Below are 144,179 nucleotides of genomic sequence, written 5' to 3'. Positions count from 1 at the left end.
TCTTGTTCACCGGAGAATAAACTTTCATATTGCTATCTGCTGTCTGCGCCTGATTCCACCCACCTTGATTAGATGTGACAGAATCCCGCAACCCCATGGAATCAGCAGGAGCAGCAGCGTCTCCTCTCCCATCGATGGAAGAGAGGGTCCTCCATCATACCAGCGTGCTTCACCGGATTGGTTCTGCTATGGACCAAATGATGGAGAGAATGGATCGATGGGAGAGGAGTGGCCTCCCCACCTCATCTCTAGCAACCCCTTCTCCAGCACCTCCTGTTTCTGCGACCACATCTGGCTCCGGGGCTCTTAGGCTGACACTCCCACGGGAGTATGACGGATCGGTGGCTGGGTGCCAGGGTTTCCTCCTTCAACTGGAACTATACCTGGCTACCGTGCGTCCTGCTCCCTCTGGAGAGGAGAGCGTGTGCACCCTCGTCTCCTGCTTGTCTGGGCGAGCCCTCGAGTGGGCCAACGCAGTGTGGAATGGTCCGGACTCGGCTAAGGATAACTACCCAGAGTTCACCCGCCGATTCCGAGCTGTTTTTGACCATCCACCCAAGGGTCGGGCGGCGGGTGAACGGCTGTTCCACCTGCATCAGGAGACGAGGAGCGTACAGGATTTTGCCTTAGAGTTTAGGACTTTGGCAGCAGGAGCAGGATGGAACGACAGGGCCTTGATTGATCATTTCAGATGTAGTCTCAGGGAGGACGTCCGCAGGGAGCTGGCATGTCGGGACACCACATTCACACTGGATGGACTTATCGATCTGGCTATCCGTCTCGACAACCTGCTGGCTGCTCGCCGGCTTTCGGATCAGGTCCTGTCGTTTCCAATCCCCAGCCCCCCTGTCCCTATCCCTATAGAATTAGGAGGTACGGCTTCGAGGGGGACCGGAGGAGGAGTGTCCTCCTGCACCAGTTGTGGTCTACGAGGGCACACGTCCGACCGGTGCTGGAGGAACTCGTCTAGGAGTTGGGAGGACAGGCGGAACACTGCTTGATCACCCCAGGTGAGTAAGCACCAAACTCATTCAGAGCTTCCTGTCGGTCATGTGTTTGTATTGATTTCTTTCCCTGGGTTTTCCCCCTCTCTACAGCATAAGGCGCTAGTCGATTCAGGCGCAGCTGGGAATTTTATGGATCGTGGGCTTGCGTTAAGGCTAGGGATTCCCCTGGTGTCGTTAGATCGACCTTTCCCCGTGCACTCCTTAGATAGCCGACCATTAGGGTCAGGAGTAATTAGGGAGAATACGGTGCCGCTGGCCATGGTAACGCAGGGTGATCATAAGGAGCAGATTAGGCTGTTCCTTATAGATTCACCTGCGTTTCCAGTGGTGTTGGGGTTCCCTGGTTAGCTCAACACAACCCCGTGATTTCCTGGCGACAGGGGGCTCTTAAGGGGTGGTCAGAGGAGTGTTCAGGTAGGTGTATAGGAGTTGCCATTGGTGCGACTAAGGTGGAGAGTCCAGACCAAGTTTCCACAGTGCGCATTCCCTCTGAATATGCCGATTTGGCTATCGCCTTCAGTAAAGGGAAGGCGACCCAATTACCACCTCAGCGTCGAGAGGACTGCGCGATAAACCTTCTGGAAAACGCTGCACTTCCTAGGAGTCACGTGTATCCATTGTCCCAGGAGGAGACAGTTGCGATGGAAACATATGTTTCTGAATCGCTGGGACAGGGGTACATTCAGCCCTCCGTATCACCCGTCTCCTCAAGCTTATTTTTTGTGAAGAAGAAGGATGGAGGTCTGCGTCCGTGTATTGATTATAGAGGTCTAAATTCCATCACAGTGGGGTTTAGTTACCCACTACCTCTCATCGCTACAGCAATGGAATCATTTCACGGGTCGCGCTTCTTCACAAAACTGGACCTGAGGAGCGCGTATAATCTGGTACGTATCCGGGGAGGAGATGAGTGGAAAACCGCATTTAGTACTACTTCTGGTCACTATGAGTACTGCGTCATGCCATACGGGTTGAAGAATGCTCCAGCCGTTTTCCAATCCTTCGTAGATGAGATTCTCCGAGACCTGCTCGGGCAGGTAGTGGTAGTGTACATTGATGACATCTTGATCTATTCTGCCACACGTGCGGAGCATGCGTCTCTGGTGCGTAAGGTACTTGGGCGACTACTGGAGCATGACCTGTATTGCAAGGCGGAGAAATGTGAGTTTTTCAAACAGTCCGTTTCCTTCCTGGGGTATCGTATTTCCACCTCCGGGGTGGTGATGGAGGATGATTGCGTTACAGCCGTGCGTAATTGGCCGACTCCGACCACGGTGAAAGAAGTGCAGCGGTTTTTAGGGTTTGCCAATTACTACCAGAGGTTTATCCGGTGTTTTGGTCAGGTGGCTGCTCCCATCACCTCACTGCTGAAGGGAGGACCGGTGCGCTTGCGCTGGTCAGCAGAGGCGGGCAGAGCTTTCAGTCGTCTGAAGGAGCTGTTCACCAATGCGCCCGTGTTGGCGCATCCAGACCCCTCTTTAGCGTTCATAGTGGAGGTGGATGCATCCGAGGCTGGGGTTGGAGCCGTGCTGTCCCAACGCTCGGGCGTGCCATCCAAGCTCCGCCCGTGTGCTTTCTTTTCGAGCAAGCTCAGCCCAGCGGAGCGAAACTATGATGTGGGGGACCGGGAGTTGTTAGCTGTAGTCAAGGCTCTGAAGGTGTGGAGACATTGGCTTGAGGGGGCTAAATACCCTTTTCTAATCTGGACTGACCATCGTAATCTCGAGTACATCCGGGCAGCTAAGATACTAAATCCACGTCAGGCTAGATGGGCCATGTTTTTTACCAGGTTCCAGTTTACCCTCACATATCGGCCAGGCTCCCAAAACACCAAAGCTGACGCACTGTCTCGCATCTATGGTACCGAGGAACGGTCAGTTGAGCCAACTCCCATCATTCCACCGTCATGTCTCGTGGCACCGGTGGTATGGGAGGTGGACGCTGAGATAGAGAGGGCCTCACGGTCAGAGCCGGCTCCTCCTAACTGTCCAGTAGGGACCAAGTACGTGCCGAGGGTGGTACGGGACCAGCTGATTCTGTGGGCTCATACTCTTCACTCCTCGGGTCATCCTGGTATCAAGAGGACAGTGCAGAGTCTGAGAGGGAGATACTGGTGGCCCACACTGGCTAAAGACGTGAGATTTTATGTCTCCTCCTGCTCAGTGTGTGCTCAGAGCAAGGCTCCTCGGCACCTGCCTAGAGGGAAATTACAACCCCTCCCCGTTCCACAACGGCCGTGGACACACTTATCGGTGGACTTTCTTACCCGACCTTCCCCCGTCCCAGGGAAGTACTACGATCCTGGTCGTTGTGGATCGGTTTTCTAAGTCCTGACGTCTCATTCCGTTGCCCGGTCTCCCTACGGCCCTGCAGACTGCTGAGGCTTTGTTTACCCATGTCTTCCGGCACTATGGGGTGCCTGAGGACATAGTCTCTGATCGGGGTCCTCAATTCACGTCCAGAGTGTGGAGGGCGTTTATGGAGAGACTGGGGGTCTCGGTTAACTTAACCTCAGGTTTTCACCCCAAGAGTAATGGGCAGGTGGAGCGCGTAAACCAGGATGTGGGCAAGTTTCTGCGGTCCTATTGTCGGGACCGGCCTGGTGAGTGGGCAAGGTATGTTCCGTGGGCCGAACTAGCCCAGAACTCCTTACGCCACTCCTCTACTAACTTGTCTCCTTTTGAGTGTGTGTTGGGTTACCAGCCGATCCTGGCTCCATGGCATCAGAGTCAGACCGAGGCTCCTGCGGTGGAGGAATGGGTACAGCGCTCCAAGGACACATGGAAAGCCATTCAGGACTCATTACGGTTAGCGGGAGAACGGCAGAAGATGAGCGCTGACCAGCACCGCAGTGAGACCCCCGTGTTTGCACCGGGGGACAGGATCTGGCTCTCGACCCGTAACCTGTCCTTCCGCCTGCCCTGTCGGAAGCTGGGGCCGCAGTGTGTGGGGCCGTTCAAAGTCCTGAGGAGAATAAACAAGGTGTGTTACAGGTTACAACTTCCTAGGTATTACCGTATTAACCCCTCGTTTCATGTGTCTCTCCTCAGGCCGGTGGTGGCTGGTCCCCTGCAAGAAGGTGAGGTGCCTGAGGTCCCTCCGCCCCCTCTGGACATCGAGGGGTCCCCGGCGTACACAGTTCGAGGCATTCTGGATTCGAGACGCCGGGTGGGGGGCCTACAGTACCTCGTGGACTGGGAGGGGTACGGCCCGGAGGAGAGATGCTGGGCTCCGGTGAGGGACATTTTGGACCCTTCTCTCCTGATAGAATTCCACCGCCTCCAACCGGATCGCCCAGCACCTCGTCAGGAGCCGCGCGTCGGGGGGGGGGGGGGGGGGTACTGTCACGACTTCCGCCGAGGTTGGCTCTCCTGCCCGTTCAGGCGATGCTCGGCGGTCATCGTCACCGTCCTACTAGCCACTACCGATCCCTTTTCGTGTATCTATTGGTTTTGTCTGATTGGTTTCACCTGTGTGTTGTTTAGTTAATTAGTGTCTGTATATATAGTAGGTTGTCCCGCCCTTGTTTTGTGCGGGATTGTTTGTCATCCATGTATCTTGTGTTCTTATTCTCCGGTTCGTCTTTTATCCTGTGTTGGATTGTTCACCCTGTGTGTATTGGGTTGACCGTGTTTCCTGTTCACCGGAGAATAAACTTTCATATCACTATCTGCTCTCTGCGCCTGATTCCACCCACCTTGATTAGACGTGACAGATCATTAAAAAAACAGCAGCGTTGCAGTTCTTGACACACTCAAACCGGTGTGGCTGGCACCTACCAAACCTCGTTCAAAGGCACTTAAAAGTTGTGTCTTGCCCATTCATCCTCTAAAAGGCACACATACACAATCCATGTCTCAATTATCTCAAGGCTTAAAAATCCGTATTTAACCTACCTCTTTCCCTTCATCTACACTGATTGAAGTGGATTTAAAATGTGACATCTATATATATTTTTTTTAATTTCACCTTTATTTAACCATGTAGACCAGTTGAGAACAAGTTCTCATTTACAACTGCGACCTGGCCAAGATAAAGCAAAGCAGTGAAACAAAAACAACAGAGTTACACAAACAAACGTACAATCAATAACACAATAGAAAGATCTATGTAGAGTGTACGGGATCATAAGGGATCAAAGCTTTCAACTGGATTCACCTGGTCATTCTATGCCATGGAAAGACCAGGTGTTTCTAATGTTTTGTACACTCATATATATATTATAATATATATTATATATATAGAGTTCTAAAAGAGTTCTAAAAATGATTACATTTAGTTACATTTAGTTTTTTAATCATTAATCTACACACACCTTTGGCACAAATTACAGCCTCAAGTCTTCTTAGGTATGATGCTACAAGCTTGGCACACCTGTATTTGGGGAGTTTCTCCAATTCTTCTCTGCAGATCCTCTCAAGCTCCGTCAGGTTGGATGGGGAGCGTCACTGTACATCTATTTTCAAGTCTCTCCAGAGATGTTCAATCAGGTTCAAGTACAGGCTCTGGATGGGCCACTCAAGGACATTCAGAGACTTGTCCTGAAGCCACTCCTACGTTGTCTTGGCTGTGTGCTTAGGGTCGTTGTCCTGTTGGAAGATCTGAAAAACATCCCCACAGAATGATGCTGCCACCACCATGCTTCACCGTAGTGATGGTGCCAGCTTTCCTCCTGAAGTGACGCTTGAAATAAAATGGCGCCGGAGCAGAAGGCAGACGTTTTACGCACCCCCAAAACATTGTTTTTTTTGTTTGTTTATCTGCGTTGTTTGTAACTTATTTGTTTTACTCATTTTGTACATAATGTTGACGCTAGCGTCTCTTAGGACCGAAAAAAACTTCTAGACATCAGGACTGTGATTAGCAGAATCCTTTTTCTTCTTTCACGACTCTGAGGATATACGGCTCCCTCGGGAACAGGCCCCGAGCCCCTTGATCTGCGTGAAGAGGAGGCGGAGAAAGAGAGGTCGGAGAGCGGGCTGCCTGCGGATAAGTTAAAAGTGATCGAATAAACTTATCTCAATTATGTAGCAAATGTGCAATCTTTGGACAATAAAATCGACAAGTTAAGCTTAAGAATAAACTACCAACGGGACATTAAAAACTATAACATCTTAGGCTTCACGGAGTCATGGCTGAACGACGACAACATCAACCTACAGCAGGCTGGTTATACGATGTACCGGCAGGATAGAACAGCGGCGTCTGGTAAGACATGGGGCGGCGGTACATGTATTTTTGTAAACAACAGCTGGTGCACAATATCTAAGAAAGTCTCAAGCTATTGCTCGCCTGAGGTAGAGTTTCTCATGATAAGCTGTAGACCCCACTACCTACCGAGAGAGTTTTCATCTGTATTCTTTGTAGCTGTTTACATACCACCATAGTCAGAGGCTGGCACTAAGATAGCTTATTCAATTCTGTATTCCGCCATAAGAAAACAAGAAAACGCTCACCCAGAGGTGGCGCTCCTAGTAGCCGGGGAATTCATTGCAGGGAAACTTAAATCAGTTTTACCAAATTTCTATCAGCCTGTTAAATGTGCAACCAAAGGGAAAAGAACTCTGGACCACCTATACTCCACACACAAAGATGCATACAAAGCTTTCTCTCACCCTCCATTTAGCAAATCTGACCATAATTCTATCCTCCTGATTCCTGCTTACAAGCAAACATTTAAGCAGGAAGGACCAGATCAATAAAAAGTGGTCAGATGAAGCAGATGCTAAGCTACAGGATGGTTTTGCAAGCGCAGACTGGAATAAGTTCCAGGATTCCTCCAATGGTATTGAGGATTACACCACATCTGTCATTGGCTTCATCAATAAGTGCATCGATGACGTTGTCCCCACAGTGACCATACGTACCCCAACCCGGAAGCCATGGATTACAGGCAGCATCCGCACTGAGCTAAAGGCTAGAGCTTCTGTTTTCAAGGAGCGGGACCTGGAAGCTTATAAGAAATCCTCCTATGTCCTCCGACCAACCATCAAACCAGGAAAGCGTCAATACAGGACTAAGATCGAGTCGTACTACACCGACTCGGACGCTCATCGGATGTGGCAGGGCTTGCAAACCATGACAAACTACAAAGGGAAGCACTACCAGACGAGCAAAACTACTTCTATGCTTGCGTCGAGGCAAATAACAGTGGAACATGCATGAGAGCACCAGGTGTACAGGAAGACAGTGTGATCACGCTCTCCGCAGCCGATGTGAGTAAGACCTTTAGACAAGTCAATATTCACAAGGCCTCGGGGCCAGGCGGATTACCAGGACATGTACTGTGAGCATGCGCTGACCAACTAGCAAGTGTCTTCAATTACATTTTCAACCTCTCCGAGTCTGTAATACCAACATGTTCCAAGCAGACCACCATAGTCCCTGTGCCCAAGAACACGAAGGTAAAATGCCTAAATGACCACCAACCCGTAGCACTCACGTCTGTAGCCATGAAGTGCTTTGAAAGGCTGGTCATGGCTCACATCAACACCATCATCCCAGAAACCCTTGACCCACTCCAATTTACAAACCGCCCAAACAGATCCACAGATGATCCATTCTCATCGACAGGGCTGCAGTGGAGCAGGTTGAGAGCTTCAAGTTCCTTGGTGTTCACATTAAAAACAAACTAACATGGTCCAAGCACACCAAGACAGTCGTGAAGCGGGCACGACAAAACCTATTCCCCCTCAGGAGAATGAAATGATTTGGCAAAAGGTTCTACAGCTGCACCATCGAGAGTATCCTGATGGGTTGCATCACTGCCTGGTAAACTGCTCGGCCTCCGACCGCAAGGCACAACAGAGGGTAGGGCGAACAGCCCAGTACATCACTGGGGCCAAGCTTCCTGCAATCCAGGAAGTGTCAGAGGAAGGTCCCAAAAATTGTCCAGCCACCCAAGTCATAGACTGTTCTCTCTGCTACCGCATGGCAAGCGGTACTGGAGCGCCAAATCTAGGTCCAAGAGGCTTCAAAACAGCTTCTACCCCCAAGCCATAAGACTCCTGTACATCTAGTCAAATGGCTACCCAGACTATTCACATTGCCCCCCCCTCCCATCTCCACACCACTGCCACTCTCTGTTGTCATCTATGCATAGTCACTTTAATAACTCTACATGTACATACTATCTCAACTAACCGGTGCCCCCGCAAATTGACTCTGTACCGGAAACCCCCTGTATATATTGTTATTTTATTATTGCTGCTATGTAATTACTTGTTACTTTTATCTCTTATTCTTCACCATATTTTTTGAAACTGCACTGTTGGTGCAAGGTCTACACCTGTTGTAGTCGGTGCATGTGAATAATAACATTTGACTTGATTTGACATTCAGGCCAAGAGAGAATCTTGTTTCTCATGGTCAGAGAGTCTTTAGGTGCCTTTTGGCAAACTCCAAGTGGGCTGTCATGTGCTTTTCACTGAGGAGTGGCTTCAGTTTGGCCACTCTACCACAAAGGCCATAAAGGCCTGATTAGTGGAGTGCTGCATAGATGGTTGTCCTTCTAGAAGGTTCTCCCATTTCCACAGAGGAACTATGGAGCTCTGACAGAGAGACAATTGGGTTCTTGGTCATGTCCCTGACCAAGGCCCTTTTCCCCTGATTGCTCGGTTTGGCCGGGTGGCCAGCTCTAGGGTTCCAAAATTCTTCCATTTAAGAATGATGGAGGCCACTGTGTTCTTGGGGACCATCAATGCTGCAGAAATGTTTTGGTATCCTTCCTCAGATCTGTGCCTCGACACAATCCTTTCTCGGAGCCCTACGGACAATTAATTCAACCTCATGGCTTGATTTTGCTCTGACATGCACTGTCAACTGTGGAATCTTATATAGACAGGTGTGTGCCTTTCCAAATCATGTCCAATCAATTGAATTTACCACAGATGGACTCCAAACAAGTTGTTGAAACATCTCAAGGATGATACATGGAAACAGAATGCACCTGAGCTCAATTGAGTCTCATAGCAAAAATGTTGAAAATGAATGTAAATAAGGTATTTCTGTATATAACATTTTATACATTTGCAAAAGCCTGTTTTTCACTTTGTCATTATGGGGTATTGTGTGTAGATTGATAAGGGAAAAAAATACTTAATCAACTTTAGAATAAAGCTGTAACAAAATGTGGAAAAAGTCAAGGGGTCTGAATACTTTCTGAAACCACTGTATATACAATAAAGGGTTTTCCTTTATTTTTACTATTTTCTACATTGTAGAATAATACTGGGTCTTCCTGTCCTGTGGCAGTCCTCAGCAGAGCCAGCTACATCATAGCGCTTTATGGTTCTTGCGACTGCACTTGAAGAAACTTTCAAAGTTTTTGACATTTTCCGGATTGATTGACTTTCATGTCTTAAAGTAATGATGGACTGTCGTTTCTATTTGCTTATTTGAGCTTTTATCAAATAGGGCTATCTTCTTTATACCACCCCTACCTTGTCACAACACAATTGATTGGCTCAAACACATTAAAAAGGAAAGAAATTCCATAAATTACATTTTAACAAGGCACATCGGTTAATTGAAATGCATTCCAGCTGACCACCTCATGAAGCTGGTTGAGAGAATGCCAATAGTGTGCAAAACTGTCATCAAGGCAAAGGGTGGCTTCTTTGAAGAATCTAAAATCTATTTTGATTTGTTTAACACTTTTATGGTTACTACATGATTCCATATGTGTTATTTAATAGTTTTGATATCTTCACTATTATTCTACAATTTAGAAAATAGTAATAAAGAAAAACTCTTGAATGAGTAGGCGTGTCCAAACCTTTGACTGGTACTATACACACACACACACACACACACACACACACGCGGTTGGCCCTGGTGCGGTTGGCCCTGGGTTCCTCCTAATGCAAGACAATGCTAGACCTCATGTGGCTGGAGTGTGTCAGCAGTTCCTGCAAGAGGAAGGCATTGATGCTATGGACTGGCCCGCACGTTCCCCAGACCTGAATCCAATTGAGCACATCTGGGACATCATGTCTCGCTACATCCACCAACGCCACGTTGCACCACAGACTGTCCAGGAGTTGGCGAATGCTTTAGTCCAGGTCTGGGAGGAGATCCCTCAGGAGACCATCCCCCACCTCATCGGGAGCATGCCCAGGCATTGTAGGGAGGTCATACAGGCACGTGGAGGCCACACACACTACTGAGCCTAATTTTGACTTGTTTTAAGGACATTACATCAAAGTTGGATCAGCCTGTAGTGTGGTTTTCCACTTTAATTTTGAGTGTGACTCCAAATCCAGACCTCCATGGGTTGATAAATTTGATTTCCATTGACAATTTGTGTGATTTTGTTGTCAGCACATTCAACTATGTAAATAAATCTTGCTTGTTTGTAGGTGACCAAATACAGTGCCTTGCGAAAGTATTTGGCCCCCTTGAACTTTGCGACCTTTTGCCACATTTCAGGCTTCAAACATAAATATATAAAACTGTATTTTTTTGTGAAGAATCAACAACAAGTGGGACACAATCATGAAGTGGAACGACATTTATTGGATATTTCAAACTTTTTTAACAAATCAAAAACTGAAAAATTGGGCGTGCAAAATTATTCAGCCCCTTTACTTTCAGTGCAGCAAACTCTCTCCAGAAGTTCAGTGAGGATCTCTGAATGATCCAATGTTGACCTAAATGATTAATGATGATAAATACAATCCACCTGTGTGTAATCAAGTCTCCGTATAAATGCACCTGCACTGTGATAGTCTCAGAGGTCTGTTAAAAGCGCAGAGAGCATCATGATTGTATCACCTGTGGATCTGTGTGGCTCAGTCGGTAGAGCATGGCGCTTGCAACGCCAAGCGTCGTGGGTTCGCTTCCCACTGGGGCCACCCATATGCAAAAGTAGTGGCCCCAGCCGACTTGTAAGTCGCTTTGGACAAAAGCGTCTGCTAAATGGGATATATATATATATGAAGAACAAGGAACACACCAGGCAGGTCCGAGATACTGTTGTGAAGAAGTTTAAAGCCGGATTTGGATACAAAAATATTTCCCAAGCTTTAAAAATCCCAAGGAGCACTGTGCAAGCAATAATATTGAAATGGAAGGAGTATCAGACCACTGCAAATCTACCAAGACCTGGCCGTCCCTCTAAACTTTCAGCTCATACAAGGAGAAGACTGATCAGAGGCCCATGATCACTCTGGATGAACTGCAGAGATCTACAGCTGAGGTGGGAGACTCTGTCCATAGGACAACAATCAGTTGTATAATGCACAAATCTGGCCTTTATGAAAGAAGAAAGCCATTTCTTAAAGATATCCATAAAAAGTGTTGTTTAAAGTTTGCCACAAGCCACCTGGGAGACACACCAAACATGTGGAAGAAGGTGCTCTGGTCAGATGAAACCAAAATTGAACTTTTAGGGAACAATGCAAAACGTTATGTTTGGCGTAAGAGCAACACACCATCCCCACTGTCAAACATGGTGGTGGCAGCATTATGGTTTGGGCCTGCTTTTCTTCAGCAGGGACAGGGAAGATGGTTAAAATTGATGGGAAGATGGATGGAGCCAAATACAGGACCATTCTGGAAGAAAACCTGATGGAGTCTGCAAAAGACCTGAGACTGGGACGGAGATTTGTCTTCCAACAAGACAATGATCCAAAACATAAAGCAAAATCTACAATGGAATGGTTCAAAAATAAACATATCCAGGTGTTAGAATGGCCAAGTCAAAGTCCAGACCTGAATTCAATCGAGAATCTGTGGAATGAACTGAAAACTGCTGTTCACAAATGCTCTCCATCCAACCTCACTGAGCTCGAGCTGTTTTGCAAGGAGGAATGGGGAAAAAATTCAGTCTCTCGATGTGCAAAACTGATAGAGACATACCCCAAGCGACTTACAGCTGTAATCGCAGCAAAAGGTGGCGCTACAAAGTATTAACTTAAGGTGGCTGAATAATTTTGCACGCCCAATTTTTCAGTTTTTGATTTGTTAAAAAAGTTTGAAATATCCAATAAATGTCGTTCCACTTCATGATTGTGTCCCACTTGTTGTTGAATCTTCACAAAAAAATACAGTTTTATATCTTTATGTTTGAAGCCTGAAATGTGGCAAAAGGTCGCAGAGTTCAATGGGGCCGAATACTTTCGCAAGGCACTGTACATACATACATATATACACACACATATATATATATACACATACACATACACATATGAAGATCTGGTACAACGCTCTGTACTACTCCCTTCACAGAACAGCGCAAACTGGCTCCAACCAGAATATAAAGAGGAGTGGGAGGCCCTGGTGCACAACTGAGGACAAGTACATTAGAGTGTCTAGTTTGAGAAACAGACACCTCACAAGTCCTCAACTGGCAGCTTCCACCCCACTGGGCCAGGCTCAGACAATCAGAATGAGTTCCCCCCCCCAGTGTATATGTATATGTGCTTGTTTCTGTGTGTGTCTGTGTGTCAGAGAGAGCGAGAGATAGGAGAGATACAGAAATAAGCAGTATTTGGGAGAGAGAAAGGGAAAGAGAAAAAGAGGGTGAGAGCGAGAGAAAGAGAGAGAGATTTGAGGCGGATTTACCTCACTGAGGCTGAACTGAAATTCTTCCCATCGTTCCTCCTTAGTGGGGAGTTCCCACAGACTCAAGACAAGAGTAGACCACAGCATTCCCGAAACAACAAAGCATAGGCTGACCTCCTCCAGTGCTATTTCTGATGGAAACATAGAGCATTGCATAATTTAAGATAAACATTTGTGAATAAATCATGGAAAAAGCCAAAATGACCGAAATAGTGATAGAAAAAACAAGAGCAGAGTAATCGAACCAAAAACACAGTAACTCATAGCCTTAAGTCGGGAAACAGAGTGTATCCACACTATCTGTGAAGATAATGAAAAGGAAAGTGGAAGAGTGAAATTATTACAATGCTTTGTGCTATTGACAAAGATGGAATAGAACATGATATACAAAGCCATGAATATATGTTTAAAGACAACCGTGATGAATAATAAATGAATAATGAACATCATTCAACATCATAAATTAAATAGTAGTGAGCCAAAAAAATGCAATAATTATGATATCTCAACACAATAACACATAGATGGAGTTGTAGATGGGTGTATCTAAGTGTATGCATGCATTTAGTATGAGATAGAGCAAGTGTTGCCTGCAATGCATCTTATCTAACATCCCCAGAGGAAGCCCCCTCCCCCCATCCCTTTGAATTAAAACCATGGCTGGAGATTTCTGATTGAGCACAGCATGCCCTTAAAGGAGGCCAAAGGCCAGGCTAAACAGTCTGGTGTCATGGCAACTTGATGCCATCAACCAGAGATTGCAAGGGGGGATGCCCGGGGAGGTCAGACCACCTGTCAGGGGGTCATTATCAGAGACACATCATTCTGGCTCTGAATCAGCAACAAGGAAGTTGAGCTTAAAATATTGATGCTTCTTAAAATGTACACTGAACAAAAATATAAACGCAACATGTAAACACGTTTCATGAGCTGAAATAAAAGATCCCAGAAATTTTCCAGATGCACAAAAAACTTATTTCTCAAAACAAATTTTTAAAAAAATCCAAAAATTTGTTTACATCCTTATTAGGATGAGGTGCACTGTGTGCCGGGGACAATAAAAGACCACTCTAAACTGTGAAGTTTTGTCACACAACAAAATTCCACAGATGTCTCATGTTTTGAGGAAGTGTGCAATTCGCATGCTGGCGACTACAGGAATGTCCACCAGAGCTGTTGCCAGATAATTTAATGTTAATTTCTCTACCACAAGCTTCCGCCTGAAGATTCCTAAGGCCCATTGTCGTACCATTCATCCGCCGCCATCACCTCATGTTTCAGCACGATAATGCATGGCCCCATGTTGCAAGGATCTGTGTACAATTCCTGGAAGCTGAAAATGTCAGACTTCACCAGAAATGTCACCCATTGCTATGCCCGCTTCGAGGCAAGTAACACTGAAACATGCATTAAAGCATCAGCTGTTCTGGACGACCGTGTGATCACGCTCTCCGCAGCCAATGTGAGTAAGTCCATCAAACAGGTCAACATTCACAAGGTCACAGGGCCAGACGGATTGCTAGGACGTGTACTCCGAGCATGCGCTGACCATCTGGCAAGTGTCTTCAATGACATTTTCAACCTCTCCCTGTCTGGGTCTGTAATACCAACATGTTTCAAGCAGACCACAATAGTTTATGTGGCCAAGAACACTAAGGTAACCTACCTAAATGACTACCGACCCGTCTGTATCCATGAAATGCTTTGAAAGGCTGGTCATGGCTCACATCAACACCATCATCCCAGGAACCCTAGACCCACTCCAATTTCTATACCGCACCAACAGATCCACAGGTGATACAATCTCTATTGCACTCCACAGGCCTTCCCACCTGGACAAAAGGAACACCTATGTGAGAATGCTATTCCTTGACTACAGCTCAGTGTTCAACACCATAGTGCCCTCAAAGCTCATCACTAAGCTAAGGACCCTAGGACTAAACACCTCTCTCTGCAACTGGATCCTGGACATCCTGATGGGCAGCCCCCAGGTGGTAAAGGTAGGTAACAACACATCCGCCAAGCTGATCCTCAACACAGGGACCCCTCAGGGGTGCGTGCTCAGCCCCCTCCTGACAATGCAACACTAAACAACATAAAGCCCCATTAAAAAGACCCTTCAAAAACAGCAATACTGAAAAATAGTGTTACCTGCAAGGCCTGACTCTGTTTTCAATTCAGCTCTTAAGTGTTGGATCAATATGGAATCTAAGCTCCATTCTGTGTCCTTAGCTTGTCTGATTGTTGAGGAGAGACCTCTAAGCCTCAATGTCTTCAACCTCTAAAACCTGTGAGTGTGACTGCAGAAAACGAGGTTGTGTGTGTGTGCATCCCTACCTGCATGCATGTGTGACAGAGAGAGAGATACACACATATTTACTGGAATAGCGCAGAGTGCCTGTTTATGCACGGAAAGTGGTATTGCCTTTCAATACAATTCCAATTGAGACCCGTCTTCACAACATGTATGCATATATGACGTTCACGTATGTCCTATGTGAGTGGGTGTGTGTGTGCTTGTTTAATGCGCCAGAGGGTAGTGTCGGATCAATAAGAAACAAATTAATTCAGATCAATATGAAGCCAAGTGAGAGAGAGTGAAGGAAGGATAAGGTGAGAGAGAAAAGGGAGGAGGGGGACAAAGTGGGAGGTGGTGGGTTGGACAGGGGATTGCCGGTTAGTACTAGTGCACTGGCCAACTGTACACTAGGTAGAAACCAGTCATCTCTACAGCACAACATGAGTGCTTAGACTCTAGAAGTCAATGACAGTGAAGAAAGAGGGCCAAGGAGATTAGAGAGAGGAGAGTAGAGCGATACTGGAGAATAAACTCAACCTTCCTACATTGTTATTGATATTCTGTTAAAGCAGTGACTCAGACTTGAGATCCCAGGACTGAGAGATACGAGAGGGAATTGGACATGCATCTCCTTCTCTTCTCTTCCTTATTGTTTCTCCTCTTTCTTGTTGTTATAGTTCTACCATCATGAAAGCATTACTTTGCAAACTGACCAAGCACCAAGTGGCATTGTAGCAATTAAAGAGACGGGCAACATCCCAAAAGGCACTCTATTCCCTACATATTGCACTACTTTTGACCAGAGCTATATGAGTAGTGCACTATAAAGGGAATATGGTACCATCTGGGGTGAAGCCATGGTCTGGAGGGGGAGCAGGGTATGACTGCGTGGCACCTACCCTTGAATGCTGAACCCCAGTCATTGACATCTGGCTGTCTGATAGAGGCAGACATGCTGCAGCTGAGGGCCAAGTGAACTCTGACCCTCAACCTGTCACCCCACAGCCTAAAGCACATCTGTCTTTAAAAAAAATAAGCATATATAGTAAATCACAAGTATCATACACTATACATATCTACATTATATATCTATTCATACTATCAATTTTCTTTTCAGACTGGGATTTTCTTTCTATCGTGACAAATATTTAAATTTTTCAGCCAATGTCTTCACACATCACAAAAGTGAAAACAGGATTATTTGGAGTTTCTTAATCGCCTCATCGCTCAGTGGCGAGATCAAAGTTGAGGGACATTTAGGAGTCTAGACTAGATGAGACTTCTTTGATGTGAAAGAAGTGGCGAAAACAAACACCTGGCTACTGAGTGGTATTGTACCTGCTCTCCATCTCACTCAAGGTTCCTCAGCACTTGAGACACATTTGAATTAGAAAAGCTTCCGCATACAAATCTCCCTCCTGGTTTTGACCCTTGTCTGTCCTGACTCTGAGCCCGCCCGCCGACCCCTACCTTTGCCCCCCTCTGGATTTACCGACCTCTACCTTACCCTGACACTGAGCCTGCTTGCCACCTGATACTGTTGCGCCACCTCCGGATTTCTGACCCCTGCCTGCCTTGACCTGTGTGTTGCCTGTCCCTGTTGGAACATTAAACTATTGTTTATTCAACATGGTCTGCATCTGGGTCTTACCTTCATACCTGATAGTTGTACCCCCTTTGCTGCTATAACAGCCTCCACTCCTTCTGGGAAGGCTTTCCAATAGATGTTGGAACATTTCTGCGGGGACTTGCTTACATTCAGCCCCAAGAGCATTAGTGAGGTCGGGCACTGTTGGTAGATTAGGCCTGGCTCGCAGTCGGCGTTCCAATTCATCCCGATGGGGTTAAGGTCAGGGCTCTGTGCAGGGTCTTACCCAAACTATTGCCACAAAGCTGAAAGCACAGAATCGTCTAGAATGTCATTGTATGCTGTAGCGTTAAGATTTCTCTTCACTGGAACTAAGGGGCCTAGCTCGAACCATGAAAAACGTCCCCAGACCATTGTTTCTCCTCCACCAAAATGGCACCGCACATAGTGATCTTAGGCTTGTGTGCGGCAGTTGCCATGAAAATCCATTTCATGAAGCTCCCTACGAACAATTATTGTGCTGACGTTGCTTCCAGAGGCAGTTTGGAACTTGGTAGTGAGTGTTGCAGCCGAGGACAGGTGATTTGTAAGCGCTACGTTGTAGCGGTATTTATTAGAGAGGGGTAAAGAAAGATTTTGTTCGGGCGCCAGGCAGGTATTAACCATGCCGAAAGGAAAAGAGTAGAATAGAGAGAGTACCACTACCAGACCCACACACATCAGCAGAAGAGACTGCCTAGAGTGTAGCCTGTTTACCAGATAGCCAGTGGAGAGAAAAGAGAATACACACCATATAAAACCCACATCACAGCACAGGGGTAACCCCAACAAGAATACCTCATACAATAATACTAATAATGGCAGAGCAATTAAACAGCAACTTCATACAAGAATGAACCCAGTCATCAACAGAGGATTTGCAATAATCTGTATTATTTTCTAGTGGATGAGTGTAGAGGGTATGAATGTGGGGGGTGTTCATCGACACAACAAAGGCCTTAAAAATGTCCACAGTCTTCTTGGCCACATGTCATTAGTACACCTCACCTCAATACAGTTCACATAACAATACACAACTTGCAAGCAACCTCCTTTTTAACTAAAATGTCCATCAAAATACTTCTGGCAGGGCAATAATAGTCCAGCTCTAATGAACTTCAATGGGAAGTGCATTTGAAAAATAGAGAGTCTGTTGCAGGGTAAAGCACTGGAACGAGAGGGAAGAGAAAGAGAGAGAAAAAGAGAAATCTTAGCTGTGGTCTTCAGGCCTGCCGGTGTATGGTCTGACTGTCCGATGGTTTGTATGTTAAAGCTTCACAACAATGTTGCTACTAATCCATGCGGTCCCAAACAAAAACAACCACGATCTAAAGCGATCACACCGATGATTGAGTTAAATACTTTATAAACTACAAACGCTGAAAACAAACAAAACTTCTGCAGCACAGCACACACAATCAAACTGTCGCGCCAGCCAAGAGCCCCTCCCCAAAGAGCTGAATGAGCTCTTTTTATTTCCTCCTTCCTTACTGCTCATGCGCTCTTAAAGTGGCAGTGCACGGTGAAGACTCCGTGCAGATTTCGCCACAACATGCTTCAGTATTCGGCGCTCCCGTTCTGTGTGGTTTACCACTTCGCGGCCGAACCAACGTTTCCACTTCCCAATAACAGCACTTACAGTTGACTGGGAAGTTCTAGCAGGGCAGAAATTTGATGAACTGACTTGTTGGTAAGGTGACATCTTATGTCGATGGCACGCTGAAAGTCACTGAGCTCTTCAGTACACACCATTCTACTGCCAATGTTTGTCTATGGAGATTGCATGGCTGTGTGCTCTATTTTGTACACCTGTTAGCAATGGGTGTGGCTGAAATAGCAGAATCCACAAATTTGAATGCGAGTCCACATACTCTTGGCCATGGAGTGTACTTATGGCTCTATTTTAACAAACCTAATGCAATGGTAAATCTTAGTACTGGAGGTAGAGCTATAGGTTTGGGGATGTGTCAAATATTTTTTCTATTTTCACAACCACAATTATGGACGCAGTAGCTGGCGGTGGGGATTGATAAATCAATCAATTGGAGGTGTGACGAGGGCTTGGCCCCTCGCTGGTCAATCAACACGTTTCATGGCTTAATACAGCATGCTGTTGTCTCAAGTTCTGTAGGTTATTGACAGTCTTTGCATTGGGGACACAATATTCTCATCCTAGTCCACTGTGGATTGATACTACAGTTTGCTCAATATGTTTGGAGTGTTCACAGTCAACATTGTTGAAATTCTCTTGGTTGTTGGTGCAGTGGGGGGGGGGGGGTTCTTGGGGGTGGGGAATGGAATTGATTGAAATATTTATTTTTCTTCTTGAGGGAGACTGTGGGAGGGGTCTCGAATGTTTGAGGGACAACTATTTGGGAACTGTGGGGGAGATCTTGGAGGATTGGGTTCACGTTTTTTGGCCTGGTGGGAGATCTGTCAATGTGCCCTTGAGCAGGGCATTGACCCTGGATGCTTCTGTGCATCGCTCTGAATGGGATGCTGCTGGATGACTGGTATGGTGTAGCTGTTGAGCGGCTTCAGTGCAAGTATATTGTATGTTTCGGATATTCAATAAAAAAAAAAAAAATCTAATTGGCTTCAATGAGTATAGGCCTACATGTCTGTACGAATCGCACTTCACCTCAAATACAATACAATTTACTGGAGCCAAGTATTTTTATGTGTGATGTAAATAATCAATTAGCAAGATATAGCCAAGGCCTATAGGACTGAATAATTTGAATAGGTTTGGTAACCAGACGAGGTATAATTTGAAAATGGGATGGATACAAGCTGAATGGAGTTTGCATTTTTTACAATTCACATATGCATTGCAAACGCATGACAGCAAATGACTCAAAGAGTAGACCATTTAGAAACATTTTATGGATAGGCTGCTTGGCTATCATGCTGTAGTGTTGTTGCCGGTGATGTCTGGTGAGGACCTGCCTTACAACAGGCGTAGGCCCTCAGTCCAGCCTCTCTCAGCCTATTGTGAACAGTCTGAGCATGCCTAAGGTACATTCACACAGATGGGACCCTGGGCATCTTTCTTTTGGTGTTTTTCAGAGTCAGTAGAAAGGCCTCTTTAGTGTCCTACGTTTTCATAACTGTGACCTTAATTGCCTACCGTCTGTAAGCTGTTAGTTTCTTAGCGACTGTTCTACAGGTGCATGTTCATTAACTGTTTATGGTTCATTAAACATGGGAAGCATGGGAAACAGTGTTAAAACCCTTTACAATGAAGATCTGTGAAGTTATTTGGATTTTAACAAATTGTATTTTAAAGACAGGGTTCTGAAAAAGGGACTTTATTTTTTTGCTGAGTTTAGCAGGCCTAGGGTGTGGGTAGCTTACTGAGGGCTTGTTTTTTAATCACATGAAATGGAGAACAAGCAAATGTTACAGGAAAATAACAAATATTTCTAATTAGGGTCACCTCCATCAGCTCATCCCACATTCCATGATGGGTATATTGACATGTAGCCTACATGGAGGGTGTTTTACACACACCCAAAATAATAACAGGAGCTGGCTAAAATAATATATAGAAATGTACATTTTTGCTGCTCCCAAACTTGATCTTGCAAGGTAGCTTTGGTGATTATGATTTATTTCAAAGCCGTCTTAAGAGCCAAACATTTTAAAATCATATCAAATCCAATTGTATTTGTTGCATACACATGTTTAGCAGATGTTATTGCGGGTGTAGCAAAATGCTTGTGTTCCTTGCTCCAGCAGTGCAGTAATATCTAACAATTCACAACAATACACAAAGATCTAAAAGTAAAAGAATTAAGAAATATATAAATATTAGCACAAGCAAAGTTGGAGTCCGCAGTATAAACATACAGCACCAGTCAAAAGTTTGGACATAACTAATCATGAAGGAGGTGTGATGGTGTGGGGGTGCTTTGCTGGTGACACGGTCTGTGATTTATTTAGAATTCAAATCACACTTAACCAGCATGGCTACCACAGCATTCTGCAGCGATTCGCAATCCCATCTGATTTGCGCTTAGTGGGACTATCATTTGTTTTTCTACAAGACAATGACCCAACACATCTCCAGGCTGTGAAAGGGCTATTTGACCAAGAAAAAGAGTGATGGAGTGCTGCATCAGATGACCTGGCCTCCACAATCACCTGACCTCAACCCAACTGAGATGGTTTGGGATGAGTTGGACCGCAGAGTGAAGGAAAAGCAGTAAACAAGTGCTCAGCATACGTGGGAACTCCTTCAAGACTGTTGGAAAAGCATTCCAGGTGAAGCTGGTTGAGAGAATGCCAAGAGTGTGCAAAGCTGTCATCAAGGCAAAAGGTGGCTACTTTGAAGAATCTTAAATCTAAAATCTATTTAGATTTGTTTAAAAACACGTTTTGGTTACTACATGATTCCATATGTGTTATTTCATAGTGTAGAAAATAGTAAAAATAAAGAAAAACCCTTGAATGAGTAGGTGTGTCCAAACTTTTGACTGGTAATGTATATGACATGCCAGCAACAAAAACTGACACTACACATCCAAGTATATCGAACCAAATTATAAAAAACAAGAATTGTACTTCTGAATTCTGTAAGGTCCATGTGGAAGAGGTGAATTTTTTGTTGTTGTTGTCTATCAACGATAACAAGCCACCAGAGTCTGGCAATCTGGATAGAAATTTACTGAGGATAATAGCAGACGATATTGCCACTCCTATTTGCCACATCTTACACAAATGACTGATGATTGGCTGAGAGAAATTGATGATAAAATGATTGTGGGGGCTGTCTTGTTTGACTTCAGTGCAGCTTTTGACATTATCAATAATAGTCTGCTGCTGGAAAAACGTATGTGTTATGGCTTTACACCCCCTGCTTTTATGTGGATAAAGAGTTACTTGTCTAACAGAACACAGAGGGTGTTCTTTAATGGAAGCCTATCAAGTATAATTCCGTTAGAATCAGGAATTCCCCAGAGTAGCTGTTTAGGCCCCTTGCTTTCTTAAATTTGTACTAATGACACACCACTGACTTTGAGAAAAGCCAGAGTGTCTGTGTATGCGGATGAATCAACACTATACGCATGAACTACTACAACGACTGAAATGACTGCAACACTCAACAAAGAGCTGCAGTTAGTTTCAGAGTAGGTGTCAAGGAATAAATATTTCCTAAATATTTCTAAAACTAAAAGCATTGTATTTCGAGCAAAAACACTCACTAAACCTCAACTAAATCTTGTAATACATAATGTGTAAATTGAGCAATTTGAGTTGACTAAACTGCTTGGAGTAACTGTCATGGTCAAAACATATTGATGCAGTAGTAGCTAAGATGGGGAGAAGTCTGTTCATAATAAAGTAATACTCTGCCTTCTTAACAACACTATCAACAAGGCAGGTCCCACAGGTCCTAGTTTTGTCGCATCACAAAAAAGGACTTAGGAAAATTGCAATTGGCTCAGAACAGGGACGCACGGCTGGCCCTTGGATGTACACAGAGAGCTAATATTAATAATATGCATGTCCATCTCCCCTGATTGAAAGTGGAGGAGAGATTGTCTTCATCATTACTTTTATTTATGAGAGGTATTGACATGTTGAATGCACCGAGCTGTCTGTTTAAACTACTGGCACCCAGCTCGGACACCCATGCATACCCCACAAGACATGCCACAAGAGGTCTCTTCATAGTCCCCAAGTCCAGAACAGACTATGGGAGGCACAGTACTACATAGAGCCATGACTACATGGAACTCTATTCCACATCAAGTAACTGACGCACGCAGTAGAATTTGATTTTAACAAATTATTAAAAAACACCTTATGGAACAGTGAGGACTGTGAAGCAACACAAACATTGGCACATACACACACACACGACCCTAATTACATACACACAGATTTAGTACTGTAGATATGTGGTAATGGTGGAATAGGGGCCTGAGGGCACACAGCGTGTTGTGAAATCTGTGAACGTATTGTAATGTTTTTAAAATTGTATAAACTGCCTTAATTTTGCTGGACCCCAGGAAGAGTTGCAGCCGCTTGGGCAGCAGCTAATGAGGATCCATAATAAATACAAATACAAATAGTGTGATGGGTTGTATAGACATTATAGACATTATGGACAGTACAGTATGTGGATAGAATATTTAGTATATCTGTAGGTTACGTAGGATAGCATATTATATATACAGCAATAGTTGAATAGGATGGCATTGACTAGAATACAGTATAAACATATGAAATTAATAAAACAGTCGTAAACATTATTAAAATGACAAGTGTTCCATTTATAAAGTTACTATGATTCCATGTCAATATACATAGGGCAGCAGCATCTAAGGTGCAGGTTTGAGAAACCGGATGTAGCCGGCTAGTGACAGTGACTAAGTTCAGGGCAGGGTCCTGGGTGGATGCCGGCTAGTGATGGCTATTCAACAGTCTGATGCCCTTGAGATAGAAGCTGTTTTCCAGTCTCTTTAGTCCCAGCTTTGATGCACCTGTACTGACCTCACCCTCTGGATGATAGCGAGGTGAACAGGCCATGGTGGTTGATGTCCTTGATGATCTTTTTGGGTGTTGTAGGTCCTGGAAGGCAGGCAGTGTGACCCCGGTGATGCGTTGGTCAGACCGCACCACACCCTGGAGAGGCCTGCAGTTGCGGCCGGTGCAGTTTCCATACCAGGCGGTGATACAGCCCAACAGGATGCTCTCAATGGTGCATTTGTACAAGTTTGTGAGTGTCTAAGGGGCCAAGCCAAATTTCTTCAGTCTCCTGAGGTTGAAGATGCGCTGTTTAACCTTCTTCACCACGCTGTCTGTGTGGGTGGACCATTTCAGATTGCCAGTGATGTTTACGCCGAGGAACTTGAAGTTTTTCACCTGTGTGATGGCGATTGCATTGTCTATGGATATATTGGGGCAGTATGCAAATTACAGTAGGTCTAGGGTGTCAGGTGGAGGTGATATGATCCTTGACTAGCCTCTCAAAGCACTTCATGATGACAGAAGTGAGTGCTATGGGTTGATAGTCATTTAGTTCAGTTACTTTTGCTTTCTTGGGTACAGGAACAATGGTGGACATCTTGAAATAAGTGGGGACAGCAGACTGGGAAAGGGAAAGATTGAATATGTCTGTAAATACTCGAGCCAGCTGGTCTGCGCATGCTCTGAGAACCAGGCTTGGGATGCCATCTGTGCCGGCAGCCCTGCGAGGGTTAACACGCTTAAATGCCTTACTCACTTCAACGACGGAGAAGTCCTCGGGACCAGCCGGCGTTGGTGGTACTATGTAATCATCAAAGTGGCCGAAGAAGGTGTTTAGCTTGTCCGGGAGCAAGACGTTGGTGTCCGCAATGTGGATGGTTTTCCCTTTGTAATCTGTTAATATCTGGAGTCCCTGCCACATACGTCTCATGTCTGAGCAGCTGAATTTCAAATTCACTTTGTCAGTCACCTTGCCATGGTTAAATGCGGTGGTTCGCGCTTTCAGTTTTGCGTGAATGCTGCCATCAATCCACGGTTATTGGGTTGGATAGATTTTAATAGTCACAGTGGGAACAACATCCCTTATACACTTCCTGATGAATTCAGTCACCGTGCCAGTGTATACGTCAAAGTTATTATCAGATGAAACCTGGAACATATCCTAGTCCGCCTCATCAAAACAATCTGGAAGCATGGATTCCGATTGGTCAGACCAGCGTTGATTAGACCTTAGCCCGGGTACTTCCTGTTTGAGTTTCTGCCTATAGGAAGGGATTTTTATTGATAGTTTTGACTACTTGGCGAATGTATTGGGCAGGACAAAATAAAATAATTGAGAGGAGGGGAGGCTATGCTTGGTTTTTAATCAAATTAAATGAAATGGGAACAAACATTTGTTTTTTGTGTTTCTAAACATGAAGTTTGGGTTGCACAAAAAGCACATCTCTCTTGTTCCATGCGCATATGGGCACTATGCATCACGGTTGGATAGGCTGCGCTTCCACTGTCAAAATCAATGCCATAACTAACCGCGTTACAAATAAGATCAGCTTTTGGTTGGTCTTAAATATCCCCACCAGCGCTGCCTGAAATTGGAACTTTGGCACACGTTTTTAAGCACACACCAGATATTGTGCCACCGTTCCTATCTTAGCGCAAGCGAGCTCATGTAATACAAGTAAATTACCAATCCTGGCTCAAGTATTAGAAAATAGCAGAGCGGCGGTTGAAATCACCAACGAGCGTTCATTTTACAATAGCGCTGGCCTGACGCCAGTGGAAAAATACAACTTTTGACCAGGTTCAAACATGATTTCAGAAAATGAACTGCAATTGTTAAAGGAACTGGTTGACTTTGTATTTTAGCTAGCTAGGTCTTTTTTAATTTATCTCAATTCAAGTCAAATTTTATTGGTCACATACACATGGTTGGCAGATGTTAATGTGAGTGTAGCGAAATGCTTGTGCTTCTAGTTCCAACAGTGCAGTAATATCTAACAAGTAATCTAACAATTCCCCAAACAACTACCTAATACACACAAATCTAATGGGGTGAATGAGAATATGTACATATACGTATATGGATGAGCTATGGCCGAGCGGCTTAGGTAAGGTGCAGTAGATGAAGTAGATAAAAATACAGTATTTACTATACATGTGGTATGAGTAATGTAAACATTATTAAAGTGGCATTATTTAAAGCGGCATTGTTTAAAGTGACTAGTGATCCATTTATTAATGTGTCCAGTGATTGGGTCTCAATAGAGTATATGCATGTGATATGAGTAATGTAAGATATGTAAACATTATTAAAGTGGCATTATTTAAAGTGCCATTGTTTAAAGTGACTAGTGATTGGGTCTCAATGTAGGCAGCAAGCCTCTCTGAGTTAGTGATTGCTGTGTAGCAGTCTAATGACCTTGAGAAAGAAGCTGTTTCACAATCTCTCGGTCCCAGCTTTGATGCACCTGTACTGACCTCGCCTTCTGAATGATAGCAGTGTGAACAGGCAGTGGCTCGGGGGGTTGTTATCCTTGATTATCTTTTTGGGCTTCCTGTGACATCAGGTGCTGTAGGTGTTATGGAGGGCAGGTAGTTTGCCCCCCGGTGATGCGTTGTGCAGACCGCACCACCCAGCACCAGCCTTGCGGTTGAGGGCTGTGCAGTTGCCGTACCAGGCTGTGATACAGCCCAACAGGATGCTCTCGATTGTGCATCTGTAAAAGTTTGTCTGGGTTTTGGGTGACAGGCCAAATTTCTTCAGCCTCCTGAGGTTGAAGAGGCGCTGTTACGCCTTCTTCACCACACTGTCTGTGTGGGTGGACCATTTCAGCTTGTCTGTGATGTGTACGCCTAGGAACTTAAAACTTTTCACCTTCTCGATGATCTGATCCCTTCGATGTGGATAGACGGGTGCTCCCTCTGCGGTTTCCTGAAGTCCACAATCATCTCCTTTGTTTTGTTGACGTTGAGTGAGAGATTGTTTTCCTGACACCACACTCCGAGTGCCCTCACATCCTCTCTGTAGGCTGTTTCGCTGTTGTTGGTACTGATGTTGTTTCGTTTGCAAACTTGATTGAGTTGGGGGCTGAGCACACACCCTTGTGGGGCCCCAGTGTTGAGGGTCAATGAAGTGCATATGTTGTTTCCTACATTCACCACCTGGGGGCGGCCCATCAGAAAGTCCAGGACCCAGATGCACAGGGAGGGGTTGAGACCCAAGGCCACCAGCTTGATGATGAGCTTGGAGGGCACTATGGTGTTGAATGTTGAGCAGTAGTCAATGAACAGCCTTCTTACATAGGTATTCTATTTGCCCAGACGGGATAGGGCAGTGTGCAGTGTGATGGCGATTGCGTTATCTGTGTACCTGTTGGGGCGGTATACATACGGGTGGGTCTAGGGTGGCGGTGATCCTTGACTAGCCTCTCAAAGCACTTCAGGATGAAAGAAGTGAGTGCTACGGGGCAGTAGTCATTTAGTTCAGTTATCTTTGCCTTCTTGGGTACAGGGACAATGTTAGCCATCTTTAAGCATATGGGACAACAGACTGGGATAGGGAGCGATTAAATATGTCCGTAAACACACCAGCCAGCTGGTCTGTGCATGCTCCGGGGACGCAGCTAGTGATGCCATCTGGGCCAGCAGCCTTGCAACGGTTAACAAGTTTAAATGTTTTACTCACGTCAGCCACTAAGAAGAAGAGGGGGGGGATGAAGTCTTTGTTAGCGAGCCGCGATGGTGGCACTGTATTATCCTCAAAGCTGGCAAAGAATGTGTTTAGTTTGTCCGGAGGCGTGACGTCGGTATCCGTGACGTGGCTGTTTATGTAGTCCGTGATTTCCTGTAGACCCACATACGTCTCGTGTCTGAGCTGTTGAATTACGACTCCACCTTGTCCCTGTACCGGCATTTTGCTTGTTTGATTACCTTGCGGAGGGAATAACTACACTGTTTATATTAAGCCATATTCCCAGACCCCTTTCCATGCACTAAGAACATGTCAATTTTTAAAGCAACTGGTTGACGTATACACAGAAGATATACACAGAAGTAAATATTTTTAAACCTGCATGTTTAGCTAAAAGAAATCCAGGTTAGCAGGCAATATTAACCATGTGAAATTGTGCCACTTCTCTTGCGTTCATTGAGAGTCAGGGTATATGCAGAGTCAGGGTATATGCAACAGTTTGGGCCGCCTGACTCATTGCAAACTAATTTGCCAGAATTTTACGTAATTATGACATAACATTGAAGGTTGTGCAATGTAACAGGAATATTTAGACTGATGGATGACACACGTTAGATAAAATATGGAACGGTTCCGTATTTCACTGAAAAAATAGACGTCTTGTTTTAGTGATGATAGTTTCCGGATTCAACCATATTAATGACCTAAGGCTCACATTTCTGTGTGTTATTATGTTATAATTAAGTCTATGATTTGATAGAGCAGTCTGACTGAGCAATGGTAGGCACCAGCAGGCTCGTAAGCATTCATTCAAACAGCACTTTCGTGCGTTTTGTCAGCAGCTCTGCTGTTTATGACTTCAAGAATAACAACTCCCGAGATTAGGCTGGTGTAACGATGTGATGTGAAATGGCTAGCTAGTTAGCGGGGTGCGTGCTAATAGCGTTTCAAACGTCACTGGCTCTGAGACTTGGAGTAGTTGTTCCCCTTGCTCTGCATTGGTAACGCTGCTTCGAGGGTGGCTGTTGTTGTTGTGTTCCTGGTTCGAGCCCAGGTAGGAGCGAGGAGAGGTACGAAAGCTATACTGTTACACTGGCAAAACTAAAGTGCCTATAAGAACATCCAATAGTCAAAGGTTAATGAAATACAAATGGTATAGAGAGAAATAGTCATATAATTCCTATAATAACTACAACCTAAAACTTCCTACCTGGGAATATTGAAGACTCATGTTTAAAATAATATATAATATAATATATCCCATTTAGCAGACGCTTTTGTCCAAAGCGACTTACAAGTCGGCTGGGGCCACTACTTTTACATATGGGTGGTCCCAGTGGGAACCACCAGCTTTCATATGTTCTCATGTTCTGAGCAAGGAACTTAAACGTTAGCTTTCTTACATGGTACATATTGCACTTTTACTTTCTTCTCCAACACTTTGTTTTTGCATGATTTAAACCAAATTGAACATGTTTCATTATTTATTTGAGGCTAAATTGATTTTATTGATGTATTATTTTCATTCAGTATTGTTGTAATTGTCATTATTACAAATACATTGTAAAAACCGGCCGATTAATCGGCTTTTTTATGTCCTCCAATAATCGGTATCGGTGTTGAAAAATCATAATCGGTCGACCTCTAATCACTGTAGATCATATTATTTTGCTATTAAGCTTTTGTGGGAGAACAACCCTAATTCAATTGTTCTAATGGTAAATCAATGGGTCCATCGGTTCAGAGCTCAAAATGGCTGACCAAGTGATCCTCCTCACTGCTGGATGTTTGAGGAAAAACTTGACCGATAGGGCACTTCTATTCACATTCACATGACTTCCCTGAAGGATAAGTGAAGTATGATGGATGATTTGTGTTGGTTCATTTTCATTGAAAATTAAAATATCTCCTTACCTTTCAGGTCTTGGGCTATATGGAATGGGAGTGGCTATGTTGGGTGCGTAGGTCAGATCTGAAAAAGAGAAACAAACATCCTGACTATAAGTTAAGGTTCACCATTTTTTGTAATGTCTTTTGTTATTTTAAAAACGTCCCATTCTAATGATGTATGCTTCTACACCTGAAGAAAGGTAGCCTGTCTTCTCTATATTTGTCTTTGCTTGTCTGTAAGGCTGTCTGTTGATTTTACAGTACATCCACCTGTCTGTTCCCAGTATGTCTATGTTATATATGAATGTCCACTTCAAATAAAATCAAATGTTATTTGTGCCAAATACAACCTTACAGTGAAATGTTTACTTACAAGCCCTTAACCAACAATGCTTTAAGAAGTTAATAAAAAGAGTGTTAAGTAGAAAAATAGTAAATAAAGTAACAAATAATTAAACTGCAGCAGTAAAATAACTAATCATATTAGCTACAAATTCCAACATCGGTATCAGCCGATGTCTAATTTAACGCCCCGATGTGCAAAACCTATATGACGTAGGAACATGACGTAATGACGCCACGTAAAATTTGGCGCTATACCTGCAACACAGCATTCCTAAACTAGCCCACGATTTAATTTGAAAGAGTAACAACAGCGAGACAACTCAAAGGCGAAATCCATTAAAGGCAAGATAATGGAATTCATTACCCTTGACAATCAATCGTTCTCTGTCATGGGTGATGTTGGCTTTCGCAGACTGGTCGAGCACTGGTACAAAATACCAAGTGCGCTGTTTTTCAGATGTTGCCCTACCGGAGTTACACAATAATAGTGTCACTGCTATTAGCTTCACGACATACAGTGGGGCAAAAAAGTATTTAGTCAGCCACCAATTGTTCAAGTTCTCCCACTTAAAAAGATGGGATAGTTGAAGTGATACAAATTACAGACCTATGACAGACAAAATGAGAAAAAAATCCAGAAAAATCACATTGTAGAATAAATACACTTTGTTGGCAATGACAGAGGTCAAACGTTTTTTGTAAGTTTTCACAAGGTTTTCACACACTGTTGCTGGTATTTTGGCCCATTCCTCCATGCAGATCTCTTCTAGAGCAGTGATGTTTTGGGGCTGTTGCTGGGCAACATGGACTTTCAACTCCCTCCAAAGATATTCTATGGGGTTGAGATCTGGAGACTGGCTAGGCCACTCCAGGACCTTGAAATGCTTCTTACGAAGCCACTCCTTTGTTTCCCGGGCGGTGTGTTTGGGATCATTGCCATGCTGAAAGACCCAGCCACGTTTCATCTTCAATGCCCTTGCTGATGGAAGGAGGTTTTCACTCAAAATCTCACGATACATGGCCCCATTCATTCTTTCCTTTACACGGATCAGTCGTCCTGGTCCCTTTGCAGAAAAACAGCCTCAAAGCATGACGTTTCCACCCCCATGCTTCACAGTAGGTTCTTTGGATGCAACTCAGCATTCTTTGTCCTCCAAACACGAAGAGTTAAGTTTTTACCAAAAAGTTTGGTTTCATCTGACCATATGACATTCTCCCAATCTTTTTCTGGATCATCAAAATGCTCTCTAGCAGACTTCAGACGGGCCTGGACATGTACTGGCTTAAGCAGAGGGACACGTCTGGCACTGCAGGATTTGAGTCCCTGGCGGCGTAGTGTGTTACTGATGGTAGGCTTTGTTACTTTGGTCCCAGCTCTCTGCAGGTCATTCACTAGGTCCCCCCGTGTGGTTCTGGGATTTTTGCTCACCGTTCTTGTGATCATTTTGATCCCACGGGGTGAGATCTTGCATGGAGCCCCAGATCGAGGGAGATTATCAGTGGTCTTGTATGCCTTCCATTTCCTAATAATTGCTCCCACAGTTGATTTCTTCAAACCAAGCTGCTTACCTATTGCAGATTTAGTCTTCCCAGCCTGGTGCAGGTCTACAATTTTGTTTCTGGTGTCCTTTGACAGCTCTTTGGTCTTGGCCATAGTGGAGTTTGGAGTGTGACTGTTTGAGGTTGTGGACAGGTGTCTTTTATACTGATAACAAGTTCAAACAGGTGCCATTAATACAGGTAACGAGTGGAGGACAGAGGAGCCTCTTAAAGAAGAAGTTACAGGTCTGTGAGAGCCAGATATCTTGCTTGTTTGTAGGTGACCAAATACTTATTTTCCACCATCATTTGCAAATAAATTCATTAAAAATCCTACAATGTGATTTTCTTTCTCATTTTGTCTCTCATAGTTGAAGTGTACCTATAATGAAAATTACAGGCCTCTCTCATCTTTTTAAGTGTGAGAACTTGCACAATTGGTGGCTGACTAAATACTTTTTTTGCCCCACTGTACATACTATGGAACGCCGTTTGGGTCTTTGCCTGTCAAAAAAGATACAGTAGCACTGTCAAAGATGTACAAAAAAAATCTGCAAACAAGCAAACACCGGCCACTAACGATGTGTTTACAATACCGCGTTGGTAATAAAGCATAATTTGTTAGACCACAACTTCTGGGGTAGCTAGCTTTAGCTTGGTACCTAGCTAGCACCAATACAACCAGCCTGAAAACAATGACCAGTAGAAACTGCAGTCATTTTCATTATTCTTAGCAATGATTTAGGAATCCATGTGAGTAGGTATTAGCTAGGTTGCCACTTGTTGGTCGCCTATTGAAATTGAACTTCAGTTCATGAAAATAAATAGCTAGCCAGCTACTTAACCCTGTTGCCCAAAGCTAAAGTTATAAGCAGCCAGCTATCTTCATCTGGCTAGTGAGGCTCGATCGCCCCGGGTTATGTGTTGTGAAGCTAGCCACAATAAGGATTAGGCACAATAGTGGAATTTGCAGTTTGCCTTCAAAATAACAATATGTCATTGACAGTAATGCAAATTAATACAAATAGTAGAATTATGCAATTTTTATTTTGAAGGCTAACCGCAAAGTCCACTATTGTGGCTAATCCTTATTGTGGCCAGCTTCACATAGATGGGTCTGGCCACCATTAATCAAATAAGAACTGTTTTAAAAATAGGGTTATTGAGGCCTCCCAGGTGGCACAGTGGTTGTAGCGATGAGACAAGATAGTAGCTACTAAACAATTGGATACCACGAAATTGGAGAGAAAACGGAAAAAAAAAAAAAAATATATATATATATATATATATATATATATAATTGGGTTATTTTAGATGACACCTAGACCTGTTGTTTTGGTATGTTTTTGGGGAAGAACATTATTTGCATGTTTGTTTCAGTGTTACTTGCCTCGAAGCGAGCATAGAAGTAATTTAGCTCGTCTGGTAGGCTCGTGTCACTGGGCAGCTTGCGGCTGTGCTTCCCTTTGTAGTCTGTAATATTACAAGCCCTGCCACATCCGACGAGCTTCAGACACGATTCAATCTTAGTCCTGTATTGACGCTTTGCCTGTTTGATGGTTCATCGGAGGGCATAGCGGGATTTCTTGTAAGCTTCCGGGTTACAGTCCCGCTCCTTGAAAGCTCTACCCTTTAGCTCAGTGGGGATGTTGTTTGTAATCGATGGCTTGTGGTTGGGGTATGTACAGTATATATCATCAATGACCAGTGTATGATATATCAACAGATTTCTGTGGGTGAAAATGAACATTCAATCCCTATATATCTCAATGATTCAACCCCATCCACACACACAGCCTGCCTGCCTTCGAAGTCCTGAGGTCTGCATTGATCCAGTTAATGTATGTGGTTGAATATCATGTTTTATGAATGAGCAACACAACAGACTCACAGACAGAAGAATTGAACCTGTAGAGAGGAACCTTTAGATGCTAAAACAATGTTACACATCGATGGTATACTTATTCTCTATATAGTGCACTACTTTTGACCAGAGCCCCCATATAACTCTGGTCAAAAGTAGTGCACTATAATAGGGTTCCATTTGAGACTAAGCCTAGCTATGGGCTTGTATGTATTCCCAGAACATGTTGGAAATATCACATGAACTGCTGGGGGGGGGGGGGGTGCCATATTCATTCAGTGTACTATATTTGTTCAAATTCTCCATTTCAGCATAATATGATGATGTGTGATTTCCAAATGTTTAAATGGGGTAGATTTTAATGAACTAGGCAAGTCTGTTAAGAACAAACTCGTATTTTACAATGATGGCCTACCCCGGCCAAACCTTCCCCAAACACGGACGACGCTGGGCTAATTGTGTGCCGCCCTACGGGACTCCCGATCACTACCAGTTGTGGTACAGCCCATGATCGAACCTGGGTCTGTAGTGACACCTCTAGCACACATTTACTACATGATATCCCTCAAGCAGTTTGTATAAAAATACCACTCAAAATCCATAATGAACATAAATGAGAACTTACAGTTACTACTGAGTCTATAACAAAGACAAAGTAAAGGCAGAGTATAGAAAGGGTGCACAGGTGTCCTTGACGCATAGTGGCTGATTACTATTTAACAAAAGTAACAAAGCCAGTCAAACTGGTAAAGAAACTTTCAAACTGCCTGTAATAAGGTCACTCCATACACACAGCTCATGACACAGTACTGTGCAACAATGTTCGAAAACGGGGTCTACCGTAAAATGTCGGGAATATAGTCCAGCATTCGGCTCACTGTTCAGCTCAATTCAATCCAAAGCGTTTGAGAGCTTATTTCCAGTAGATCTAACAAACAGATAGGGCTGTTCTGATGCAGCGGAAGGTAATTTGTAACCAACCAAACTTGCTAACTGCCTGGTACTCAGCACTCTAGTGTCCCTCTAATCACTCTGACATCAATGAAAATGTAATTGAAAATCAAATCAAACATTCCATGAGAGCCCATGAGGTCATGTTGCGCAACATTTCTTTAGGCTATGTAATTGCTTGAGAAAACAAAGTTGAGGGCCTCTATTAAAAAGAAGAGGATCCCGTCAGCTTTCTATAGGTTAGGCCTATATTTATTTATCAACTTTCCTAATATTAAGCACATTGCTTCGCTTTACAACAGGAGTACAGCATACTTGGCTGGCATGAAATTTAATCATGGGAAATCGTCCTCCATTCACAATTGAAGTGCGTAGATGACACATGTATAATTGTTCCCCTGACCCTGTTCCGAGACAGGTGCATGATAATGGTACATTCTAAATCAAAACTAATTTCACACATACAGTATATTATTTAGTAGGCTATATGTAAAGACAGGATTAAATTAAGAACAGTCAGATGGGTGACAATATTAGCCTATCACGTGTGAATGATGTCCAGTGTGTACAGAAAGGCATAAACAGCACACCCCTTTTTTTGCAACTTTTTCAAATCATAGTCGTACACCTCATGTAGCCGAGCCCATAGGCCTATATTTTTTGATAAGGTGGCCAAATAACGTCTTAAAATTAAGCACATTATTCTGCTTTACAAATGGTGTAGAGCCTAACTGGCATACGTAGGTGGTGAGTGAGTTTCAAGTTTGGGGAAGATCATTTTCACCATAAAAATGTACCTTTATGCATAATCGCATTTGTGGTCACTTTTGAGAACAGTGTTTTCCCGCTAATTGATTGCATTTGGGAACATCTGCGCTTATAGCCTACTGCCGTGTGCGCATTGCTGCGCTTATAATGTGAAGAAATAGCCTAATAGTTTGTCAACATCTTAAGCTAAACGTTCTGATCTGTTGCATCAGCCTCATTAAACGTGTTTTCGATGCGAGTGGTTGTATTAATTTGGGATCTATTGTATACCACAACTGTCCCAGAGTATGTTTGGAATATTTATTTCTCGCACAGAAGGACAAGTTGACCAATAGAATAGGTCAAATTTTGTACTATAAAGTGTAGTAGATTGACATAGGCTAGTGTGTTTTCTGTTTGTTAGGCCTACTCATCTTGTTGGCTGACGAAAAGTAAATGTGGACATTTCTAACATCTTCAATATGAGCCTCGGAATTCCATAACAAATAAGCATTGAGATTTCTGAGAGCCATGTGAGTGAGAGCTGCTTCAGAGCAAGGCAACTGGGATAAGGGAATTACAATTATTATATTCAGCCCAAGGACACAATGGCCACTTTGGTTGCAAAAGGCAATAGATTTTTTAGGGGAAATTATGGCCACACAAGGGGGATGCAACTAGGAAATTTGAGGCCTGGTGAGAATATTATTAAGTGCTTGTCAAATTGTGAATGAGAGACTGATGAAGTGTGTGCAGCCTGCACAAGAAACAAAGCAAAGCTCGTGCCTTTCATGCAACTGTTTTCAAATCATCATTAGAGTGAATCACGCACCCGTAGAAAGTATAAAAAATCTAAACATATAGCCCAACGTTTGTATCACAACTAAAGTTGCATAAATATCTCTAAACTAAGCAAATTGGAGGACCTATTTCTTCGTTAACCACTCAACACAGAATAGCCCTCGGAAATCATTTGGAAAAAATGTAATTTCTATTTTATTCAGCTATGTTCAATTGTATTATTCATACAATAAAATAATATCAAATAATGCCACGGAATTCTAAGCAAATGTTGTCTGCTAAATTAACTAGTGTAGCCCACAGCCATATGACATCAGGGATCAACATCACAGTATGCTATTCTGTTCTTCTGAAATAGACTACATTTTCTTCATATTACGTTTGTTTAGAACTGTCTAAAATAAATAATGGGTTTATTGTGATGTTGTAGGCCATATTAAATAGATTTATTAGACCTACATGTTCCAAAGGCCTACATCAGTGGCTTGAAGGCTATGCGTGGAAAGCAGGAGATGATAAACATGTTTATGTTAATTAATGGTAAATTACCGTGAGACCAGCAGTTATTTGCCTGACAATCACTGGCTAACAGAATTTCATGACCGCCACAGCCGCCACTATGTACAGGCATACTCGTAATCGAACACAACAGATAGACACACACACACGCACACACAGGGGCCCCTGCAAATATGTATGTACACCAGTCGCAACTATAGATACCGTAGCACAATCTCAGCCAAAGATGCACACCATGCACAAACGCACGGATTGAGATACAGAGAAAGCAGGGAGATAGTTAGTACCTATATAAATCAACCACAGAGTGGGGAGGCAGATAACACAGGGGAGGGAAGAGAGAAAGAAAGAGGGAGAAATAAATATGGCTGATCATGGAGATGGAGAGAAGGTGGGTTTACATACTGGTACTGGACATACAATACTGGACACACAATACCGTACATATGGAGAGATTAGCAGCTGAGGTAGCGCAGATTTGGGCCCTTATCTAGCAACAATAACATAACAATCACATACGTAGTGTGATTCGCCAGTGCCTCACAAGTCATTACATTAATATAAACAACATAATGCTTAGGCTTGGGCGATATACCGTTTATTTCTTGAGACTCTAAGCCGTTGAGAAAATATTGAAGAAAATATTGAATTTGGCCTTTACTGCTATAGCCCATAGAAACAAATTGATTAGTGTATAAATAAATAGCAAAAAAACACAGTAAAAAAATATTCAGGAAATAAACAAAAGCTCAGTGCCTTCGGAAAGTATTCAGACCTCTTCCCCTTTTCCACATTTTGTTACGTTACAGCGTTATTCTAAAATTGATTAAATAAATCAAAATCCTGAGCAATCTACACACAATACCCCACAATGACAAAGTGAAAACAGGCTTTTAGAAATTTGTGCAAATTTATTAGAAAAAAACAGAAATACCTTATTTACATAAGTATTCAGACCCTATGCTATGAGACTCGAAATTGAGCTCAGGTCCATCCTGTTTCCATTGATCATCCTTGAGATACAACTTGAAGTCCACAACTTGGAGTCCACCTGTGGTAAATTCAATTGATTGGACATGATTTGGAAAGGCACGCACCTGTCTATATAAGGTCCCACAGTTGTCAGTGCATGTCAGAGCAAAAATCAAGCCATGAGGTCGAAGGAATTGTCTGTAGAGCTCCGAGACAGGATTGTGTCGAGTCACAGATCTGGGAAAGGGTACCAACATGTTTTGCAGCATTGATGGTCCCCAAGAACAGTGACCCACATCATTCTTAAATGGAAGAAGTTTGGAAACACCAAGACTCATCCTAGAGCTGGCCGCCAGGCCAAACTGAGCAATAGTGGGAGAAGGCAGCTTTGGTCAGGGAGGTCACTCTGACAGAGCTCCATAGTTACTATGTGGAGATGTATTTTATTTTACCTCTATTTAACTAGGCAAGTCAGTTAAGAACAAATTCTTATTTTCAATGACGGCCTAGGAACAGTGGGTTAACTGCCTTGTTCAGGGGCAGAACGACAGATTTTTACCTTGTCAGCTCGGGGATTCGATCTTGCAACCTTTCGGTTACTAGTCCAACGCTCTAACCACTAGGCTCCCTGCCGCCCCAAGATGGGAGAACCTTCCAGAAGGACAACCATATCTGCAGCACTCCACCAATCAGGCCTTTATGGTAAAGTGGCCAGACGGAAGCCACTCCTCAGTAAAAGGCACATGACAACCCGCTCGGAGTTTGCCAAAAGGCCAAAGGTGCTTCACAAAGTACTGAGTAAAATGTCTGAATACTTATGTAAATGTGATATTTTGGTTTATGCATTTGCAAAAATGTCTAAAAAACTGTTTTTGCTTTATCATTATGGGGTATTGTGTGTAGATTGATGAGATTTAAAAAAAATGTTTTTTTAGAATAAGGCTGTAACGTAACAAAATGTGGAAAAAGGGATGGGTCTGAATACTTTCCAAATGCACTGTAATTCAGTCCAAGTCAAGCACTGTACATACCAAGCCTTTCTCTTTACCAGTAAATATCCCCACATCAAACAAGACATCCCAAAAATGCAGGAAAGATAATCGAACAAACTTTTAAAAACCATTGTATCACTTTCAGTGTTTTGGAACCAGCAGTTAATTTACTCAGATTGATGACATCAGACCACAAGATGATTTGTGGATATTGTCTTTAGTTACAGGAGGACAGACAGCTCAAGGGGTACCCAGATGAATGGATGGAAGATGGGAGATGAGCGTATAACGGAAAGAGAGAAATGGCAACCCTATACTTCTAACTTCCAATACCATCGCCATATATTGTAATACTAAAATAATACAACCTGGTTCTCACCAGCCATGCTGCCATGCCCTTCATGTCTCTCTTAAAGTTGAATTATAACACACATATTTTTGATACACACATTGATATATAACATGAAACGTGATTGGCCCAACCCCACGCATGCACAGGGGGTCACATAAGAGTGACTGGGCCCTCAGAACTGGATGCTCTGAATGCAGCCCCCTCCAAAATCCTAATCTAAATGTGACCAAGGGTAATCCTACAGGGAGAGGCACCGAGGATAGCATATGAGATATGAACCCACGTAACAGAACAGCAGAGGGGGGAGAGTAAGAGAGAGAGGGAGTGCGAGAGAGGGGATAGGATGGGGGATTAGGATCTTAGGTAACATATTTTTCAAGCAAAAAGTAAAAAGTTGAAAAATAGAGCAAGGCGTGAGAAGGGCGGGAGAAAGGAAAATCTAGGAGAAAGAAAGCAATAAAGGATGAGTGTATGAAGAGGAAAAGGATACGAACAGACACACAGAGGCAAGAGGGAGATGGAAGGAATTATAAAACATTTGGACAAGTGAAAGCGCAAAAATATAAAAGTGAACAGAAAGTACCAGCACAGGTTTAGGAGATAAATCCAGTTCTGTCTCTTTTTCTCTTTTTCCCTCCTTTTCCTGCAATTTTGAAGAGTCCTATCCAGACATCCCTCCCTTCTTCTCTCCCCCTACGGGTCCCCCTTCTGTTCTCGCCCTAAAATGTTTCTTGGTAATGCCGGTATTCTCTCTCCTACCTCTCTTGCTCTCCCACAGAACATGCTCTCCATTTTCTCACTCTATATTTTTGCTGTCCCCTTTCATCTGTGCATTCCGCAAGCGTTCTCTTCTTTTCTTCGTCCCCTCTTCCAGAATGGGTATGTGAAGAAATTTGTCGAAGTGGACTGAATACAAAATGAAAGTTATCGAGCAATTTTTTTTCTTTTAGAAAGAGCAAAAATAATAGGGAGGCGTAAATGCACAAATCAATTAGTAGCATGCAGTCTGATGCATGAACAATCCAGGGCCTATGTTTTCAGGGGCACTCTCTCTGCAGAGTAAGGGTGAAGTGGGTCTAGTCTCTCTGTACATGAGAGAAAAACCCAAAGCAAGCAAATAAAAAAGAACAAAAAAAACTGCGGTCTTTGGGTTTGCTGCGGTCTCAGGCGAAAGTGGATAGTAGACGCGCGTGAGGGAAGGAGTCAGCCCGGGTGTGTGTGTGCCTATGTGTAAAAAGGTGGGAGGAGAGAAGGGAAAGCTAGTACGACTGGGGGTTCATTAAATATCCAGGAGGGAGGGATAGAGGAAGAGGAGTGTGTCGGTGGGGAGAGAGGGAAGGGGAGGGGGCTACTAGAATATTTTCTTTCTCACTCTCCCAGTTTTCGATTTTTGGACTTGCATTTTTACCCTCATTCCAGGGTTAATACATTTTCTTTCAGCTTTGTGTCCTGCCTCTTTTTGCCTTCCATTTTCCTTGCTTACTTTCTGCTCTCTCTCTGTTTTATTCAGGCCATTTTCTACACATGCACTTGAACCCTAAATCCCGCCATACCCTCCCCTTTCCCTCTTTCTCGCGCTTGCTCTCTCTGTCTCTGCCTGTCTCGCTCTCTCCTAGACAGAGGATTGAAATAGTGCTTGCAGGCTAAAAACGAGCGAGTGAGAGGGAGGGAAAAGGAGAGGGGGACCAAAAAGGGGAGAGAGATGTAGAGAGGGGGAAGGGAAGATGCTTAGAAGGTCTGATTCAGAGCTGAGGGTGGCTGTGTGTGTGTGTGTGTGTGTGTGTGTGTGTGTGTGTGTGTGTGTGTGTGTGTGTGTGTGTGTGTGTGTGTGTGTGTCTGTGTGTGTGTCTGTGTGTGTGTCTGTGTGTGTGTCTGACTTATCATATTTGTTACTTAATGCTTTCGGTCTTCAAATGCTATTTCATGCTTGGTACACTCGTAAGTCTGAGGCAATGGCAAATAAAGAAGAAACATGATCCTATTATGATGGAGGAAAACATCTAAATATAAAAAACCACAGCAGCAAACTTCAGGGACCTCAAGACTTTTTCATGAAAAGCTGCAATATCTGAACACTATGAACATGAACACACATTCAAGAGTTCCCTTCACAGCACAGACAGTGACAATACCTTTTATTTTTGGGTAATTTTCCTGCATTATATTTACCATGCATTGTGTACTACTCTGAAATAATAATATAATTACAATGAAATGAAGGGGTATCTGGGAAAAATAATGTATTATGAATAACTTGTTACCATACTATTACTAAATTAGTAGCACTTCATGATGTGCTACCCATTTAACAATGTGCATTGTCCTATTGAAAACCTTTTCTATGACCTAGAAAATCCAAACCAGTTTATGCCATACTGACAAAGCATGAGGCTTTTCCATTTCATGTTTATGTTTGTGGGCTCACAGCGTCTGAGCGACATCTGGCACCACAAGTCCTTTCACTCCCTATTAGCATCCCAAATGGCACCCTATTCCTATTAGTGCACTACTATAAACTATAGCTTTGATCAATAGTAGTACACCATATCATTTATGGGGAATAGGGTGACATTTTGGATGCAACCCCATCTCTCATCTAGTGATGTAAAATGTCAATACACCAGCTAAGTTTCCTGTAAGCATTGATCTAAGGTCAGTTTGTTTATATAGGGTACCTTTGTAGGTGGTCGGTAAACTTGCTGATCCTCCATCTACTGTAGGTGTAGGCTATCTTCTCCCCTGCACCACACTTCATGTATAGGAATGGTCGCTGGGGAAAGAAACATGTGGTCATAAAATGAACAAGGCTGCCCTCTGCTGGTATAGCAGTGTGTGTAGTCTCAACTGGTGTCCACACTAAGAGGCTAAAGACATGAATATCACTTGAAGGTTGATGATGACTTGATCATTTGAATCAGCTGTGTAGTGCTAAGGCAAAAACTAAAATGTGCACAGGTGTTTGGAGCATTCCAATATGCCACAGCTGGTGAGGTGTCAGGTTCGCCTCTGTACTTAAAGGGTGATTATTCCAACTCACTGTGAAATGCTGCAGATCTGCCCGCAGACGAGATAGGAACACATATCCCACACAGAAGAAGTGGATAGAATTCGACAGGTCAAGGTATCCTTCTTCCTCCAAAACTGTGCATGTGAGACAGGTTCCATGTACAACAAGACGGCAGAGGAAGAGAGAAAAAGAACACAGAACAGTGCCTTACCTCCCTTAACTTACCTCATTTGCACACACTGTATATAGACTTTTTCTATTGTTATTGACTGTATGTTTGTTTATTCCATGTGTAACTCTGTGTTGTTGTTTGTGTCGCACTGCTTTGCTTTATCTTGGCCAGGTTGCAGTTGTAAATGAGAACTTGTTCTCAACTACTACCTGGTTAAATAAAGGTGAAATAAAATGTTTACCTCTGGTTATGGACACTTTTGCCAGCAATATAGCTTCCATGGCCTGTTCCTCGGACAATACAATATCTACATTTTCGACCCCTTGATCAGCCCGCACTCTGAAAGTAAAGACAAAAGCTTATTTTTTGTAGATATGAAAACAATAACTGAGATATGACCGTTCAATCTAAAGCAGATGCCATTTTCAGGATACGCCAATACAGCACAGAAAGCTTAACACCAGACTGGTATTGTGGTTGTTCATTAGGTGATGGGAAATATGCAGTTTGTATACACAATAATATACTTACCTGTTGTATCTTGAAAAAAAGCATTGGAAATAAAAGTGAAATGTTTAACCTATTAACCTGGTTCATTATTTACGTATTACCAGTTGATGAAGAACAACTCCAATTTCATACATCATTGAAAACGTGTCTAGGAATAAGAATTAAAAATGTTAAAATAACTTCTTAGATTTGATGGAGACATTATACAGCTTAGTACTTTATCAATGTATATCCATGTGGACGAGAGACAGGGGAGCAGGAACAGCTGGATCATTCTGGCAATGATACCCGAACCATCTACACGCTGCAAAGACTCCCTAACTCTTCTCCATTGTACACGATGACCCGTTACTCTGAGACGTCCTTTGACCATTCTAAAGCCCGCATGGGGGCATTTTTGCCTTAATGGCGCTGACTTTATGGTCTAACTCTTCATCTCACATATCAGATTAGCATTCCCTGACAGACAGTGTTCTTTCATCCTTCTGTAAACAAAGCAAACTGTTCCACTGTCATGAAATATGATTATATATCGACTATGAAACAAATACGACATGGCCTGCTTATGAGTTGCCATGAAAGAAAGTTAGATCAATTCAACTGAAAATGGCAAGAACAGTCGTTCGTAGCAAAATGCTTTTGGTTAGCATGATAATAATAGGAATAATAATTGCATTATTTATCACTCTACGGTATGTATGCATCTATGTAATATAGTACAATGTTATGAACCGACACTGAATCGTAGGAGTGAACTACTAGCTATGTAAAAGTTGGACGGAAGAACGCCCAGTGCTGCTTACCTGAGATACCATCATCAAACAAGTCTTTCTTCGTGGGTGTCCGCTATGACTTCCTTTGTGTGAGAAAGAAAGGCTGAACAGTATTCGTTGTAGCCAAACTGACACTCAAAAAAATGGCTGGTGGTTGATAGCGAAATTAAGTTCTGTTTTCAAATACATGTTTTGTTCTCGAAATATTTTTGGGGTGAATAAAATAAAAGTTTTGCGCTCTCTTACAAAATATTTGATTGCAAAACATTTTTTGGTTTAATTTAATGCCTCGTATTTGCTTTCAGAACAATTATTTTTGATTGAAAAAATAAATAAATTGCTTTCAGAAAAATTATTTTTGACTTGACAATAAAAACGTTTTTCTCTCGTCAAAAAGACATCCATTTGTTGCAAGTTGGGGAGGGGGGCTAATAGCTGAACAATAGACTGTTCAACCTTTACTAAAGAATAGTCTAATAGCCGAGCTAGGTGTGAGAAAAAAACGTCCTACCACATACCAGATTTACCTTAACGGCCAAGGGGGAGTTAGAGCACCGATTATGCTTTTGGGTCCATATGCACTACTGTCTCTAACTGACAATGAACGGGGCAATATAAACCAAAATAAGAAACTGATAATTGTGCACGACTTCAAATGAAACAAGCAGGGAGCAGGTTTCGAACACTCAACCTTCTATCCCGAAGTCCAGCGCGCTATCGACAGTGCACCAAAAGCGTGCTCAAGCCGCAGAGTCGATAGAACATGTTCTCGCGGTAGCTTGCTAGTCAATGAAATAAAGTGATGACGTTTTCAAATAAATTACCTTAGCGTTATATTGGCTGACAATTTGTTTGCTACGCTGTCCTTACGAAGCACATCATTACAGCAGTATGTACCGGTATGTTACCTATCTACCCAACGTCAGTAGTTATACATCAAACTTGACAGTATATTAACTATAGGCTAACTACCCAACGTTTATTGACTTGATTATTCCTGTCATTCTTAGCTTTGCTAAATGGTATAGTCGGCGTGCGTTCTCAATTGACATTCGGGTGCTTTCGTAAATTCGCTCTGGCTATCAACTCTGATTTCAGAGCAGTCTCGTCTGTCCCACAGCGCAGAGTAATGAATTTACGGGCGCTCGACACCCGTTGAAGATGGCCAGTGTCAGTAAACGTCGACAAAAAAAGCGTAATTAAATTGTTTCCCGCAGCACAGTTACAGTCACCAACGCTTTGGTTAACACGAAGACTGCCTAACCAGCTCTGCTAGGGCGAGTAAAATGGTCAGAGTGGTCTTATTTGTGTCTGGAAGTAGCTAGCAAGCTAGCCAACGTTTGCTTGGGTACTTTACTGCCTCGGGCCGAACGTCCAATGTGCGCTCCGAGAGCGAAACGGTCTGAATTTACCCAGACGGTTTTGCGTTTTCCATGGAATATTAATCTAATCAATTAAGCAAGTACCAGCCAAAAGTTTGGACACACCTACTCATTCCAGGATGTTTCTATATTTGTACTATTTTCTACATTGTAGAATAATAGTGAAGACATCACAACTATGAAATAACACATATGGAATCAGTTAAGAACTCATTCTTATTTACAAGGACAGCCCACTCCTTGCTCCACATTAGGGGATTGAACCCAGGTCTCCCGTCCACAGGACATATGTATTCTTTAGCTAAATAGCCCAGTACTGTACTGCCGACCATCATGTTGTACAACGCTATATTTTCCGTTCCATCCTAACAGAAATCCAGAGTTTTTTAAAATCGTTTTCATGGAATAGAAACACCATAATATTAATGGAATTAATTAAGCAAGTACCAGTCAAACGTTTGGACACACCTACTTATTCCAGGATGTTTCTATATTTGTACTATTTTCTACATTGTAGAATAATAGTGAAGACCTCACAACTATGAAATAATACATACGGAAGTCATTCTCTCCTCCACTTTGAGCCAGGAGAGATTGACATGCATATTATTATTATTATTAGCGCTCTGTGTACATCCAAGGGCCAGCCGTGCTGCCCTGTTCTGAGCCAATTGCAATTTCCCTAAGTCCTTTTTTTGTGGCACCTGACCACACAACTGAACAGTAGTCCAGGTGTGACAAAACTAGGGCCTGTAGGACCTGCCTTGTTGATAGTGTTGTTAAGAAGGCAAAGCATCGCTTTATTATAGACAGAATTCTCCCCATCTTAGCTACTACCTCATCAATATGTTTTGACCATGACAGTTTACAATCTAGTGTTACTCCAAGCAGTTTCGTCATCTCAACTTGCTCAATTTCCACATTACTTATTACAAGATTTAGTTAAGGTGTAGGGTTTTGTCACGCCTTGGTCTTAGTATTTTGTGTTTTAGTTAATTAGTAGGTCAGGCCAGGGTGTGACATGGGTTTATGTTATTGTGTTGTCGTATTGGGGTTTTTGTAGGCATTGGGATTGTGGTTGATTAAGGGTGCGTTTAGTTTAGGTTTGGCTGCCTGAGTCGGTTCTCAATCAGAGTCAGGTGATTCTTGTTGTCTCTGATGGGGAACCGTATTTAGGTAGCCTGGGTTTCACTGTGTATTTCGTGGGTGATTGTTCCTGTCTCTGTGTAGTTTCACCAGATAGGCTGTAATTAGGTTTCACGTTCCGTTTTGTTGTTTTTGTATTTGTATCAGTTATTTCATGTACCGCGATTCATTCATTAAAGCCATGAGTAACCACCACGCTGCATTTCGGTCCGACTTTCTTTCGACAAACGAAGAACGCCGTTACAGAATCACCCACACACACGGATCGAGCAGCGTATTAACAGGCAGGAGCCACAGAAGAGGCAACAGAAGCAGCTTCAGTGGGAGAGGCTGCACCACTTGGAGAATTGGACATGGGAGGAAGAACTGGACGGAAAAGGACCTTGGGCTCAGCCTGGTGAATATCGCAGCCCCAAGGAGGAACTAGAGGCGGCTAAAGCGGAGAGGCGCTGGTATGAGGAGGCAGCACGGCGACGTGGATGGAAGCCCGGGAATCAGCCCCAAAAATTTCTTGGGGGTGGCTTACAGGGACTATGGCTACGCCAGGTAGGAGACCTGCGCAAACTCCCTGTGCTTACCGGGGGGCTAGAGAGACCGGGCAGGCACCGTGTTATGCAGTGGTGCGCACGGTGTCCCCAGTGCGGGTGCATAGCCCGGTGCGGTATATTTCAGCTCCGCGTATCGGCCGGGCTAGATTGAGCGTCGAGCCAAATGCCATGAAGCCGGCTCTACGCATCTGGTCCCCAGTGCGTCTCCTTGGGCCGGCTTACATGGCACCAGCCTTGCGCTCGGTGTCTCCGGTTCGCCTACATAGCCCAGTGCGGGCTATTCCACCTCGCCGCACTGGCAGGGCAACCGAGAGTATTCAACCGGGTAAGGTTGGGCAGGCTCGGTGCTCAAGAGCTCCAGTGTGCCTGCACGGTCCGGTCTATCCAGTACCACCTCCACACCCCAGCCCTCCGATAGCAGCTCCCCGCACCAGGCTTCCTGTGCGTGTCCTCGGCCCAATACCACCAGTGCCAGCACCACGCATCAGGCCTACAGTGCGCCTTGCCTCTCCTGCGCTGTCGGAGCCTTTCTCCTCTCCTGCGCTGTCGGAGCCTTTCTCCTCTCCTGCGCTGTCGGAGTCTCCCGCCTGTTCAGCGCTTCTAGAGCCTTCCTCCTCTACAGCGCTGCCGGAGCCTCCTGCCTGTTCGGAGCAGCCGGAGCTGCCAGTCTGCATGGAGCAGCCAGAGCTGCCAGTCTGCATGGAGCTGCCAGTCTGCATGGAGCTGCCAGTCTGCATGGAGCTGCCAGTCTGCATGGAGCTGCCAGTCTGCAAGGAGCTGCCAGTCTGCATGGAGCAGCCAGAGCCGCCAGTCAGCATGGAGCAGCCAGAGCCGTCAGTCTGCCAGAATCCGCCAGACACTTCCAGATCCGCCAGGATCCGCCAGACTCTTCCAGATCCGCCAGTCGGCCAGACTCTTCCAGATCCGCCAGTCGGCCAGACTCTTCCAGATCCGCCAGTCGGCCAGACTCTTCCAGATCCGCCAGTCGGCCAGACTCTTCCAGATCCGCCAGTCGGCCAGACTCTTCCAGATCCGCCAGTCGGCCAGACTCTTCCAGATCCGCCAGTCGGCCAGACTCTTCCAGATCCGCCAGTCGGCCAGACTCTTCCAGATCCGCCAGTCGGCCAGGATCTGCCGGATTCAACTGCCTGGTTGGGCTTCCTCTCAGTGCTGGGCTTCCTCTGTTCCAAGCTGCCCCTCTGTCCCGAGCTGCCCCTCTGTCTTGAGCTGCCCTTCTGTCCCGAGCTGCCCCTCAGTCCAGTGGGTTTCTGGGTGAGGACTACTAGGCCATGGTCGGCAGTGAGGGTGGATTATCCCAGGAAGCGTAGGGGAGGAACTATGACATTAATGGAGTGGGGTCCACGTCCCGAGCCGGAACCGCCACCATGGACAGACACCCACCCGGACCTTCCCTATGGTTTTGAGGTGCGTCCGGGAGTCTGCACCTTAGGGGGGGGGGGGTTCTGTCACACCTTGGTCTTAGTATTTTGTGTTTTAGTTAATTAGTAGGTCAGGCCAGGGTGTGACATGGGTTTATGTTATTGTATTGTCGTATTGGGGTTTTTGTAGGCATTGGGATTGTGGTTGATTAGGGGTGTGTTTAGTTTAGGTTTGGCTGCCTGAGGCGGTTCTCAATCAGAGTCGTGTGATTCTTGTTGTCTCTGATGGGGAATCGTATTTAGGTAGCCTGGGTTTCACTGTGTATTTCGTGGGTGATTGTTCCTGTCTCTGTGCAGTTTCACCAGATAGGCTGTAATTAGGTTTCACGTTCCGTTTTGTTGTATTTGTATCAGTTATTTCATGTACCGCGATTCATTCATTAAAGACATGAGTAACCACCACGCTGCATTTCGGTCCGACTTTCTTTCGACAAACGAAGAACGCCGTTACAGGTTTAGTGAATGTTTTGTTCCAAATACAGTGCTTTTAGTTTTAGAAATATTTAGGGCTAACTTATTCCTTGCCACCTACTCTGAAATTAACTGTTGAGTGTTGCAGTCATTTCAATCGCTGTAGTAGCTGACGTGTATAGTGTTGCGTCATCTGCATACATAGAAACTCTGGCTTTACTCAAAGTCAGTGGCATGTCGTTAGTAAAAATTGAAAAAAGCAAGGGGTCTAAACAGCTACCCTGGGGAATTCCTGATTCTAACTGGATTATATTTGATAGGCTTCCATTAAAGAACACCCTCTGTGTTCTGTTAGACAAGTAAATCTTTATCCACTTTAAAGCAGGGCGTGTAAAGCCATAACACATACATTATTTCAGCAGCAGACTAGGATCAATAATGTCATAGCTGCACTTAAGTCTAACAAGACAGCCCACACACATTTTATCATCAATTTCTCTCAGCTAATCATCAGTCATTTGTGTAAGTGTTGTGCTTGTTGAGTGTCATTCCATATAATCATGCTGAAATTCTGTTGTCAATTTGTTTACTGCAAAATAGCATTGTATCTGGTCAAACACAATTTTTTCCAGAAGTTTACTTAGGGTTAGTAACAGGCTGATTGGTCGGCTATTTGAGCCAGTAAAGGGGGCTTTACTATTCTTGGGTAGCGGAATGACTTTAGCTTCCCTCCAGATCTGAGGGCACACGCTCTCTAATAGGCTTAAATTGAAGATGTGGCAATATCGTCTGCTGTTATCCTCAGTAATTTTCCATTTAGATTGCCAGACCCTGGTGGCTTGTCATTGTTTGCCAGACAACAATCATTTTTTTCACCTCTTCCACACTGGCTTTATGGAATTAAAAAGTACAATTATTGTCTTTCATAATTTGGTCTGATATACTTGGATGTGTAGTGTCAGCATTTGTTGCTGGCATGTCATCCCTAAGTTGGCTTATCTTGCCAATGAAAAAGTCATTCAAGTAGTTTGCAATATCAGTGGGCTTTATGACGAATCTGATTCAATAAATGAAGCAGCCGAGTTGGATGTTTTTCCCCAACATTTTATTTAAGGTACTATCATTCTTTATATAATTTATCTTTGTTTCATAGAGCAGTTTATTTTCTATTTAGTCACATGATTTCTTAATTTGCAGTACGTTTGCCAATCAGTTGGGCTGCCAGACTTAATTGCCATACCTTTTGTCTCCTCCCTCTGAACCATACAATTATTAAGTTACTCATCAATCCAAGGGGATTTAACAGTTTTTAGTCATTTTCTTAATGGGTGTGTGCTTTTTAGTAACTGGAATAAGTAGTTTCATAAATGCGTCAAGTGCAGCGTTCATTGGCTCGCTGTGGGTCGGATCACTGAGCACTCTCAAACAACCAGAGAATCAGGATAAACAACCCAAAATGTAGTCATTTGTGGCATCTTCTGTAGAAACAGGAATAATTAACTGAACTCTTTTTTAACGCTATGTAGCTAACATTAGCTCGTTAATTCGATTGTTTCGAACTTTACTTTCTCTCTCTGAGCTGCTTTTCTAAAATCACCTTTATTCCACTCTAGAAAGTTCTGACGCAGTTCTCTATTGCAGACCCTATTAACTCCTTCTACTGGAACTAGGTAAAACATACAAGGCAACAATTAACCCTTCTCTGACAGTGATCAAATTAACAGGGTTGCATCCTCCCCTCCTGAATCAGCATGTATCCTTGCACGTGATAAGACTATACCTCAAACGCTCTCTGAAGACATAGCTCTGAGCTGACTCATGTAAGGAGTAGTGTAAAAATCAAGGGCTTGGGAGAATACTTGATCCAAACCACTTAAGATTGACTGCATTACTAACACTAGGGGATTTCCTAATGTAACGTAAGTCAGTTTCTAGGGGCTAATTCTCCTTATGGAGGATCTCCTCAATTCCATCTCCTAATCCTGGACTGATTCACCACCTTCTGAAACTCTAAGCCTCTCTTCATTCTCCTGTTCTTCCTTTCCTTCAGGTTCCGGATCCTTTTTGGTTTCCTCCACAGATTGTGCACTTTGGCTGGTGTCCATAGTTTCATCTCGGATATTCTCTGTTACAACTTCTACACTATGATCCACAGGTAAATATTGTACTTCGTTCCCTTCCAAGTTTCCATCCATTTGTGCCTCTTGAGGATGGAACGTTTGGGCTATGGGGTTAAGTTTAGAAACTTCCTGACTAGATTCTGTTTCCTCACTCTCTTCTTCTGATTGAACTTCCTCTTCCACTTGTTCCTCTAGTCCTGAAGATCTTTCCTCTGATCTGGATTCCTGTTATTCAGCTTTGTAAGTCCTACCATTCTCAATTTCAATGATTACTGTGTTCCCAACATCTCAAGAAGGGTCTGATTTAAACTCTCCACGGGATTCCTGCATGGATGATATGGAGTTGTCCTTGTCTTTTTGATACCAAGCAGTGAGCACATTTCTTTTTACTAGGGTGGACTCAGTCATGACCTTGGTCGCTATGCAAACATTCTGGAAATCCATAACGGATGAAGTGGTTCCACAAAATCTTTTGCTACCGTCTTTGCCTTCTCGTCTGTGGTGGGAATTGCTACTGCATATTTGGTAAAGTGGACCATGATGACTAGGATGGTTTTAGTCCCTCTTCTATCAGGCTCCAATGAAAGGTAGTCTATACAGACTAGTTCCAAAGACAGGCTTGTTTTGATGCTTACCAGAGGAGCATTCCGTTCTGCTCAAACTCTCCTTTGAGTACACCTTTCAAAATGTCCGGATCTTCTCATTTACATCCATGGCCATAGGCGGCTAATAGAACTGTGTGTGAACCAAGTCCATGCTTCGGTCGACACCCATGTGTCCAACAGCAACGTGGAGACCTTCATGTGCTGCTCTTCTGTAACTGCTTGGTAGAACCAGCTGGTAGGAGGGTTCTCACATGATGCCATTCTTCCTGTAGAGACCTAAATTGTTCAAGACAAGTTGTTCCCTTACTCTGAGCATCAGCTGGACAGTGGTTTTCCAGTGTTCAGTATGGTTATATCCCTACTGATGACAGGATCATTCCTTTGCTCTAGGGCCCAGTCTTGTTGTGACATGCAGGGTACAGGATCCAGGGAGGATATCAGCTTGGCATAACTCTGCAGGGGTGGCACTGTTGGTGGCAAGGCAATTGACTGACATGGGTAAGTCAGTGTTTTCTGGCTCTGTGTCAGAAGCTTGGGTGAGCAAGTGTCTCTGGCAAACATCTTTGACAGCTTCTGCAGGAAAATAAGTCTCCTTTCTTTCCTGTATAAACCGAACAATGAACTGCTGAACTTCCCAGGTTTCAACTTCCCAGGTCTGCACGGAATGCTGAAGTCAAAACTGGAAAGAGCAGCAAACCAACGATGTCCCCCTGCATCTACTTTGGCAGACATCAGTGCGAACGTTAATGGGTTGTTGTTGGTCACTATAGTGAATTTTGCCCCACAAAAGGTAGTCAAAAAATGTGTCAGTGACAGCCCTCTTAATAACCTCTCTGGGATAGGCGGGACGCTTGCGCCCCACCTGGCCAAAAGCCAGGGAAAATCTTCAACCTATTCTGTACCAGTAGCAGACAGTACTTATGTTTCTCCAGGGTGCTAGAGAAAACAATGAGGTCGTCGAGGAAGACTAGAACTTCCCTGAGGTTCACACACTTCTCCATAACTCTCTGGAAGGTGCTGGGGTGTGTTTGTTTCTCCCTTGGGAATTCTGTTAAATTCATAGAACCCCATAGGTGTCATAAAATATTTTTTTTGCTTGTCTTCTTCTTCCATTTCTACTTGGTAGTATCCAGACTTTAGATCCACGACAGAGAACCATTTAGAGCCTGTCAGCGCAGAGCATGTCTCCTCTATATTTGGCAAGGTATATGCATACTTGATTGCTTGGTTGTTTAGCTTTTGGTAGTATATGCACAGCCCAATTGCTCTACTCTTCTTCTTCACAACCACAATGGAGATGCGAAGGGGCTTTCAGACTCATAAATTATATTTGCAGCTTGATGCTATTTTAGGTGAAGTGTCACAGCCTTACAGTCAGATGGGTGGATAGGCCTTGGCCTCTGTTTGAAAAGGATAGGGTCTGACAGTAACCCTATTTTCCACTCTGCAGGCTCAGGGGAATCTCCAAAGTCAAAGGTATGTTCTTGGAGTCAGGTGAGCACATTGTGGTACACACTGCTATTGTTGGAGCAGGGTGAGATGTTATATTTCTCTGCTTTGCTTGTACCTGAGATTAGGGAAGTCAGATACATGGGAACAGAGAGCTCAACAATCTTTGACTAGCAGGCACTTAGATATCATGGGCACTCTCTCTCTTGTAGGATGTAGGTGCTGGGCTCATCATGACGTAACTACAGAACAGCAGGCCGCCTGATGTCACTTGACTGAATGGATGTTTAATGGTAAATTATTTTTGGCTTCCCTCCCCACAAATACACACCACTGGTAAATAAGAATTGCAACGCCATAGCTTTAGCCGGTGGTAACGTGTGAAATACACACCAGCTGGAATGCGGTTTTAACCAATCAGCGTACAGGATTAGACCCATTCATTGTATAATTAAGCAATAAGGCACAAGGGGTAGATTAAGTAAAAGTTAAATAAATGAAGGTTAAATAAAAAATAAATACAAATGTGATTTTCCTGCTTCCATAAGTTGCTTGATGTGGTATAGAGTTCCATGTCGTCATGGCTCTATGGAGCCCCGCCCTACCTATTGTAAACCATTTCTCCATCCCATTCCCCCAGTTAAGCAAACAAATTACTTTATTTGATAAACACCCTTTGTGTATGTCCCATTTTGAAGTTTTAATAAAACCTTAATTCAGCCAAGAAATCCATATTTTCATTGATTAAATATTCAGACTGAACACTCATGTACCAATGAGATGAATTAGTTGCATTGCAGTTGTGTGTGGTGTTGTTGAATAACCAATAGTGTTTCTGTGTACACTGGATATTCTAACACATATATACACACACATCTGTTTGATCTCTCTGTGATACTGTGGGCCTACTTATGTTACTTTTCAATTCAGGTAGCATTTAATGTCCTGCATTTGTGTTAACCATGGCAGCCAGCATTGTAAATAAAGAGATGTGCAGAAAGATAATCAGCCTTTGTCTTTGGATCCTTTCCCCTTAATGTATTTTTCATGTCAGCCAGACCCATCTTTTCAAAGAAACACCATTTATTTCAATCTCTAGTTGAGTAAGGAGTCTATTGCTTCATTCCTTGAATATTTTTTATATTCTAGTTACCTGGTAAATAACCAACAACCATGGGTAACCATAAGGAGAGTATATTTGAGGAAACAGTCCATGTCAGTTCAGGATCATTTTTTTTAAGAAACAATTTATTTCAATCTCTAGTTGAGTAAAATAAGTAGTTTTGTTCTGGTCACAATAATCCAGAAAATTGCAGTAAACAGCACAACAATCAGGCAGAAAACTGAATATTCTCTTCTCAGCCAGGGCCATCTTTTCAAAGAAAACACAATTTAATTACATCCAGTGCATTGCGAAAGTATTCGGCCCCCTTGAACTTTGCGACCTTTTGCCACATTTCAGGCTTCAAACAAAGATATAAAACTATTTTTTTTGTGAAGAATCAACAAGTGGGACGACATTTATTGGATATTTCAAACTTTTTTAACAAATCAAAAACTGAAAAATTGGGCGTGCAAAATTATTCAGCCCCTTTACTTTCAGTGCAGCAAACTCTCTCCAGAAGTTCAGTGAGGATCTCTGAATGATCTAATGTTGACCTAAATGACTAATGATGATAAATACAATCCACCTGTGTGTAATCAAGTCTCCGTATAAATACACCTGCACTGTGATAGTCTCAGAGGTCCGTTAAAAGCGCAGAGAGCATCATGAAGAACAAGGAACACACCAGGCAGGTCCGAGATACTGTTGTGAAGAAGTTTAAAGCCGGATTTGGATACAAAAAGATTTCCCAAGCTTTAAACATCCCAAGGAGCACTGTGCAAGCGATAATATTGAAATGGAAGGAGTATCAGACCACTGCAAATCTACCAAGACCTGGCCGTCTCTCTAAACCTTCAGCTCATACAAGGAGAAGACTGATCAGAGATGCAGCCAAGAGGCCCATGATCACTCTGGATGAACTGCAGAGATCTACAGCTGAGGTGGGAGACTCTGTCCATAGGACAACAATCAGTCATATATTGCACAAATCTGGCCTTTATGGAAGAGTGGCAAGAAGAAAGCCATTTCTTAAAGATATCCATAAAAAGTGTCGTTTAAAGTTTGCCACAAGCCACCTGGGAGACACACCAAACATGTGGAAGAAGGTGCTCTGGTCAGATGAAACCAAAATTGAACTTTTTGGCAACAATGCAGAACGTTATGTTTGGCGTAAAAGCAACACAGCGCATCACCCTGAACACACCATACCCACTGTCAAACATGGTGGCAGCATCATGGTTTGGGCCTGCTATTCTTCAGCAGGGACAGGGACGATGGTTAAAATTGATGGGAAGATGGATGGAGCCAAATATAGGACCATTCTGGAAGAAAACCTGATGGAGTCTGCAAAAGACCTGAGACTGGGACGGAGATTTGTCTTCCAACAAGACAATGATCCAAAACATAAAGCAAAATCTACAATGGAATGGTTCAAAAATAAACATATCCAGGTGTTAGAAAGTCCAGACCTGAATCCAATCAAGAATCTGTGGAAAGAACTGAAAACTGCTGTTCACAAATGTTCTCCATCCAACCTCACTGAGCTCGAGCTGTTTTGCAAGGAGGAATGGGAAAAAAATTCAGTCTCTCGATGTGCAAAACTGATAGAAACATACCCCAAGCGAATTACAGCTGTAATCGCAGCAAAAGGTGGCGTTGAAGTATTAACTTAAGGGGGCTGAATCATTTTGCACGCCCAATTTTTCAGTTTTGGATTTGTTAAAAAAGTTTGAAATATCCAATAAATGTCGTTCCACTTTATGATTGTGTCCCACTTGTTGATTCTTCACAAAAAATACAGTTTTATCTTTGTTTGAAGCCTGAAATGTGGCAAAAGGTCGCAAAGTTCAAGGGGGCCGAATACTTTCGCAAGGCACTGTATTTAGTCACCTACAAACAAGCAAGATTTCTTTACATAGTTGAATGTGCTGACAACAAAATCACACATTGTCAATGGAAATCAAATTTATCAACCCATGGAGGTCTGGATTTGGAGTCACACTCAAAATTAAAGTGGAAAACAACACTACAGGCTGATCCAACTTTGATGTAATGTCCTTAAAACAAGTCAAAATTAGGCTCTGTAGTGTGTGTGGCCTCCACGTGCCTGTATGACCTCCCTACAAAGCCTGGGCATGCTCCCGATGAGGTGGCGGATGGTCTCCTGAGGGATCTCCTCCCAGACCTGGACTAAAGCATCCACCAACTCCTGGACAGTCTGTGGTGCAACGTGGCGTTGGTGGATGGAGCGAAACATGATGTCCCAGATGTGCTCAATTGGATTCAGGTCTGGGGAACGGGCGGGCCAGTCCATAGCATCAACGCCTTCCAGGAACTGCTGACACACTCCAGCCACATGAGGTCTAGCATTGTCTCGCATTAGGAGGAACCCAGGGCCAACCGCACCAGCATATGGTCTCACAAGGGGTCTAAGGATCTCATCTCGGTACTTAATGGCAGTCAGGCTACCTCTGGCGAGCACCAAAGAAATGCCACCCCACACCATGACTGACCCACCGCCAAACCGGTCATGCTGGAGGATGTTGCAGGCAGCAGAACGTAGGCCACTCCAGGACCTTGAAATGAGTCTTACGAAGCCACTCCATCGTTGCCCGGGCGGTGTGTTCGGGATAATTGTCATGCTGAAAGACCCAGCCACATTTCATCTTCAATGCCCTTGCTGATGGAAGGAGGTTTTCACTCAATCTCACGATACATGGCCCCATTCATTCTTTCCTTTACATGGATCAGTCATCCTGGTCCCTTTGCAGAAAAACAGCCCCAAAGCATGATGTTTCCACCCCCATGCTTCACAGTAGGTATGGTGTTCTTTGGATGCAACTCAGCATTCTTTGTCCTCCAAAAACAACGAGTTGAGTTTTTACCAAAAAGTTATATTTTGGTTTCATCTGACCATATGACATTCTCCCAATCTTCTTCTGGATCATCCAAATGCTCTCGAGCAAACTTCAGACGGGCCTGGACACGTCTGGCACTGCAGGATTTGAGTCCCTGGCGGCGTAGTGTGTTACTGATGGTAGGCTTTGTTACTTTGGTCCCAGCTCTCTGCAGGTCATTCACTAGGTCCCCCCGTGTGGTTCTGGGATTTTTGCTCACCGTTCTTGTGATCATTTTGACCCCACGGGGTGAGATCTTGCGTGTAGCCCCAGATCGAGGGAGATTATCAGTGGTCTTGTAGGTCTTCCATTTTCTAATAATTGCTCCCACAGTTGATTTCTTCAAACCAAGCTGCTTACATATTGCAGATTCAGTCTTCCCAGCCTGGTGCAGGTCTACAATTTTGTTTCTGGTGTCCTTTGACAGCTCTTTGGTCTTGGCCATAGTGGAGTTTGGAGTGTGACTGTTTGAGGTTGTGGACAGGTGTCTTTTATACTGATAACAAGTTCAAACAGGCGCCATTAATACAGGTAACGAGTGGAGGACAGAGGAGCCTCTTAAAAAAGAAGTTACAGGTCTGTGAGAGCCAGAAATCTTGCTTGTTTGTAGGTGACCAGGTCACCTACAAACAAACAAGATTTCTGGCTCTCACAATACATACATACATACATACATACATACATACATACATACATACGTATATATATACATATATGTATATATATATATATGTATGTATATACAGACGTGTGTGTGTGTATATATAATATATACACAGACAAGTGTGTGTGTATATGGATACGTGTATATATAATAGATATTGAATCAAAAACCAACATTTCAACATCTTTATTAAGCCAAGTATATCATAAATAAAAAAAGTGCTTAGAAAAAAATAAACAGGTTTAGAATTTTTTTATACAACTATGTACAGACAAAGTTTGTTCTGTTACCTTGACACAAAGCAATGTTCATTCAATACGCAGTGAAATAAACAGTCCTACGGCAACACACTGCATTTATTCAGTACTCTGGGGCAGAGACCCTTCCAAACCCAAAACATGTAGATTGTGTCCTTTGTTGCATGCACTGCCAGTTCAGTGCCCTAAAATGGGGTTGCACAGCATGAGTTGGAAACCAAGAGCAAGTTACAATATCCATACTAGCATACCACTTAGAATGAAACGCTCTATTGGCCATGCATTCTACGTGGTTTACTACAGTCAGTGCTTGACTTGGGCCAGAACAAACAGAAAAAGAGTTCCAATACCTCAAGCACTGGCTGAAGTAGTTATTGTAAGAGAGCCCAAACATGATCTTCTCTTGTTTATGTCATGGTGAGCCACTGAGGTAATATACCTGTGAGAGACAGGGGAGAGGATTGGTCACTGTTAGGTAAGTAGAAGAGGAACACAGAAAGATAAAGGACGACAATTTGAGCATAGGCTACGACCAGGTATTGTACTGTAAGCTTCATGCCCGTTTAAAATTAGTGGGTGTTCACTACCGAATATAAACCAGGTTAATATTTGACATCACATTTTTTCTCATTAGCATTTTGATTATACATGTATATGAATATACATGAATACATATACAAATTGGGTTGTAAAATGATAGTTGACTTATCAAAGCAGTTTTTATCACCTCAAACCAGATTACATTCCCCAGTATTAAAGCCTGGATAATCAAGAACAAAACAGCACAAAAACAATAGTGGAAAAAAGTATACCTGGCAGACTAAAAACATCTTTCATTATTTCTTTCTAGAGGGGTGCAACAAGATATGTTTTCACAGAAATTAAATTCTAATTTCAAGTACAGGGGAGAAATTAGTGGAGAACCAGTTTAAAAGGTAGACTCAGCGATATGACGGAGTTGCAGAAAGTAAACAGCATAGTGGGTCAATTTCCAACTAAGAGCGTTGAAGCGTGAGGCTCAACATCTCCACTGTTTTTGTGCCCTGGCTACCACGCTGTAACAGCGTGAATCTAACCCGTACGCACATACTGTGTGTGACTGTGTGAAATCGAAGTCTTGCATCTCAATATCGGCAGTGGTGATCGTAGCAACGTCACTTTGCTGAGTCTACCTTTATTAAAACCATAAGTGAAAGTATCCTTTAGGGTAGTTCAACAGCACCTTCATACAAGTACAACAAAAGGAACAACAACCTGAACCTGCTCATAAGAGTCTCTGGCCATGTCCTAAATGTCACCCCATTCCCTATTGGCCCTGTTCTAAAGTAGTGCACTATGTATTGAACAGGGTGTCATTTGGGACATATTCTGTTATAATGGTCTCCATAATATCGACATGGGCAATTAAAATATAGCTGCTCTAAAATGTATACTGGAGGTGGCTAGGGTCAAAGTAAAAAAAAAAAACACAACAGGTTTTTTTTATTTTAAGTACAGCAATGCTCACGCTTATGGCCATTGAAAATAAGGTGCTAAAATTGTTTTCTCCTCAACTCGAGTGTAGCCTTGTACTGTCATAGCTACAGTACAATAAGATGGAATTCCTCTTTAAAACAGAGTAATCTGAATGATGACAAACTGAAATGAAGTACATAATCAACCCCATCTCTGGTCTAAGTGATAAGCACCACAACTGTGGAATATTTACCTTCATTTTCAGCAGAGGCCATTGGCAACTGATTCAAGAACGTAGACACACCAAGCGAGTGGCCCATGAGATGGTGTAATGTCACCAGTGGCCAAAAGTACTGAGGTCTGAATCAACTGGGTTTCTTTGCAGGCCTAGAATAGATGCCTGTAGCGGTACACCATCGAATTTAGGAAAACCTACTCCGGGATATGTCCACCAGTCTGTCTTTAATTGAAAAAGCGTCATATCAGTCCGTCTTTAAATTAAACTATCTACGGAGGGTTCCGAATCGGAGGGTCCGATTCGTCAGTACTTATCGGTAACGCCACCCGTATGACCACGTCATTGCGTCTTCCAGTCTCCCTTGAAGAATTCAAGTACTCCAACATGGTGTCTGTTTGCTAGGTTGGTCTTCTAGTTGAGGAAGCGGCGGCAGCGCCTGGCGGCACAGTTGCAGTGCAGCTTGCTTCTGTCGTCCTCGATGGGGAACTTGTAGTCGTAGGTGAGCTCCTCGCCGCGGTAGATCTTACGCAGGGCGAAGATGACTATGTGCTTGTGGCTGTCGACGAGGATGACACGCGAGTAGCAGTTGGGCTCGCATGAGTGGTTGATGAAACGGGCGGCGTTGCCGTGCATGGTGGCGTCAACCACATCAAAGTCATCAATGCGGAACATGTAACAGCCGATGCCCTGACAAGGAGATGAGAGGGTTTTAGAAGACAAAGATTATAGTACTTTATTAATCCGCCAAGGGAGACATTTTTTGTGCTTTCTATAAAAACAATAAATACACAACCGAGACACTAAAATCCACACATCATGAATGCAAGTGCTCAGATTAAAATGTATCATCGCAAATGTTAAAATATATTTAGTTATTGAATGAAATGCATATTTTCTGAAATGAAATGCATTGCTGTATTTTCCTTTGTATTCAACCTAAACATCCGCAGCACAACCAGTTTCTGTAAACTGCTTTAAGACATTTTTATTCACTCCGGTGATTTTGTTGACCAACCTTGCCGTCATAGTATTTCTCTCTCTTGTCTGTGAGAACCGCACGGATGACATTGCCTGCGTACTCGATCACCATCTCCCCTGCCTCAATGTTCCTCTTGCAGAACAGACCACGTCCGTGAATTTCAGACCTAGGATAAGGAAAATATATATTTTTTAAACAGTGAAAGAGAAAAGTATCAAGTATTTTTCCCCCAACAAAACAAAGTAATCATAATATTAGAACATTTAAAAATATAGTTTCTTAGTGACCTGTAAACCCCCACTGCTTCCTTGGAGGTCTTCTCCAGGTGTCTGAAGCGCATGGCCATGGGAAGCTCTGTGCTGGTGGCTCGTCTATGAGATGGGAACATGGAGAATACTGTAGGTTAGAACTTCTCTCAGAAAAAAAACAAATACAATTAAATTACAGCATGAACTCAATGGTAATTGTGGAGTTGTCTAACCTGGTGGATTTCAGTAGGACGTCATCGTCCTCCTCCACACATGGCGTCGACATGATGTCAGGCAGCTGTCTGTGTTGAGACGCCAAGAAGTTGAACATGTCGAAGGTTGACTTCCTGTGAAGAGGCAGAGAGGGAGTTAGTCATAACTACAGTAATGTAATGATCTAAATGTATGGGATATAGAATTCAGGTTACAAAATAGAAATTCAGATTGAATTACATAAGCTTAAAAATGAGAATCACCTCTACATTCCAATAAGAGATAAAGTTATGGAAGATGGCCCAGACATCAAAATGCCACATTGTAACCACAGACATCAGTGCTCGGTTCTTACCGCGTGTAGACCTCAGCGCGGGCGCAACCGCTGGGGTTGATGGGCAGCTCGTCCTCAGGGGTGTCGGAGTGGTGGAAGCGGAAGCGGTGTTGTTTACAGCTGGCGGCACCCTGCAGCTGCTCCAGTAGGAAGATGACAGCGTCGTGGAGCAGGCCCAGAACCCGCGCCCCGATCACCCCGCCCAGGGGTAACGCCTTCAGATGGAACCCTGCTCGGGCCTCCAGGACGCCGTCGATCACCGCTCGCCACGCCACTGAGGGAGCGAGAGTAGAGAAAAAAGGTGGATATGAATAACAAAATAAAATGCTGTACTACATAGGGCCGGTTTCCTGGACACACATTAAGCCTAGTCCTGGACTTAAAAGCCAGTTCAACAGATTCTGCATAGAAAATGTTTTTGCATACAAATAGGAATAGCTACAGTGGCTTGCGAAAGTAACTAACCCCCATGGCATTTTTCCTATTTTGTTGCCTTACAACCTGGAATTAAAATGTATTTTGGGGAGGGTTGCATCATTTGATTTACACAACATGCCTACCACTTTGAAGATGCAACATTTTTTGGGGGGTGAAATAAGACAACCCCCCCCCCCCCCCCACAATATTATGTAGAGCCACCTTTTGTAGCAATTACAGCTGCAAGTCTCAAATCTCTGGAAGACAAACAGGTTTCCCCTCAAGATTTTCCTTGTATTTTACGCCATCCATCATTTCTTCAAATCTGACCAGTTTCCCAGTCCCTGCCAATGAAAAACAACCCCACAGCATGATGCTGCCACCACCATGCTTCATCGGGGTTATGAGAGGTGTTGGGTTTGCGCCAGACATAGCATTTTCCTTGATGGTCAAAAATCTCAATATGAGTCTCATCTGACCAGAGTACCTTTTTCCATATGTTTGAGGAGTCTTCCACATGCCTTTTGCGGAACACCAAACGTGTTTGCTTATTTTTTTATTTAAGCAATGGCCTTTTTCTGGCCACTCTTCCGTAAAGCCCAGCTCTGTGGAATGTATGGCTTAAAGTGGTCCAATGGACAGATACTCCAATCTCCGCTGTGGAGCTTTGCAGCTCCTTCAGGGTCAACTTTGGTCTCTTGTTGCCTCTCTGATTAATGCCTCTCTGATTAATGCCCTTCCTCCCCGGCCCATGAGTTTTGGTGGGCGGCCCTCTCTTGGCAGGTTTGTTGTGGTGCCATATTCTTCTATTTTTTTATAACGATTTAATGGTGTTCTGTGGGATGTTCAAAGTTTTGGATATTTTTTTGAACCCAACCCTGATCTGTACTTCTCCACAACTTTGTCCCTGACCTGTTTGGAGAGCTCCTTGGTCTTCATGGTTCCCCTTGCTTAGTGGTGTTGCAGACTCTGGGGTCTTTCAGAGCAGGAGTATATATACACTGAGATCATGTGACACTTAAAGTCCACCTGTGTGCAATTAACTAATTAGGTGACTTCTGAAGGTAATTGGTTGCACCACATCTTATTTAAGGGCTTCATAGCAAAGGGAGTGAATACATATGCACGCACCACTTTTCTGTTAATTTTTTCTTAGAAATGTTTTCTTTTCATTTCACTAATTTGGACTATTTTGTGTATGTCCATTACATGAAATCCAAATAAAAATCAATTTAAATTACAGGTTGTAATGCAAAATAATTACTTTTGCAAGGCACTGTATAGCTTAAACTAAACGGCTACTGTTTCTGTAGTTGGGCTGAGATTCTTACAATCTATGCTGTCTGCCTGTACATAGAAGCCGTCGTCACTGGTGATCTCAAAGCGCAGGTGGGGCTGGTTCCTGTGGACAAACCTGGTCTTGTCCTGTTTAGGTGGCGACGTGTCCTCGTCAGAGCTGAAACCTGAGAGGTTTGAAGTGTGTTAAGACAGGAAGGTTACATTTATTTATTTTTAAATCATAAATGAGAAATATTTATTAACATTCAGAATAAATTTCAAATATTGGTTTTGGGTGTTTTTTGTTTGTTTTAAGAGTAAAACCGCTCAATGCTGAATGTATACAATGTTGCCCACCTGAGTAGGGGCCCCAGTCAGAGAGATCTCCATGGCGGGCACTGACCCAGACGTGGGTTTTCCCATGGATGTTACTGCTACTCTGAGTGGTGCTGCTGCTGGGTGGACGTAGAGTGCGGTTGGGCTGACATGCCATCTGAGGTATGGGAGGTGGTCTATAAGACAGGACACACAGACATGGTGTTATATTAAGAGTTTAGATATCCCTATTCTACTGAAGGCTTCTAAGGGAAGACCCGCATGAAAAGGACAAAAATGAATGGGATCTTATTGGCATTGGGCCAACCATATACACAATTGCAAATACCACTCAATTGGGCAGCTGTTGGTCAAAAATATATTGCAAGTGGAACATGTCAAATGCCGAGTGTTACAAACCAAAAATCCAAAAGGTGGTTTAGTGCCACCTGAAAGTCAGGTCTCGAGTGAAATCTTCAAAATTTTAAAACCTTGTAAAAAGTGTTTCAATTTTGGTCAATTATACATATATAGGAACCATATTGACATAGATTTTTCCTATTTTATGCAAGTTGTCATAAGGCCTATTTGCCATATATGATCATAGGAAGTCGGGTTCTGAACCCAAAAGTCACAGAACCATGTCCAAATGGCATATATAGGTATTGAAAGTACTAAATCAGGATGTTATGTCCATTTGCCATATATGATCATAGGAAGTTGGCATCCGAACCCAAAAGTCAGTGAACCGTGTACAAATGGCATATATAATGTCGAGATGGCCTATATACTGACCAAATGATATATCACTATGTTAAGCCTTGAATCAACCTAGAAGGTATATTTGTCATGTTTGATCATAGGAAGTCAGAATTTCTCGTTGGTGTTGATTCAACATCCTTATGGATATACATTGACAATGGACACTGTCAACTTGCAGAAGAGCATGTTCACACTGACAATATAGCATGTGTAATGGACACTAACCAATATTTATATTGGCCATGGACACTGTTCAACTGCAGTATAACATGTTAAAACTGGCAATGTATTATATGCATTGGATGCTGTCCATTAGCAATACATTAATATGGAAATTTACCATCATGAATTGAACATGCTCTAATATATTGCTTAAATGCCCAATTGTCTGGTTCGCTGAACTCGGGATGGCCTAGCAGTGATAGTGGTTCCTCTCCATCGCTCGTTGGTGTTGATGTCATCCTGTCCATTTGGTGATGGTAAATCCCTAATTAAATGTATTGGAAATGTACACTGTCCATTAGCAATACATTACAATGGGCATTTACCATCACAAATTAGATATGCTCTAATATATTTCTGAAATGCCCAAATGACTGGCTCGTTGAACTCGGGTGGCCCCTATGACCCAAATGTAAGGCACTTCCGGTTGTCACAGGAAGCTGAGTAAACATATCCTCATTGTGACACCCGTATACAATCCTGAGTGTCAAGTCTTTACATCAACCTTTTGCGTGTGGGGGGGCAGTATTTGTAAAAAATGTAACCATTTGAAACTGCCTATTTATCAGCCCCAGAAACTAGAATATGCATATAATTGTCAGATTAGGATAGAAAACACTCTAAAGTTTCCAAAACTGTAAAAATATTGTCTGTGAGTATAACAGAACTGATATTGCAGGCAAAAACCTGAGGAAAATCCAATCAGGAAGTGCATCTTATTTTGAAACCTCTTTGTTCCTATGCATGCCTATCCTCCATTTAAAGGGATATCAACCAATTCCTTTTTCTATGGCTTCCCCAAGGTGTCAGTCTTTAGACAGTTTCAGGCTTTTATTTTGAAAAATGAGCGAGAAAGATCACATTGCGTAAGTGGATAGGTGGGGGCTCTCAGAGTGAGTTTTGCGCAACAGAGTAAAGCGGCCATTGTTTCTCTCTGTCCTATTGAAAAACCTACACTCCCGGTTGATATATTATCGAATATATATTTTAAAAACAACCTGAGGACTGATTATAAAAAACATTTGACATGTTTCTGTGGACATTATGGATATTATTTGGATTTTTTGTCTGCGTTGTCATGACCGCTCTTTCCTGTGTATTTCTGAACGCGACAAGGGTATTTTGGATATAAAAATAATCTTTATGGAACAAAAGGAACATTTGTTGTGTGACTGGGAGTCTCGTGAGTGAAAACATCCGAGGATCATCAAAGGTAAACAATTAATTTGATTGCTTTTCTGATTTTCGTGACCAAGCTGCCTGATGCTAAGTGTACTTAATGTTTTGTCATGCAAGCGATAAACTTACTTAATTTCAAAATCTGAGACGACAGGTGGCTTAACAAAAGGCTAAGCTGTGTTTTGCAATATTGCACTTGTGATTTCATGAATGAATATTTTTTGTAATATTATTTGACTGGGGCGCTATGCTATCCAGCGGTTGCTGATGACAATTATCCCGCTTAAGGGATGGGTAGCGTCAAGAAGGTAAGAACCGACTGATTTAGAGGGTCGAATGCAGTGTTTTTCACTAACTGCAGGGAGTGAAATCAAAATCAATACAGGTAATCCTTAGAGTGGCCTGATGGGTTGTCATTGATGATGGGTTGTCAGTTTGCTATGGCAACCATAATCCACATGGGCATCAGGTTGAAATTAGGGCAGCAGGCAATGTATTGCTATGGGAAGAGATATCAGATCAACTGTTGGAAGAAATATTCTGTTTTCACTGTTAAGGGTTAATTCCACATGGTCAAGGTTAGGCTTGCACAGATTGGGAGGACCATAGGAACATTCCTGTGGTTGAATTGCACTTCCAGCCTCAACGGTTCTGTCACTGTAACCCAAAAGCACCTCAAATTTAGGTCAGGCTTCATTTTGGGCATTCTTTTTTTTGCACGGTCACTGAGGTCAGATCGAGTGAGCTACGGTCAAGTGGAGCACCTCGTTGAACTCGACACGGTTCAACGATGGTGATGCCATATGTTTCTCTTTCTGTGGTGGTTTCAGCCTGCTCATTTGTTAATAAATTGCATACTTCCCCTTTAGGATATGAAGGGGACTATTCAATCTTTTCATGTTGATATCTGTAGAGGTACAGGTGACCCTGCACACGTGGCATAGAAATGTAGAAAATTGCCTGCACAGAAGCAGAGTTAGAGAATAACCTGTAAACCCATGTTATCCTTAGGGAGAAACTTGGATGTGTCAAACTACATGAACCGGCGAGCGCAGCTATAATAACTCTGGCTTATCCACCTGATGACCCCAGTCGAAAACAGCATGTGTGTGATCCAGAGGCCGTAACGTCAAAAGCATGTCAATATAACTACTAGTCAGGCTTCATTTCGGGCCTACTATTTGCACGTTCGCTGCGGTCAGACCGAGCGACCTATGGTCAAGTGGGGCACCTCGAACTCGGCACGGCCTAGAGACTAAGGTGATGCTATTTACCAACACTTTAGTGTTGATTTCAACCTGGACTTTTCACTCACTTCCCTCAATCACGTTGGGGCAGCGTAGCCTAGTGGTTAGAGCGTTGGACTAGTAACCAAAAGGTTGCAAGATCAATTCCCCGAGCTGACTAGTTACATATCTGTCGTTCTGCCCCTGAACCCACAGTTCCAAGGCCATCATTCAAAATAAGAATTTGTTCTTAACTGACTTGCCTAGTCAAATAAAATTAAAATAAATAGTCCTCAGAATCGGCATTCTGTCTCTCTGCAACCATTTCCCAGAATTTCAGAAGCATGCTGCTGCTGTGTGTGTGCGACTGCGCTGCAAGGCATCTTGCTCGCTATAGCTGTATAGTGACTTAGCCAACCATGCACAGATTGATGGTTTAAAGAAGCTATGGCTCTATGTTCATAACAAAAACTGACCGCTATTCGCTTTGTTGCGATGACAGTACGGTCACCTGCATATTAGCTAATTACCATGCTAGGATGGTAACGAACTCCCCTGGAGTATAGAAAGGCTATAGAACAGCTAAGATCAAGGAGCTAAGCCAGAAATAATTCCTGCCTAGTTCTGGGATGAGAGCGCTTCATTGCACCTGTTAACACTGAAGCGTCTTGGAAACTATGCACACTACATTTGCATGCCTTTCTGCCTCCGATGAGTCACATGTACAATTGTTAAGTCAAAAACACATCCAGGCGCTTGGCTGGTGCCATGTTTTAGTGGATGTATAGACCAAACTGCAGGAAGCCGGTAAAACACAGGGTCGCAGGGATGAGAGGCGCTCAAAATGGACAACTGTTCATGTTGTCCAAGTGTATGAATAGGAGTTTGCACAAAGTGTATTTGGTTTGCATTATAAACATGCATCATTCAATTATGACTCCTGGCTTTTTAGGCTGTTCATTACTTAGCCCAATTAAGGGGTTTTAATTGCTATATTTGCCCTTATAGGCACATGAAAACACAAACTAAGCTATTGAATGGTCAGTGATCATCACCATTTGAAGCATGCAGAGGACAATACAGTGCCACTGACACGGCCCGCTACCAAAACCTGCGTACTCTCCTTAACTGCAGCCGACGTGAGTAAAACATTTAAACGTGTTAACCCTCGCAAGGCTACAGGCCCAGACTGCATCCCTAGCCGCGCCCTCAGAGCATGCGCAGACCAGCTGGCTGGCTGGTGTTTACAGACATATTCAATCAATCCTTATCCCAATCTGCTGTTCCCGCATGCTTCAAGAGGGCCACCATTGTTCCGGTTCCCAAAAAAGCTAAGGTAACTGAGCTAAACGACTACCGCCCCGTAGCACTCACTTCCGTCATCATGAAGTGCTTTGAGAGACTAGTCAAGGACAATATCACCTCCACCCTACCTGACACCCAAGACCCACTCCAATTTGCTTACCACCCCAATCGCAACCACACTGCATTCTGCCCTAACCCATCTGGACAAGAGGAATACCTATGTGAGAATGCTGTTCATCGACAACAGCTCAGCATTTAACACCATAGTACCCTCCAAACTCGTCATCACCCTGGGTCTCGACCCCGCCCTGTGCAACTGGGTCCTGGACTTCCTGACGGGCCGCCCCCCAGGTGGTGAGGGTAGGTAACAACATCTCCACCCCGCTGATCCTCAACACTGGGGCCCCACAAGGGTGCGTGCTCAGCCCTCTCCTGTACTTCCTGTTCACCCACGACTGCGTGGCCATGCACGCCTCTGTTAAGGGAAATTTTATCAATAATGACTAATTATGTATACATTTCAATCAGGACTGACTAATCAGAATACTATTATATTACTGTATATGTATGAATATAATGTGTGAAATATAATCAACAATTAGAACAATGACTGTCTGTTCCTTGGTAGAAATGAATGAACTTATAGCCAGACTGGCTAGAATGCTTATCTACACAGGCAAACCTTGGCTCTTCATAAATTATCTTAATAGGGAGAGACGCTGGTGAGAAAGCTTGAGAACCATACAGCCATTGTACTGGAGAGGAGATGACGGGCTCGTACTAAAACTAATGACGTCATTTTCAGTTTATAACCTGTGGTAAAATGTATAAATGGGCAGTACTCTCGAGAATAAAAGCTGCTGGTTGACTTTTAAGACTGGTCTCTGTCCATTTTATACAAGTAAGAGTCATACAAATTCTTATGAATTGACAGAGTGTTTAATTTTAATTGGGTATTAAAACAGAGGAATATAATTCCTGTAACAGCCTCCAACTCAATCATCAAGTTTGCGGACGACACTAGTGGTAGGCTTGATTACCAACAACGACGAGACGGCCTACAGGGAGTGTGGTGTCAGGAAAATAACCTCACACCAACAAAACAAAGGAGATGATTGTGGACTTCAGGAAACAGCAGAGGGAGCACCCCCCTATCCGCATCGACGGGACAGTCGTGGAGAGGGTAGTAAGTTAAATTCCTCGGCGTACACATCACAGACAAACTGAATTGGTCCACCCACACAGACAGCGTTGTGAAGAAGGCACTGAAGGAGGCTGAAGAAATGTGGCTTGTCACCAAAATCACTCACAAACTTCTACAGATGCACAATCGAGGGGCATCCTGTCGGGCTGTAACACCGCCTGGTACGGCAACTGCTCTGACCACAACCGTAAGCCTCTCCAGAGGGTAGTGAGGTCTGCACAACGCATCACCGGGGGCAAACTACCTGCCCTCCAGGACACCTACACCACCCGATGTCACAGGAACGCCATAAAGATCATCAAGGACAACAACCACCCGAGCAACTGCCTGTTCACCCCGCTATCATCCAGAAGGCGAGGTCAGTACAGGTGCATCAAAGCAGGGACCGAGAGACTGAAAAACAGCTTCTATCTCAAGGCCATTAAACTGTTAAACAGCCACCACTAACATTGAGTGTCTGCTGCCAACATACTGACTCAACTCCAGTTACTTTAATAATGGAAATTTATGTAAAAAAATGTATCACTAGCCACTATAAACAATGCCTCTTAATATGTTTACATACCCTACATTATTCATCTCATATGTATATACTGTACTCGATACCATCTACTGCATCTTGCCTATGGCGTTCTGTACCATCACTCATTCATATCTTTATGTACATATTCTATATCCCTTTACACTTGTGTGTATCAGGTAGTAGTTTTGGAATTGTTAGGTTAGACTACTCGTTGGTTATTACTGCATTGTCGGAACGAGAAGCACAAGCATTTCGCTACACTCGCATTAACATCTGCTAACCATATGTATGTGACAAATAAAATTGGATTTGATTTAATTAACTAAATAGACTTACAATAAGGCTGCAATATGTTATCGGCCAAGTGGGAATGGGAACGGGTAGGCCTACATAAGGAGAAGCCATTCTTGTAAGCCACGAGGTCTGCAGGGGAGATCCGAGGGAACTAATACAATTGAGGGAACTACTTTTTCTAGTCAGGGAACAATTTTTTATACGAGGGAATTACTTTAAATATTTGAGGGAATGTTTGAAAAAAAAAGAAAAAAGGGAATGGATTAGCTTATGTTCCAATTTTTCACCACAATGACCCCTAAAGGGCTCCGTACTTATGCATTCTAAAATATCAACAACAACAAAAAATGTACCTTGCAGTGCGTATTTCTGGCATCCATCTTGCTATGGTCATGTTTGAGCATAAACTAACCTGATCTTCTCAGGTTCTGTTGGTAGGATGACCTTGGGCTCAACTTTCTCCTGGTCCAGATCCAGCACATCTTTCATTGTTGGGGCTTTAGTTCTAACGCCACAATTTCTGTATGAGAAAAAGAGTGACTTAGTCTTTCAAATCAATCAATTATCCCAATTGTAAAATGTGCAGTGCAGTCAAAGTTACAACATTAAAAGTAAAATAAAAAATGTAATAATTCCATCATCTCATGTTGTACTCTGCCGTACCTGCTGCCATCTAGGTCATCAAGTTCACTAGAGGGTGACTGCGGGAGGAAATCAGTTTTACATTTCTTCTTGCCGGGACGCTCTGAGACGAAGGACACTCTTTTGACACGGACCTGAGACTCGGGTACGGTGGGTGGCTCGTGGCGGAGCATTTGACCAGGTGTGTCTGAGATGGCTAGAGGGGACTGAAGCTTGTTGAGGAACGGGTGGACTTGGAAGTGGGATTGGCTCAGCTGGGACGGGCTCACCCTGAGGATATTAGGCCGTATCCGAGAGGGCTCGCGATGAGAAGCCATGGCTCTGTCTAAGATAGCTTGGGCCTGGTTGCCTGTCATCATTGGAGAGCTGGGCACAGAGACGCACTTGACCCTCACTTGTTTCGCTCCACGTGTCATGGGCATGGCTCGGACCAGCACTCGCCCATCATGCAAACTCTGTGGGGTCCTGATCAGGAGATTGGTGGTGGTTGCTGGTGTGGTGTTGTTTCTGTTAGACATGGTGGTTGGTGTGGTGGTGGTGGTGGTGTTGTTGTTTCTGCTACTGGTGATGAGATTTGAACTATGGAAGACTGCGGTCCGTGGCGAGGGTGTAGATGTAGCGGGTACGACCACCATCTGGGAAATCGCGCGGGGCAGTGCACCACTGCTGTGGATAATCTTGGCTATCTGGCTGATGCGGCTGTAGGAAGGGGAGCTGGTGCTGACCGTCTGGAAGGTGTCAGTGTTTGGATCTTTCATCAGAATCTGACCTTGACGGTTGACTAGCAGAACCTGTGGAGACAGGGTTGAGTTGGAGGCAGACTGAATAGTGGCAGTCAGCTGCTGCTGAGCTGCTTGTCTTGGTGTGGCCAGGCGGATAGCGATAGCTCTCCCCGTAGTGGCCACTGTCTGTAAGGGTATAGAGTTCATGCCATTCATTACAAATGGGGTGGAGGTGACTGTCCTTGGAATGGTTCGAACAGCGATGGGTTGCGAAGAGAAGGCTACATTCAGAGGCAGAGCAGGTCCAGAGGGTATGGACACCCTGATGATTTTTCTCTGCGCTGGTGTGGGTTTTCGTGGAATAGTTTTCATGCTCACAGGACGAGGGCGTTCCATGATGGTTTTCACATGAGTTGATTTGGGGTTGGGTTTGGGTTCTGGCTCAAAGTCTGGGTCTCCCATCTCGTCGTCCACTCCAACGAGAGAATCTGTAGAGGAGCCAGAGCTGTCGCTATCATCAAGCACTACGTTTTTATTATTAGCCAGGTACTCTCTGATGCTGTCGTCATCCGAAACAAAATGGCCACTGCTGGGGTCCAGAAGAACCTCTTTCTGGGATTCCATTTGCTCAGACTCCATCAGAACCTCCTCTTCAATAGACAAGTCATTATTTGGGTCACAGGTTTCAAACAAGGCTTGACTGTCAGCCCCCTGATCTTCCCTACTCTTCCCCTCTTCCTGAGTTTCTTCCTCATCGCAGGTAGAATCGCTTGAATCACTCTCAGAGCAGTTATCAGCTCCATCAAGCTGGGAGATGGACTGAGACGTAGGAGCTGGTGGGGGGAGAGGGAGACTTGACTGCCCTGAGTCCTTTGAGACTTTGCACACCACCAACATACGAGATAACTTTAAGTAGTGATCCATGTCTTCGTCTGAGGAACCGTTCTCCAGGACCTCTTTAGTGGCCATTGCTTTGGTGAATACTGGAGCAATGTTGGCATCCATGTTGTCCCCACCACGAGTCTGGCTCTGGGTCTCCTCCAACGGCTCCGCCTCTAATGCCTCCGCCTCTAATGCCTCCTCCACATCGCCTCCAGCTGTCTGGGAAACGCCACAGTGAAGCGCCACAGTCTCATTCAGCAAGGCCTCGTCAAACTCCAGCTTGGCGTTTAGCACAGAGGCCACCGCCACGTCTGCGTCCGCCACGTCTAAGGGCGCGAAGGGCAAGTCCTGATTCGACATCAGAGGTCCGACGTCTGCATCTTCTTCCATATTATTTACTGTCAATGTGATTCCGTTTGAGGGCACCACCACTACCTCCACTGGCTCAGATGATGCTAAGAAGTCTTGTGGCATCTCAGTGGACACCGGAGTAGTGATTTTGAATGACTGCCTGATCCTGGAGGAGTGGCCGAGGGCCAGAGGGAGGTTGGAGGGTGGGCTGCCGATGGCGACAGGCCGCAGAGAGAGAGGAGAGGTAACACTGGAAGGGGACAAGAGAGGGGAGCGCCAGCTGGAGGAGCCAGCGCGAGGTTGTACTCTCCGAGGGGAATTCAGGAGGTTTTCGCTGGTTCTGGGAGGGGAGCTGAAGGGTAGGGACCTGGGGTGGAGGGTGCCCCCTGAACGGAGCATCATTGGTCCAGCGGGGCCATCGGTTGGGGAAGAGGAGTCCCCAGAGTGGCGGCCCCGAGACAGGCGACGCAGCTGGCAGGTATCGCCCAGATCCCTAAGAGTCAGGATGTGGTGGGATTTGGTCATCGCACTCCCTAGAGATTAGAGGATGACCAGTTAGTGTCATGATGGAACAGAGTGATATTAACATTTTACGTTGTCGTTTAGCAGACGCTCTTATCCTAAGCGACTTAGTCAGTGCTTTAAATTTAAGGGAACTAGGCAAGACCACATATCACTCATTGTAAGTAAAAATGTTCCTCAAATAAGCAGAGATATATCCCTGTTAACTGACACTAGATATTAAACTGGTATCGATATCTAACTCAATGTCAATGTTACCTGGAGAGGGAAGAGGTCGAGATGTTCCTCCTGCTGGTCTTCTGGTTTGTGAGTAACTAGGGGTTTTGGCCCCAGGCTCCTGTTTCAGGGGGGATGAGGTGGTGCTGGGAGATACCTGAATGGGCAGAGGACTCATCACAGCCTCTGGAATTTCCATTTCTGGTCAAGGAATAAAAAAGGAACATGATTTATTTTGAAGACTCTGAGAATTAGTAGATTCTAGTAAATTGTCCCTTTTGAATAGCAAATATTGTACAATTCCAATGTACTTAATTATGTTGTTATACACATCCCCCTTAATTATTTCAAATGAAAATAAACAAACAAATATAACGTATGGGACCTCGAGGTTATCCATTGAAGTGCCCACCCTACTACCAGATAGGGGCAGGTTAGGTGGGTTTGCTGACCTTTGTAGAAGCTGTGGGCTATGGTTCGGTTCTCCTCCTGCTCCCACCAATGTGGTTCCCCTGGCTTCTCTGGGAGTGGAGGGTACACCTCTGTCACATTACAGGTGTACTTACAGCGCCGCCGAGGGTCCACTGTGCTCCAGTACAGCCGAGAACACCTGGACGGAGAAACACAGGGAGGGAGGAGAATGACAAAAAGGTGAGTAACGTAAAAGATAAACAACCCAATATAATTTCAAAACGAACTCCAGGGAAGTTCTCCAACAAAATACCTGCAGTTTTATACTGCCAATCTTATAATAACAATACAATGACAACCCTGACTACATTATTCACAAATCGATTATTCAAAACAAGAAGAATCTAACTGCTGTCGATGTCTGGGTCACAAGAGGATTATTGGTCACTTACTGGTAGCCCACAGGATACAACCTTGCGCCATTTGCTGATTGTTCAGTCAGCACACCCAGCCTGTTGATCTGAAGTGAACCTGGATATAGAAGGAAACAGATGGATGGTTTCACGAGTAAAAAGGGAAATGATTGATGGTGGTAAAATACTGCAAATCCCTTACTGGCCAAACCTTTAGAGTAAATGGGTCACACCTTCCAAATCAAAAGCCCCTCGACACAGGGAATAGGGTGCCATTTGGGACAAAGCCTGTGTAATGCACTTTTTGACCAGTGCCTAGGTTTTTTGTAAAGTATTAAACTCGTACCCGTATATGGGTTGAAAAATCACAGATTTGGACACTGATAAGTGCCTAATTTGGAATGCAGTGACTGTATAGTAAGTAACATGATATACATGACATGAGAGCTCGGTCTCCTCTTCACAGCTCTGTATTTGATTTGACTGATAGCTGAGCACCGAATGCGACAAGACGGTTTGCGCATTGTTTTGTTGTTTGAGTGAGGGAGATGCTGTAAATTAAGAGGGCTCAATGTTATTTATTTACCTTTATTTAACTAGGCAAGGCAGTTAAGAACAAATTCTTATTTACAATGACGGCCCAGACGACGGTGGGCCAATTGTGCGCCGCCCTATGGGACTCCCAATCACAGCCGGATGTGATACAGCCTGGATTCGAACCAGGGACTGTAGTGACACCTCTTGCACTGAGATGCAGTGCCTTAGACCTGGTGTGTATACTATTTAACTGTACTAGAATGCTTAAAAGGCCACTCAAATTTTAAATATCGGTATCAGCCACAAATGTCATGGTGAGTCACTAAAATGAACCTATAGACCGATTTATTTATTTTTTTATGCATGCCCAATCAAATATATTTCCATCAACTGGTATTTCGTCAATGAATAGGTAAAAAAGCATGATTTCACAATGTGATTTTTCTTCTTCTCCCAGACAATTGGCCGAGCCAATTTTATTCATTGGCTTTTCTATCAGCCAAAAGCCGTTTATTAATGGCTAACGGAAACACTGCTGCCATCCCACAATGGCTGTTTATGCAAATGTAAAATGGTCCATTATAATTCACAATCTGAGTCAGCTGGGCATCATTTGAAACCCTGTTCTATTGCAGATATAACTAGCTAAATTATAAAATACGACCTTAGTGTTAGGCTTTCACTAGGAAATTCAGGGAAGCATATTGTAATTATGGTGCACATAGAATGGAGTCAGAATGGAGTGCCATTTTTTTTTTAAACAATTCAACAAACGTGCTCATTCTTTTCAGGACAACCCAGGGTATAACGCCATCTCATCTTCTAACTCTACATCAAACATTGTGATCGTAAACGCTGACGCTATATATTATGATATGGAAATGTGAGGTGTACATTTGGACTGACATAAAACCATTTTATAATCCTAGCGTAGTGGTTAGAGCGTTGGACTAGTAACCGGAAGGTTGCAAGTTCAAACCCCCGAGCTGACAAGGTACAAATATGTCGTTCTACCCCTGAACAAGGCAGTTAACCCACTGTTCCTAGGCAGTCATTGAAAATAAGAATTTGTTCTTAACTGACTGCCTAGTTAACTAAAAGGTCACACACACACACACACTGATCAAAAGGTTATTTTGCTGGCATTTGCATATGTCCCCATTACCAGTAAAACATAATCAAAACCTATTTCTTTCACATACTGGTTGTGCTGTTTTGTGGTTCATTTGTTCACTAGTTTCATTCTCAACCAGGATTTCTATGGAACGTTGTTTGGGTCTTTGCATGTCAAAATGGATAACACTATTTGACGTGTCAAATGAGCTTGCTTGACCAATCAGGACCTGAATATGACTGCACGTCACATAATAATTGAATGAGTTCATACACCGTAGGTGCGCGAGACAACTTTACCAGCATACTTTTATTTTGAGGGCAAACTGCAAATTCCACTATTGTGCCTAATCCTTATTGTGGCTAGCTTCAAAACACTGAACCCGGTCCGGTCGAGGCACACTAGCCAGATGAAGCTAGCTGGCTGCTAAAAACGTTAGCTTTGGGCAACAGGGTTAAATAACTGGCAAGCTATTTACTTTCTTGAAATTGAACTTCAGTTCATTAGGCCAACAACAAGTTGCTGCCGAGCTAGTACTATTTAAAAATCCTTGTAAGAATAATGAAAATGACTGCAGGTTCTACTGGTCATTGTTTTCAGGCTGGTTATATAGGTGCTAGCTAGCTACCAAGCTAAAGCTAGCTACCCCAGAAGTTGTGGTCGAACAAATTATGCTATATTACAAACGCGGTATTACAAACACATCATTCGTGGCCGGTGTTTGCTGACTTTTTTGTACAGCTTTGACAGTGCTACTGTAACATGCAAAGACCCAAACGGCGCTCCATAGTATGTATGTCGTGACGCTATTACTGTGTAACTCCGGTAGGGTAACATCTGAAAAATAGCGCACTTGGTAGTGTGTACCGGTGCTCGACCAGTCGGCGAAAGCCAACATCACCCACGATAGAGAACGGTTGATTTTCAAGGGTAATGAATTCCATTATCTTGCCTTTAATGGATTAAGCCTTTGAATTGTCTCACTGAAATATTCTTACTCTTTCTAATCCACACAGCAGACATTGTGGGCTAGGTTCGGAATGCTTTGTTGCACGTGGAGCGAAAAATTTGTGGCGTCATTACGTCATGTAACTACGTCATATAGGTATGCACAGTTTGACATCGGTTTTTACCATCAGCGTTAAACTAGACATCGGTCCGATACGATGGCATTTTTAGCTAATATTGGCCGATTCAGATAAGTTCACAGATTTATCGTGCATCCCTAGTTAATTTGCACGATTTAGTGGAATTAAATTGGCATGAGTACAGTATGTATCTTATTTATATATTTATCTTATTTATCACATGCGTCAAGCATACAGAGCCTTTGAGTGGAACATCTGTCAGAAAGTGTGATAAACTTCTCAAACAGCAAATGCATAATAGGAAGGTAGGCTTCATCAATGCGTCACGCACCTTTATTTAACTAGGCAAGTTAGTTAAAGAACAAATTCTTATTTTACAATGACGGCCTAGGAACAGCAGGTTAACTGCCTTGTTCAGGGGCAGAACAACAGATTTTTACCTTGTCAGCTCAGGGATTTGTTCTAGCAACCTTTTGGTTACTGGCCCAACACACTAACCGCTAGGTTACCTGCCACTCATTTGCAATGAGCTGGAGGCAGTACGCATTTTGAAAACATATTAGGCCTGTCCAACATTTTTTTTATATATTGGTCGACCAAAAGTAGTCAACCAATGAATTGGATGAAGTTTTTAAAACGTCTATTTAAAAAAAAAAAAAAAAAAAGACACCTGTGTTTAAATAAAATCCATTATTATCTCTTATTAAATAATTAAGACACATTAAGATCTCGGAGCCAGAGATCAAGATAGCCTAATCAGAAGGGGAAAAAAACTTTCAGACCTTGCTCCTGCCGCTGCTGGCCTTCGCAGATTCTGCTATTTCGCTCTTGAAGTTGCCGGTAATAGGCTACACCAAGGGTAGGCAACCTTTTCCAATTGGAGTCCCAATTTATCTTACAATTTCTATCAATCTGAGTGCCAGTTATGATTTTCATATGCACATGTTCGTGTAACAGTTTCATTTATAATAGTCTTTGTATCTCAAAATCATCATTGTCATGTGGTTCTAAATCTAAATGAATATGATGCAAATCTAAAAGTAACTTTATTGCTAACCATGTAAAAACTAGCCTACATAAAGCCAACAAATAAAAACATTGCAGCCTGCAGGTAGAAAATATCCTATAAACCACATTGCAGACCGGTCATGCCAAGCCAAAGAACTTGAAACATTGTGTCAATTCTGTCCTGTCGAAACTCACGCTAGCAAACTTGCAATATTGTAAAAAATATTCGGGGCCCTCAACGTTTCCAGCGCCAGTGAGTTCAGTACAGACTGGAGGTCGACCGATTAATCGGCACGGCCGATTTCAAATTTTCATAACAATCGGTAATTGGCTTTTTTGGACGCCGATTACATTGCACTCTACGAGGAGATTGCATGGCAGGCTGACAACCTGTTACGCGAGTGCAGCAAGGAGCCAAGTTAAGTTGCTAGCTAGCTTTAAACTTAACTTATAAAAAACAATCAATCTTAACATAATCACTTAGTTAACTACACATGGTTGATGATATTACTATTTTATCTAGCTTGTCCTGCGTGTCATATAATCAATGCAGTGCATCGATTTATCATCGAATCACAGCCTACTCTTCCAAACGGGTGATGATTTAACAAGCGCATTCACAAAAAAAAAAAAACTCATTGCACCAATGTGAAAAGAAAAAAAATACTTTGAAAAGCTCCACAGCTCATTAGTGGTGGAGAGTTAAGACAAATCAGATATCCCCAAAGGGGCACATTTCTAGGCCTACATTTGCGCACAGGCCCTGTAGCATTGACAGGAGCGCTCCAAATAAACAACAATGAAAAAAATTGACCAAACTCGTAAATTGAATGAAATAAACAAAACTTGATTCTCACAAGTAGCATAGGTTGTGAGCTCTGCAAACAACGTGTGCACTGACAATGAGAACAGTAAATTAATAATAATAATAATAATAATAATAATATATTGAATACATTAACAGAAATTACCTTAACCAAACAAACATGAGAATAAACCAAATAAGAATTAACGGTAAATTTTGGCTACTACTGGTAATACAGTACAAACGGAGAGTATTCAGACTCCTCATTAGAAATGGAATTTAAAAAAATTTGTATCCTCAAATCGACACACAATACCCCATAATGACAAAGCAAAAACAGGTTTAGAAATGTTTGTAATTCTATTAAAAAACTGATCACATTTCCATAAGTATTCAGACCCTTTACTAGGTACTTTGTTTTGGCAGCGATTACAGCCTCGAGTGTTCTAGGGTATGATGCTACAAGCTTGGCACACCTGTATTTGGAGAGTTTCTCCCATTCTTCTCTGTAGATCCTCTCAAGCTGTGTCAGGTTGGAATGGTAGTGTCGCTGCACAGCTATTTTCATGTCTCTCCAGAGATGTTAGACCAGGTTCAAGTCCAGGCTCTGGCTGGGCCGCTCAACGATATTCAGAGACTTCTTATGTAGCCACTCCTGCGTCGTCTTGGCTGTGTGCTTAGGGTCGTTGTCCTGTTGGAAGGTGAACCTTCACCCCAGGCGGAGATCCTGAGCACTCCGCAGCAGGTTTTCATCAAGGCGCGCTCTTTACTTTGCTCTGTTCATCTTTCCCCTCGATTCTGACTAGTCTCCCAGTCCCTGCCACTGAAAAACATCCCCACAGAATGATGCTGCCACCATGTTTGACCGTAGGGATGATGCCAGGTTTCCTCCAGACGTGGTGCTTGGCATTCAGGCCAAAGGGTTCAATCTTGGTTTCATCAGACCAAAGAAGCTCGTTTCTCATGGTCTAAGAGTTCTTTAGGAACCTTTTGGAAAACTCCAAGTGGGCTGTCATGTGCCTTTTACTGACAAGTGGCTTCCATCTGGTCACTCTACCATAAAGGCCTGATTGCTGCAGAGATGGTTGCCCTTCTGGAAGATTCTCCCATCTCCACAGAGGAACTCCGGAGCTCATTCATCGGGTTCGATGGGTTCATCCATCGGGTTCGTGGTCACCTCCCTGACCAAGGCCCTTCCCCCTCAATTGTTTAGATTAGCCAGGCGGCCAGCTCTCGGAAGAGTCATGGTGGTTCCAAACTTCATCCATTTAAGTATGATGGAGACCTCATGTAGACAGATGTGTGGCTTTCCAAATCATGTCCAATTAAATTAATGAATTCATCACAAGTGGACTCCAGTTGTAGAAACACCTCAAGGATGATCAATGGAAACAGGATGCACCTGAGCTCAATTTCGAGTCTCATAGTAAAGGGTCTGAAAACATATGTAAATATGGTATCTTGAAAAAAAAATTGAATACATTTGCAAGAACTTAAAAAAAATCTGTTTTTGCTTTGTCATTATGGGGTAGCGTCTGTAGATTAGGGAAAACAATTATTTAATAAATTTTAGAATAAGGCCATAACATAACAAAATGTAGAAAAACTCAAGGGGCCTGAATACTTTACGAATGCACTATATACACTTAAATATTTAAAACACAAGTTTAATTACATATGATATGAGGCACGTCTTACCTTGCTTCAAAGCAGTCTAGCCAAAGTCAGACTATATCCATGGAGGAAATTATTTTATTTGAATGCTTTTCTTGTTTTTGTGAAAATGTTGCCTGCTGAATGCTAGGTTTAATGCTATGCTAGCTATCAATACTCTTACACAAATGCTTGTGTAACTATGGTTGAAAAGCATATTTTGAAAATCTGAGATGATAGCGTTAACAAAAGGCTAAGCTTGTGAGCCAATATATTTATTTCATTTCATTTGCGATTTTCATGAATAGTTAACATTGCGTTATGCTAATGAGCTTGAGGCTATGATTACACTCCCGGATACGGGATTGCTCGATGCTAGAGGTTAAACATTATATTTTATATTTTTATTTACTTTGGGCTGCAATCCCGTTAACGGGATAGATATGACAACAGTCAGTGAAAGTGCCGGGCGCCAAATTCAAAACAAATCTCAATTAAAATCTCAAACATACATGTATAAATTTAACGTAGAATTATAACAGAATTCTACCCTGTCTTTCTATAATGATAAATAATGTTTGTTCATTGGGAAGGGGTTATGTAGCATAGACCTAGGAAGAAATTAATGTATGTGTGTGTCGAAAGAGAACAAAGAAGTGCATTAACCTATGTTTGAACCGACCTGGCTGTAACTCTGGGGAGATTAGATAAGACAGGGAGAGCCCCTCCGGAGCTCTCGTATCTGGGGGAGACTGGAACTGTCAGCTGAGTAGTAATAAACTGTGGTGAGACTCATGAGAATATTCCTATGTTGATGTGTATGTATGAGTGTAGGGTAAAAGAAAGTTATAAAAGGAATGTCTTTGTATATGTACAGCAGCGCTGTCGTAAATAAACCTTGCCGACTACGGTCGACTGGCCTCTGACTTTCATTTTAATAAGAACCTTACAAATTCTTAGTAACAGACAGAGGATTTTAATTGAAGTTCAGTTTATGAACATTGAGAACAAACTTCTCATAGCAGTATGTTATACCGTTTTAAAAGGTAATCTTGTTGTTAATCCCACCAGTGTCCGATTTCAAATAGGCTTTACAGCGAAAGCACCAAACGATTGTTAGGTCAGGAGGAGTCACAAAAAGCACAAATAGAGATACAATTAAAAACTAACCTTTGATGATCTTCATCAGATGACACTTATAGGACTTCATGTTACACAATACATGTATGTTTTGTTTGATAAAGTTCATATTTATATAAAAAATCTGTATACGTTCACTAGTTCCAAAAACATCCGGTGATATTGCAGAAACACAATTTTACAGAAATACTCATAAATGTTGATGAAAAAACAATTGTTAGACATGGTTTGAAATATAGATATACCTCTCCTTAATGCAACCGCTGTGTCAGATTTCGGAAAAAGCAAACCATGCAATAATCTGAGAACAGCGCTCAGAAAAAAAAAATATCCTGCCATGTTGGAGTCAACAGAAATCAGAAATAACATAAATATGCCCTTACCTTTGATGATCTTCATCAGAATGCACTCCCAGGAATCCCAGTTCCACATTAAATGTTTGATTTGTTTGATAATGTCCATTATTTATGTCCAAGTAGCTACTTTTGTTAGGGCGTTTAGTACACAAATCGAAACACTCGTGCAGGTCCAGCCGAACGTCGGATGAAAAGTTCAAAAAGTTATATTACAGGTCGTAGAAACATTTCAAACCAAGTATAGAATCAATCTCTTGTATGTTTTTATCATAAATCTTCAATTATGTTCCAACCGGAGAATTCCATTGTCTGTAGAAAAGCCATGGAACGCAGGTTGCTATCATATGAAATGCACGTGACCAGGACCTGGCTCTCTGTCAGACCACTGACTCAAAGAGCTCTCATCCGGTCCCACATCACAGTAGAAGACTCGTTCAAGTTTCTAAAGACTTGACATCTAGTGGAAGCCGTAGGAAGTGCAACTTGAACCATATCCCACTGTGTATTTGATAGGGCCGAGTTCAAAAACTACAAACCTCAGATTTCCCACTTCCTGTTTGGATTTTTTCTCAGGTTTTTGCCTGCCATATGAGTTCTGTTATACTCACAGACATCAAACAGTTTTTAGAAATTTCAGTGTTTTCTATCCAAATGTACTAATAATAATATGCATATATTAGCAACTGGGACTGAGGAGCAAGCCGTTTACTCTGGGCACCTTATTCATCCAAGCTACTCAATACTGCCCCTGCAGCCATAAGAAGTTAACACATTTATTTATTTATTTAACTTCTTAAAGCATTATTGGTTGAGGGATTGTAAGTAAGCATTTCTCTAAGGTCTACACCTGTTGTATTCAGGGCACATGTGCCATATAATTAAATTTTAGTTGATCCACATTTTAGGCTAAAATGTCTGATCTGTTGCATCAAACTCCTTGCTTTTGAATATTTATTTTTTATGTAACCTAAGTCTACTGGTTGTATGAATTTAAAATCAAATCAATTTGGGATCTATTGTCTCAAAACTGTCCCACAGTTTGCTTGGAATGGGCTATTTCTTTGTCGACAAGTTGCTCAATACAATATGTCAAGTTTACTATTTTGGATTGTAAAGTGACATGCACTGAGTGTACAAAATATTAAGAACATTTACCTAAAATTGAGTTGCAGGGCTGTGTGTGTTCAAAACAACTATAAGTGTGCTTGCTCTAGTTCATCAATGGCACAGCTAGGAGAGCTCAAAAAAGCACCTTACAGTTGGGAGACTCTTCTTTGAGTGCATTGAATTGACTTACTGTGCATACTTTGGAGAACTGTGTGGCCACTTGGATACACCAGTTTGACCTCTCTCAAACCTTTGGCATTTAAAAAAAATAATTGATGCACCTACCCAAAATTTTCCAATATTATTCTTATGTTACTGAATGTATCCAGAGTATTTTCAGATTTCATTTCAACAAATGCATTGGAAAGTACAGTAAATGTAAAATGTTCATAAAATCACAGTGTAATGTTTAGACTCAGTCTTGTGTCGGGTGAACTGCCGTGTCCTCATAATCTCCTAACTGTTCCCTTGTAATTGCTTCCAAGGGTATGCATATGCTTTCCATATTTCTTCTGTAAAAAAAAACATTTCAATGTAGCCCTATCCATATAGGCTCATTCCCACGAGTGTAAAGGGTTAAAAGCAGTGCACTACATAGGGAATAGGGTGCCATTGGGGATGTGCACATACTCACCAATGGTCATATTTATAGACTCTGGCTCCAGGCCAGTCAGAAACTTCCTACGGAGGCTGATCCCTTCGAAGTCCACGTAGACCCGCCGGAGAACTTCAAACCCATTCCCAGACACCATCTGGAGAGTGGAAACGAGAGTGCAAATCCTGAGACATAAGTTTGGAATGCCGTGACAAGTCACAGTGAAAGTGGTGGTGCGCACTGTTGGAAAGATGACGGTTTCTTTGTGTGCGCATCAGCCCATTTCTAAAAGTTCACCTTCTCACTGACGAGGTCGCGGTGCCTGGAGCAGAAGACCTTCCTGTCCTCCTGGAAAACACAGTTGCGGGCGCGGGCGCACATGAAGTGGTAGTTACTTTGACAGGATGAGAGACAGCAGCCAACAGTCGCCCCTGCCTGGCCACAACGCTCACAGCGCTGTAGGGAAGAACGGTACAATGAGTAGAAGAGAAAAGAAAACAGAATGAGAACGACTAGCAGAAAACTCCCTGAAGAGTAAACATTCTCATTATAACTAAAATGGGCATAGCAGACATGACAAAACAATTCTCTCTTTGGAACAATAAAGCTCCTATTATTTTATGGCAATGTTAAAAACAGGAAACTGCACACCCATGTCTGAATACAAAGTCTATTGGGTAAGGATGTACTCCAGCTTTGACATGTGTCCCAAATGTCACCATATTCTCTACATAGCCCACTATGGGCCCTGGTCAAAAGTAGTGCACTTTATAGGAAACAGGGTACCATTTGAGGCGCAGCTATGGTTGTTCAATGCATTCTTACCATGTGGCGCCCCCTGGAGACAGCACTGTGTACTTGGAGTAGAGCTCCGTTGTCTTCGTACACCTCAGCGGACCACAGGCAGCAGTTGACGTGGGCCCACTCGTTCTGCCCCAGGTACAGCAGCCTGCCTGCGTCCTTCAATAAAAACAAGGAAATTCAGATTTAGAGTGGACCTGAGACAACATTCTGGGATGTCTGAATAGCTGCTAATACCATTACTGTGGGTATAATGTCCTACAGAAGTGTTTCACAACTCCGATCCCTGAGTACCCCAAACAGAATCAATTATTTGTTTCAGCCGCATAGAAGAACAAACTCAACTAGTCATGTGCTTGTTGATTAGTTCACTAATTGAATCGGGTGTATGGCCACAACAAAAATGCATTCTCTTTCAGTCAGTCATCTTCGGTACAACACACTATGGAGGAGTCGCACACTCACGACTTCGGTTGTAGGATCTACAATCACGCCCGACAAGGCCAATAAAATACAGGGCTCGCTGGAAGCCACTCCTTCCACATGTGATAAGCGTGAGACTCGGATTCATTCTTTCAATTATTCCACTCTTCACAGTACTTAAACAAATAATCGGAACATGAGACTTGTCTTAGGTTGTAGAGCGTGCTCACCCCCTGGACGTCGTGTGCTGTAGTTTATGATTAGGAAACTTGTGAGAACAGTACAAACAATGAGTTATTCTTCTAATTGCTTGCCCTGGCTTCAGCAATAGATAAGACAGGTAACGAGACCAAAACGACAAGGTGGGTTCGGGTTTGCCACCACGTCCCCAATAAATTAATAGCTATCCATGTTTGTTGTCTTGGCGCATGCTCAGGCTGCCCTCGCTCTAATCAGTTTGTGTACGAGACTAGAGGATGGCTGGGGCTTGGTGTTTCAGATGACTTCCTCTCCCGGCTCCTGTGCGCTCTGTTGCTAGTTATAGGAGGCTACTTGAAGAGTGAGGATGACCAGGTTCTGTCTGTGTGCCTTGGTTAAGCACCACTTGCCTCTTCTCAAGAGTCTGGGTTCCACATCAGTGATCCAGTCCTACATAAATAACAATCACTAACTCAGAGAGGCTGCTCCCTACATTGAGACCCAATCACTGACCACTTTAATAAATGGATCACTAGTCACTTTATACAATGCACTATAAATAATGACACTTCAATAATGTTCACATATCTTACATTACCTATATCACATGTGTATACTGTATTTTATACCATCTATTACACCTTGCCTATGCAGTTCAGCCATCGCTCATCCATATACTTACATGTACATATTCTCATTCACCCCTTTAGATGTGTGTGTATTAGGTCGTTTTTGGGGTATTGTTAGATTACTTGTTAGATACTACTGCAATGTCAGAACTAGAAGCACAAGCATTTCGCCACCTCGCATTAACATCTGCTAACCATGTCTGAGACAAATAAGTTTAGATTTGATTTTAGCCATTCCAGCTTCCTAATGGTGGAATTGCTTGGGTAACCCACTTGTTTAGTGTACGTAGCCAGCATTAAGTTGCTTGGTTATTCTAAACTGACTGTCTTGCAGTCAGAGGCTAGCTAGCCTAGCTTAAACTAGAAGCCTTAGCATGGATAAATTCAGTTAGCATGCATAACTTCTGACAAATAAAGCTTATTAGCTTTCCACCAGTGATACGGCAATCCTATTTCAAATTCTTGGAGTTTGAGGGAGTGGAGGAAGCGGGGCATGCAGGCACCTCAGATGAGGAAGCAGCCGCCGAGCACTTGGCTCGTGTAACCCGCAGAGCAAGGGGCCTTAGCACGGGTCTGATCGACCGGTGAGCCCCACAACAAAAATATTACTGTGACGTCAGTGCCCCCCCACGTTTGGTTAATATCAAAACAGGGTGCTACTTCAGAATTTACTGGAGCCCCGTGTCCATAAGGGGCAGGGCTTCATCCAGGCTGTAGAAGCACAACTTAGCTTGGAAGCTTGTCCATGTTTAAAGGCTCCTCTGTTACCCCAAGTTCCTTTGTGTTCACAGGGTTCAAGTGGTATATCAATCTCCCCAAGGTGAGAGTAATACATTGGGCGATTCGCTCTCAGTCCACAAGAAGGCTCATCACTGGGATTCATTGCTGATTCCAGCCTGTAGCTCACTAGTCCCCATGAGGTGCTTAGTGAAACAGGTTATGGGTTTCATTCTAGGAAATGACATTCAATTACCCCGTCTGTTGCCACAGAATGTGTCCATTTATCAGTGCTGTCTGTCCCTTCTCCAGCTTGGTTGAAAGATTGTGGCACCGGTAACTATGAAAAAGAACAATGAACCAGTCCCCAGTCTCCCAGTCCATATGGTGGCGTCCCGCCCCTTCAGATGGCACTTGACGGGAGGCTCGCTGGGCATAGTTTAAATGGTTGAGTGTAGGATACATTTGTGCTGCAGTGAGTTGGGCATCACCACATACTTTTGTGATGTTTCATTGCTTGGTTGTCACTGCTCCCAGTTCAGCCCAGTGTGCTGCGCGCTGTGTGCACGATTCCCAGACTGCCGCATCTGGCGGGGTCAGGTCTGGATGGTCTGCCACGGGCAGTTTAATTTAGTATCTGTTGGGCTCAGCTTGGGGCGTGATTATATATCCCCATAGTATGTTGTACTGAAGTTGACTGAATGAAAGGGAATGTAACGTTATGACTATAACTACTGTTCCCTGAAGGAGGGAAACGAGATACAACTGTTTCGCCCCACACTGCCCGTTCCTGAGCTCAGTGAAGGAATTAATCCGAGCCTCACGCTTATCACCTCGGGAAGGTGGGGCTTCCAGTAAGGTGTGGATTTCAGTCGATTGAAGATCCTTCGACCTGAAGTAACGAGAGTACAACTCCCCCATAGTGTGTTGTACCTCGTTTCCCTTCTTCATGGAACAGTAGTTATATTCATCAAGTTACATTCTGTTTGAGATACTCAAGGACCGAAGTTGAGAATCACTGTACTACAGTACCCATGATGCTCTATTTATGGTTTTATTTTACTAAAGATGTTTCTGAAGCTAACACAATGGTGTCTCGTCTCCTTATCAATACAATTACTGTGTGGGATCAGTACAGAGGGGGGAGGGAAACTCACGTTGGGTGTGGCGTCTCCACATTGTTGGCAGAGTACACACTGCCTCACATCTTTGGTCCAGTCGAGTTCCAGGGCCCCGGTTAGAGCACAATGTGTACCTACTCAAGTTAGACCAAACACATTCATTAATCATTGAGTCACATTGTTAGGATGAAGTAAAATGCTAGATCACCATCAATCTTGTGCCGGTGAATGGGGTTACATGCCTGCTTTGAGAAAGAACATAGGCTTACAGAGGGAGTGATAGATATGTAATATAATGCACTACCATTGACCAGAGCCCTTTGCCTATGACCAGAAACCCCTAGTTGAGACACAGCCAAAGACTCCATACCTTGGGATTTGTGTGTGAGGCTCTCCTGAGCCCGGGACTGATGGGTGGTGACTGAGTACAGGGAAGGGATGATGTTCTCCTGCTGGAGGCACCCTGAGCCCCTGGTAACTTGGTATGTCCTCTCCAGCCACTGTGCATAACTGTGCTCCTTAGAGGGTGGAAGAACAGCCTCAGGGAGCATACCACTGAGACAGAAGAAAAGGGGGGGAAACTTGTTCAGCAACAGAGCCTTTCGAAAATGTATTTATTTGTATATTTTATTTCACCTTTATTTAACCAGGTAAGCCAGTTGAGAACAAGTTCTCATTTACAAATACGACCTGGCCAAGATAAAGCAAAGCAGTGTGACAAACAATACAGAGTTACACATGGAATAAACAAACGTACAGTCAATAACACAATAGAAAAGTTTATATACAGTGTGTGCAAATGAAGTAAGATTAGAGGTAGGGCAATAAATAGGCTGTAGTGGCAAAATAATTACAATTTCGCAAATTAACACGAGTGATAGATGTGCAAGTAGAGATACGGGGGTGCAAAGGAGGAAAAAAATGAAAAATATAAAATAAATAATATGGGGATGAGGTAGTTGGATGGGCTATTTACAGATGGGCTATGTACAGGTGCAATGATCTGTAAGCTGCTCTGATAGCTGATGCTTAAAGTTAGTGAGGGAGGTATGAGTCTCCAGCGTCAGTGATTTTTGCAGTTCGTTCCAGTTATTGGCAGCAGAGAACTGGAAGGAAAGGCGGTCAAAGGAGGAATTGGCTTTGGGGGGGACCAGTGAAATATACCTGCTGGGGCGCGTGCTACGGGTGGGTGCTACTGTGGTGACCAGTGAGCTGAGATAAGGCGGGGCTTTACCTAGCATGGACTTATAGATGACCTGGAGCCAGTTGGTTTGGCGACAAATATGAAGCGGGAGCCAGCCAACGAGAGCATACAGGTCGCAGTGGTGGGTCGTATATGGGGCTTGGTGACGAACTGGATGGCACTGTGATAGACTGCATCCCATTTGCTAAGTAGAATGTTGGAGGCTGTTTTGTAAATGACATCGTCGAAGTCAAGGATCGGTAGGATAGTCAGTTTTACGAGGGTATGTTTGGCAGCATGAGTGAAGGATGCTTTATTGCGAAATAGGAAGCTAGATTTAATTATGTATTGGAGATGCTTAATATGAGTCTGGAAGGAGAGTTTACAGTCTAACCAGACACCTAGGTATTTGTAGTTGTCCACATATTCTAAGTCAGAACCGTTCAGTGATTTTTGCAAGGCGGGCGGGCAGCGATCGGTTGAAGAGCATGCATTTAGTTTTACTTGCATTTAAGAGCAGTTGGAGGCCACGGAAGGAGAGTTGTATGGCATTGACACTTGTCTGCAGGTTAGTTAACACAGTGTCCAAAGAAGGGCCAGAAGTATACAGAATTGTCGTCTGCATAGAGGTGGATCAGAGAATCACCAGCTGCAAGCGCGACATCATTGATGTATACAGAGAAAAGAGTAGGCCCGAGAATTGAACCCTGTGGCATCCCCATAGACTGCTAGAGGTCCGGACAACAGGCCCTCCGATCTGACACACTGAACTCGATCATAGAAGTAGTTGGTGAACCAGGCGAGGCAGTCATTTGAGAAACCAAGGCTGTTGAGTCTGCCAATAAAAATGCGGTGATTGAGAGTCGGAAGCCTTGGCCAGGTCGATGGATATGGCTGCACAGTAATGTCTTTTGTCGATGTCTATTATATCGTTAAGGACCTTGAGCTTGGCTGACGTGCACCCATGATCAGCTCGGAAACCAGATTGCATAGTGGAGAAGGTACGGTGGGATTCGAAATGGTTGGTGATCTGTTTGTTAACTTGGCTTTTGAAGACCTTAGAAAAGGCAGGGTAGAATAGATATAGGTCTGTAACAGTTTGGGTCGAGAGTGTCTTCCCCTTTGAAGATGGGGATTACCGCGGCAGCTTTCCAATATTTGGGGATCTCAGGCGATAGGAAAGAGGTTGAGCAGGCTAGTAATAGGGGTTGCAAAAATTGTGGCGGATCATTTTAGAAGGAGAGGGTCCAGATTGTCTAGCCCAGCTGATTTGTAGGGGTGCAGATTTTGCACCTCTTTCAGAACATCAGCTATCTGCATTTGGGTGAAGGAGAAATGGGGGAGGCTTGGGCAAGTTGCTGTGGGGAGTGCAGAGCTGTTGACAGGTGTAGGGGTAGCCAGGTGGAAAGCAAGGCCAGCCGTAGAAAAATGCTTCTTGAAATTATCGATAATCGTAGATTTATCGGTGGTGACAGTGTTTCCTAGTCTCAGTGCAGTGAGAGGAGGTGCTCTTATTCTCAATGGACTTTACAGTGTCCCTGAAATTTTTGTAGCTTGTGCTACAGGATGCAAATTTCTGTTTGAAAAAGCTAGCCTTTGCTTTCCATTCAGGCCAAGGAGATACTTTTTTTGAAGTATTATTTGCTAGCTTTTCGAAAATAAGTATTCTATGCCTGCTTTATCTTTCTGAAGGCAAAACTATTTATTGTCAAAGTTGGTTTGTTCAGGGATTTTCCCTTTTGTCTTCTTGGTGGAAATGTGAGTAAGAACAACAAATGTCAAAATCGATAACATACACCGTCAAATGGTCTACACATAGTGTATCCATTTACCTTGGGAACTCTTTGGAGATTGGGTCCCACATTTTCTGATCCTGGCTATGAAACCAACTGAAAGTCTCCTCCAGCAACTGAAAGGACATAGATACAGTGCATTCGGGGAGTATTCAGACACCTTGACTGTTTCCACATTTTCTTACGTTAAAGCATTATTCTAAAATTAATTCAAATGTTTTGTCCCCCAATCTATACAAAATACCCCATAATGACAAAGCAAAAACGATTTAAAAAAATAAAATAATAATAAATATATAATTTAAAAAACTTAAATATCACATTTACATAAGTATTCAGACCCTTTACTCAGTACTTTGTTGAAGCACCTTTGGCGGAGATTACAGCCTTGAGTCTTCTTTGATTGAGAGGGGTTGAGTTAAATGCAGAAGACACATTTCAGTTGAATGCACTCAGTTGCACAACTGACTAGGTATCCCCCTTTCTTGGTTATGACACTATAAGCTTGGCACACCTGTATTTGAGGAATTTATCCCAGATCCTCTCAAGCCATGTCAGGTTGGCTGGGGAACATCGCTGCACAGCCATTTTCAGGTCTCTCCAGAGATGTTCAATCGGGTTCAAGTCCGGGCTCTGGCTACATTCAGGACATTCAGAGACTTGTCCCGAAGCCACTCCTGCATTGTATTGGCTGTGTACTTAAGGTTGTTACCCTGTTGGAAGGTGAACCTTCGCCCCAGTCGGAGGTCCTGAGCGCTCTGGAGCAGGTTTTCATCAAGGATTGCTCTGTACTTAACTGGTCTCCTAGTCCATGCTGCTGCCACCACCATGCTTCACCGAAGGGATGGCGCCAGGTTTCCTCCAGACGTGACCCTTTGCATTCAGGCCAAAGAGTTGAAGCTTGGTTTCACAAGACCAGAGAATCTTGTTTCTCACGGTCAGTCCTTTTGGTGCCTTTTGGCAAACTCCATGCAGGCTGTCATGTGCCTTTTACTGAGGAGTGGCTTCCGTCTGCCCACACCACAATAAAGGCCTGATTGGTGGAGTTCTGCAGAGATGGTTGTCCATCTGGAAGGTTCTCCCATCTCCACAGAGGAACTCTGGAGCTCTGTCAGTGTGACCTTCGGGATCTTGATCTTGTAGGCCCTTCTCCCCCAATTGCTCAGTTTGGCCAGGTAGCCTGCTCTGGAAAAGCGTTGGTGTTGCTAAACTTCCTCCATTTAAGAATGATAGAGGCCACTGTATTCTTGGGGATCTTCAATGCTGCAGACATTTTTGGTACCCTCCCCAGATCTGTGCCGCGACACGATCCCGTCTCTGAGCTTTACGGACAATTTGTCCGACCTCATGGCTTGGTTTTTTGCTCTGACATGCACTGTCAACTGTGGGACCTTACATAGACAGGTGTGCCTTTCCAAATCATGTCCAATCAATTGAATTTATCACAGGTGGACACCAATAAAGTTGTAGAAACATCAAGGATGATCAATGGAAACAGGATGCACCTGAGATCAATTTTGAGTCTCATAGCAAAGGGTTTGTTAACTTAGGTACATTTTTAAAAATCTAAAAACCTGTTTTCGCTTTGTCATTATGGGGTATTGTAAATGTATTTAATACATTTTAGAATAAGGCTGTAAAGTAACATTTTGAAAAGGGGAAGGGGTCTGAATACATTCCGAATGCACTCAGTGTGTGATCTTTATACATCGTTAAAGAGAGGAACTCTAGGGGTTCATACACAAAAATATTATTTTATGTTTTATTAATCGAGGCAATTAATAAAATATCATATTTTTTTTATGCAGACTATACTAAAATAGAGTAAATATGCAAATAAACAATATAATGATATGGCCCAGTATGGCCCATAACAAATGTCTATAGCATTAATGGAGGACAGGTCTTTCTACTAACCTTCAGGTAGTGAGACCTGGCCAAACAGGTGGGCCTCAGGTCCTCAGGGAGAGACTCCTCCTCCTTTAGCCCCTTCCTCATCACCATGACAACATCCTCATGGAATGATTTCTGATTGGTAGACAAGAGCAGGAAAAACAGGTGTCAAGTTTAGGAGACGGATGTATTGTTGTTACAATATGTGAGATTAAATTTACTGTGTGGAGTCTTCCCTCCCATTAGAACATCTATAAGAGCATCTGCTAAATGACCAAAATGTATATAAAGTGATCGGATTGTGGTCTGAAAAGAGCTACATGATTCACAGTGGAACATTGATGCCATGACAGCAAAATCAACAACCGCTAGCTTGGTCTTAATAGTTTTCACGTGACATAATTCAAATGTTTATAAAGGACTGGGGTCTCTCACCAGTGAAGTGTACTGGCCGCCTGTACATTTTTGACCCACGGCATGTAGGTCGCAGATGGGCTGCTGTTGGTCCCTGAAAGCATTTAGTTCCGTAGATTCCTCACACTGCAGAAAACAAAAGAGACAGCATGGTACAGTAAAATGGAGACCGCCGTCAGAGGGTCAGGGATATACAATCCATAAGACAGTCTAAACGTGTAAAAGTTAAATAGTTTTTATACTTGATTTTGGATATAGAGAAGAGCCATGTTATGAAAGTGAGAGAGCATGTTACGAGTATCTGACTCGTGACTACTTGACGTCTTTACTGTGATGGCGGCAGACATTACCTCTCTGCAGGTTATCAGGTGCTGGGCGGAGGAGTCAGAGAGGAGGTTGGTCAGCACATTCTCTAGCCCCGCCCTCAGCCTTTCCTTCAGCACCTCCTTCCAGAATATGGGCTGTGATTGGCTGCAGCGTGTACAGGAATATACTACGCTCTCTGGCAGGCTCGACATGATCTCATACAGGTCATCTGGGAGACAGAAGAGAAGCATCATTTCAATATAATGGAGTGGGTTTATAGCGGGATAGGCCCTTAAGTTAGGGCCTGCCTGAACAATTGGCCCAACGTCGTCCAGGTTAGGCCAGTATATGCCGTCATTGTAAATAATAATTTGTTTTTAACTGACTTGCCTAATTGAATAAAGGTTAAATAAAATTAAATAGTTGAGGTGGCATCTTCCCCTACACATACTGTTATTAATAGGGGTGTTCACCGCTTCGCCTGGAGAACTACCCTCTTGCAGGATTTGGTTCCAGCTCTTATATCCAACACACCTGATTCTACCAATGAGATGCTCCTTGGAACCTTGATTAGCTGGATTAGGTGTGTTTGTATAGGGATAGAGCAAAAGCCTGCATACCCAGTAACACTAATGAGTGTTGGCCACCCCGGTTGTACATCCCCTTGATAAAGACAGTTAACGCTGAAACATTAGTGTCACTCACCAGAGAGTCCTTCACATTTAGAATGCACCCAGTGGCTACACATGGAGCACTCCATCATCTGGCTGTTGTGGTCGTTCTCCTCGTAACACTTGGAGCATATGGTGCAGAAGTTCCCTTGTAAAACAAATAAGAAACAAAATCAGATGTACTAAAGTAATCAATGATTAATGGTTCTTTCGACCAATCGAAATAAAATAAAAACAGACACCCTGTTTAAATAAAATCAACCGATACAGTGCATTCGGAAAGTATTAAGACCACTTGACTTTTTCCACATTGTTACATTACAGCCTTATTCAAAAAACATTTTTTTTTTTAAGAAAAAGCACAAAAAAAGTTTAGAAATGTTTGCAAACGTATAAAAACAAAAAAACTGAAAAAGAACATTTACATAAGTATTGATATGTCCGAGTCTTAATTATCAGGTAATCTATTGAAATTGTAACCTTTATTTAACTATGCAAGAACAAATTCTTATTTACAATGACTGCCTACTCTGGCCAAATCCGGACGACGCTGGGCCAATTGTGTGCCGCCCTATGGAACTGCCAATCAAGGCCGGATGTGTGACAGCCTGGAATCGAACCAGGGTTTGTAATGACACCTCTTACACTGAGATGCGGTGCCTTAGACCGCTGTGCCATTCGGGAGCCCTATTGAGTGCCATGGTATGGTTTCTACACCAGAAGTTAATGATTATATGTAGGAGGAATATACAGTTGAAGTCAGAAGTTTACAAGCACTGAGGTTGGAGTCATTAAAAGTCATTTTTCAACCACTCCAAATTTCTTGTTAACTTAATGGTGACAGGGGGCAGTATTTTCACATCCGGATGAAATGCATGCCCAAATTCAACTGCCTGCTACTCATCCCCAGAAGATAAGATATGCATATTATTAGTAGATTTGGATAGAAAGCTCTCTGAAGTTTCTAAAACTGTTTGAATCATGTCTGAGTATAACAGAACTTATTTAGCAGGCGAAACCCCGAGGTCAAACCATTCAGATTTGTTTTTGTTTGAGGTCACTTTCTTTTCAATTAGGGTTTTCATTGGGAATCCAGATTTCTAAGGGACCCTCTTGCAGTTCCTATCGCTTCCACTGGATGTCAACACTCTAGAAATTGGTTGAGGTTATTCCTTTGTGTAATGAAGTACGGCAATCTTAAACGAGGGTCACTTGAAGTGTACTGTTAGATAGAGGCACGTGACCAGAAAGCATGCTTCAATTTGTTTTCTTCCTGTATTGAACAAAGATCATCCCGTCTACAATTTTATTGATTATTAACGTAAAAAAATACCTAAAGGTTGTATTACAAAAGTAGTTTGAAATGTTTTGGCAAAGTTTACAGGTAACTTTTGAGATATTTTATTAGTCACGTTGAGCAAGTTGGAACCAGTGTTTTTCTGGATCAAACGCGCCAAATAAATGGACATTTTGGATATATAGACGGAATTAATTGAACAAAAGGACGATGTGATGTTTATGGGACATATTGGAGTGCCAACAAAAGAAGCTCGTCAAAGGTAAGCCATGAATTATATTTTAATTTCTGCATTTTGTGTCATGCCTGCAGGGTTGAAATATGGTTTCTCTTTGTTTACGGAGGTGCTATCCTCAGATAATAGCATTGTTTGCTTTCGCCGAAAAGCCTATTTTAAATCTGACGTGTTGGCTGGATTCACAACAAGTGTAGCTTTAATTTGCAATCTTGCATGTGTGATTTAATGGAAGTTTGATTGATTTTTATAGTAATTTATTTGAAGTTGGCGCTCTGCATTTTCCCTGGCTTTTGGCCAGGTGGGATGCTAGCGTCCCACATATCCCAAAGAGGTTTTAAGAAACTATAGTTTTGGCAAGTCGGTTAGGACGTCTACTTTGTGCATGACACAAGTAATCTTTCCAACAATTGTTTACAGGCAGATTATTTCACTTCTAATTCACTTTATCACAATTTTAGTGGCTCGGAAGTTTACATATACTTAGTTGACAGTGCCTTTTAACAGCTTGGAAAATTCCAGAACATGATGTCATGGCTTTAGAAGCTTCTGATAGGCTAATTGACATCATTTGAGTCAATTGTAGGTGTACCTGTGGATTTCAAGGCCTGACTTTTGTTATTGACCAAATACTTATTTTCCACCATCATTTGCAAATAAATTCATTAAAAATCCTACAATGTGATTTTCTGGGTTTTTTCTCCTCATTTTGTCTGTCATAGTTGAAGTGTACCTATGATGAAAATTACAGGCCTCATCTTTTTCAGTGGGAGAACTTGCACAATTGGTGGCTTTTTTGCCCCACTGTATACTACCACTGGTGGAAACATGTCTGTATTATGCAGCTGTATAACACAAATGGGTGAGTCAACTTGGTTTAAGCTTTACTAAGCGTCCGTGAGTTTATTACTCTTAATTTGGAACCTAACACTATTCAGACCCTTCACTCGGTACTTTGTTTAAGAACATTTGGCAGCGATTACAGCCGCATGTCTTCTTGGGTATGACGCTACAAGCTTGGCACAACTGTATTTGGAGAGTTTTTCCCATTCTCTTCAGATCCTCTCAAGTTCGATGGAGAGCGTCTCTGCACAGCTATTTTCAGGTCTCTCCAGGGATGTTATATCGGGTTCAAGTCCGGGTTCTGGCCACTCAAGGACATTGAAACTTGCCCCGAAGTCAATCCTGCGTTGTCTTGGCTGTGTGCTTAGGGACATTGTCCTGTTGGAACAAGGTTCACCCCAGTCTGAGGTCCCAAGTGCTCTGGAACAGGTTTTCATCAAGGATCTCTGTACATTGCTCTGCTCATCTTTCCCTCGAGCCAGACTTGTCTCCCAGTACCTGCCGCTGAAAAACATCCCCACAGCATGATACTGCCACCTCCATGCTTTAACGTAGGGGTGGTGCCAGGTTTCCTCCAGAAGTGACGCTTGGAATTCACACAGAGTTCAATCTGGGTTTCATCAGACCAGAGAATCTGGTTTCTCATGGTCAGAGTCCTTTTGGAGTTTGCCAAAAAGGCACCTAGATGGCTGTCATATGCCTTTTACTGGGGAGTGGATACAGTCTCGGAGCTCTACGGAAAATTATTTCGACCTCATGGCTTGGTTTTTGCCCTGACATGCACTGTCAACTGTGGGACCTTAAGTTCCTGTGGAATTATCCACTGTCATCTGGTTTTTCCCTCAATACCATCATCTTTCAAAAAGACAGAGGTGTGATTCTTTCCAAATCATGCAAATCTATTGAATTTACCACAGGTGGACTCCAATCAAGTTGTAGAAACATCTCAAGGATGATCAATGGAAACAGGATGCACCAGAGCTCAAGAATAATAGTGAAGACAAACTATGAAATAACACATTGAATCATGTAGTACCCCAAAGAAAGTGTTAAACAAATCAATATATATTTTATATTTGAGATTCTTCAAAGTAGCCACCCTTTGCCTTGATGACAGCTTTGCACAGTCTTGGCATTCTCTCAGCCAGCATCATGAAGTAGTCAACTGGAATGCATTTCAATTAACAGGTGTGCCTTGTTAGCCAATCAGTTGTGTTGGGACAAGGTAGGGGTGGTATACAGAAGATAAAATGTACTTGGTCTTTTACCAAATAGGGTTATGGCAAGAACCGCTCAAATAAGCAAAGAGAAAAACAGTGCATCCTTACTTTAACCTCTTGATGCTATGTGGGCGCTATTTCATTTTTGGATAAAAAGACGTGCCCGTTTTAAGCGCAATATTTTGTCACAAAAAGATGCTCGACTATGCATATGATTGATAGCTTTGGAAAGAAAACTCTGACGTTTCCAGAACTGCAAAGATATTCTCTGTGCGTGCCCTAGAACGTGAGCTACAGGCAAAACCAAGATGAAACGGCATCCAGGAAATCAGCAGGATTTTTGAGGCTCCGTTTTCCATTGTCTCCTTATATGGCTGTGAATGCGAGAGGAATGAGCCTGCCCTTTCTGTCGTTTCCCCAAGGTGTCTGCAGCATTGTGACGTATATGTAGGCATATCATTGGAAAATTGACCATAAGAGACCACATTTACCAGGTGTCCGCCCGGTGTCCTGCGCCGAAATTGGTGCGCAAACCTCAGCTGCAAGTATTTTTCCATGGAATTCAGAGAAGAAAGCATGCTTCCACGAACGATATATCAATGAAGAGATATGTGAAAAAACACCTTGAGGATTGATTCCAAACAACGTTTGCCATGTTTCGGTCGATATTATGGAGTTAATTCGGAAAAAGTTTGACGTTGTTGGTGACTGAATTTTCGGTTCGTTTCGGTAGCCGAATGTGATGTACAAAACGGAGCGATTTCTCCTACACAAAGATTCTTTCAGGAAAAACTGAACATTTGCTATGTAACTGAGAGTCTCCTCATTGAAAACATCCGAAGCTCTTCAAAGGTAAATGATTTTATTTATTTGGTTATCTGGTTTTTGTGAAAATGTTGCGTGCTAAATGCTACTCAAAATGCTAAGCTAGCTTTGCATACTCTTACACAAATTAGTGAATTGCTATGGTTCAAAAGCATATTTTGAAAATCTGAGATGACAGTGTTGTTAAGAAAAGGCTAAGCTTGAGAGCAGGCGCATTATTTTCATTTTATTTGCGATTTTCAGAAATTGTTAACGTTGCGTTATGCTAATGAGCCTGAGGCTTTATTCACGATCCCGGATGGGGAGTATCAAGAGGTTGACATGGTCAATCAATCCGGAAAATTCCAACAACTTTAACCTCTTGAGTGTAGGGGGCAGTATTTCGATGTTTGGATGAAAAAAACATATCAAGACCATTTCAAGGACAGCTTTTTTCCATCTACGTAACATTGCAAAAATCAGAAACTTTCTGTCCAAAAATGATGCAGAAAAATTTATCCATTCTTTTGTCACTTCTAGGTTAGACTACTGCAATGCTCTACTTTCCGGCTACCCGGATAAAGCACTAAATAAACTTCAGTTAGTGCTAAATACGGCTGCCAGAATCCTGACTAGAACCAAAAAATGTTATCATATTACTCCAGTGCTAGCCTCCCTACACTGGCTTCCTGTCAAAGCAAGGGCCGATTTCAAGGTTTTACTGCTAACCTACAAAGCATTACATGGGCTTGCTCCTACCTATCTCTCTGATTTGGTCCTGCCGTACATACCTACACGTACGCTACGGTCACAAGACGCAGGCCTCCTAATTGTCCTTAGAATTTCTAAGCAAACAGCTGGAGGCAGGGCTTTCTCCTATAGAGCTCCATTTTTATGAGACGCAAACTCGGTCTCAACCTTTAAGTCTTTACTGAAGACTCATCTCTTCAGTGGGTCATATGATTGAGTGTAGTCTGGCCCAGGAGTGGGAAGGTGAACGGAAAGGCTCTGGAGCAACGAACCACCCTTGCTGTCTCTGCCTGGCCGGTTCCCCTCTTTCCACTGGGATTCTCTGCCTCTAACCCTATTACAGGGGCTGAGTCACTGGCTTACTGGGGCTCTCTCATGCCGTCCCTGGAGGGGGTGCGTCACCTGAGTGGGTTGATTCACTCTTGTCGTCATCCTGTCTGGGTTGGCACCCCCCCTTGGGTTGTGCCATAGCGGAGATCTTTGCGGGCCACACTCGGCCTTGTCTCAGGATGGTAAGTTGGTGGTTGAAGATATCCCTCTAGTGGTGTGGGGGCTGTGATTTGGCAAAGTGGGTGGGGTTATATCCTTCCTGTTTGGCCCTGTCCGGGGGTGTCCTCGGGTGGAGCCACAGTGTCTCCTGACCCCTCCTGTCTCAGCCTCCAGTATTTATGCTGCAGTAGTTTATGTGTCGGGGGGCTGAGGTCAGTTTGTTATATCTGGAGTACTTCTCCTGTCCAATTCGGTGTCCTGTGTGAATCTAAGTGTGCGTTCTCTAATTCTCTCCTCCTCTCTCTCTCGGAGGACCTGAGCCCTAGGACCATGCCCCAGGACTATCTGACATGATGACTCCTTGCTGTCCCCAGTCCACCTGGCCGTGCTGCTGCTCCAGTTTCAACTGTTCTGCCTTATTATTATTTGACCATGCTGGTCATTTATGAACATTTGAACATCTTGGCCATGTTCTGTTATAATCTCCACCTGGCACAGCCAGAAGAGGACTGGCCACCCCACATAGCCTGGTTCCTCTCTAGGTTTCTTCCTAGGTTTTGGCCTTTCTAGGGAGTTTTTCCTAGCCACCGTGCTTCTACACCTGCATTGCTTGCGGTTTGGGGTTTTAGGCTGGGTTTCTGTACCGCACTTTGAGATATCAGCTGATGTACGAAGGGCTATATAAATACATTTGATTTGATTTTGTATCAACTAACAACTTGGGTCCACACAAACTTGCAACATTGTAAAAAAGATTCTGGGCCTTCAGTTTCTTGGGACAGACACAGATGTAGGATATTTGCACAAGGGATAAGAGGTCATCAGATAGGAAAGATTTTTTCAATACATTGAGAAACTATTATCAATCAATGGATGTAAAAACAGACTGCTTGCTTTACTGTTTGAGGTGAAGAAAACATTACTTTGAAAAGCACCACAGCTCATTAGTGTTGGTCCGTCAAGCCAATCAGAAATACTATCAGATCCACAAATGGGCACATTTATATGCCTACATTTGCGCGCAAGTCATGTAGCCATAGGCCTACTTCAGTATTGGTATTTTACGAGCTGGTGGAATTGTCATGCTATAGGGTCATGTCAGGATGAGCCTGAGGGAAGGTTACTACATGAGGGAGGAGGATGGTCTTCCCTGTAACCCACACTGTTGAATACCTGCAATGACAACAAGCTCAGTGCGATGATGCTCCAATGACACTGCTCCAGACCATGACGAACCCTCCACCTCCAAATCGATCCCGCTCCAGAGTACAGGCGGTGTAACGCTCATTCCTTTGACCATAAACGCGAATCTGAACATCATCCCTGGTGAGACAAAGCCGTGACTTGTCAGTGAAGAGCACTTTTTGCCAGTCCTGTTTGGTCGAGCTACGGTGGGTTTGTGTCCATAGGCGACGTGGTTGCCGGTGATGTCTGGTGAGGACCTGCCTTTACTACAGGCCTACAAGCCCTCAGTCCAGCCTCTCTCAGCCTATTGCGTACAGTCTGAACACTGATGGAGGGATTGTGCGTTCCTGGTGTAACTCGGGCAGTTGTTGCCATCCTGTACCTGTCCCGCAGGTGTGATGTTTGGATGTACCAATCCTGTTCAGGTGTTGTTACACGTGGTCTGCCACTGCAAGGACGATCATCTGCCTGTCCTGTTTCCCTGTAGCACCGTCTTAGGCGTCTCACAGTACGGACATTGCAATTTATTGCCCTGGCCACATCTGCAGTCCTCATGCCTCCTTGCAGCATGCCTAAGGCACGTTCACGCAAATGAGCAGGGACCCTGGGCATCTTTCTTTTGGTGTTTTTCAGAGTCAGTAGAAAGGCCTCTTTAGTGTCCTAAGTTTTCATAACTGTGACCTTAACTTCTTGAAACTCCCCATACCGGATCCGGGTTTGTGACTAAAGCCTCAGGCTCATTAGCATAACGCAACGTTAACGATTTCTGAAAATCGCAAATAAAATGAAAATAATGCGTCTGCTCTCAAGCTTAGCCTTTTCTTAACAACACTGTCATCTCAGATTTTCAAAATATGCTTTTGAACCATAGAAATTGACTAATTTGTGTAAGAGTATGCAAAGCTAGCATAGCATTTTGAGTAGCATGTAGCACGCAACATTTTCACAAAAACCAGATAACCAAATAAATAAAATCATTTACCTTTGAAGAGCTTCTGATGTTTTCAATGAGGAGACTCAGTTACATACCAAATGCGCAGTGTTTCCTGAAAGCGTCTGTGTGTAGGAGAAATCGTTCCGTTTTCTACATTGCGTCTGGCTACCGAAACGAACCGAAAATGCAGTCACCTACAACGTAAAACTTTTTCCGGATTAACTACATAATATCGACCGAAACATGGCAAACGTTGTTTGGAATCAGTCCTCAAGGTGTTTTTTCACATATCTCTTCACTGACATGCAGTTCGTGGAAGCTTGCTTCCCTCTCTGTATCGCATGGAAAAATACTGGCAGGTGACTTTTGCGCACCAATTTCGGCGCAGGACACCGGGCGGACACGTGGTAAATGTGGTCTCTTATGGTCAATCTTCCAATGATCTGCCCACAAATACGTCACAATGCTGCAGACACCTTGGGGAAACGACAGAAAGGGTTGACTCACTCCTCTTACGTTCACAGCCATATAAGGAGACCATGGAAAACAGAGCCTCAAAAATCCTTGTCATTTCCTGGATGCCATCTCATCTTGGTTTTGCCTGAAGCTCACGTTATAGGGCACGCACAGAGAAGATCTTTGTATTTCTGGACACGTCAGTGTTTTCTTTCGAACGGTAGCAATTATATGCATAGTCGAGCATCTTTTTGTGACAAAATATCTTGTTTAAAACGGGAACGTTTTTCATCCAAAAATGAAATAGCGCCCCCATAGATGTAAGAGGTTAAATGCCTACCGTCTGTAAGCTGTTAGTGTCTTAACGACCGTTCCACAAGTGCATGTTCATTAATTATGCATGGGAAACCGTGTTTAAACCCTTTGCAATGAAGATCTGTGGAGTTATTTCGATTTTTATGAATTATCCTTGAAAGATAGGGTCCTGAAACAGGGACGTTACTTTTTTTTGCTGAGTTTATGTATATACTGTGTTCTATGCCACTGACATTGCTCATCCATATATTTTTCATTACATTCCTTTACTTAGATTTGTGTTTATTGTTGTGAAATTGTTAGATATTACTTGTTAGATAGTTCTGAACTGTTGGAGCTAGAAACCCAAGCTTTTCGCGACACCCGCAATAACATCTGCAAAACACGTATGTGACAAATACCATTTTATTTGATACTTTAATTTTTCAGAGATCATTTCACTCACTTTGTTCTCAGACTCCATCCAGGTCTCAGGTGGATATTCTGCTATTCCTTCCTCAACCATGTTGTTCAGCCTTGATTGTCATTGTAATTATGGATTCACACACAGAACTTATGTCCTCTCTCAATGACTTAGATGGTTGTCATCTTGCCATTCTCCTGTTTCTATCGAGCTGACCATGGGAGAACTGCAAACTGTTCTTCAGGTCCTGGACCTCTCTGGTCAAGTCGTCCATTCTTTTATTAGTTGAATCCACCAGTATTAAAAACACTTAGGTTACTCTGTTTATCCTCACAGCTCCTGACAAGGGAGGTCACAGGGAAGATTGCATTGTTTTCAAACTGTGGGGATCTTGACAGCCACAAACCCGGGTCAATCCGCAGTCCCAGGCACAATGGGTAACGGCATCACGGGTAGCATTCAAGCCGTCAAGAAAACCTTGATAGGCAGCTAGCTGGCTGCTACGCAAAATAGTTCCTCAGACCCGGCTTTGGTCGGAAGGATCACTAGACAGAGTGATCCTGCTTCGTGTGAGCCAAACTCAAAAGTTAGCTAGCTACTAAAACTTTCTAATACACTTTCAAAACAACAAATCATGCCCTCCCTCGTTCCTCGTTCCGCGTTCAACACACTAACGGGAACACAAGAATCCACATACAGTGCAGTGTGTAAATACATTACACACAGACCCACACACATACTATTCGTAATCAGTTGTGGGTCCTTACTCTTAAAAAGAAAAGGAGCGCCACACACTAGGAGCTCAGATGCAATAATTTATTAACCAACGTTTCAACACCCACGCTGTCTTCATCAGTGTATAATGACAAACACTGCGAGTCACTAGTTGAAATATTTTGAAAGGACACACAGGTGTCTGTAATCATGACCGGCAGTGGCTTAATTTAATGAAATCTGGAAATCTAAATAAAACATAAAAAGTATAAAATGGATAACATATGATCAGACACAATTTGGCTAAATATGCCTACAAATTTTATTTACAATAGATAGCAAAAACCCAATAGTCACAAGAATGGCTTCAGATCAAAGTCTACGTTGAGACTGAAGGTCACAAGGGTCTTTAAATTTAAGATCCAGACAACCTCTCGATTTAAAATTGTCAAGGTCACCCCCTTTCTCTTCGGGAGGGAGACGTGTTCGATGCCGATATAGCGAAGGTCCGAAATAAAATGGTTCGCAACTTGGTACGTTGAGTTTTTACTCAAAATTGACAGGAGCTCTCCAAACAAAAGACGATGACTGAATTCCCAAAACCCGTAAATGGTATGAAATAAACCAAAACGTGTTTCTCATAAGCATAGGTTGTGCGTCTGCAAACAATGTGTTCACGACAATCAGAACGGTAAAAGACAAGAATAATAATATATTGAATGCATTAACAGAAATGACCATAAACAAACATTGTAGATTAGAAATTATAGGAATAAACAGTAAATGTACTACTACTGGTGATATATGTAATGGGGAATTGGTAGACTAACAATCAAACGATTAAGTTATGAAACAATGTGCACAAATTGTCGGGAAAGAGCGCATTCAGGAGAGAGATGTGGATTGTGCATCTTAGTCACCTTTTTGGTCTGTGCAATCCGCAATGGATTAGTCTCGGCCTCCACAATGGATTAGTTCACTGAGATGGGTGCGAATAAGATCGGTGTCTGGTGTGCCATAGAAATAAAACAAACGTATTTGCTGCTGCTCGAAAAAGAAAAGAAATCTTGGTCAACCAACAGCCTATCAACCTAACAATCAACAAGTGGACTGATTGGGGTCAGTCCTAAATGATGGTAAGATCCTGACAAAGTATCAGTCCATCTAAGCAACTGCTCCCATCCCTCTCTTCTTGGCCTGTTCCTGGAGTTTGTGTATACCTTGCCTTGGATGACTTGTGATGTGCCTCTGTGTGACTCACTGAGGTCCTACCTTTGCTGTGGAGGGTGCTGCAGTCGGGACAGAGGTCCTGCTCGTGGTTCCAGGCCATGTCCCAGGTCTTCCCTGGGGTCACGCCACAGCTCTTACACCGGATACACGTCATACACACCTGGGACAAGGGCAGGTATCCCAGAAGTTAGAGAGATGGACCAGAACTTTAAGGTCGGGCGAAGAAAGGTGGGAAATTAACTGGAAAATAATTGGCTGAGAACTGAGGGTTGCTGGTTTCAGATCATTACTGGAATCCACCATTGTTGTGCCCTTGAGCAAGGCACTTATGCAAACTGGACAATACACTTGCATTGTATGGTATTGACCCACAGTACAGTAAAAAACAGCCGTAAATCAGAATAGGGAGAAGAGAAGCTAAGCAGTAATAGATGTTAAATTCCAGGTACTTACCCAGGGCATCTTACAGTTGATGGGCTTTGGGTAGGTGGGTCCCAGACAGGAGGGGTGGTAGCAGTTCTGACACCTCCTGCACTGCAATACAGGCTAAAGGAAATAATAGTACGCTTAAAATGTGAAAGTGGGAGTGGGGAAAAAAACACCTCAGATCCTGCTGACCATACACACCTTGTTGTTCTTGCTCTTACGGCCGCACACGTGGCAGAACTTGCAGCGGCGGCAGCACCAGTTCTCCTTGTTCTTCTCCTGGGGGCGCTCTTCGGGCCAGAGGCAAAAGCTGTGGAAGGGTTCGCAGCACACCTGGCAGTAGATCATCTGAGGCAAGGTGGAAAAGCAGAAGGCAGTCAACTCTCAAAATCAGGAGAACACATATTGCACTAAACCTACTGTTTTACATACAACCCAGTGTAGCTATTCATTAAACTATGTCTCCTGTGTGCTTCCTAGTTCATTTGTTTTCCTCAAAACGGTCAGACTAATACTTATCTACAATGAAATATGATCATTGGAATAATAATACTGCAAACATAGGCACTGAATAATCTGTGGATGCCTTTCCATGATTACCTCATGGTGTCCTTTGCTGGCACAGAGCAGACAGACAGGCTGAGGGGTGACGGGGACGGAGGTGAGAATACTCAGACCACCCATCAACCACACGTTCTGGATGGCACAGTCCTCCTGGGAGAGGAACAAAACAAGTTAGTGTGAGTTAATGAACGACTGCAGAATCAAAGTTTATTAAGAGTATATGAGAGACTAAGAAAAGGAGAAAGACAGTTGGCAATTAGTTAATAAGAAAAACAATTTCACATTTTTAAGAAAGTTTATATGGGAGGGAGATGGAGTGAAAGAGAGATACACACCTTAAAGTCCACGCGGATCCTGTGCGTCCCGGTCTTCAAGTGGCCCTTTTGGGAGAGTCTGTTGGTTAGCGCAGTGAGGATGTTTGTTGACGTGTTTTCCACGGCATTCTGGGAATGAAGGACATAGTGGGGATCAATCCTGAGATTGTATTGTTGCTCTCCCTCTTTAACAACAGTCCTCTCCTCTTCCTGCGAAGACTCGTCATCCGACTCATCGTCCCTCTGCATGACCGACTGCACCACACACTGGGGCAGTCACTGCAGCTGCACCTGCAGGCGCCGCCGTAACCGCAGCAGTGGGATCCTGGGAGGGCAGGGCTGGCTGGGGCTCCTTGTTATGTGGCCCTCTGTAACCAACAGCCCTGGGCGGAGCTCCTCTGAGTCGCCCCCCCTGTGCATGTGAAAGGGGGGGGCTGCTTAAGCCATTGAGTGGGGGACCAGCGTTACAGCACAACCACGGTCACACGCTAAGCGGCGGGCCAAGGCAGAGGAAAGATGGAGAAGACCCACCAAAACCACCTTTGGCTTTGAGAATAAAGTGTTAAGAGAAGTGAAGGAGACGAGTTAAGAGAGGGTTAGAAAAGCCTGATCAGTTAAGGCATGCCAAGTCTCATCAGAGGAAAAGAAAGAGGTCCAATCACCAACAGTAGTCAACGTTGTTAGAGAGAGCGAGAAAGAAATCATAGGTCATGCCAGTCAAGAGAAACAATGGAAAGAGTCACGGCATCTATGGACTATAAAATATTCAAATAAGTTCCAGAAAAACATGAAGGAAGATTCCAGAGGAGCAGTTTTTAAGGTAAAATGCATGCATCAGGGATGAATGTGAAAGGGGTAAGCTTTTCCAACATGAGAACAGAGTTATACGGGTCATTACCTTGTCGGCTCTGCATCGGCCCAGCAGTCCTTTGGGTGTCCCAGGTCTGCGGTGCCTTACAAATTCACTGGGCACTGGGCCATCCTCAGGAGCTAGGAGGCCAGAGGGTGCAGCATCTGTCAGAACAAAGGGGTTTTAAAGCATAAAAAAGAATAACAAAGGCTCCACTCAAACCAAAATCCTGAAACGACTCAAAAGAACGTATTTTGGAATTTCTGACCTGCACTTCTATTGTCAATCACTGTCATCCTTAATCTCAATAACTATGGACTTCAACATCCACCACTAATCTTCTTATCTGCTTGGCTAATGGCTTTACAGCCTTCAACTCTACCTGTCAGATAACTACATTTCAAGGATGGCGTTCAATGGATCTTGTTGTGTTCCAACTCAAAAGGAGAAGCCCGAATGTGCATCGTCCTATACTTTCATCCATACACTACAGCTTCTATCCCGGTGTACGGCGTTACCTTGGCTGCTGGGAGCGTCAGGATTCTTTACCACGCCTTCTCCGCCTGTGTCCTCGTCCGAGTCAGACTTCAGCAGGCTGCTGTAGGAGCGTGGCGTCACGTTCCGCCTCGGCTGCTTCCTGGTGGAAGGCCCCAGGCAGTCTCCAAGGGTTGCAGGGGCCGACATCTCCTCTGCATCTCCCCAGGACGCCGACGCCTCATCATTGTTGGACTGAAGGCCATTAGCTGACGTCTGGCGCCGCCGCCTCGAAAGGACTGCACGACAAAAAGAAGCCCAGCGGTAAAGCTAAAAACATTAACTGTGTCAATGTTTTTGGTAGTAACAGCAAAAACAAACAAGTGGCGTTAATCATTAGTAAACTATTCCACCCTCTTCAAGACCTTGGTGCTTGCCTACAGAGCAGCAAGGGGAACTGCCCCTCAACTTTAGGCTCTCTCAACCTGAGCACTCCATTCCGCCATCTCTGGTCTCTTGGCCCTCCCACCCCTATGGGAAGGCAGCTCCCGCTCAGCCCAGTCAAAGCTCTTCTCTGTCCAGGCACCCCAATGGTGGAACAAGCTTCCCCCTAATGTCAGGACAGCAGTCCCTGCCCATCTTCAAACATCTGAAACCCTACCTCTTGAAGAGTATCTTAAATAATTCACGGCACCCCCAATGCCCCTCTCCCAAGAAAAAGGCACTTGTATTTTCCTACCAGCACTGACATTGCTGATAAATACTTTGAGGGGAAACGTACTTGATACGATTGTGTTGTGGTCTGCTAAATTACAAATGCAAAATATTATAAATAGACGTATTAAACATTAGAACACAACAAACCTGTGAATGGCTTGATGCCGCGCTTTACTTTCCTTGCCTCAATCCGAACACATCGTTTTAACCTGGTGGCACAGGGACATATTTATCATCACCATCTAAACATAGGTGCCAAGTTCAATTTGTACAAGACAACTAGAGCCGATTATAGAAATTAAAAACTGTGCGCGCCTGAGTGTGTGTTCATGAGTGGATGAAAAGTGAAAGCAACGGCCACAATTCTAGGCACAGTCACTTACACACAGCACTGGCGTCTGGTGTTGGGCCCTCCAAACTTGGGCTTGTCCAGGCAGTTGAAGCAGGTGCTGCAGTCACGCTCATACAGGCAGCCCTGGCAGGTCCCACAGCGGGTGGCGCGGCCACCAGGACCAACCTCGCTATAGTTCCTCTTGAACTTCCGCTGCTTGCTGTACTTGTGCTTCTGTCTTGTCATCTTGTGCTTGACCGTGCAGTCAGAGGGGTCATCCGCAATGTCTAAAATCAGAACGAGATCCAAAAATGATCTTAAATGACTTTGCAAACATATGTGACGTTTGCGCAGTGACCTACCTGAATTGACAAAGCTAAAATCAAGAAAACAAAGACCATTATCAGGGTGCTTCATAAACAAAGGTTACCTTCTACAGCTGGTGAAGTGATGATGCCCTCTCGCTCATGGAGGGGCAGAGCGCTAAGCCTGGGGATATCGTCAGGCACCATGGCACGGGGTTGGCCCAACGCCACCGCTGCTGCCCGACAGACGTGCTTGATGCGTGGGCCGCCAGGGAGTTGGTCCTATGGGAACAGGAACATTTTCATGAATTATAATTAAACTATTGTAATGAAATGCCACCCTAAACACAGCTACAGCACAAATGGCCTAAGCCTAATTCAAGAGAGGGAGGGGTGCAATGCAAATAGTCTGGGTAGAAATTTGATTAGATGTTTAGGAGCCTTATGGCTTGGGAGTAGAATCTGTTTAGAAGTCTTTTGGACCTAGACTTGGCGCTCCAGTACCACTTGCCGTGTGGTAGCAGAGAGAACAGTCTATGACTAGGGTGGCTGGACTAGGACCTTCCTCTGACACCACCTGGTATAGAGGTCGTGGATGGCAGGAAGCTTGGCACCGGCGATGTACTGGGCTGTGCGCACTACCCTCTGTAGTGCCTTGCGGTCGGAGGCCGAGCAGTTGCCATACCAGGCAGTGACATAACCCGTCAGGATGCTCTTGATGGTGCAGCTCTAAAACCATTTGAAGATCTGAGGACCCATGGCAAATTTTGTAGTGCCCTCTTCACAACTGTCATGGTGTGCTTGGGCCATGTTAGTTTGTTGGTGATGTGGACGCTAAGGACCATGAAGCTCTCATCCTGCTCCACTACAGCCCCGTCGATGAGAATGGGGACGTGCTCGGTTCTCCTTTTCCTGAAGTCCACAATCATCTCCGTCGTCTTGATCACGTTGAGGGAGAGGTTGTTGTCCTTGCACCACACGGCCAGGTCTCTGACCTCCTCCCTTGAGGCTGTCTCATCATTGTCGATGATCAGGCCTACCACTGCTGTGTCATCAGCAAACTTAATGATGGTATTGGAGTCGTGCCTGGCCCTGCAGTCATGTGTGAACAGGGAGTACAGGAAGGGACTGAGCACGCACCCAAGGGGCCCTAGTGTTGAGGATCAGTGTGGCGGATGTGTTGTTACCTACCCTTACCACCTGGGGGCGGCCCATCAGGACATCCAGGTTGTGTTTAGTCCTAGGGTCCTTAGCTTAGTGATGAGCTTTGAGGGCACAAATAGTGTGAATGTTGACGTGTTTAAAGGTCTTACTCACATCGACTGTGGAGATAGCGATCACACCGTTTCCCGGAAAAGCTGATACTCTCAAGCATGTTTCATTGTTACTTGCCTCGAAGCCAGCATTTAAGTTATTTAGCTCGTCTGGTAGGCTCGTATCACAGGGCAGCTCTCGGCTGTGCTTCCCTTTGTAGTCTAATGGTTTGCAAGCCCTGCCACATCCGACGTGCATCGGAGCCAGTGTAGTACAATTCGATCTTCGTCCTGTATTGACGCTTTGCCTGTTTGATGGTTCTACAGAGGGCATAGCAGGATTTCTTATAAGCTTCCGGGTTAGAGTCCCGCTCCTTGAAAGCAGCAGCTTTACCCTTTAGCTCAGTGCGAATGTTGCCTGTAAATCCATGGCTTCTGGTTGGGGTATGCATGTACAGTCAGTGGGGACGACGTCATCGATGCACTTATTGATGAAGCCAGTGACTGAGGTGGTGTACTCAATGCCATCGGAAGAATCCCAGGACATATTCTAGTCTGTGCTAGCAAAACAGTCCTGTAGTTTAGCATCTGCTTCATTTGACCACTTTTTTATAGACCCGAGTCACTGGTGCGTCCTGCTTTCATTTTTGCTTGGAATCAGGAGGATAGAATTATGGTCAGATTTGCCAAATGGAGGGCGAGGGAGAGCTTTGTACACATCTCTGTGTGTGGAGTAAAGGTGGTCTCGAGTTTTTTCCCCTCTGTTTGCACATTTAACATGCTGATAGAAATGAGGTAAAACAGAATTAAGTTTCCCTGCATTAAAGTCTCCGGCCACTAGGAGCGCCACCTCCGGATGTGCGTTTTCCTGTTTGCTTATGGCGGAATATTGAGTGCAGTCTTAGTGCCAGCGTCGGTCTGTGGTAGTATGTAGACAGCTACAAAAAAATACAGATAAACTCTAGGTAGATAGTATCTCATGATAAGCTGTAGACCACACTACCTCAGGCGAGCAAAACCTTGAGACTTCCTTAGATATAGTGCAACAGCCGCTGTTTACAAATATGCACAGGCCCCCGCCCCATGTCTTACCATATCCTGCCGATAGAACAGCATAGTGTATAACGCGCCATCTGCAAGTTATTAATGTCATCCTTCAGCACACGACTCGGTGAAACATAAGATATTACAGTTTTTAATGTCCCGTTGGTAGGATATGTGCTTTCAGTTAGTCCCAATTTATTTTCCAGCGATTGCCATCTGTATTGTTAGTTATCGTTCAAAGGCAGATAAGCCACTCGTCGCCTGGTCCTCACCTGGCACCCAGATCTCTTTCCGCGAGATCTCGCTTTCTTTCTCCAGCGAATGACAGGGATGAGGGGCTGTACGGGTGTTTGGAGTATATTCTTCCCATCCGACTCATTAAGGAAAAAATATTAGTTCAATTCGGGGTGACTAATCGTTGTTCTGATGTCCAGAAGCTCATTTCAGTCATAAGAGACGGTAGCAGCAACATTGTGTACAAAATAAGTTAAACAAAGCGAAAAATACTAACAAAATAGCACGGTTGGTTAAGAACCAATAAAACTGTGGCCATCCACACCGGCGCCATTATACTTAAGTCGTGTGGGTCAAATTGGCTCATTCATCTCCCCTGTAACCATTACCCAGGTCCTTGCTGTAAATGAAAATGTGTTCAGTCAACTTACCTGGTACTATAAAGATCAACAATACATAAGCATCAAACAGAGACCGACACAGGCGGCTAGAAAAACCCCCACAAAAACACAGCCAGGGTCAGGAAACATAGGCTCACCTGAGCAGAGCCTCGCCTCCTCTTCCTCCTCCTCCTCCCTCCTAAATCTCTGGGACCAAGCTTTACCGATCCAGACAGGGGCTGAAAGAGACAAGGGTGTAACAATTAAACTATTTCCTTTCAGTGCCATAGCAGTGAAACAGACTAATAACGTAGGCTGGGAATTCCCGGGGAGCTCACGATACTTAGGCGCTGATACGATATGTCAAATCAAATTAAAAAGTTTGTCACATGCGCCAGTGAAATGCTTACTTACAGGCTCTAACCAATAGTGTAAAAAAGGTATTAGGTAAACAATAGGTGGGTAAAGAAATAAAACAGTAAAATGACAGGCTATATACAGTCGCGACGCTACATACAAACACCGGTTAGTCAGGCTGATTAAGGTGGTATGTACATTTAGATGTACATAATGTGGGGCGGCAGGGTAGCCTAGTGGTTAGTGTTGGACTAGTAACCGAAAGGTAGCAAGTTCAAATCCCCGAGCTGACAAGGTACAAATCTGTCGTTCAGCCCCTGAACAGGCTGTTAACCCACTGTTCCTTGGCCTAGGCCGTCATTGAAAATAAGAATTTGTTCTTAACTGACTTGCCTAGTTAAATAAAGGTAAAATAAATAAATAAAAGATATGGTTAAAGTGACTATGCATATATGATGAACAGAGAGTAGCAGTAGCGTAAAAGAGGGGTTGGCGGGTGGTGGGTGAGACACAAGGCAGATAGCCCGGGTTAGTCAAAGTGCGGGAGCACTGGTTGGTCTGCCCAATTGAGGTAGTATGTACACGAATGTATAGTTTGTGACTTGGCATATATGATAAACAGAGAGTAGCCGCAGCGCTTCTCATGATTCTACAGTGCCTTCAGAAAGTTCACACACCTTGACTTTACCACTTTGTAGTTAGACTGAATTTTTTAATTGATTAAAATTTGTCACTGGCCTACACACACACACACACAACCCTATAATGTCAAAGTGGAGTTATTTTTTACAATCTTTACAACAATTTTTTGGGGGAACAGCTTGTATCATGTCTTGAATCAATAAGTATTCAAACCCTTTGTTTTGGCAAACCTAAATACGTTCAACAGTGAAAAACAATGTGCTTAAAACCTTTTATGGCTGCTGTCCCTGTACAGGGATCAACATCAGGGGAAATTTCAGAGTGACAAGTAATAGTACTCGATAAAACTCAAACTTTCATTAAAACACACATGCAGGGTACTCAATTAAAAGCTACACTCGTTGTGAATCTAGCCTTAATGTCAGATTTGTAAAATGCTTTTCGGCGAAAGCATGAGAAGCTATTATCTGATAGCATGCAAACCCCCGAAATACATGAAGGGGACGTAAACAAAATAATTAGCATTGCCGGCGCTACACAAAACGCAGAAATAAAATATAAAACATTCATTACCTTTGACGAGCTTCTTTGTTGGCACTCCTATATGTCCCATAAACATCACAATAGGGTCTTTTTTTCGATTAAATCCGTCCATGTATACCCAAAATGTCCATTTATGAAGCCCGTCTGATCCAGGAAAAAGCACCTTTCCAAAACGCAACGTCATTTTTTTAAATTAAAACAGTTGCCTATGAACTGACAAAACACTTCAAACGACTTTTGTAATCCAACTTTGGGTATTAGTAAACGTTAATAATCGATCAAATTGATCACGGGGCAATCTGTATTCAATAGCAGCAAGTCTTGAAATCATGGTCCATATTCTCTCTTTCATAACTTCCCCCGGTGTACTCGATGACAGGAAGTGCCTATTTCTCATTTCACCAAGGATTAACTTCAACCCAATTGCCAAGACTGGCGACATCGTGTGGAAGCTGTAGGAACTGTAAACTGAGCCCTATCTATTTTCTCTTGCCATAGACAATACAGAGACTGGCGGAGGGATATGTTTTTTTGTGAACAGTTTTCCTTGGGGTTTTGCCTGCTACACACATTCTGTTATAGTCAGACATGATTTAACCCGTTTTAGAAACTTCAGAGTTTTCTATCCACAGATACTAATCACATGCATATACTATATTCCTGGCATGAGAAGCAAGACGTTGAAATTTTGCACGATTTTTAACAAAAAGCTGAAAAATTCACAGCCGGCCGCTTTTAAGAGGTTTTAACAAGTCACGTAATAAGTTGCATGTACTCACTCCAGGGGAGGAGGGGGTACTGCTAAGCTATATGGAATTGCTTTAAGAAGATCATACCAGGGAGCATTTTGATTTAGAAACTTAAGACTACAACATGAGGAGGGGGGGGGGGGGGGGTTTGGACACTCCTACTCATTCTAAGGTTTTTCTTTCCCTTGATGACAGCGTTGCACACTATTGGCATTTTCAGGATCCTGTCTTTCAAAGATAATTCGTAAAAATCCAAATAACTTCACAGATCTTCATTGTAAAGTGTTTAAACACTGGTTTCCCATGATTGTTCAATGAACCATAAACAATTATTGAACATGCACCTGTGGAACGGTCTTTAAGACACTAACAGCTTACAGGCGGTAGGCAATTAAAAAGAGGCCTTTCTACTGACTCTGGAAAACACCAAAAGAAAGATGCCCAGCGTCCCTGCTCATCTGCATGAACGTGCCTTAGGCATGCTGCAAGGAGGCATAAGAACTGCAGATGTGGCTAGGGCAATAAATTGCAGGGTCCGTACTGTGAGACGCCTAAGACAGCGCTACAGGGAGACAGGGCGGACAGCTGATCGTCCTCGCAGTGTCGGACTACGTGTAACAACCAGAGGTCGACCAATTAATCGGAATGACCGATAAATTAGGGCCGATTTCCGATTGTTATGAAAACTTGAAATCTGGATTTTTGGGCAACGATCAGCCGTTTTTTTTTTTTTTTGGTATACCTTTATTTAATTAGGCAAGTCAGTTAAGAACACATTCTTATTTTCAATGACGGCCTAGGAACGGTGGGTTAACTGCCTTGTTCAGGGGCAGAACGACAGAATTTCACCTTGTCAGCTCAGGGGATCCAATCTTGCAACCTTACAGTGAACTAGTCCAACGCAATAACGACCTGCCTCTCTCTCTCGTTGCACTCCACAAGGAGACTGCCTGTTACGCGAATGCAGTAAGCCAAGGTAAGTTGCTAGCTAGCATTAAACTTATCTTATAAAAAACAATCAATCATAATCACTAGTTAACTACACATGGTTGATATTACTAGATATTATATCTTGCGTGTCCTGCGTTGCATATAATCTGACTGAGCATGCAAGTATTTAAGTATCTGACTGAGCGGTGGTAGGCAGAAGCAGGCTCGTAAGCATTCATTCAAACAGCACTTTCGTGCGTTTTGCCAGCAGCTCTTCGTTGTGCTTCAAGCGCTGCGCTGTTTATGACTTCAAGCCTATCAACTCCCGAGATGAGGCTGGTGTAACCGAAGTGAAATGGCTAGCTAGTTAGCGCTCACTAATAGCGTTTCAAATGTCACTTGCTCTGAGCCTTCTAGTAGTTGTTCCCCTTGCTCTGCATGGGTAACACTGCTTCGATGGTGGCTGTTGTCATTGTGTTGCTGTTCGAGCCCAGGGAGGAGCGAGGAGAGGGACGGAAGCTATACTGTTACACGGGCAATACTAAAAGTGCCTATAAGAACATCCAATAGTCAAAGGTTAAGGAAATACAAATGGTATAGAGGGAAATAGTTATATAATTCCTATAACAACTACAATCTAAAACTTCTTACCTGGGAATATTGAAGTATTGAAGATTCACGTTAAAAGGAACCACCAGCTTTCAAATGTTCTCATGTTCTGAGCAAGGAACTGAAACGTTAGCTTTCTTACATAGCACATATTGCACTTTTACTTTCTTCTCTGTTTATGCATTATTTAAACCAAATTGAACATGTTTCATTATTTACTTGAGGCTAAATTGATTTTGATGTATTATATAAAAATAAGTTTTCATTCAGTATTGTTGTAATTGTCATTATTACAAACAAATTAAATTAAATAATAATAATAATAAATTAAATAAAAATTGTCCGATTAATTGGTATCGGCTTTTTTGGTTCTCCAATAATTCGGTATCGGTGTTGAAAAATCATAATCGGTCGACCTCTAGTAACAACACCTGCATAGGATCGGTACATCCAAACATCACACCTGCGGCACAGGTACAGGATGGCAACAACAACTGCCCAAGTTACACGAGGAACGCACAATCCCTCCATCAGTGTTCAGACTGTCCGCAATAGGCAGAGAGAGGCTGGACTGAGGGCTTCTAAGGCCTGTTGTAAAGGCAGACACCACCGACAACAAAGTCACCTATGGGCACAAACCCACCATAGATGGACCAGACAGGACTGGGAAAAAAGTACTCTTCACTGACAAGTCGCGGTTTTGTTTCACCAGGGATGATGGTCGGAGTCGTGATTATCGTCGAAGGAATGAGCGTTACACCGAGGCCTGTACTCTGGAGCGGGATCGATTTGGAGGTGGAGGGTCCGTAATGGTCTGAGGCGGTGTGGCACAGCATCTTCGGACTGAGCTTGTTGTCATTGCAGGCAATCTCAATGCTCTGCGTTACAGGGAAGACATCCTCCTCCCTCATGTGGTACCCTTCCTGCAGGCTCATCCTGACATGACCCTATAGCATGACACTGCCACCAGCCATACTGCTCGTTCTGTGAGTGATTTCCTGCAAGACAGGAATGTCAGTGTTTTGCCATGGCCAGCGAAGAGCCAGGATCTCAATCCCATTGAGCATGTCCGAGACCTGTTGGATCGGACAGTGAGGGCTAGGGCCATTCCCCCAAGAAATGTACCCTATAGCATGACCCTATAGTTCCTGGACCATGGTGGAAGCATGGGGTAACATCTCACAACAAGAACTGGCAAATCTGGTGCAGTCCATGAGGAAGAGATGCACTGCAGTACTTAATGCAGCTGGTGGCCACACCAGATACTGACTGTTACTTTTCATTTTTTTTATATACAAGGCCTACCTACCTATCTATTTGGTAGATAGATGAAAACAAAATACAAATCTGACATTGAATATTCCTTTGAGCATGGTGAAGTTATTAATTACACTTTTGCTGGTGTCTCAATACATCCAGTCACTACAAAGATAAAGGCTTCCTTCTCTAACTCAGCTGCTCTGGACAGAATGGAAACCGCTCAGGGATTTCACCATGAGGCCAATGGTGACCAAAACAGTTATAGTTTGATGTCTGTGATAAGAGAAAATAGAGGATAAATCAACATTGTAGGTACTCCACAATACTAACCTAAATGACAGTATGAAAAGGAGGAAGCATGTAGAGAATAAGTACATTTTCTAAAACATAAATCCTATTTGCAATAAGGCACTGAACTGCAAAAACATTTGGCAAAGACATTCACTTTATATCCTGAATGCAGTGTTGTGTTGGATATTTTTTTAATTTCATCTTTATTTAACCAGGTAGACGAGCTGAGAACAAGTTCTCATTTACAACTGCGACCTGGCCAAGATAAAGCAAAGCAGTTCGACACATACAACAGAGTTACACATGGAATAAACATACAGTCAATAACAGAGTAGAAAAAGTCTATACACAGTGTGTGCAAATGAGGTAGGATAAGGGAGGTAAGGCAATAAATAGGCCGCGGTGGCAAAGTAATTACAATATAGCAATTAAACACTAGAATGGTAGATGTGCAGAAGATGAATGTGCAAGTAGAGATACTGGGGTGCAAAGGAGCAAGATAAATAAATAAATACAGTACGGGGATGAGGTAGTTGGATGGACTATGTACAGGTGCAGTGATCTGTAAGCTGCTCTGACAGCTGGTGCTTAAAGTTAGTGAGGGAGATAGGAGTCTCCAGCTTCAGTGATTTTTGCAGTTCGTTCCAGTCATTGGCAGCAGAGAAACGGAAGGAAAGGCGGCCAAAGGATTAATTGGCTTTGGGGGTGACCAGCGAGATATACCTGCTGGAGCGCGTGCTATGGGTGGGTGCTGCTATGGTAACCAGTGAGCTGAGATAAGGCAGGGCTTTACCTAGCAAAGACATGCAGATGATCTGGAGCCAGCGGGTTTGGCGACGAGTATGAAGCGAGGGCCGGCAAACGAGAGCGTACAGGTCGCAGTGGTGGGTAGTATATGGGGCTTTGGTGACAAAACTGATGGCACTGTATTGGAGGCTATTTTGTAAATAACATCACCAAAATCGAGGATTGGTCTGATGGTCAGTTTTACGAGGGTGTTTGGCAGCATGAGTGAAAGACGCTTTGTTGAGAAATAGGAAGCCGATTCTAGATTTAATTTTGGATTGGAGATGCTTAACTTTTTAGTGACAGGGGGCAGTATTCGGAAATTCAGATGAATGACGTGCCCAAAGTAAACTGCCTGTTACGCAGGGCCATAAGCTAGTATATGCATATACTTGGTATAATTGGATAGAAAACAAAACTGTTAAAATAATGTATGTGAGTAAAACTTACCTGATATGGAGGGCAAAAACCAGAGGAAAATCCATCCAGGAAGTGGGATTTATTTTGATATGAGTGGTTTTCCATTGAATGCCTATTGACTATGTAATTGGTTAGGGCCCCGATTGTAGTTCCTATGGCAACAATCCTGCTTATTCAGGGTGAATCAATGGCTGCATCTGGAACGACACCCTATTCCCCAAGTTGTGCACTACTTTTGACCAGAGCCCATAGGCCACAATTTAGAGAATAGGGTGCCATTTGGGATGCAGACAGGGTAAATCAAGGTCACCGATTCTCACCTGTGATGACGTCATCGGTTTTTCTTGGTCGATCTTTACAAGCTGCAGCCTGGCTCTCTTCAGCTGTCCGATCTTAATGAGTTGGACCTTGGCCCTCTTCAGCAGATGGAACATCCTCTTGTTGATGCTGGTGAGGTTGCTCCGATGGCTGGTGCCCCCCTGTTCCACCACCACCCCATCATCAGCCTGGTTTTCTCCTTCGTAATCCTTGTCAGCAGCCTCCGACCCTGGGGAGAAGAATCAGGCAAGTGTCCCACTGACTAATTTGCAAAGGCTGACATCAAACCTGCAAAATGGCAACTTATTCCCTATACTGTGCACTACTTTTTACCAGAGCCCTCTGGCAAGAAACACTGCAAGCTATACTGCTCCATCCTATGGGAATATGTAGAATTCAGACCCCTTGACTTTTTCCACTGTTACATTAGAGCCTTATATTCTACAATGGATTAAAATGTTTTCCGCCCTCTTCAATCTACACACAATACCTCATAATGACAAAGCAAAAAAAGTTTTTTAAATGTTTACAAAACTGAAATATACCATTTACATAAGTAATCAGACCCTTTACTTTGTACTTTGTTGAAGCACCTTTGGCAGCGATTGCAGCCTAGATAGACTTTTTGGGTATGATGCTACAAGCTTGGAACACCTGTATTTGGGGAGTTTCTCCCATTCTTCTTTGCAGATCCTATCTCAAGCTCTGCCACGTTGGATGTGGATTGTCACTGCACAGCTATTTTCAGGTCTCTCCAGATTTGTTAGATGGGGATCAAGTCCGGGCTCTGGCTGGCCCACTCAAGGACATTGAGACTTGTCCTGAAGACAGCCCTGCGTTGTCTGAATATAAAGGGTCTGAATACTTATGTAAATAAGGTATGTTTTTTATATTTTATAAATTTGCTAAAAATGTCTAAAAACCTGTTTTCACTTTGTCATTGTGGGATATTCCGTATAGATTGATGAGGATTTTTTAAATGTAATCAATTTTAGAATGCTGTAACGTAACAAAATGTGGAAAAGGGGAAGGGGTCTGAATACTTTCCGAACACACTGTATTTGCATGACAATATCTAAGAATTCTACTTTAAAATCAGTCCAAATAATTTTCTGGAATAAGAAAATAGATGTTTGCTTAATGAACCTATAGGAACTAATACATTTATCAGAGCACAGAAAAGGCCTTACCTTGGACATTTTCTCTGTCATTTGCTGCCTCCTCCAGAGTCTCAGATGAAGCAGCTTGAGATGCAGCAGCATCGTTACTGACTAGCACCGCCAGTTTCCTCACAACCCCAGGAGAGTTGAGGTCCTCCATCTTCAGCTTGGACCTCCCCCTCTTCCTAACCGGCGAGGTCAAACTTAGGTACTCCTGGACTTCTACTGTGGTTTCACCATCAGCAGCACGAAGGCCTTTCTTCTTCTTCTGGGCCAGGCTGAGGGTCAGCTTCTTGAGTCTCTCGTAGACCTCAAGGTGGGATGAGCCTGGGCTTGAGGAAAGGCTGGTCTTAAGTGCTTTTTTACCAGTTGAGCTGTCAACTTCAGGTTTGAACTCATTTTGACCTGGAATTTGAGACAAGTTGTCAATGTCATCATTGTCTGAATCATAAAAGGATAGGCTCATGGCATCCTCCTCCACCTTGTATTGGCACTTTTTTTTCGGGGATCCCCTAGGCAAGGATATGATCTCGTCATGGAGGAACCTCTTGGGTGCCTTAATAACACGTGAAGACCTGGCGGTCACCACAGGCAAGGAGATGTTACTGCTGCCTCCTTGGTGGATCTCTACAGGGGACAGGAGAGGCTTGCCCTCTGTCCCAGTTCTCTCCCACTGCGCCTTCTGTCCCGCCTGCTTCGCTGGGGTTGGAAGCGACTCTGGCACGTAGGTGTCGAAGACAACCTTACGACGAAAGCATTTCACGACAGAATCTGGCGGACGAAGCTTCTGCACATTACTTGGCTTCCTCCTGAAGCCAAATATGGACTTACGCTTATATGGTGCTGGTTTCTTTCTTTCCAGGGGTATTGTTGGCTCCTGACACAGCTCAGCACCAACCTCAGGGGAATCCCCCGTTCCCCTGGACACCCTATCCCTCTGCTGCTTATTCACAGGTTTAGGAGACAGTGCTACTCCTTGAGAGGCGGTGTGGGGATTCGTGGTCTTCTGTCCATTTCTAGACAGAGCTTCAACCTTGTCCCCTTGCTGAGATCCTTTTCTCCTCTTCCCAGACCTCTGTGGCTTAACTATGTCTGTTTCACTATCGTCTGCTGTTACCTCCCCAGCCTCTTTGACCTTGGAAGTCTTCCCTTTGCCCTTGACCACTGTCAGGGTCCACACCAGTTTACCCTGCTTGTTTCTGCTGGTTTGGGGTCGGACTATGCTGGACCCTGAGCCTACCTTAGTTGTTTGTTCTTGCCTGTTCCTCTTTCTGGCTGTTGAAGACGATTCCACCGCTTTCCTTCCCCTTTTCCAGTCAGAGCCATCTGATTTCTCACTGCCCTTGCTTTTTGAGGCCTTTGTCCCAGTAGCCTGCTTTCCTGTAGACTTAACCCCCGAAATGATGGATTTCTTTTGGGCTGCCAGTTTGGCAATTATTTTGGGTTTCGCAGCATTTTCTTCCTGACCCTCTCCAACCTCTTCTTCAGAGACCTTGCCTCCACTTTTCTTAAGCTTTGCTGTAAGTTCTGGAGCTAGGGGAGGCTTTTTTGGCTTCAATAATGATGATTGGAAAGGACTGCCTAGAAACAAGAGGGAAACATGTCTTAATACGAATAGACTAATGTCAGACAATAACTTGATCATGATTATTATCAGGTATGCTACCAAAGCAATACATAGCAAATATGAAGGCTACTGCTGCATATTTCTGCTAGGAAATGTGATAATTCCTGAGCACAGGTGATCTCACGTTACTGTCCCTCATTAGCCTACTTACTTTTAGAGATATTGCGTGCTGAGAGTGTAGGCCGGTATTCCGTCCCAAACCCAGAGAAATCCTCATCCTAACACAGGAAAACAGGGTAGGAATGTGTTTAACAAAAAATTGAATACTGACCCTAACAACCACAATAGGCTACACGAATACTTAGCAGGTATACTACACACGGCCTAATAATCAGCCGATGTTTTTCTTTGCAATTAATAATTAAAATGTTTAGCCCTAATCGATCTTAAATCACATGGTTGGGATGAGATTAATCCATGGACAGCAGCCCAGGTGATATCTGTTTACAAACCATCACACTGAACTGGTTTGAGAGATCAGGATTCAAAATGTAGTGGGGATAACTGCAAATGGATGTGTGTAATTTCAATTAGGTCTAGGCTAGTACAAATGCAAAGTGTGATCATCACTTCAGCAGAAAATACAGGCCATCATGAAATGTACACTGTTCATAAATAGAGATCTGAATCCTATTCTACAGCATTACCGGAAGTTGAGGATGTGTAAAAAAAAAAGACAACTATGAAAAATAGCTCCTCAGTAAACTGCAATCAGATCACTAACCGAGAGGGCAAGCTGTGTGACAAAAAAACTGCAGAAACGATATCGGGGCCAGACTTTTTACTGGGAGTTAAAACTGACAAGATTTAGAAGAGGAAAATAGACAGATCCCAAAGATCTGGGTGATATACAAGAAGCTTTACTGAGAGTGTATAAAGCTACTTAAAAACTGGGTGGTTCAAGCCCTGAATGCTGATTGGCCGAGAGCCGTGGTATATCAGACCACACACACAGGTAAGACGAAACATTTATTTTTACTTTACTATTCAGAAAGCATCTCAGAGGAGCAGTGCTGATCTAGGATCAGGTCCCTCCCTCTGTAAACAAGGTAGCACAAGTGAGAATCAGCCCAGCAATGGCCCAAATTCACACAATTCTACCCCCTCCCCCACAACTACTAAAAAAAGATTAAATGTAGGTAGCAATATTAAATTTAATGTAGGTGCTGTAGTAATAGAAGCTATCAACCGAACTATGAAAGGAAAACATAAAAAATACATTCATTTTCAAACTTCTATTTAAAAATCGATGAAATGTACTTTGTGTGGGTGTCATCCATCAACAGGCACTATGTATGGATGTAGCATGGATGCATCCAAATACATATCACTAGAAAGCAGCTTAAAAAAAAAAAAACACACAGAATAACATTGAAGTTGCATCCATCTGCAGAGTTGACGCGACTGCTAGTAAGCAAGCAAGCAAGCGATAAGAACATTGCCAGCTTGCATAGCAATCAAACAAACAAATACAATGAATAACAAGTCCGCTTAACAACCTAACTTCTCTAGCAACCTAACAAAGTTCATGTGGATTAAATATAATTACGAATTAACTTATCAAAAAATGTTAACAATCACGTTTTAATTGAGATTAACAGTAAATGTGCACTTGTTTTCTATGGCAATCGTGGAATAAGCAGGATAAACATCTCCATTCCATATATTATCTGGAACTAATGTACGTCAGTGTTTATCCCATACATGTACGGTACCAGTCAAAAGATTGAGTAGGTGTCCATTCAAGTGTTTCTTATAAAAATTACAAATTAAAGCAGTGATCAGCATTTGTGGAAACTCCTTCAAGACTATTGGAAAAGCATTCCAGGTGAAGTTGGTTGAGAGAATGTCAAGAGTGTGCAAAGCTGTCATCAAGGCAAAGGGTGGCTACTTTGAAGAATCTAAAATAGATTTTGATTTGTTTAACACTTTGGTTACTACATGATTCCATGTGTGTTATTTCATAGTTTTGATGTCTTCACTATTATTCTACAAAACAGTAAAAATAAAGAAAAACCCTTGAATGAGTAGGTGTGTCCAAACTTTTGACTGGTACTATACATGTGTACAGTGCACCCAGACCCCTTGACTTTGTTACAGCCTTCTAAAATTAAATTAAATTAATTCCCCTCAATCTAAACACAATACCCCATAAATATATAAAAAGAGAAAATACCTTGTATAAATAAGTATTCAGACCCTTTGCTATGAGAATCAAAATTGAGCTCAGGTGCATCCTGTTTAAATTGATCATCCTTGAGATGTTTCTACAATTTGGAGTCCACCTGTGGTCAATTCAATTGATTGGACATGATTTGGAGATGAACACACTGGTATATAAAGGTCCCACAGTTGACAGTACATGTCGGAGCTAAAACCAAAACATGAGGTCAAAGGAATCGTCTCTAGAGCTCAGAGACAGGATTGTGTCAAGGCACAGATCTGGGGAAGGGTACAAAAACATTTCTGCAGCATTGAAGATCTTCAAGATCAAAGTGTCCTCCATCATTCTTAAATGGAAGAAGTTTGGAAACACCAAGACTCTTCCTAGAGCTAAGTATTTGCTGCAATCTATTGTCATGCTGTCAAAAGAAAATTATAATTCCTAATTTTAAGATCAGGCCACACTCTGTCTCACACCAGTCTCATATCGTGTGTCCCCTGCCCAGGATTCATGGATACAGCTCTCAGATGATAAACATACGGTCCATGCCCTTGAGGATCCTTTAGACGTCCCTAACCCAAAGAAGTTGATGTTTAAAACGGTTAAGGATAGGTAAGAGATTTGGTTGTGTGTAAGTTTAGGATAAGGGTTATGGTTTGGGGTAGGGACATCCCAAGGTTCCCAGATAGCAATTTAGGGAATTGTTCAAACATTGGCACATCTTAAAATCCGATGATAGTCTCGGTAATGTGTTTTCGGACCTTCCCTTGGTCGTATTCTCGCGGGGCAGAAATCTCAGAGACCAATTGGTAAACTCTGATTTACCACCCCAAGATATTCCTGAACAACATCTATTTGCACCACTACTGGATGGAAATTACAAATGTAATGGCTGTGCTCAATGCAATGGCACTTATAAATGTAGATCCTTCAAACACCCACAAACAGAGAAATCGATCCCAATAAAAGGTGTTTTACGTGCTCCACTAAGGCAGTTATTTATCTTATAACTTGTCCTTGTGGTAAAAATGATGTAGGTAAAACAAAACGCAAATTAAAAGTACTTATCTCAGAGCATCATAGCACCATTAGGTGTAAAAACTTTACTTATCTAGTTGCGGCCCACTTCTTGGAAGCAGGCCACTCGATTTCGTCTCTGCGTTATATTGGCATCGAACATGTCACCCTCCCTAAGAGAGGGGGTGACCTTGATAATTTATTGTTAAAACGAGAGGCTGCCTGGATCTTTAACTTAAAGACCCTTGCGCCCTTCGGTCTCAACGTAGACTTTGATCTGAAGCCATTCTTGTGATTATTGTGACTTTGCCATTGTAATTGTTTGTAAACTTGTGTAGTCAAATTAATCTATGATCGTATGCTATCCATTTGTTGTTTGTATGCTGTTCTTTGTATGACATTAACATTTGATTATTAACCAATGATATTAGGCCACTCTTGGCCATGATTACAGACACCTGTGTCTTTTGACAATATATAAAACAAGTCATCCCGCAGTGTTTGTGATTATACCCTGATGAAGACAGCTTGGCTGTCGAAACGTTGGTATTACATTTTTACATCTGAGCTCCTAGTGTGTGCGGCTCTCTTTTATTTTCAAGTTTCTACTCCGCTAGCCAGCACCTCGTCTCAATAGGTGTGCGTTTCTTTTTCTTCTATATCCCAGATAGCAATGACCATAAACCTATAGGAGCTTTGGCTGCAAGGACTGGCCCACCATTATATACAAATTATACGTTTTAACCATGTACTGATGCTATACAGTGAACAGGCCTATGTTTGGTTCTAATGGGGGAAAAAAGTTCAACTAAGCTCAACAAGCATTTATAACTTATTTTCTTCAAGAATCGATGGGTATGCAGTGCCTAGTGAAAGTCTACACCCTTGAACAGTTTTCCCCTTTAAGAACAAATCCTTTTATTGTCCAGCCACACCTGCTCAGGGTTCCAGTATTCAGATTTATTTGGCGAACAGTGGGGGAAGGTGGAGACAATCCATCAGATGGGCTGAGAGTAGAGAGAGAGTCTGCTTGTAGAGAGACAAACAAGAAGACATGTATTGTAGAGCACATCACTTTACATGAGGTTTAAGTGAGGAATGGAGTCGGATGGAAACACTAAAATCATTCAACCAATAGTTTATTTTCTTTTTATATAGATTTTCTTTTCAGTTAACCTCTTGAAACTCTAGGGGCGCTATATCATTTTTGGATAAAAAGACGTGCCCGTTTTAGGCGCAATATTTTGTCACAAAAATATGCTCGACTATGCATATAATTGGTAGCTTTGGAAAGAAAACACTCTGACGTTTCCAGAACTGCAAAGATAATCTCTGTGCGTGCCCTAGAATGTGAGCTACAGGCAAAACCAAGATGAGACGGCATTCAGGAAATGAGCAGGATTTTTGAGGCTCCGTTTTCCATTGTCTCCTTATATGGCTGTGAACGCGAGAGGAATGAGTCTGCCCTTTCTGTCGTTTCCCCAAGGTGTCTGCAGCATTGTGACGTATTTGTAGGCATATCATTGGAAGATTGACCATAAGAGACCACATTTACCAGGTGTCCGCCCGGTGTCCTGCGCCGAAATTGGTGCGCAAAACTCAGCTGCAAGTATTTTTCCATGGAATTCAGAGAATTCATTCATGCTTCCACGAACGATATATCAATGAAGAGATATGTGAAAAAACACCTTGAGGATTGATTCCAAACAACGTTTGCCATGTTTCGGTCGATATTATGGAGTTAATTCGGAAAAAGTTTGACGTTGTTGGTGACTGAATTTTCGGTTCGGTAGCCAAATGTGATGTACAAAACGGAGCGATTTCTCCTACACAAAGATGCTTTCAGGAAAAACTGGACATTTGCTATGTAACTGAGAGTCTCCTCATTGAAAACATCCGAAGCTCTTCAAAGGTAAATGATTTTATTTATTTGGTTCTGGTTTTTGTGAAAATGTTGCGTGCTAAATGCTACTCAAAATGCTAAGCTCTTACACAAATTAGTGAATTGCTATGGTTCAAAAGCATATTTTGAAAATCTGAGATGACAGTGTTGTTAACCTCTTACATCTATGGTGGCGCTATTTCATTTTTGGAAGAAAAACGTTCCCGTTTTAAACAAGATATTTTGTCACAAAAAGATGCTCGACTATGCATATAATTGCTACTGTTCGAAAGAAAACACTCTGACGTGTCCAGAAATACAAATATCTTCTCTGTGCGTGCCCTTTAACGTGAGCTTCAGGCAAAACCAAGATGAGATGGCATCCAGGAAATGACAAGGATTTTTGAGGCTCTGTCTTTCATGATCTCCTTATATGGCTGTGAACGCAAGAGGAATGAGTCTGCCCTTTCTGTCGTTTCCCCAAGGTGTCTGCAGCATTGTGACGTATTTGTAGGCAGATCATTGGAAGATTGACCATAAGAGACCACATTTACCACGTGTCCGCCCGGTGTCCTGCGCCGAAATTGGTGCGCAAAAGTCACCTGCCAGTATTTTTCCATGGGACACAGAGAGGGAAGCAAGCTTCCACGAACTGCATGTCAATGAAGAGATATGTGAAAAAACACCTTGAGGATTGATTCCAAACAACGTTTGCCATGTTTCGGTCGATATTATGTAGTTAATCCGGAAAAAGTTTCACGTTGTAGGTGACTGCATTTTCGGTTCGTTTCGGTAGCCAGGCGCAATGTAGAAAACGGAACGATTTCTCCTACACACAGACGCTTTCAGGAAACACTGCGCATCTGGTATGTGGCTGGGAGTCTCCTCATTGAAAACATCAGAAGCTCTTCAAAGGTAAATGATTTTATTTATTTGGCTTTTGTGAAAATGTTGCGTGCTACATGCTACACAAAATGCTATGCTAGCTTTGCATACTCTTACACAAATTAGTCCATTTCTATGGTTCAAAAGCATATTTTGAAAATCTGAGATGACAGTGTTGTTAAGAAAAGGCTAAGCTTGAGAGCAAACGCATTATTTTAATTTTATTTGCGATTTTCAGAAATCGTTAACGTTGCGTTATGCTAATGAGCCTGAGGCTTAGTCACGATCCCGGATCCGGGATGGGGAGTTTCAAGAAGTTAAGAAAAGGCTACGCTTGAGAGTAGGCGCATTATTTTCATTTTATTTGCGATTTTCAGAAATTGTTAACGTTACATTATGCTAATGAGCTTGAGGCTATAACTGTATACAGGTTTTTTTCATAGCCAAACGTGAACAAAATGGAGCGATTTGTCCTACACAAATCATATTTTTTTGAAAAACTGAACATTTGCTATCTAACTGAGAGTCTCCTCATTGACAACATCTGAAGTTCTTCAAAGGTAAATGATTTTATTTGAATTATTTTCTTGTTTTTGTGAAAATGTTGCTGGCTGAATTCTAGGCTTATAGCCATGTTAGCAATCAATACTCTTACACAAATGCTTGTTTAGCTATGGTTGAAAAGCATATTTTGAAAATCTGAGATGACAGTGTTGTTAACAAAAGTCTAAGCTTGAGAGCAAATATATTTATTTCATTTGCGATTTTCATGAATAGTTAACGTTGCGTTATGCTAATGAGCTTGAGGCTATAAATAGAATCCCGGATCTGGGATTGCGCGACGCAACAGGTTAAAGACAGCAGCCGATTCACCCATTGACTGTATAGGGTCAACCATGAATCGTGTCGCAAAACAATTTGTTTTGGGGTCGACCACGAGAGCTACCAAAATTAATTGGATCTAATGTTATACAGTACCTCCAGGACATGGACACACACACTGCCTTCGGAAAGTATTCAGACCCCTTGACATTTTCCACATTTTGTTGCCTAACAGCATTTGTTCTAAAATGGATTACATTTTTTTAAATCCCCAGCAATCTACATATAATTAAAACATTGATATTTTAGCAAAACAAAACTTGTAACCTAACAAAATGTGGAAAAAGTCAAGGGGTCTGAATACTTCCCAAAAGCACTAATATACAGTACCAGTCAAAGGTTTGGACGCAACTACTCATTTAAGGTTTTTCAGGAATGTACTATATTCTACATTGTCGAATAAGTAAAGACATCAAAACTATGAAATAAACTCATGTAACCAAAAAAAAAGTGTTAAATCAAAATATATTTTAGGTTCTTCAAAGTTGCCCCCCTTTGCCTTGATGACAGCGTTGCACACTCTTGGCATTCTCTCAACCACCTTCATGAGGTAGTCACCTGGAATGCATTTCAATTAAAACCTGTTAGAGATCGGGCTACTTTTTTCAACATTCTGTTAAAAATCGCGCAACATTAACGTCATGCTACTCATGCCAGGAATATAGTATATGCGTATGATTAGTATGTGTGCATAGAAAACACTCTGAAGTTTCTAAAACTGGTTCAATGATGTCTGTGACTATAACAGAATGTGTTTCGTGGTCAAAATAGCAAGGAAACCTGATCACAAAATCGTCAAAGAAAAAAAATCAATCCGCCAGTCTCTATTGTCTATAGCAGGGTAAATAGATAGGGATGGGCTTACAGTTCCTACAGCTTCCACACGATGTCGCCAGTGTTGTGAAATCTATGCAGCTAAATCCTTGGTCATCTGAGTAATAGGCACTTCCTTTCGTCGGGTACACAGCAGGAAAAAGGTGGGACGCTAGCGTGTCGGGTGGGCCAGAGAGGTTAACAAGTGTGCCTTGTTAAAAGATTATTTGTGGAATTTCTTTCCTTCTTCATGCATTTGAGCCAATCAGTTGTGTTGTGACATGGTAGGAGTAGGAGCAAGACCATGATGTCTTGTTCCCAGACAAACTAGACAGCTTCTTTGCTCGCTTTGAGGACAATAGTGCCACCGACACGGCCCGCTAACAAAACCTGCGGGCTCTCCTTCACCGCAGTCATCGCGAGGAAAACGTTTAAAACGTATTAACCTCGCAAAACTGCAGGCCCAGACGGCATCCCTCGCCGCGTCCCCAGAGCATGCGCAGACCAGCTGGCTGGTGTGTTTACAGACATATTCAATCAATCCCTATCCCAGTCTGCTGTTCCCACATGCTTCAAGAGGGCCACCATTGTTCCTGTTCCCAAGAAAGCTAAGGTAACTGAGCAAAATGACTATCGCCCCATAGAACTCACTTACGTCATCACCTCCACCCTACCTGACACTCTAGACCCACTCCAATTTGCCTACCGCCCCAATAGGTCCACAGACGACACAATCACACTGCCCTAACCCATTTGGACAAGAGGAATACCTATGTAAGAATGCTGTTCATTGACTACAGCTCATCATTTAACACCATAGTTCCCTCCAAACTCGTCAATAAGCATGAGACCCCGGGTTTCGAACCAGCCCTGCGCAACTGGGTCCTGACTTTGACGGGACGACACCAGGTGAAGGTAGGAAACAACATCTCCACCCCGCTGATCCTCAACACTGGGGCCCCACAAGGGTGCTTTCTCAGCCCTCTCCTGTACTCCCTGTTCACCCATGACTGCGTGGCCATGCACGCCTTGAACTCAATCATCAAGTTTGCAGACGACTCTACAGTGGTTGCCTTGATTACCAACAACGACGAGACGGCCTACAGGGAAGAGGCGAGGGCCCTCGGAGTGTGGTGTCAGGAAAATAACCTTGCACTCAACGTCAACAAAACAAAGGAGATGATTGTTGACTTCAGGAAACAGCAGAGGGAGCACCCTTCTATCCACATCGACAGGACAGTACACATCACGGACAAACTGAAATCGTCCACCTACACAGACCGTGTGGTGAAGGCAGCGCAATAGCGCCTCTTCAACCTCAGGAGGCTGAAGAAATTTGGCTTGTTACCAAAAACACAAGCTTTTACAGATGCACAATCGAGAGTATCCTGTCGGGCTGTATCACCGCCTGGTACGGCAACTGCTCCGCCCACAACCGTAAGGCTCTCCAGAGGGTAGTGAGGTCTGCACAAAGCATCACCAGGGGCAAACTACCTGCCCTCCAGGACACCTACAACATCCGATGTCACAGGAAGGCCAAAAAGATCATCAAGGACAACAACCACCCGAGCCACTGCCTGTTCACCCCGCTATCATCCAGAAGGCGAGGTCAGTACAGATGCATCAAGGCTGGGACCGAGAGACTGAAAAACAGCTTCTACCAAAGCAATCAGACTGTTAAACAGCCATCACTAACATTGCGTGGCTGCTGCCAACATACTGACTCAAATCTCTAGTCACTTCAAAACAATGCCACTTTATATAATATTTACATAACCTACATTACTCATCTGTAGTCTATATACCATCTACTGCATCCTGCCTATGCCGTTCGGCCATCCATATACTTATAAGTAGATATTCTTATTCATTCCTTTACATTTGTGTATAAGGTAGTTGTTGTGAAATTGTTACACTACTTGTTAGATATTACTGCATGGTCAGAACTAGAAGCACAAGCATTTCGCTACACTCGCATTAACATCTGCTAACCATGTGTATGCCTCATAAATTGCAGCCCAAATAAATGCCTCACACTGTTCAGGTAATAGACATATCAACATCAACTGTTCAGAGGAGAATCAGGCCTTATATGTCAAATTGCTGTATAGAAACCACTACTAAAAAGGGACACCAATAAGAACAATAGACTTGCTGGGCCAAGAAACATGAGCAATGGACATTAGAGCAGTGGAATTTTGTCCTTTCGTCTGATTAGTCCTAATTTGAAATTGGAGTGTCTTTGTGAGACGAAGAGTAGGTGAACGGATGATTTACGCATGTGTGGTTCCCACCGTGAAGCATATAGGAGGTGGTGTGGTGGTGCTATGCTGGTGACACGGTCAGTGATTTTTAAAATTTTATTCAAGGCACACTTAACCAGAAAGGCAACTACAGCAATACACCATCCTATCTGGTCTGTGGTGGGACCGTTATGTTTTTCAACAGGACAATAACCCAAAACACTCCTCCGGGCTGTGTAAGGGCTATATGACCAAGAAGGAGTGTGATGAGTGCCGAATCAGATGACCTGGCCTCCACAACCCCCTGACATCAACCCAATTGAGATGGTTTGGGATGAGTTGGACCAGAGTGAAGGAAAATCAGCCAGCAAGTGCTCAGCGTATGTGGGAATTCCTTCAAGGCTATTGGAAAAGCAGGTGAAGCTGGTTGAGAGAACGCCAAGATTGCGCAAAGCTGTCATCAAGGCAAAGGGTGGATACTAGAAGTCGGTCGATTAATTAGGGCCGATTTCAAATTTTCATAACAATCGGGAATCGGCATTTTTGGATGCCGATTACATTGCACTCCACGAGGAGACAAGGTACGGTGCTAGCTAGCATTAAACTAATCTTATAAAAAAAAACTATCCATCTCAACATAATCACGAGTTAACTACACATGGTTGATGACATTACTAGTTTAACTAGCTTGTCCTGCATTGCATATAATCAATGCGGTGCCTGTTCATTTATCATCAAATCACAGCCTACTTCGCTAAACGGGTGATGATTAACAAGCGCATTTGCGAAAAAAGCACTGTCGTTTCAACCAACGTGTACCTAACCAATGCCTTTCTTAAAATCAATACACAACCTTATTTTTGTCAACCTGCATATTTAGTTAAATTAGTGTTAGCTGGCAATATTAACTAGGGAAATTGTGTCACTTCTCTTGCGTTCTGTGCAAGCACGATATATGCAGCAGTTTGGGCCGCCTGGCTTGTTGAGAACTGTGTGAAAACCATTTCTTCCTAACAAAGACCATAATTAATTTCACAGAATTTTACATAATTATGACATAACATTGAAGGTTGTCCAATGCAACAGCAATATTTAGACATAGGGATAACACCCGTTCAATAACGGGTGGCATTTCACTAAAGGAATAAACGTTTTGTTTTCGAAATGATAGTTTACATATTTGACCGTATTAATGACCTAAGGCTCATATTTCCGTGTGTTTCTTATAATTAAAGTCTATGATTTGATATAGCGGAGGAAGGCAGCAGCAGGCTCGTAAGCATTCATTCAAATAGCACTTTCCTGTGTTTGCCATCAGCTCTTCAAGCAATGCTTGAAGCACAGCGCTGTTTATGATTTATCAACTCCCGAGATTAAGCTAGCAATATAGTGTCTATAAGAACATCCAACAGTCAAAAGGTAAATTAAATAAATGGTATAGAGAGAAATAGTCCTATAATAAACTACAACCTAAAACTTCTTAACTGAGAATATTGAAGACAATAAGTGTGCGTTACTTGTAACTTATTTTGTACACTGCTCAAAAAAAATAAAGGGAACACTTAAACAACAATATAACTCCAAGTCAATCACACTTCTGTGAAATCGAACTGTCCATTTAGGAAGCAACACTGATTGACAATAGATTTCACATGCTGTTGTGCAAATGGAATAGACAACAGGTGGAAATTATAGGCAATTAGCAAGACACCCCCAATAAAGGAGTGGTTCTGCAGGAGGTGACCACAGACTACTTCTCAGTTCCTATGCTTCCTGGCTGATGTTTTGGTCACTTTTGAATGCTGGCGGGGCTTTCACTCTAGTGGTAGCATGAGACGGAGTCTACAACCCACACAAGTGGCTCAGGTAGTGAGGCTCATCCAGGATGGCACATCAATGCGAGCTGTGGCAAGCAGGTTTGCTGTGTCTGTCAGCGTAGTGTCCAGGGCATGGAAGCGCTATCAGGTGACAGGCCAGTACATCAGGAGACGTGGAGGAGGCCGTAGGAGGGTAACAACCCAGCAGCAGGACCGCTACCTCCACCTTTGTGCAAGGAGGAGCAGGAGGAGCACTGCCAGAGCCCTGCAAAATGACCTTCAGCAGGCCACAAATGTATCTGCTCAAACAGTCAGAAACCGTTTGCACATTGCGCCAGTGGCGAATTTGCCAATCTTGGTGTTCTCCTGCAAATGCCAAACGTCCTGCACGGTGTTGGGCTGTAAAGCACAACCCCCACGTGTGGACGTCGGGCCCTCATACCACCTTCATGGAGTCTCTCGCTGCAGCAAGTAAGACCTTTAAACAGGTCAACATTCACAAGGCTGCAGGGCCAGACGGATTACCAGGACGTGTGCTCCGGGTATGTGCTGACCACCATAGTCCCTGTGCCCTAGAACACAAGGGTAACCTACCTAAATGGCTACAGACCCATAGCACTCACGTTCGTAGCCATGAATTGCTTTGAAAGGTTGGTAATGGCTCAAATTAACACCATTACCACAGAAACCCTAGACCCACTCCAATTTGCATACTGCCCAAATACTCCACACTGCCCTTTCCCACCTGGACAAAAGGAACACAGCTTAGCGTTCAACAAAATAGTACCCTCAAAGCTCATCACTAAGGTAAGGATCCTGGGACTAAACAACTCCCTCTGCAACTGAATCCTGGACATCCTGGTGGTGAGGGTAGGTAGCAATACATCTGCCACGCTGATCCTCAACACTGGAGCTCCCCAGGTGTGCGTGCTCAGTCCCCTCCTGTACTCCCTGTTCACCCACGACTGCATGGCCAGGCATGACTCCAACATCAACATTAAGTAGGCCTGATCACCGACAGCAACGAGACAGCCTATAGGGAGGTCAGAGACCTGGCCATGTGGTGCTAATACAACCTATCTAAGGACTAAGGAGATTGTGGACTACAGGAAAAGGAGGAACTAGCATGCCCCCATTCTCATCGACGGGGCTGTGGTGGAGCAGGTTGAAAGATTCAAGTTCCTTGGTGTCCACATCAACATCAAACTAGAATGGTCCAAACACACCAAGACAGTAGTGAAGAGGGCACGATAAAGCCTATTCCCACTCAGGAAACTAAAAAGATTTGGCATGGGTCCTGAGATCCTCAAAAGGTTCTACAGCTGCAACATCGAGAGCCTCCTGACTGATTGCATCACTGCCTGGTACGGCAATTGCTTGGCCTCTGACCGCAAGGCACTACAGAGGGTAGTGCGTACGGCCTAGTACATCACTAGGGCTAAACTGCCTGTTATCTAGGACCTCTACAGCAGGCGGTGTCAGTGGAAGGCCCTAAAAATTCAAAGACCCCAGCCACCCCAGTCATAGACTGTTCTCTCTACTACCGCATGGCAAGCGGTACCGGAGTGCCAAGTCCAGGATAAAAAGGCTTCTCAACAGTTTTTACCCCCAAGCCATAAGACTCCTGAACAGGTAATCAAATGGCAACCCAGACTATTTTCAGTGTGCCCCCCAACCCCTCTTTATGCTGCTACTATGCTCTGTTTATCATATGCATACATTTAACTATACATTCATGTACATACTTCCTCAATTGGGCCGACCAACTTGTGCTCCCGCACATTAGCTTACTGGGCTATCTGCATTGTGTCCCGCCACCCGCCAACCCCTCTTTTACACTACTGCATGTTTATCATATATGCATAGTCACTTTAAAGCGCTGGTAGCATATTCAGATATCACCTGAAGCACGCGCAAGATGAAAATACATGCATGAGACGTATGCATAATTGCTTAGCTTGTGCACGCGTTTACAAGATTATGTGTATGCTTCATGTGATATACAGTGCATTTGGAAAGTATTCAGACCCCTTTCCCACATTTTAGCCTTATTCTAAAATGTATTTTGTTTTTCTTTAAGTCCTCAATCTACACACAATACCCCATATTAACAAAGCAAAAACAGGTTCTTACAAATTTTTGGAAATGTATACGTTCAAAAACCCAGAAAGTCCTTATTTACACATTGTATCCAAACCCTTTGCTATGAGACAGACCAGCCAGAATCCTGACTTCAACCCGATCGAACATCTCTGAAAAGACCTGAAAAAAGCTGTACAGCAACACTCCCCATCCAACCTGACAAAGCTTGAGAGGATCTGCAGAAAAGATTGGGAGCTCCGCAAATACAGGTGTGCCAAGCTTGTAGCGTCATACCCAAGAACACTTGAGCCTGTAATCACTTTCAAAGGTGCTTCAAAGTACTGAGTAAAGGGTCAGAATACTTAAGTGTTTTTTGTATACATTTGCAAAAAAAATGTAATAAATAAAAACATATGTACCTAGGCAAGTCAGTTAATAAGAACAAATTCTTAATTAAAATGACAACATACCAAAAGATAAAAAGGCCTCCTGCGGGGAAAGGGGATTAAAAATAAAAATGACAAAAAAAAAAACACATTACAACAAGAGACAACACTACATAAAGAGAGACCTAAGGCAACATAGTAGCAGCACAAAACATGGTACAAACATTGGGCACAGACAACAGCACAAAGGGCAAGAAGGTAGAGACAATAACACATCACGCAAAGCAGCCACAACTGTCAGTAAGTGTCTCCAGGATTGAGTCTTTGAAGAGATTGAGATAAAACTGTCAGGTTTGAGTGTTTTTTGCAGCTCATTCCAGTCACTAGCTGCAGCGAATTGAAAAGAGGAGAGACCCAGGGATGTGTGTGCTTTGGGGACCTTTAACAGAATGTGACTGGCAGAACGGTGTTGTATATGGATGAGGGAGGCAGTAGATATCTCAGATAGGGGGGGGACCTAAAGGGTTTTATAAATAAGCATCAACCAGTGGGTCTTGCGACGGGTATACAGAGATGATCAGTTTACAGAGGAGTATAGAGTGCAATGATGTGTCCTATAAGGAGCATTGGTGGTAAATCTGATGGCCAAATGGTAAAGAACATCTAGCCGCTCGAGAGCACCCTTTCCTGCCGATCTATAAATTACGTCTCTGTAATCTAGCATGGGTAGGATGGTCATCTGAATCAAGGTTAGTTTGGCAACTGGGGTGAAAAAGGAGCAATTACAATAGAGGAAACCAAGTCTAGATTTAAACTTTAGCCTGCAGCTTTGATATGTGCTGAGAGAAGGACAGTAGCCATACTCCCAAGTATTTGTATGAGGTGACTACCTCAAGCTCTAAACCCTCAGAGGTAGTAATCACACCTGTGGGGAGAGGGGCATTCTTCTTACCAAACCACATGACCTTTGGTTCGGAGGTGTTCAAAACAAGGTTAAGGGCAGAGAAAGCTTGTTGGACACTAAGAAAGCTTTGTTGTAGAGCATTTAACAGAAAATCCAGGGAGGTGCCAGCTGAGTATAAAACGATCATCTGCATATAAATGGACGAGAGAGCTTCCTGAGCTGTTGATGTAAATTGAGAAGAGCGTGGAGCCAAGGATCGAGCCTTGGAGTACTCCCTGGGTGACAGGCAGTGGCTGAGAAAGCAGATTTTCTGACTTTATACACTGCACTCTTTGAGAGAGGTAGTTAGCAAACCAGGTCAATGACCTCTGAGACACCAATACTCATTAGCCGGCCCACAAGATTGGAATGGTCTACCATATCAAAAGCTTTGGGCAAGTCAATAAAAATATGTGAACAGTCTTTAGACAGTTTCAGGCTTTTATTCTGAAAAATGAGCGAGAAAGATCACATCGCGTCAGTGGATGGCTGGGTGCCAGCAGCGTTTTGCATGCGCCAACAGAATGGAGCAGATATTTTCTCTCTCTCTCCTATTGAAGAAACTCCAGTCCGATTATATTGTAAAAACAACCTGAGGATTGATTATAAAAAAACATTTGACATGTTTCTACAAGCTTTACAGATACTATTTGGAATTTGTCTGCCCCGTCATGACCGCTTTTTCCTGTGGATTTCTGAACATTACGCGCCAATCAAATGGAGGTATTTTGGATATTAAAATAATCTTTATGGAACAAAAGGAACATTTATTGTGTAACTGGGAGTCTCGTGAGTGCAAACATCTGGAGATCAAAGGTAAGCAATTCATTTTATTGCTTCTCTGACTTCCGTGACCAATTTACTTTGCTGCTAGCTGTTTGTAATGTTTTGTCTGCTGAGAGAAATGTCCTTACATAAACGCTTGGTATGCTTTCGCCAAAAAGCTTTTTTGAAATCTGACACGCCAGGTGGATTAACAACAAACCAAGCTGTGTTTTGCTATATTGCACTTGTGATTTCATGAAAATTAAATATTTTTTGTAATTTAATTTGAATTTGGCTCTCTGCAATTCAGCGGATATTGACGAAAATGATCCCGCTAACAGGATGGGTGCGTTAAGAAGTTAAGGTAGCAGTGACACATCCATAACCTGAGTGTAATGCAGATTTCGTACCAGAGCGAATACTATAGATTATAGAATACTATACTGCAGATTTCTTGTATTAAATGCCAGTGGTCTTTGAAGAGCAGGAGGGGGCTTCAAAGGGGTCTTGAAAGACTCCTGCCACTTGTTGGGCCCAAAGGCCTCAACACCTTTCACTTCACACCTCAGTGCTAATTAAAAGTTGCATCTGGTCTGTCCTAGCATGCCTGGCAGCCTTAACTCAGCATTCAGTCCCCATAAAGTAAAATATATAATTGTAATGTACTTTATTTTTATTCTTGGCTTTCAAAATAGCCTCAGACCAAACACTACTCACTCAGTTCCAGGTTGGATGGTGTCCTCAGGTCTCTGCCGTTTGTTTACTAGAGCACCCTCTGTAATGCTTGGAAAAAGGAAACCTTGGTAGCACTAATCTCGCCGGTTAATTAAGTTTCTAACTCCAACTCTAACCTTTTCTAAAAAATATGTTAAAAAATGTGAGCACTCACATGCAGCTGTGTCTCTCACCACTCTTATGAATGCTGTGTCAATATGTGGTATTGTGTGTAGATTGATGGTAACAAAAAACATTTAATCGATTTTAGAATAAGGCTGAAACGTAACAAAACGTGGAAAAGTCAAGGGGTCTGACTACGAATGCACCACTGTAAATCTTAACACACTACCAGCGCGTTAACAATTTTATTTAATTATGCTTTCCTATGGATAGTCTCACAATCCTACCACCAAAAGGACTAATCGCACGGACAACTAGTACTCTAAAATGTAATTGCATTCAAAATTCTGGCTTGTAGGTGTCATGGGAAGAAACTTTACAGATTAAAACTCTCATTTCTGCCAGACACAATTCAACGCCTGGTTTCCAGGCAAGCAGATAACAAGCTTGTATCCAGCTAAGGTGACGTTTGCTCCCGCAAATTTCACCACCTAAAGTAAACGATTGTCAAAGATCCTGGTAAAGGTCAAGTTAGGAGATGGTCAACCTTGGATATGTTGTCACTATGTTACCTACTAGTTTGTCAACTTGCCACTGAGTAGTGGATTAGTAGCTAACGTTAGCAAGCGTTGAAGTTTCAACAATTGTATAATTTAGATATAAGGCTACATAGCTAGCTAACGTTTACCAGCCCAGGTAGGAACGTTATCGCGAACACTTGATTCTCAATATCACCTATTTTACAGAAAGGGCTGTGAAACATGCACGTTTTAAATGGGTCTGTGGTGTGGGGCTGGTACACAGTGCATGGCTTGGAAACTCACCTCACTCCCGCTTGAGTAGAAACCCGCCTCGCTCTGGCGCCTATGTTTCTCAGCAATCCCGAGTAAGCGGAGCAGTGACGGGTCCTCGCACAACGTTAGTCCAATGTTGATTGGCCTCGGGCCTCCAGTGATTACCTCTCCACCTTCCGAGTCCAATCGTCCCCGCTGCGGACGTTTCTCAGACCGTAGCCGAATACGAGATGTCCATGGCCGGCCCGGGAAACGAGACCGGGCCACGACCGGAGTGTTAAAGCCAGTCACATTAGCAGGATATGTTAATTCCCCCCCCGATTCCGCCATTATTCAGTTGCTGCTGCTGCTGCTGCTGCTACTGCTGCTACTACTGCTGCTACTGCTACTACTGCTACTGCTGCTGCAACATCAACAACAACGACGACGACGGTGGTGGTACGCTGTTGATTTGTGGTAAAACAAGATGGAAAGGCGCGAGATAGGAAGGAAATACCGTTGCATCATGGGAAAACGAGTTTGTTGTATTTCATCATTCTGAGCGTCCTTTCGAGTGTTTGTGAATGTGAATGAGTACATACATAGACAGTTTGTTTTATATTTCAAATAATACAAAATAATTCAAATGAAATCAAATAAACATAAATTATAGTAAAATAATATCTAAAATTGTTATTATTCAGTCCACTTACAGTAAATGTTTGTAACTTTTAGCCTTTTTCCCCTTCTGCCCACTTGTTCCTTTCCTTTTGACCATAATATGTATGTATATACACTGAAAAAATATATAATCGCAACATGTAAGGTGTTCGTTTCATGAGCTAAAATAAAAGATCCCAGAAATGTTCCATATGCATAAAATGCTTATTTCTCTCAAATGTTTCGCACACATTTGTTTACATCCCTGTTGGTGACCATTTCTCCTTTGCCAAGATAATCCATCCACCTGACGGGTATGACATATCAAGATGATTAAAAAGCATTATTACACAGGTGCACCTTGTGCTGGGGACAATAAAAGGTCACTATAAAATGTGCAGTTTTGTCAGACAACACAGTGACACAGATGTCTCACGTTTTGGGGGACCGTGCAATTGGCATACTAACTGCAAGAATGTCCACCAGAGCTGTTGCCAGAGAATGTAATGTTAATTTCTCTAACATAAGCCACCTCCAACGTTGTTTTAGAAAATTTGGCAGTACGTCCAACCGGCCTCACAACCGCAGAAGTGTATGGTGTTGTGTAAGTGGTTTGCTGATGTCAAAGTCGTGAACAGTGCCCCATGGTGGCGGTGGGGTTATGGTATGGCAAGGCATCAGCTATGAACAACAAACACAATTGCATTTTATCGATGGCAATTTGAACGCACAAAAATACAATGACAAGAACCTGAGGCCCATTTTTTATTTTATATATCTGTGACCAACAGATGCATATCTGTATTCCCAGGAATGTGAAATCCATAGATTAGGGCCAAATGAATATATTTAAATTGACTGATTTCCTCATATGAACTGGAACTCAGTAAAATCTTTGAAATTGGTGCATGTTGCATTTATATTTTTATTCAGTATAAAATTGTACAGGTAACCACACAGATTCTTATTTTAAATGACAACCATAAGCGGTGAGCACAGCAATGATATGAAATACCCCCCCAAAAAAGATGTCTTTCCATCTCTCTCTGCACACCTTCTCCATGATGCTCATTTTCATTTGACTCACCACCTGCCAATATTCAGGAAGTATTTTTGGATGGTGACTTCTCCAAAGCATCATCCCTATTTCTCCTATTTCTTTGCTGCTCCTCTCCATCTCCAGGCTGGCCTTGACCCATTCCTCCTTAACCAATCTCCTCTCCAATTAGCCAGGATCATCTCCAGCTCATGCTTTAGCTCGTTCAAGGTGTAATTCTCATCCTTACTCCCTTCTCCACGACAAGCGTTTGCTTTTGAGGCTGTTATTCTCTATCCCTTTGTCTTTCTTCCTCCTTGACCTCTCATCTTTTCCCTTTTCTGCCACAAGCCTTTGGATTTCCTCCTCATTCTTCCTATCTATCCTCACTAGCTCCTTCTGCCACAACAACCCCAAATGAATGGAAAAGATAAGCACAATACAATCTTATTCAGTGCTTATAGTTTCCATTCATTTCAGGGTGACATTTCTCATAACCTTAAATTCACATTGATTACAGACTGCAATTTAAATCACTCCTTAGTTTAATGCATTACTATTTCATTGTGGATGAAAAAAAGTACAAGATCACCTGAATACAACAATGACATCCTTCACGGAACAATGGATTCTCCAGACCAATACAAATGTACATGATCAGAAGATGCCTTGACAGGAACAAACTAAATTATGAGTGGAATGGTACACCATAAAACCCATTGATTACCTACTAAAATCCATACTATAAGTTACAAAAACTTCTCACATTTGAGGCAAATCGTTAGACTAGCTCTAGATCCGTAATATCAATACAAAATTATAATTTTTTAAAGGTGTTGGCAATATGGAAACAAATAGATTCCCACTCTGGGGGGGCAGTTGTAATTCACAATCATGTACACATCTGTATAAAGGGTTTTATACACAGTACATTTTGTTGTTTTTCTAAAAGCACTTTAAAATAACCACAGTGGGACCAATCAGGAACAATCTAATGATCCAAGTGCTTTTGTGTATGGTATGTCACATATTCCAAACCCCCATCTTGAACATAGAAAAACCCACCCACATCAAGGCCTGTTTTACTCAAAATTATATTTTCAAAACCCTAAACCATTATACATTTTTCATGATGATATTCCCTTTCCCGGGATTATCTCTTTTCTTTTTTCTGTTGCCTCTTCTCCCTCAGTGTGTGTCTTCTGGTGTGCCTTTAGGTTGCTCTCCCGACTAAAGCTCTTGCCGCAGGTGGGGCAGTTGTGTCGGCCAGAGCTGTGAGCCCTGGCTATGTGGGCTTTGAGCTGCTCCAGCCGGGCATAGATCTCTTCACACTCAGAGCAGGGGTGAGCCTTGCGAGGTTGAGGCGGCCACCCGTGCTTCTCCTTCTTGTGGGCCCGGAGAAGGGCAACAGAGGAGAAGGTGAGGTCACACTCAGCTTCAGGACAGGGAATTTGGAGCTCCTCCTTAGGGGGTCGCCCCGGTCCTTTCCCTATTTTTGCCACAGACTCCTCTCCCCCCTCCTCAGCTTCACCACTCTTCTCTCCGTCTGCTGCCTCAGACACTTTCTTGGGAGGTCGGCCACGTTTTTTGGCCGGGACCTTTGCATCGCAATGCTGATCACCCGCAAAGTTCTCCTGATGCAGCACAAGATCCACCTCCGCCTCAAACCCGCGGCCACACTTGCCACAACGGTGAGTCTTGGTGTCATAATCCTCCTCTTCCAGTGGCTGTGGGTGCTGGGTGAGGCAGTGGGTGCGTAACTGTTTTGGGCGCCGGAATACCATACCACATTCCTTGCACACACACTGCCGCTCCTTGCACAGCTGTCGCCGGTGGACTGTCAACTATGAGAGACAGAAGCAAAATTATAAGAGGCTTAGGGCATCTTGAGGAAACAAACATGGGGACCAAGGCACCAATGGACAACAGAAGGCAGATGCACTACACAGCACCTGCCTAGCCCCCGGTTCTTTATCTTTATTGGGATTCCCATTAGCTGATGCCATGACCACAGCTAATATTAATGGGGTCTTAATATCTCATGGACAGACTATGTTAACATAACTGGTACCGTAGATCTGTCTGCATTCTATGGGATGCGTAAGATAATAAGAAGCATTAATACATTCTGGGTCTTGTGTTTTCGTCACTGGTAATTTGGACGCATCAGGATTGGGCAAAGGCAGTGCTTAACTCTGACACTCATGGGAATTGGCCTATATGGACAGGGCTAAATTGAAATGTTTCTTAGAGAAGAAATAAAAAGTTATGGGGAAATTATTCAACCAAAGCTGATAACAGTTCAAGACTGAATCCAAACATTACACTTGATTTTATGTGCAGTTTACATTTACTGTACTTTTCACTGCATTTGTTAATAACAAAATCTGAAAACACTCTGGATATATTCAGTAGCATAAGAATATTCCTGAAAAACGTGGGGTAGGTGCAATATATGTTTTTGTTTTTTTTACAATGGTTTGACTGAGAGTAATAACTGCAGTCTACAAGTGGCCACGTGCACAGTTCCTAAGTCATTTCAAGCAGTTTGAAGAGACTCAAATCCTATTTTTTTGCATATCCGATTCAAATCTGTTATTTTTCCTGCAGTGTGAACAGCCAAAGGCCACATTGAAGTCAGATACAAATCCGATACCTGGCCATGCGACTTGTGACTGAACGGTCAAATCTGATTTTTTTGCCTTCAGGTGGTTTTTCAAACTGTTATTTGCCCTCTCTGTTGCGTTTGACAAGAACATGGAGGTTGTAGCTAACTAGCTTGTTAATTGTTTACAAACAAAATGAGTGAATGTGCTAGAAAGCTAAACAGCTACCTAGCTATAGCTGACTGCTGTGACTAGCCAAAAATTACTCCTTTTGAAAGTTGGATCTTATAATTTAAGACTTTAAAAAGTGTTCTTACACTATGATTTTGAACATTCAAAGCAACCGGGAAAAGTTCCATGGCAGGCATTGTTGCTACATAACTTCTGAGTGATAGGAAGCACGAGCACCACCACCAATCAGTCTACACCACTGTACATACAGTGCCTTGCGAAAGTATTCGGCCCCCTTGAACTCTGCAACCTTTTGCCACATTTCAGGCTTCAAACATAAAGATATAAAACTGTATTTTTTTGTGAAGAATCAACAACAAGTGGGACACAATCATGAAGTGGAACGACATTTATTGAATATTTCAAACTTTTTTAACAAATCAAAAACTGAAAAATTGGGTAGGCAAAATTATTCAGCCACCTTAAGTTAATACTTTGTAGCGCCACCTTTTGCTGCGATTACAGCTGTAAGTCACTTGGGGTATGTCTATCAGTTTTGCACATCGAGAGACTGAATTTTTTTCCCATTCCTCCTTGCAAAACAGCTCGAGCTCAGTGAGGTTGGATGGAGAGCATTTGTGAACAGCAGTTTTCAGTTCTTTCCACAGATTCTCGATTGGATTCAGGTCTGGACTTTGACTTGGCCATTCTAACACCTGGATATGTTTATTTTTGAACCATTCCATTGTAGATTTTGCTTTATGTTTTGGATCATTGTCTTGTTGGAAGACAAATCTCCGTCCCAGTCTCAGGTCTTTTGCAGACTCCATCAGGTTTTCTTCCAGAATGGTCCTGTATTTGGCTCCATCCATCTTCCCATCAATTTTAACCATCTTCCCTGTCCCTGCTGAAGAAAAGCAGGCCCAAACCATGATGCTGCCACCACCATGTTTGACAGTGGGGATGGTGTGTTCAGGGTGATGTTCTGTGTTGCTTTTACGCCAAACATAACGTTTTGCATTGTTGCCAAAAAGTTCAATTTTGGTTTCATCTGACCAGAGCACCTTCTTCCACATGTTTGGTGTCTCCCCCAGGTGGCTTGTGGCAAACTTTAAACAACACTTTTTATGGATATCTTTAAGAAATGGCTTTCTTCTTGCCACTCTTCCATAAAGGCCAGATTTGTGCAATATACGACTGATTGTTGTCCTATGGACAGAGTCTCCCACCTCAGCTGTAGATCTCTGCAGTTCATTCAGAGTGATCATGGGCCTCTTGGCTGCATCTCTGATCAGTCTTCTCCTTGTATGAGCTGAAAGTTTAGAGGGACGGCCAGGTCTTGGTAGATTTGCAGTGGTCTGATACTCCTTCCATTTCAATATTATCGCTTGCACAGTGCTCCTTGGGATGTTTAAAGCTTGGGAAATCTTTTTGTATCCAAATCCGGCTTTAAACTTCTTCACAACAGTATCTCGGACCTGCCTGGTGTGTTCCTTGTTCTTCATGATGCTCTCTGCTCTTTTAACAGACCTCTGAGACTATCACAGTGCAGGTGCATCTATACGGAGACTTGATTACACACAGGTGGATTGTATTTATCATCATTAGCCATTTAGGTCAACATTGGATCATTCAGAGATCCTCACTGAACTTCTGGAGAGAGTTTGCTGCACTGAAAGTAAAGGGGCTGAATAATTTTGCACGCCCAATTTTTCAGTTTTTGATTTGTTAAAAAAGTTTGAAATATCCAATAAATGTCGTTCCACTTCATGATTGTGTCCCACTTGTTGTTGATTCTTCACAAAAAAATACAGTTTTATATTTTTATGTTTGAAGCCTGAAATGTGGCAAAAGGTCGCAAAGTTCAAGGGGGCCGAATACTTTCGCAAGGCACTGTACATACACCGGTTGTTACTATGACAAACATAGCCATGACAGCAAATGACTGATGCCTGAACACATATGTCTGATTTGGTCACTTGTAACTTGCTGTTTGGACAGTCAGTATTCCAAAACGGAATTTGAAAAACAAAACTTATTGGAGCAGTGTGTGTGAACAAGGCTAAAGAAGAGTCTTCAAATATAAGGTGCTTTTTTGAGCTGAGTAACTAGTCAGTATTCCAAAACGTAATTCAATAAAATGGCCCATTTTAAATCATTGGAAAGCTTGTTTTATTTCCAACATGTATTTTTTATGTAACCTTTATTTAACTAGGCAAGTCAGTTAAGAACAAATACTTATTTACAATGACGGCCTAACGGGGAACAGTGGGTTAACTGCCTTATTCAGGGGCACAAGGACAGATTTTTACCTTGTCAGCTCGGGGATTCGATCCAGCAACATTTCGGTTACTGGCCCAACGCTCTAACCACTAGGCTACCTGCCCCCGAAGTTATAAAATATGTGTCTGGCAATTCAGCGAAACAGATCAGAATTTTGGTACGCATAGAAAGGAGTCATGAGTGCCTTCAGATGCGTGTTCTGCAGTGAATTTTATTCACAATAGACAAACATAGGCTCATTCTGTTCAGAACAACTCAGGTTGAAACCATGTCATCTTGTAACTGTACATAAAACAGTGATTATAAACATTGACACTGTATATGACATGAGTATTGTGATATGGAAATGTGATATGCACATTTGAACTCAAAGGTGTTTGGCAGCTGCTTGTATGACATCAAAGTGGTATTTATTTTAATCTTCAAGGTCTCATCTTTCAAAATACATT

At 43.2% G+C, this 144,179-nt stretch overlaps 2 protein-coding genes across 4 annotated transcripts in view; both read right to left on the bottom strand.

The window, feature by feature from the left end:
* Positions 1-56,037: 56,037 nt before the first annotated feature.
* On the bottom strand, positions 56,038-137,452 carry LOC135550132 (histone-lysine N-methyltransferase 2B-like). Of its 3 annotated transcripts, XR_010457074.1 has the most exons (38): positions 137,026-137,452; positions 119,637-119,703; positions 117,889-119,439; positions 116,701-116,927; positions 109,952-110,032; positions 107,008-107,164; positions 106,630-106,864; positions 106,394-106,455; positions 105,574-105,828; positions 105,104-105,219; positions 104,227-104,334; positions 103,928-104,041; positions 103,529-103,675; positions 103,355-103,447; positions 102,944-103,061; positions 92,061-92,174; positions 91,400-91,584; positions 91,071-91,175; positions 90,660-90,770; positions 88,782-88,858; positions 86,137-86,321; positions 85,803-85,903; positions 82,703-82,837; positions 82,175-82,333; positions 81,917-82,034; positions 72,514-72,592; positions 72,103-72,260; positions 71,693-71,851; positions 68,979-71,445; positions 68,728-68,835; positions 61,643-61,797; positions 61,339-61,470; positions 59,612-59,864; positions 59,277-59,390; positions 59,083-59,166; positions 58,832-58,961; positions 57,832-58,503; positions 56,038-56,562 (listed from the first exon to the last, which is right to left on the bottom strand). XR_010457074.1 is itself a non-coding variant. In XM_064980647.1 (37 exons), the coding sequence occupies exons 1-37, from the start codon at positions 137,323-137,325 to the stop codon at positions 58,228-58,230; spliced, it is 9,036 nt and encodes a 3,011-aa protein (XP_064836719.1). In that variant the 5' UTR covers positions 137,326-137,452; the 3' UTR covers positions 56,038-58,227. The 3 variants fall into 3 exon arrangements, 2 of the variants coding, with proteins under 2 accessions (XP_064836719.1, XP_064836720.1); XM_064980647.1 differs by having other exon boundaries at positions 56,038-58,503; XM_064980648.1 differs by having other exon boundaries at positions 56,038-58,503; positions 85,803-85,900.
* A 1,745-nt stretch (positions 137,453-139,197) lies between these two features.
* LOC135550131 (zinc finger protein 782-like) overlaps positions 139,198-144,179 on the bottom strand; it is a 9,479-nt gene continuing 4,497 nt past the window's right edge. The window contains exon 5 of the mRNA XM_064980646.1: positions 139,198-140,514. Within this exon, the coding sequence (XP_064836718.1) occupies positions 139,798-140,514 (717 nt within the window). The 3' untranslated portion in view covers positions 139,198-139,797. The remainder of the gene's footprint in view (positions 140,515-144,179) is intronic.

This window comes from Oncorhynchus masou, chromosome 12 (assembly GCF_036934945.1).
Source record: "Oncorhynchus masou masou isolate Uvic2021 chromosome 12, UVic_Omas_1.1, whole genome shotgun sequence".
Classification (NCBI taxonomy): Eukaryota; Metazoa; Chordata; class Actinopteri; order Salmoniformes; family Salmonidae; genus Oncorhynchus; species Oncorhynchus masou.
The sequence above is the reverse complement of the archived record's forward strand: the minus strand, read 5'-3'. Positions and strand labels throughout refer to the sequence as shown.

Bases quoted from the DNA above. Each gene is read 5' to 3' on its own strand.
- LOC135550132 (XM_064980647.1), bottom strand. From the start codon at position 137,325: ATGGCGGAATCGGGGGGGGAATTAACATATCCTGCTAATGTGACTGGC. The intron at 90,771-91,070 runs GTGAGAGACCCC...TCTACCAATCAG, and splicing joins GCGGCCAGTACACTTCACTG to AAATCATTCCATGAGGATGT. The intron at 61,798-68,727 runs GTTAGTTTATGC...CCTGTCTTATAG, and splicing joins ACAGAACCTGAGAAGATCAG to ACCACCTCCCATACCTCAGA.